Source organism: Dipodomys spectabilis, unplaced genomic scaffold (genome assembly GCF_019054845.1).
Source record: "Dipodomys spectabilis isolate Male_0828 unplaced genomic scaffold, ASM1905484v1 ptg000018l, whole genome shotgun sequence".
NCBI lineage: Eukaryota > Metazoa > Chordata > Mammalia > Rodentia > Heteromyidae > Dipodomys > Dipodomys spectabilis.
The window spans coordinates 16,409,653-16,546,839 of NW_024870695.1; the positions used below are offsets into that span (position 1 = coordinate 16,409,653).

A 137,187-nucleotide genomic window follows, 5' to 3' on the forward strand; every position below is an offset into this window, starting at 1 on the left:
AAGCAAGACGCCGCCTATTTCTGAGCTGGTTGGTTAATTATGGAAATCACTGGGTTGCAAGTATATAGGACAGATTAGTCGGATATTATTGGGCTTGTATCCTAGTTTTGCCAACCTCAGTCTGGGACAGTTGCCGATTGCGAAGCCCGTGTGCAGGTGGATCAGGACAAGGTGAAATGGGTATTTTTAGGGAGGAAAGGAAATCACCTGGGAAGGAAAGCACCTAGACAGGTCTAGGAAGGATGGGTCAAGAGCTGGCCAGGGAAGGAGGAGGGGAGGGGGGAAGACCCCGAATAGAAGACCAAGCGTCGGGCCTCCAGGGAGCAAGGTGTTAACTCAGGGCTCTTGTTTCCGCCCCCTCCCGCCTCCGCCCTCCTTCCGCCTCCGCCCGCGGCCCTGGCCAGGGCGGGGAGTGGGCGGACGGGGGCGGGGCCTGCTCTAGCTCTCGGAAAACAACAGGCCGCCGCCCGCACTGACTGGGTTAAGGGGGCGGGCCAAGAGGGAAGCCACGTGCCGAGACGCAAGGCTATTGGTTCTCCCGGAGTTGTTTGTGCGCAGCCATTGGAGACGTCGGGGCGCCGCGGCGAGCCGATTGGCTGAGCTTTGGAGGAGCCTCCAGGGCAGGAGGAGGGAGGTGGTGACCGAACCCTTGTGCTTGGGCCGGACGGGGCCGAGCCGAGCGCCAGTGCCGCTTGCTCGGGGGACCCGGGGACCGGGGGATTCCGCAGCCCGATCCAAGCCCCGACCGCGGGCGTCGCCGCCGCCACCATGCGCTGGGTCCGGGCGCTGCTGAAGAATGCGTCCCTGGCAGGGGCGCCCAAGTACATCGAGCACTTCAGCAAGTTCTCCCCGTCCCCACTGTCCATGAAGCAGTTCCTGGACTTCGGTACGGAGGGGGCGAGGGGCCGCGGGGCACGGAAGAGGGGGTCCCGGCAATGAGGGGTTAACGCCGAGGAGACGAGAGGCCTTGAGTATCAGGGTACAGTCAGGAAGGGGTTAACGGTGAGGCAGACTGGGCCCCGTCCTTAAAGAGTTAAGTGTACCCCGGCAAGAGACACTGTCCCCCAGACTGTTAGTGGGAGTGGGGGGGCCTAAAAAGGAGGGGTCACGGTTCCACCTCCTTGGGCTTTGCTAGGAGTCTTTGACTGTAAGGGATGGGAGGGCTGCATGGTGGGGGCAGAGAGGGAGTCTGGACCCATCAATGGCCTGAATATGGGGGTTGTCCTGGCGCCAAGTGTGGGGGATAGAGGGAAATTAGGGAACTACCAATGTGAGTGACAAAGCGGGTTGACAGTTACAGCCATCTGGAGGGAGACCTGGGCTGGGCATGAAGGGTCAGAGCAGCAGAGACATCTCCCAACAGCTGGGCGAGGGGCACTCTTTCAGATGCCCACCAGAAGTCCTCCCTAACCAGTTAGTGTACCTCCAGCCACTGCAGCTGTCCCAGCAGTGGGCAAGGACACTTGAAGATCAAATCCATTCTAGTCTGGCAGCCTGTCCTGAGCCGGGCAGAGAACCAAGTTACCATGAGGTAGTCAGGCCACTTGCACCCTCCCTTGGCTGCCCCTGGATTTCTGGGTCAGGATCGCCTGCTAACCATAGTTCCAAGGGTGGTTCTGGGGCAGGAGGAAGGCCATGGTGACTGATACAGTGGTATGGGCCCTATCTCTCTACATGGCATTTTCATCGTGCCAACTGGGATTGGGAGTCGGTCCAGATCTTAAGAGTTGGGTAGATAGCATTGGCTTAGGTTACAGCTTTGTCACTGATGGGAATGAGCAGAGAAGTGGCAGCCAGGACAGGACAGGACACCTGTTTCCCACGATATGTACCCCTCCACATGCTCTATTTGCCACAGAGACTTCACCTATGAAGAAAAGCTTCTTTGCTCCAGCAGTTGTCTAGCCCATACTGGACCCTAGGTGCAAAGGACTTAATCATAAAATGACAGAGTTAGAAGCAGACAGGGACCAGGCCAGAACCTGGGTATCCTTTCTGCCTCCAGGTTGCCATCATTTTTCTACCCCCTTTCCATCACCATCCTGGGTGAGGTGACCTGGGCCACGGCCAATGTGGGACCTGCAGCGAGTCTAGGTCTAGCTCCCATCAACTAGGTGTAGCCTGGGGAGGGACAGATGTCTCAGGGGCCTCTGTCCCCGTGGGTCAGTCCCTCAGAGGAAGTGCCTGATGGGAAGAAAAGTGACGTGTTTTAGGCAGCAGCAGCTCCAAATGGACCCTGCCCACCATGGTTAAAGGCAAATGGAGGTTCAGCTACAGGTAGGTAGGGAATGTCACCCCTGAAGTGATTAGTGGGTGGTGAGAGAGGCTTAAGCATTACAAGATTAGGAGAGCTGCTTTGCTAGGTACCTGGAAGGTTACTCGCTCCTTGACTTCTTGGTCAGTGCAGCCTTACCAACTCTGGGCAGTCCTGCTGTTCCCATGCGCAGTTGGGGGTTCATCCATTTCTCTTTCTCACCAGGGTCCAGCAATGCCTGTGAGAAAACTTCATTCACCTTCCTCCGGCAGGAGCTGCCCGTACGCTTGGCCAACATCATGAAAGAGATCAACCTGCTTCCTGACCGGGTTCTGGGCACACCCTCAGTGCAGCTGGTACAGAGCTGGTAGGACCCCCTTCCACGCCATCACCTGTGTCCCCAGGCATGGGACAAAAGGGAGGCATGGGGGCTCTTGGATGCTGGTGACTTGCCCAGGGAATCCTAGGCCTGAACGGGGACATAAGTCGGGCTCTCAGTCTGTATCTGTGGGAGTGTCTGGGTCTCACATCCTCCTTTCTCCAGGAACCCAGGAAGTCATGTGGCTGTTTTCACAGCCACAATTAAATCATGCTAATGTCCATGCTGGCCACTCACCTGGTCCTGCAACCCCAGTCCCTGACAGGTAGTATCTACTCAGAGTCATATCTGAAGAAACAGAGAAACAAGAAACTAATCTTAGAACAAATGATATCATCCAAGCTAGCTGTTTGGCTGTTTTGGAAAACATTGTGTCTACCAGCTTAGTCCCTTCCCAGTGAACTTTAGAGGGCAAAGACCAGAGTTTATTATAGGTAGCCACAGGGGCAGGAAGAAACCTGCTAACTCACAGCTCTGTGCTGGGCTGAGCAACTAGGTACTGGTAGCCAATGGCCTGTCACATGAAGCGTAAACAAAGGTGTGCCTTGTCACTGGGCACACCACTGACTGTTCATCTGTGAGCTTTCATGGCTCCTGGTTCAGGAAATACAGCATGAAATGGATCCAGAAACTCAGGTCAAACCTTGGAACCCAGCACCAGTCTGCATCTGAGAAAACAGCAGCTGCTGCTCACAAGAAGCCCACAATATCTCGGAGGAAAATAAAATTCCTGCCAAGACAAGACTGACGAAGTACAATATAGACAGTGAGAGGAGAGAGTGCTGAAGAGTTAGTTTTATTTAAATGAAGAATCAAAGTATTTTTAGTGTGTGTATGTGTGTGTGTGTGTAGGCACAAATACTAGGGTTTGAACTCAGGGCCTGGGAACTGTCCCTGAGCTTTTTTTTTGGCGGGGGGGGGGGGGGGGGGGGGTGTCCGGTCATGGGCCCTGAACTCTGGGCCTGGGTGCTGTCCCTCAGCTCTTCAGCTCAAGGCTAGCGCTCTACCACTTGAGCCACAGCCCCACTTCCGGCTTTTTTCTTTTTGCTTATGTGGTGCTGAGGAATCGAACCCAGGGCCTCAGGCATGCAAGGCAAGCACTCTACCACTGAGCCATCTTCCCAGCCCCCTGAGCTTTTTTTAAAGCTCAAGGCTGGCTATCTGCCACTTGAGACACAGCTCTATGTCTGGCTTTTTAGAGTCTCACAGACTTTCCTACCTGGGCTGGCTTTGAACCCCGGTCTTCATATCTTAGCCTTCTGATTAGCTAGGATGACAGGTGTGAGCCAACAGTGCTCAGCTCAAGGTATAATTGAAAAGTAATATTGAGTGTCTCCCTCCATTGCAGAAGGGTTATATGTTTATTTTGACACTTGGAAAGCATAAAAACATAGAAGAAAATGCCTGTGGTTATCTTCATAATCGAACTGAGCACAGTTGGTTGAATCTGAAGTTGTAAGGAGCTGGGTGTGGTGGTGCATAGCTGTAATCCCAGCACTTGGAAAGTAGAGGCAAGAGGATGGCAAGTTCAAGACTAGCCTGGACTACATGGTGAGACCTTACATTAAAAAAGTCAGGGGGTGTCTGGGAAGGTGGCTTAGTGGTAGAGTGCTTGCCTCGCATGCATAAGGCCCTGGATTCGATTCCTCAGCACCACATAAGCAGAAAAAGCTGAAAGTGGGGCTGTGGCTCTAGTGATAGAGCACTAGCCTTGAGCTGAAGAGCTGAGGGACAGCGCCCAGGCCCAGAGTTCAGGCAGAAAGGAAGGCAAGAAGGAATCTGTGGGTGAGTTGAAGTGGACATACAGCGGAACCTAGGCAACTCCAAGCTAGGAAGAGCTCTGCAGACTTGTCAGAGCTTTACTTTGTGGGTGTTGATTATACCCTAAATAGAAGTTATGAAGGCGCGGTGGAGGGACATAGAGCAGAGTCTGATTCTCACATACCGCAACCAGGTCACCTCTTACTGTGCCCTACCCCTAGATGGCCCAGAACCTCAAAGCCAACCAGCACATCCCACCACAGATGGGGGAGTATGGGGAGGTGACAGAAGGTGCCATCTGTTCTTCCTAGCACTTTACTCTGTCCAGCTGACTAGCCTGGCTGCCTGTCCAACTGGTCCCTGAATCCAGGACTTGGCTTTTTGGGGTTTTCTTTGGACATTGTGTTCCTGAAACAGCCAGAGATGCAAGAAGAGGGCAAAGCGCTTCTGGACAGCCATGGCTCCCTTGGGGTTCTTGAAGAATCCCTTCCTGAAAATCCAGACCTTGGTCTGCTTTATTCTTCATCACAGCTTAGAAGTAATTTTCTGTCAAGTAACAGCAGGAGGGAGAGAAGTTAGACAAGAGAGGACACTTCCCCAGTGCATGATTTGGAATAGAGAAGAGCTGGTTCAAAAGGATTACTAAAATATGCTGACAAACTCAAGAGAAAGCCCCCTGAGAGTATTTCCAGAAGCAAGGGGTGTCAGCGGTAGCAAGAGATACTAAAGAGTGGAAACAGAAAGGACTTCATGATGGGGACAAGGCAGTTGTCTGTAAGAGAGTGCAGAACTCCTTCAGGAGAGATAGCCATCTAGTCAGGATGATGGCAGTGGACAGGGACAGCACAAGAAGCAGCAGGCCTGGCAAGAGGTCCATCAGCCTGAGTCTAAAAAGTTTTCCAGCCGGGCACCGGTGGCTCATGCCTGTAATCCTAGCTGCTCAGGAGGCTGAGACCTGAGGATCGTGGTTCAAAGCCAGCCTGGGCAGGAAAGTCCGTGAAACTTTTATCTTCAATAAACCACCAGAAAACCAGAAGTGGCGCTGTAGCTCAAGTGGTAGAGTGCTAGCGTTGAGCTGAAATGCTGAGGGACAGTACTCAAGCCCAGAGTTCAAGCCCCATAACTGCCACACAAAAAAAAGAAAGAAAAAGAAAAAAGAGTTTTCCAAGTTCTTTAAATCAGAAGAGCTCTGTTCAGCTACAGTAGTGTAGTAGCTAACATGGTCGATACCAGTGCAGCCTCTCAGGTAAGAGGTGCTTCTGAGCATTCACTGTAAATGAAGAATTCCTGGCTTTAGTGCAATAAATCATTGCAACTGAACAGACTTAAGATAGTAGCACTTAACCAGGCATGTGGGGGCTCAGGCCCCTAATTCTACTACTTAGGAGGCTGAGATCTAAGGATTGTGGTTCAAAGCCAGCCCAGATGGGAAATCCTTTCTATGTGACTCTTGTCTACAATTAACCACCAGAAAACAAAAAATGGAGCTGTGGCTTAAAGTGGTAGAATGATAATCTTGAATGAAAGAGCTTAGGGACAGCACCCAAACCCTGAGTTTAAGCCCCATTACTGACAAAAAAAAAAAAAAAAAAGTGGCACTGGAGGTGATTGGAAGGTGGGGCAAAACTGTAAGCTTTGACTTGCATTTTACTGGACAATACTCCTCAGCAGCATGGTGTCTCTGAGCTTAGCGTGGCCCCGTGTGTCTGGGCAATAGCATCTCTAGGCCAGAGATAATGTGGAGGTTTCAGAGGCCGTGAGGCAGTGAGCAATGAGGACAATGAAACCCACCTGACCACTTGCAGCATGTCTGGGTACGCTGTTCTTCTATGCAGGTACCTGTGTCATCTTTTACCAGAGCCCTTACAAACTGGCCTGGGCATCATCCCTGCTTCTTAGATGAGAAACGGGGTTTGGGGAAGTAGAGAAACTTGGCTGAAGTCACTTAGGGAGTTGTGGAGTTGGGATTCAAGCTTTGTTTGTGGGATGTGGAGGCTGCATTTTGGAAGGGACAGGAGGCAAGCTGGGCCTTGGAAGCAGACAGAGATCCCCATGGGAACGGAGGGCTCCCTTACAGAGGTGGAATTAGTTGGCATTGCTGGGAACCTCAGGGGAGGAAGAGAGCCTGAGGACTGCCAGTGCTTCCAGGGTTACATAAGAGATACAGAGTAGAAGCTGGCGCTGTTGGCTCATGCCTGTAATCTTGGCTACTCAGGAAGCTGAGATCGGAAGATCAAGATTAGAAGCTGAGGTCTGAAGATCAAGGTTAGAAGCCAGCTCAGGCAGGAAAGTCCATGAAACTCTTATCTCTCAATAAACTACCAAAAAAAGCCAGTAGTAGAACTGTGGCTCTAGTAGTAAAGCACTAGCCTTGACCAGAGAGCAGCTCAGGGACAGCACGCAGGCCCTGAGTTCAAGCCCTAGGATTGGCACAGAAGGAAGGAAAGAAGGAGAGAGAGAGAAAGAGAAAGAAAGGAAGAAAGAAAAGAGATACCAAGTGACAGCAAATCCATCCATCTCTCACCAGACTCCTCCACCTGTCAGACAAGTGTGTAGACCCTGAGTCCTATCAGTGGAGCACCAGCACTCCTACCCGCCCCCCACAGCCAGCCCTTGCTGGCAGCACAACAGCGGTAGGCCAGGCCATCTTCCAGTCCCTCAGGTTGGCCGCCTCCCAGGAGCAAAGATAGCGGTCAACTCTAGCCAAGAGCATTCACTCTCTGAGTCTCCTTTAATTCCACCCTCTACTCCATGGAACACTTCCACTATAAACCCATTTTACATTTGAGAGTTAGCAGCCAGACCCCAAACTCAAGCTTGCCTCTCCTGCCGTATCTCTACAGATGGGCCCCAGCTGCAGGGCAGCATTGCCTTCTTTGGTGCAAGTCACATGGCCATGGCCTGGTTCGTACTGTTGTCCCCCTGCAGGGGTGGGTACTAGCACACATTTGGTGGCCCTTCCTCCTCACATTCACACTTACACCTCTCCTCCACACAGAGTTCCTTCCCTCCCTTCTCCCTTCCCCCCTCCACTTGCCCCTCCCCTTCAGCCTGCATTGCATTCTGGAGGGCAGTTAAAGACTGCTCAAATCATCACTCATAAGCCAGACCTTCCCAGGGCCTACCCCTGCTTGGAGCAGCCCCTTGCTTTCAGACCCAGCTCATTCCTTAGCCCTGGTAGCCAGGAACCTGCATGACTCTGTCCCTTGTGTTTCTCTCCGGAGGATCCAGGTCTAGCTGAGAGTAACGTGGCATGCCGGGCCCCTGGTGAATCTCAGAGCAGGCCCAGGACCAACAGCCCTGTTGGAAAATCCTCCTCTTTGTTCCAGGGGTATACCCCTGTGGGCACAGCCTTACTGTTTGTTGTCCCCCATACCTCCCTCATCTGAGGGCATTGCCCTTGTCAGGGCATACTGCTGCCCCTTGCTATGTTCAGTGACCATGTGACCAGGCCTCACTACGGCCTTTGAAGGTTCACTGGGCACTTCAGCTTTGTGCTGGGACTCTGCCCCACCCCCACCATCGCTGACTCCTCACAGTGCCGGGGGGGGGGGGGGGGGGGGGGGGGGGGGGGGGGAGCGCAACCTCCTAGCTCTGACCCCTTCCAGCCCTAGCTGCCCTGGGTTGTGGAGAAGGAGTCGCCCAGCCCCACCCTCCAATACCTCCTCTCTATACCTGTTGCTCAACATTCACAGCATTTTCCCCTGTTTACTCTCCCTCTAAGAATCAAGTCACTAGTTGAGCTCATGTTTGTAATCTTAGCTATTCAGGAGGCTAAGATCTGAGGATCCCAGTTGGAAGCCAGCCCCAAACAGGAAAGTCCATGAGACTCTTATCTCTAATTAACCACCAAAAAGCCAGTAATGGAGATGTGGTTCAAGTGACAGGCCACTAGCCTTGAGTGAACTAGCTAAGGGACAGTGCCCAGGCCCTAAGTTCAAGCCCCACAATCAACAACAATAACAAAAGAATGAAATGAGCAAGAAGCTGTGTCCTGGACGTGGGTAGGTGGCAAGGGGTATGGACTTACCTTGGCCTGGGCGAGAAAAGCCCAGCTCTGCATGTTGTTTCGCTGTCTGTGAAACGGCCTGCCAGTAAGCAGTGTCCGCTGCATGGGTGACTGGACACTAGGAGCAGTTAACACAGAGCAGAGCAGGAAAGTGCTGTTGGTCCGTGGGTAGGATCACTATTAGGCCCAGTGGAGATGGTCATGCCGTTGGCTTCATGGTGTGACCGGAAGTCAGACATACCAGGGCTTGGATCCCAGCTGCTCACTGTGTGCCTGGCAGCATATTGCCTTTCTTCTCTGAGTGGTGAATTACCCAGAAAAAGAGTCAAGTGAGTAGTGATCTTCTCTAGACTCGTGGGGACCCAGTCCCTCCCAAGGAGAGAGTTGGCTGTGCCGACTCTCCATTATAAAATCCAATTCCCTGCTGGGCACTGGTGGCTCATGCCTATAATCCTAGCTACTCCAGGGGGCTGAGATCTGAGGATCACAGTTCAAAGCCAGCCCAGAGGAGGCGGGGAGGGAAGTGATGGTAGGGGGAAAAAAAGGAGGAGGTAACAATGCTCGCTATGAAATGTGCTCATTACTCTACTCATGTAATTGTAACCCCTCAGTACAGCATTTTTACAATAAAAAAAGCTAGCCCAGGCAGAAAAGTGAGCCTCCTCTCCAATTAGCCATCAGAAAGTCAAAAGTGACACTGTGGCTCACATGGAAGAGCACTTGAACGCTTTTGTGCATAAAACCTCAGGGGTAGAACCTGGGCCCTGAGTTTAAACCTCAAGACTGGTGCGCATGTGCGCACTCGCGCGCGCGTGTACACACACACACACACACATTCTCTAGATCAGTTCTAAGCCTCAGCTACCCAAGCACCAGTTGTCCTAGGAAAAGCCCTATACCAGCTAGTCTGCCAGCTATGCTCACTGAATCATCAGCTGCCTGTGGGAGAAGTGTTAGGATCTGTCTGGGAAGGCGCTCGGAGACATCTGCATCCTTCCTTACTGAAAGCCCTTGGTCCATTTTCCTCTGTCCACTTTGGGCCTCAGTTTCCTGATCTAAAAGACCTCATGGATGAGCATATCTCCAGGCCCCTGCTAAAACTACTATTCTAAGATTCCAAAGTGGAGGCTTTCCAAGGAGGCCAGAGAATTGGAGGTTTTTGTGCCTAGCTCGCTGGGTTGTCAGGGAAACGTGCAGATGGACTGTGAGCCACAGCTTGTCAGCAGATCCAGCACTATAGTCCCACAGGAAAAGGAGACCAGGAAGGTCCAGCCCCAACTGAGGCTATGGCCCCTCCTGTCCCTTGCACACAGGTACGTCCAGAGTCTGCTAGACATCATGGAGTTCCTGGACAAGGATCCTGAGGATCACCGCACCCTGAACCAGTGAGTGAATTTCCCCATGGGTGGCTGGAAGGCAGGGGCATCTGGTCACAGACCCATGGTCAGAATACCAACTGAGTGGAAGGATTACAGGCATTCCTGGCAGCTCATGCCTGTAATCCTAGCTCCTCTGGAGGCTGAGCTATGAGGATCATGGTTCAAATCCAGCCTGGGCAGGAAAGTCGGTGAGATTCTAATCTCTAATTAACCATCCAAAAGCTGGAAATAGAGCTGTGGCTCAAGTGGTAGAGTGCTAGCCTTAAGCACAAAAGCTCAGAGATAGTGCTCAGGTCCTGAGTTCAAGTCCTAGAACTGGCACAAAAAAAAAACAAACCCTACCTTTTGGGGTTCCCAGTCAGAGCATGGAGCTAGACTGCTTCAAGGGGTCCTGAGTGATGAGAGACTTGGTATTTGGGTGGACAGGAAGCCAGGCCTTACCCTGGGGAGCCCCCACCCCTTCAGAGGACCAGAACTCCAACTGGGAGTTGGGGGGGGCATTGCATGTCTGTAGCCCTGGGGAGGGAGAGGAGGTCAGGAGTGGAGGAGAGAGCTGGGAGGGTACCCTTGGCTCACGCCTATAATCCTAACTACTCAGGAGGCTGAGATCTGAGGATCGAGGTTCAAAGCCAGCCCAGGCAGAAAAAGTCCGTAAAACTCTTATCTCTAATTAACCACCAAAATACCAGAAGTGCCACTGAGGTAGAATGCTAGTCTTGAGCTGAAGAGCTCAGGGACAGCTCCCAGGCCCAGGCCCAGAGTTCAAGTGCCATGACCAACCAAAAACAAAAAAATAGGAGAGCTGAAGGTTTCCCTAAGGCAGAGTGAGCGACTGTCTGCCCTTCCTATAGGTTCACTGAAGCCCTTGTCACAATCCGGAACCGACACAACGACGTGGTACCTACAATGGCACAAGGTGTGCTGGAGTACAAGGACACCTATGGCGATGACCCCGTCTCCAACCAGAACATTCAGTACTTCCTGGACCGCTTCTACCTCAGCCGCATCTCCATCCGCATGCTCATCAACCAGCACAGTGAGCTTGTGGGATATGGGGGAGGACTCGGAGCCATGGGTATGGGAGCTGGGAAGGGGCAACTCCCCCCTCTGTCTGGGGCAGGACATCAGGACACGTCAGCCACTGTGTCCAGGGGCCTAAGGCACCATTCAAGGACTGAGAAAGTTACTGGCTCCAAAAAGAAAGGTATACTATTGAGTTGTATTGCTTTAAATGTTTGCAAATTGTAACCTATGTCACATCTTTAATTTGTTTTAGTTTTTTTTAACTCTCATTATACTTAAGAACTGTTATTTAGAAATCCTTTTTTCCAGGAGGATTTACTGTGAATGTTGACAGATCATAGCTGTTATAAATGAAATGAGTTCCTTATGTTTGAATCCTTTCAAAAGCAAGGTGGTGAAAATTGTCTTACATTGTTTTACCAAAGCTAAGTATATTTCAGCACTGATGGCTCACACTTATAATCCAAGCTACTCGAGAGGCTGAGATCTGAGGATCATGTTCAAAGAAAAGTTCGTGTGACTCTTTTTTTGGACATTCATGGGGCTTGAACTTTGGGCCTGGGCGCTATCCTTGAAGCTCTTTTTGTGTTTTTTGTTTTTGTTTTGTTTTGTTTTTTTAAATAAGAGGCTAATGAACTTTTCCTGCTTGGGCTAGCTTTGAACCATGATCCTCAGGTTTGAACCATGACCCTCCTGAGTAGCTAAGATTACAGGAGTGAATCACTAGCACCTGGCTTATGAGACTCTTATATCCCATTATTAACCAGAAAGAAGCTGAAAATGGAGTTGTAGCTCAAGTGGTAGAGCGCCATCCTTGAGCAAATGAGAGCATGCTGCCCTGAGTTCAGGCCCCATTACCGCCATGTAGCTTGTAAGGTATGATGTGAGGAGAACTCTCTGGAAAGAATGCTTCAAGCTGGGTGCCTATGGCTCACGCCTGTAATCCTAGCTACTCAGGAGGCTGAGATCTGAGGATTGCAGTTCAAAGCCAGCCCAGCAGGAAACTCCATGAGACTCTTATCTCCAATAAAACCACCAGAAAACCGGAAGTGGTGACGTGGCTCAAGCGGTAGAGTGCTCGCCTTGAGCTAAAGAGCGCAGGGACAGCGCCCAAGCCCAGAGTTCAAGCCCCATGACCGACAAAAAAAAAAAAAAGAATACTTCAGGCTACAAAAGCCCCAGATGGCCTGAACCGGGGGCAGAGGGCAAGATGGAAGACATTTTAGGATCTGAGCCTAGAGCTTAAAGATGGAGGTGAAGAGGTGTCTTGGGAAGAGAATGTGGCCTGGCTAGCAGCCTTGCCTTCTGCCCACAGCCCTCATCTTCGACGGCAGCACCAACCCTGCCCACCCCAAACACATTGGCAGCATCGACCCCAATTGCAACGTGTCCGAAGTGGTGAAAGGTGAGCCCACAGAGTCCCAAGAGCTCAGTGGATGGGGCAATGGCCCCCTGGGCATTCTTACCTCCTGGTGAGAACCAGTATCAGTGCCAACAGGCCTGCCTGCTTAGTCAGCTGAATGGCCCCATCTTTTGTCAGATGCCTATGACATGGCCAAGCTCCTGTGTGACAAGTATTACATGGCCTCACCTGACCTGGAGATCCAAGAAGTCAATGGTGAGCAAGTGACACATGCGTGTGCGTGCGCACGTGTGTGTGTGTGTGTGTGTGTGTGTGTGTGTGTGTGTGTGTGTGTGTATCAGGGAAGGTTGGGGACATGAGAAAACAGGTAAGATGGGAGTCAGGTCATGGACTTCTATCTGGAGAGGGAGAGACTACGGTATTATTACTCATTCTGTAGCTATGGAGTGTTTGGAAACAAGACTATATGTAAACAAGACTGGCAAGGTCCTTGTTCTCACTGAGCTTACATTCTGGGTTCTGAGCTGTTTGGGGAATGGAGTATTTAACTAATGAACAAATAAATACACATGGTGACAGGAAGAAAATAAAATGGAGTAGTAAGAAGACAGAGACCAGGAGGAGATGATATCAGTAGGATATCAATTTGGCTGCATCCCCTAAGCCCAATCGTTAGTGGCTTTGGTGGTTTTTGGGTGGCTAACCGCAGAGCTGGAGCAAGGAAGGAGGCTGTACCAGGACTGAACACATGGCTTCCATGGGTCACTAGCTGCCCCAGTGCAGAGGAAGCTGGGGGGTTAGTTTCTGGCTGGGCATCCATGTGCTCAGGTATAGCTTTAGGAAGAACTGTCCATTCCTAATAGGAGAAGGGGGAATGTCTTCAGGGGGTCCACATCTGGATAAGGTTATAGAGGTGACTTGTCAACAGTTTCTCATCTTGGCCTTGACTCCCACAGCTGCCAATACCACCCAGCCCATTCACATGGTCTACGTCCCCTCCCACCTCTACCATATGCTCTTCGAACTCTTTAAGGTAAGGAGAGCAGGGTGGCCCTTTGTGGGGGCATCATTAGGGCTTGTCTGTCAGTCAGCTTGTGCCTCATTCTCTTCCCCAGAATGCCATGCGGGCCACGGTGGAAAGCCACGAGTCCAGCCTCACTCTCCCTCCTATCAAGATTATGGTGGCCTTGGGTGAGGAAGATCTATCAATCAAAGTATGTGGCCCTTGGCCTTGCCAGTGGGGAATACCATGGGAAGATCGGGGGTGTCAGAGTTGGGGGAGAGGGTGGAAAACTAAGCTTTGAGGGCCCCTGACATGTCCCCTTTCCCCCAGATGAGTGACCGAGGTGGGGGTGTCCCCTTGAGGAAGATTGAGCGGCTCTTCAGTTATATGTACTCCACAGCACCCACCCCCCAGCCTGGCACTGGGGGCACCCCGCTGGTGAGGCAGCTTCCTCTAGTCCCCACACACACGCTCCCGCTTGGCTTCCCTATCACCAAGCACGCTGCTCCTTGCACAGCTGTGTGGTAACAATCCCCTCTCCTGACCTGGGCCTCCTGTTCTCATTTCTCCCCTGCAGGTGCATGACCCCCTCCCTGCCAACCATCTGTTTGCCTTGCTGTCACCTTCCCTGAGTCTCTCTCTTGTTTTTGTTTCAAGTGCCAGCACCTCCTTGTCTGCTTGTCCTGCCCCCAGCCGGGAGGCAGAGCCAGGCCTCAGGTCCACCAGGGCAGAGCTCTCCCTGACTCCATGTTACCTGCACTGCCTGTCTTCCCTCAGAGGGGTCCCTTTTCCACCCTAGCTCCCCAGCCCTGGGCATGCCCTGCTCAGCACCCTTTGCTCACTGGATCCGTTTTGCAGTTCCTTCCCTTTGTCACCCTACCTTCCTTCCCCCTATAGGCTGGTTTTGGATACGGGCTCCCCATTTCCCGCCTCTATGCCAAGTACTTCCAGGGAGACCTACAGCTCTTCTCCATGGAGGGCTTTGGGACTGACGCTGTCATCTATCTTAAGGTGAGGGCCCCTGCTCACAGAGCCCACTGGAGGTGGGATTTGCTGCTGGTAGGTTCCTGGCCATCCCTCCATCCTCTCCTGATTCCAGCATTAGAGCAAAGCTATAGCTCCCTGACCAGTGAAACCTCAGCCCAGACATATACACTGTGATAGGGAATTGCAAGGGTCCATGATCCGTGATTAAGACCCTTCTTTTGGGGACTCGACCTGTTAGGCCTGGATGGAAAGGGCACGGAGAGGTCTTGTCATTCAGCTGAAAAAATAAGGCTATAGTAACCCTGATGAGGTCGCAGCCCAGCCTCTTCCCCTCCCTCCCTCCCTCCCTCCCTTCTTCCCCTTTTGAGACAGCAGCTTTCTGGATGGGCAGAAGCAGGACAAGAGTCAGATCCTTTCTTAGGTCTCCAGGCCTGGGTTAGTGGCTGAACCAGCATTAAGTGGGTGAGCTGACTCTGACTTGGGGTGGGTTGTGAGGGTGGACACCGGCCCAGCCCAGCCCATCTGGGAAAGGCTGGTCTGCTGAGGCGTGGGCAAGGCACGGGAAATGGGAGGGCTGACCATGGCACTCTTCAGGCCCTGTCCACAGACTCGGTGGAACGTCTACCTGTATACAACAAGTCTGCCTGGCGTCACTACCAGACCATCCAGGAAGCTGGCGACTGGTGTGTGCCCAGCACAGAGCCCAAGAACACATCCACATACCGGGTCAGCTAAGAGCCACGTCTCCCCCATACCTAAGAGGACAACTGCTCTCTCTGGGTCTAGCCACCAGGGTGATCCGGCCCATCCCCCAGGGCTGTATGGATCAGGAGTGGTTTTCCCTGATCACCAGCTCTCTGTGGAAATCATTGAGGTGACCAGTCTGTGGTGGTCCCTAAGTGCCAATCTGTCTTCAAGGAGACACCGGGCAGTCTCCCTGGGACCCTGTCTCTGTGGCAGTGCCTGTGGGCTGCAGATGGCTTCACCCTGGGGGAGCCCCAGAGACACTTCCCCACGACAGTCCTCTCAGACCAGTACTATTACTTTTCTGCCAGGAGTCCTGGTCCTCCTCACTGCCTGCACAGTCCTGGCCCCCCAAGTGGCTGTTCCTCTTGTCTTGTGCCCCCATCCCTTACGGCACACTGGCCCTGGTCCTTTGTCAGTATTGGGAAGGTTCAGAAGCCTTTGGACTTGGTGGGGCAAGGATGCATCCATGACTCCTGGTTTGGGACCTGGTTCTACAGCCTTTCCCTCCACCCTGGACATTAGGGTTGGGGCAGGGGTAAGGGTTGGGAAGTGGTTTCTACTCAAAGCCCACCCCAAAGGGAAGAACCAGGGAAGAACCAGAGATTGCCTGCTCCAGCCGTGGACCTTCAAATGACCTTGGCGATGTTTGTGAAGCCTCTCAAGCCCTTACCCAGCATGTCCTTTCAGGCACACCCTTATCTGCCCACTGGACACGCCCCCCAGTCCTGCCTGAGCTCTAGACCCCAGCGCCACTGTGCCTCACATGCGCTTGGGTGGCTTTCTTTCTAGGACTCTCTGTACATAGTCTTTTTTTTTAAAACCATGATTGCCCACCTTTTCCCTCAGCACACAGGGGGTTAAAGCCATGTGCTCCTCCCAGTGGCCATGATGGTGACAGTGACATCCACAGTAAAGAGGAGATGGAATGAGAACGGAGGCCTGGCTGCATTGCTGGGGGAGGGGACACACACACACACACACACACACACACACATCCATGCAGACCAAAGAACCCATGAGCAACATACTGAACTCAGGATACTGGTCCAGCTCGATATCTGTCCATATGACGACACCATCAGAACACCTGGAAGCCCAGGACCCAGTGACAGGCCTGAGCTTCAGTACACTTCAGGGCATGGCTTAGTTTCCAGGTTCCTGACCCACCCCTCAATCCACGCAGACAGAAGAGTCACTGGCAAGTCATAAGTGTTTATTGGAAGAAACCAAGGACCACCTCCCCCTATCACATGCAGGGGGGCACCCACTTAGCTCCTGATGGCTTCCAGGACCCAGGTGCCTGCAGCCCCTCAGCCAGGCTTAGATTGTGCCAGTGCCCCTACACCTCAGTTTCCCTCAGAAGTCTTTCTCACAGCACAGATGGCAGAGGGCAGAAAGTGCTGGTCCTAGGGACAGGACTCTGGCCCTAAGCCGCAGAGCTGGGTAGGAGTCAAGAGTCGGCATGCACTGTCCTGCCCACCCTACCAGGCCACTGGGAAAGTGGAGCCGTTCTGACCACAGAGCCTATTGCTCACTCTGGCCAGTTCCCCAGAAGCTGGACCAGCCACTGGCCAGCATGGATACCTGGATTTTGTCTCTGGACATTTCCTAAAAAAGACAGATAGTATCCAAAGCTGCTGGTAGATTCTACCCCCACCTAAGGCTGACCTGGCTCTCCTTGCAGTCCAGCAAACCAGAGCCCCTGTGGTTTGCCCATTCTGGAGCCCACAGAGGCCCTGATGATGGACTCTTCTGATCCAGCAGCTTCCAGGCAGCTTCTATCTGGCTGGAGTCACTAGTTCACTGTTGGGACATTGGGGATGGGGGAGGAGTTCTCTGTCCCCAATGAGCCCAGGTGCCCTCTGGCTGGGTCCTGGATCAGAGAATGGGTCAAAGACCCACTGTAGGAGGGGCAGTGGGTGGCTACCATCCCAACCCATTGAGACCCACAGGGCAGGAAAGGAGAAGAGGTTTCCCCTCCCCTCCCTTCTATTCCCACAGCCCTTGCAGAAGCTGGACCTGCCCCACACCACACTCTATCCTCCTGTTAGGGGGTTGGCTGGGAATCTACCCTGAGTGCAACTTGCTGTAGTGCCCGCCAATCTCCCTGTTAGCAGAATAGCTTCCCCCCGCCCCGCCCAGTCATCTCAGAGCTGGAGAGACACAGCTCTGTCCTCCTACCCCTGCTGAGATGCCCAGCCTGAAGACCCTGGCCTGCCACAGGGCCTCTGGGAGGAAGGCAGGCATGCAGCCGGCTCGCTTGCTGCCCTGCACCACCCTGGCCCAAGGATGTCAGCCTAATCCAGAATCCTCAGGGTTCCTGGACTTGTTTCAGCCCTGGGCTCTGCCCTTTTCCTTCATCTGCCTCCCCCTGGAACTGTGCCAAACAAGTCCTCAAAATCGAGTATATTATTGGGCCCTCTCCCTGGGGTCTCCCACCCCAGGGCTTCTAGGTCCACACAGGGTGAGAGGGTATAGCCTCCCCCTCCCCCAAGAGCAAGAAGCCAGGCCACCCCAGGCCTGGTGTCCAGGCCCCGCCTCCCCGGTGAGGCCTGTGGTCACTGGCGGCTGCCCACACCCAGGTGCCAATGCCGCCCTGCCACCCCTAGCTCTTCTTGGCCTCTTGCTCGCGGCGCCGCAGCTTCTCTCGCTGCCGAGCAGCCTTCTCCTGGGCCTTGCGTTCCTTCTCAGCTGCGGCCGCCAGCTCCTTCAGCTTCCGCTTCACTAGTGCCCGGTCATGCGAGTTGCTGAGCCCCAGGCTCTGAGAAGAAATCCAGGGTGATGGAGAGAATCCCGGAAACATCAGAGAGGGCCACCCCAAGCCCCAGGCCCTTGCTGCCCCATGTGTGTTCCCTGGGACCCCTCCCTGAGGGGTGGCCTCCACTTCCCACCTTGACTTGCCCAGTGATTGGAGCCCTTGAGCAAGAACCCAGATTTCAAGCCATTGGCAGACCTGGGGACTAGATACCAGGACATTTACCCTGTCCTTGGCTCCCATACCCCCACTCTAGAATTCAGTGTTGGCATGACCCTTGCTCAAGGTCAAATGGCTCATCAGTGGTTGAGGACCCTCCTCATGTCCAGAGAGTTCCTGGGGGACTCTTTACAGATCAGAAATGCCTCCATCGGTGTCGGTAGCTACTTCTCTCCCCCTAAGACACCACTGTCACCAGGCTGAGACTGAGGGTTGGGTTGAACAGAGCCGGTGGGGAGAGTTTCCTGTGTCACCAGCACCCAAGGTTGAGTGACAGCCCAAAGAACAAGGTCAGCTTGAATACTTGAGCTAAAGCTAGAAGATCAAACTAAAGCGCTGGGTTTGTGTCTCATGTCAGACTGGGGTTCCCTGCTAGAGTACAAAGATTAGACAAGGGCCTGGCCCAGAGGTCTGTGCAGTGGCTGGACAGGAAGTTTGAAGGTCAGCCTGGGAATGTGAGCTGAGGGTCAAAGGTGAGCATGAGAGGTTGAAGGTTGCCCAGATCTCTGGCTGACCCTTGCACACTGACCTACCTTCAGCTTGCTTCCATCCAGCTGCAGCAGCTGTGGCCCATCGACCTGGCGGGCAGCAAACTCAGCAGCATACTGCTCTAGGTTGAGGCTGTGCAGCCACTGGCCCACCTGCTGGCTGTTCCAGTGCTGGACAGAGGAGAGGGGCTCATCCAGGAACTGGGGCAGAGACCAGCAACCAGTGAGTAAGGGGCTTAGCCTCTGGCCGACACACCCAGGAAAGCCTGAGTCGGGGTCCCGGGGGCAGGTGGCTAGCCTTGCTCACCTCGTCTGAGGACTGGGACAGTGTGTGGTAGGGGTAGGAACACTTAGCCTCCTGTCGAGGACCGCTGGGGATCTTAGGGCTGCTGCTGGGGGGCGTGGAATCATCGCTCAGGGTGGATTCCTAGACAGAAAAGGATGTGCACAATGAGGAGTGAATTCACCCCCCAAACAAGGGAGATACACACCCCCAAACCCACGTCTGGGAGCCAGGAGTTGGGCAGGTGAAGACACAGGCTGTGGTGGCTTGTGCAAAGCATCAAGACCCGAGGCTTCTGGGAGGGAGGCAGTCACCTGAGCCACACAGAACAGCAGGAATGGAGGTCTCCAGCTATGTGGTGCTTCCTAAAAGCAGCCCATCAGTGTTCCCTCAAGCTGGATCAGATGTACTCAGAACATGCCACCCCCAGCCTCTTGTGTCTTAGCTAATGGGGTACCCCTACTGGACTCTCAGAAACATCACACCACTAAGCAGGTAGCCCAGCTCCTCACATGTGTGACAGAACTGAGCCAGGAAGAACAGTTGGCAGGAAGGGCAGCCTCAGAGAGAGTAACTAGTAGGGCAATAGTGGTTGGTAGATGAGTGTGAACGAAGGAAGCGATGAATGAGTCTCCCAGAGTCCAATGCAAATGCAGGAGCCGTGGAACGAATGGAGTCAGGGTGGAAGGAATAATAGGTCACCACTGACTCTGTGGATGGACAAGTGGAATCCAGGAAGGCCTGGATTCCCCAGCTTGAACTAGGATGCCCCCTGACTCTTGCGGGCCCGTTTGAGGCAAGCCAAGTCCTGCGCTTACCTGGGAAGCTGACTTCTTAGGGCTAAAGCCCTCATGTTTGGGAGAGCAGGTTGGGGAGGTGGTGCTGCCTGAAGATGCTGAACCCTTGCCGCTGTCTGTGAACCAGGAAAAGGGCAGGAATGGGGAGCCTCCGGACCTGCCAGACCCCTCTACCGACTCCCTGTGGAGAGATCATAGATGTGGGTGCCAGGGGAAATCAGGAGTTGGAGATGGGGGTCATGGGTACCTCTCACCTGCTACCCATGGACAGGCGGTTGCTGCCCTTCTCCTTCCGGCTCTTGCCAGTGGATGCCCGGCGGAGAGTGACCCTGTGGAGAGAGCAGGAGGAGTAGGAGCCCACTGTGTTTCCCATACCCCAACAGCACCATGTGCTGACCCCTCACTCACTCACCCCAGGTCCAGGAACTTCCGGCGAGTCTTCTTATCCAGGCCAATGGTGGGGCTGGCCGGCTCAGGAGGGCTAGCATCTCGGCTGTCATCTTTCAGGAGAGAGGGAAGGAGACAGGCTGGGTGCCGGCTTGCTGCCTCTTTCTGGTGTCAATGCAACTGATAGAAATCCTCTTGATATAGAACCCTGCAAGCTAGCTCTGGTGGCGCTCCCTAGGTGTGAGAGCTAGGATAAGTTCATCTTACCTGCCCAAGCTTCTGCATTTCAAATATAGGCATAATCTTGCCATTCCATGGTACCTAATGAAATGCCTTTTGCAAACTGTGAGGCACTTAGAACACTGCTATTCACTGTTACTTTTATCCAACTTGGAATCAGCTTTCCAATCTTGATGTAAATGTCACTTCCTCAGAGAAGCCTTCCAGGATGCTCCCAACTAAAGGTACTCTGACAAAGGCTCTTCTGCCACCTGTGCGCATTTCCTGCATGACTTTTATTACAGCTTGTTACTATACATGCAATTAAAAGGTGATTTAGTCCCCTCCCCCCAACTATAGAGAACAAGGGCGGACTGCCTCTATTTTCCCTGTTTACATCCTAAGGAGCAGCAGAGTCTGGCACATAGTAAGCTCTCCTTAAATGAATGATGGATCCCTGGTGTTCCTTTCTCCCCATCTCCCAGCATCTATTCTACCTCCTCCCCCCCCCCCCCCACCCACTCCCGCAGGCCCAGCCACGCGTTGGTATTGACCAGGGATCACTGCAGTTCCGAATCTCACCAGCAGGGGGTGGTCGCTCTCACCTTCGCTGTGCGGCTCTGCGCGCGGGTGGCGGCGCACGAAGCTGGGCGAGCTGTCCGAGGAGGGCGCGGAGCGCGGCGGAGAGCTGGAGGCGGCGGCCAGGCCCTCGTGGGAGGTGGCATTGTGCAGGGGTCGGTAGCGGGTGCGCGGCGAGGGCGGCGGCTCGTCCTCGTCTAGGCTGCGACGCAGCCCGGGAGGCTCCAGGCAGAAGGAGCCCCCGGCGGGGGAACCCGGGCCCGAGTGCAAAGGCGAGCGCAGGCGGTGCAGGGGACTCCCACAGCCATCGGTCACCTGGGAGAGGGTCAGCCGCTTACGGAGAACGCTCCTCCTCCCTTCCCAAGGGCAAGGGGCTGCTTCACCCCATCCAAGGTGCAGGAGTCACCCCCCACCCCCCCACCCCGGGGATCCCAATTACACAAGGAGCTTTGACTCAGGAACACCAGGAGACTCAAGAGAGGGCCTGTCTGCCTCCTTCACTTGCTAACAATGGGGTAATTACTGAGCCCATCTATAAGTTGGTGTGTGTGTGTGTGTGTGTGTGTGTGTGTGCTCCTGAGACCTGAACTTTAGTGCTGACAGACAGCACTCTACCAATGCAGCCACAGCTCAATTCTGACTTTTAGGTGGGTAATTGGAGATAAGAATCTCACAGACTTTCCAGCCTAGGCTGGCTTGGAACTGTGATTCTCAGATCTCAGCCTCCTGGGATTACAGGCGTGAGCTACCTGTACCCAGCTAGCCTTGCACTTTTTTGATTGGCTTGTTTGGCTCATGACTGGAGCTCTCCCACTTGTGCCAGGCCTCCAGTCTGGATAGCCAACTCAGAAGTGAACTGCTGCTGATCATTGTGGCATCACTGACATTTGTCTAGGGGTAGAGGCTTCCCTGAAGGGCTGGTACAACAGGGTGTGTTGTTAGGTGTGTGTTGCCCCAACCTTGCCTCCAGGGCCATCAGAGCCTTCACCATCCTCAGCAGAGCTGGCACTGTCCCGAAGCCTGGAGCGGGAGGGCCGGTGTCTCCGGCCCTTGGCCAGCAGCTGGGCCCGGGCCTTGTGTAAACTGCTGTCCAGTCTGGCGGTCTCTGGCACAGCCAAGTCTAGGTCTGTGAAAAAAAGACCAGACTCATGAGGGGAGGGGGTGAGCCCAGAAACTCCCCTTAAGTGGCCACCTGCACTCCACCCCATTCAGTCAGTACTTGTGAGTGCTGGACACTTTGAGGTCAGTGAGGGTCATGGACACAGCGCAGTGTCTGAGCCCTCAAGTGGGCACAGCACCAACGAGGCCTGTGTAGAGAGCTCAGAAGAGGTTCAGTTGGGTCGTAAGGCCTGAGTATGAGTCTGCAAGTGATGCAGTGGACAAAACTAGGAGTGCTAGAAGTAGGGAGACAGGGATGGCGCCTCCAGGATGGAAGGTGGTAGTGCTGTGGAAGACGAGAGATGAAAAGCATCCATGGGTCCAGGTACACATTCACCTGGGGAGAGGAAGTGACAAAAGCAATGACGCACACAGAGGCACACGTTACAGCTGAGCAAACAGAGGCTCACAGAAGTCATCTGAAGCCATTGGCTAGAAATAGTCTGAGATTTGAGACTGGCTTAGTCTGGATCCAGAAATGAAGCCTGCTGAGGATGTCTTGCTGCGCCAAGTTCATGGTTGACTCCGGTAAAATAGCATGACTTAAGGCCTGTATTTGAAGAACACAGGGACTTCTGCAAGCCAGTGACAGTGGTAGGAAAGAAGGCCTCGCAGGCCTCAGAGTCCTGGGGTCCGTGACTCTAAGCTAGGCCCTGCACGTAGACCTGGACAGAGTGGATGAACCCCTTGGATTGTGCATAGAAATGCACAATGGTGCATGGTTATAATTCCACTTTTCCTGTGTCCATCTGGGAATGAAGCCACATTCTATACTGGCCTTGACTTTTTTTTTTTTAATCAGCCTCAGGATGGGTAAAGACCTCCCTGCCCAAGGCCTTCTCAGGATCTCCAGGACATCTATTCCATCCCTCAAACCCACCCTTTCTTCCCTGTTCTCTTATCTGTAGACATCCCAGATGTCACCTCTGACTTAGTGACCATGTGTCTGTCTCCAGGCCTGCTGCCTCCCTTGAATTCCAAGCCCAGACACTCGGGCACCTATCAGGAAACATGTATCAAAGGTCCCTAGACACCTCAAACAGCCCACCAACACAAACCCATCGCCTTGTCTCAAACAGGCTTCTCCTCTCTTCCCTGGCTCTGTCAGATACTGCTGAGCTATTCTCCTCTCTCAGACCTCGACCCTTTGGCAATTCACGTGTCCATCTCCTTGAAAGACACCTCCACCAAACCAGACTGAGCTCTTGACCTCTCCCTCAGCCCAAGCTGCTGGTTAATGGCAGCTCCATCTTTTGTGTTACTCAGGTCAAACCTCTGGGTCATCCTTTACTTCTTTCCCTCCCATCCTACAAACGCATCCAGCCACAACTCCCCTTAGCTTTACTTTCAAGCTAGATCTAAATGTACTGAAATTGATGGCAAAGTGACATGATGTTTGAATTAAGTTCAAAACAACCCAAGATGTCAGGTGGCTGAGATCTGTGGAGTGAGGTTTGAAGCCAGCCTGGGCGGAGAAGTCCATGACTCTTATCTCCAATTAACCACCAAAAAAGCTGCAAGTGGAGGTGTGGTAGAGAAAGTAGGCTTTGAGAAAAAGAAAACTCAGGGACAGTGCCCAGGGCTTGAGTTCAAGCCCCAGGACAAGTGCCCACATGCAACTGGGAGAGAAGGAGGGAGGGAGGGAGGGAGAGAGGGAGGGAGGGAGAGAGAGAGAGAGAGAGAGAGAGGGAGAGGGAGAGGGAGAATAAGTATGTAGAGGTGAGAAGAGCTGGAGGACCAGGGAGATCTTACAGCTCCTTCATCTAGATCACCATCATCTCCTGCTTAGATTACAAAGAGCCTCCTAGCTGGCCTCCTTCCTCCTCCCTCCCCACTTAGTCTATTTTTCTCAACTCAGCAGCCAGAGTGAGCCTAATGCAACATGACAGCTCTGTTACTCCACTGCTCACAACCCTCAGGTGACTTCCGTCTCCTGCAGAGCAAGAGCCAAGCTTTTCCCAGTGGTCTTCCAGGTTCACCTCCCTGAGCTTCTGCTTCTCCCTCCAGCCACCCTGCTTCCACTTCCACAGGGGCCCAGCATCTCAGGATCTTTGTCCTTCTTCTGTTTTATTCCTAGGAGGCTCCCTCCACCGACTTCTGCATGTTTTTCTCCCTCACTTCTTTCAGGCCTTTGCTCCAATGCTTTCTTTCCCCAAGGCCCTCCCTGGCTATTTTAGTTTATTTTGTGCTGGTCCTGGGCTTGAGCATAGAGAGAGGGCTTGGGTGCTGTCCCTTAGCTTGTGACTGGGCTTGGTGAAAAGAAGATAGATCCAGAGATGCAGTGGTGGTGGTCCAGGGGGAGCAGCTATGGATGGGAGGGGAAACTGTAGTCAGAGGACTGCCCAGGTATGACTTGTCCTTTCTGGGTCTCCTCTGCACCTGCCTCCCATGTGGTATGTACAGCCCCTTAGTGCTGGGTGAAGGGGTGGGGAGGTTCTTCCCAGCCCCTTGGCCTGGCATCTCCAGATGCTACCTGAAAGCAGCAAGTCCAGAACTGCTTCACAGAGGAGCAGACAGCTTTCACTGTTGAGCTCTGGCTGTGCCAGCGATGCTCTAAGTGCCCCCACCTTACTCGTTCATTTAAATTCCTCACACCCTACAGGAAGGGACTTGGGGAATCTCCAGGGCACAGAGCTGGCAAGAGCAGGCCGGGCTTACAGGCAGGCAGTCTGGCTCGCTTATAACCACCAGACATGCTACACCCTTCCTGAGGCAAAGATCGGAGCGACATTGAATCTACTCCCTCATTTTATGGGCAGAGAAACCAATCTCAGAGAAGAAAGGTTTTGCCTAGGGTGGTCTGCTGCCTCCAGGACCGCATTCTTGCTTTCTCTACCCTTCTGTCATTCATCTAGTCTGTGCCAGAGAGGGAGAGGGACCCTTTACTCCTTCAGCCACCTGGGTACCACCCATGGTCTAGAGGGCAAAAGGACTCCCAAAAGACTGGGGTTTCAAGACAAGGTGGAGCCAGCCAATCCTGGGTCCCTTGGTCTACTAGACCCTTCGTCTTATCTTTTCCCTTTCATCTTCTCTCTTGCCTATCCCCTCTTTCTCTCCCTCTGGGCTCTGGGCAGTGGGAGTCATGAATATTTAATTGCCTTTCTCATTGGAAGCAGGCCAGGCAAGGCCCGGCTACCTCAGCACTGAGGAAAACAAGAAGGGATCTGTGAGGAGCAGAGGTAGGGAGGTAGGAACAGTGGAAGCCCCAGAAAGGGAAAGGACCAAGGATTAAGCTGGAGCCAAACTCAAAGACCAAGGCTCAGAGGAGCTTCAGTGGGGAATGGTGGGGAGCAGTGTTGACCAGAAGCAGGCAACAGCAGTTGTAGCATGATCACCAGTGGCAGTGGCAAGGAGGGAAAAGAGAGAGACAAGAGAAAAATCAGGGAGAAGCTGGAACCCTGGGCATTCCATGTAGAAAAGCCCTTCCAAGCTGTGCTTGCAAATGTGTCCTTCCTTCATCCAAATCCTCTTTTCTGCTCCAGAACCTGCTGTGAATTCTGGCTTGCAGCAGAGTTCTCTCTCCAAACAATGGCACAGGTGGCACACAGGCATGGCTGCCGGTGTGGGCTGAGAGGGACACAGAGGCTCTGGGCATGCATGCATGCAGAGCCAGTCGGTGAGATCTGGGGCACTTCTGCATGCGACTTGGAATTCCCATGTGTTACCTGGGCTGGAGTATGCTGGAGGTCACCGCACATGACTAAGTTCCAGCTCTGGCACTAATCTGCCATGCGGACTTTCAAGCAAGTCACTTTTGCACTCTGCACCCAACACTCCTGGTCAATTAAAGGGGCTTATTTCTTAGCTTTATTGTGAATATTAAAAACCTGGGAGATAAATGCACAGAAGATCTAGAGTACAGAGCGTAAGATGAACACTTAATAAACAAGGACCCTTGTTGGTATGGCAAGTCCACTTAGATAGCAGAAACCACCCACCCCCACCCCCACACACACTGAAGCTGGAAAATCCACCCTCCACCACTCAGTGGCTTGGGAGGAAGTGTTCCACAGCTGTATCTATTGCTAGAGAAAGAGTCACATAGAACTTACCAAAAACCTCATCTGCAGTTTCTCGGAGCTTTGAAGAAGCCATGACTCAAGAGAGCTGGGGAAGACAAGATGTGGAGAAAGAAAAAGAGACACTGGATAAGAGGTTCAAGTTGGTCAGGAAGGGAGCAAGCCAATGACTGCCAGCTCCTGGTCTACTGGCCCCTCCCATTCCCTTAAGACAGTCCCTCCTGCTCCTGAAAAGGAAGACATCTAAGGCCTTTTCCTTGACTGGGGGTGCTTGGAGCAGGCGCAGAAGGGCCTAGGCATAGTCAATCCAGGGTACAGTCACAGGTCACATCCTGCAAGCTGGTCCAAGCCAGCTGGTTGTTGCCCTCCCCTATTCCCTAGATTGTCTCAGGCCTTGCCATCATTAGCACCATTAGCATCTCATAAAAGCTTTTGATCATCATTAACTGTGCAACATCAAATCTAGAAGAAGTCATGGAGATTAATAAATCCAGTCCTCTTATTTTACAATCAGAGGATGGGGTGGCTGACACAAGACCACACAGTAAATTAGTGGAAAATACAGGATCAAAACTCAGGTTCTTTCATCCAGCTACCTATTTATTTTCCTACTCATTTTGCTTATCCAGCCATCCATGCATCCAATATCTACCTCACCCATCCAACAGCTACCACAATCCATACATCTGTCTGTCCATCCATCAGTCCATCCACTCATCTTTGCATTACCAATTCTCCATCCATCTTCTCTCTGTCATCCAATCCTGCCTCACCTCCACTCCCATCCTTGGGTTCCTCACCACCTGCCTTTTTAAACATGAGCTGTTCAGGAAGCTGGCAGCACTAGCAGGACCACTGTTCTAGACAGAATCACAGTTCTCACAGTTCTTGCCAGACTCACAGATGCAGGAGGGCATGAGGAGTTCTACCAAAAGAACAGTGGACATCCAACTCGGAAGCATCCAGTATGTTCCAGGAAGCAGTGTGGCAGACAAGATCTTTTTGTGGTGGGAGGAAGGATTTATGCAGCTAGAACAATCTGGGTTCCGCTCAGGGGCCACTAATAGATCGGGCCAGGAACACTGAATGGCTGAGACATAATCTTCATTTTTTTCTTCTGACACTGAGGTCAGAAGAAAGGAGAAAGGCAAGGCACTGGGCTTGATCATATACTTGACAGGTGTAGAAAAGCCAGGAATGCCTTCTAGCTTCTGTCATTACATCATCCCAGAGCAAGCTACAGGTTTTGGAATCTTAGTATCTCCACTTACAGACATGAAAGCTGAGGAATAGGAGCTAAGAGGCCGAAGTCTTTCTTGATCCTGGTCTCCTGCCTCTCAGCTGTGTCCTGAGGAATGATCTGTAGTTCCAGGAGTACTCATGAGTAAAGGACACTGCTGGAGGAAAGATGAGGTAGAGGGAGGGGAGCTGGCTCATACTGGCTAGGACTAGAAGAAACATTAAAACTCTCTCTATCCCAAACTCCAGGAATGCCTGGATCAATACAGGAATAGAGAGTGAGAATTCAGGGATGTCCCTTCAAGGATGTTCTTGCCATTCTTGAAGTCTAGGGACTAGAAGCCATGATCTAGAACATTCCTTCCTCAAGGGCCAGATGGGAGGAATGAGAAGTCTGGCCTTTAGACGAGCTGAATTCCCTCAATCACCAAATTTTATCTAGGACTCAGCTTCCACCCCCTTCAGGAAGTTGTTCTAGGTTGCCCTCTCTCTTCTCATTCGACTACACCATTTCTAAGTCCACCCTTCTCCAGCCCTTGGGAAATGGAGACAGACTTGTTTTTGCTTTTTGTTTTTTGTTTTTGTTGGTCGTGCGCCTGAACTCTGGGCCTGGGCACCGTGCCTCAGCTCCTCAGCTCAAGGCTAGCGTACTACCACTGGAGCCACAGCACCACTTCCAGCTTTTTCTGCTATGTGGTGCTGAGGAATCAAACCCAGGGCCTCATGCATGCAAGGCAAGCACTCTACCACTGAGCCACCTTCCCAACCCTGGAGACAGACTTTCAAAAATATGTATTTAATTGATTTCCTACTTGTATTTGACCTCCCCCACCTCAAATGGGAGCTTCTGAAAAAGTAGGACCATGAACTCTGTCAGACTAGGGACTCCTGTGTGTGTGCAAGTGTGTGTGTGTGTGTGTGTGTGTGTGTGATGGCTGGTGCTCTATCACTGGAGCTACACCTCCACTTCCAGCTTTTTGCTTGTTAGTAGGAGATAAGGGTCTTAGACTTCCCTGCTTAGGCTGACTACACACTGCTACCCTCAGATCTCAGCCTCCTGAGTGGCTAGGATTGCAGGCATCAGCCACTATTGCTGGCTTTGGACTAAGGACTCTTGCAGATGGAAGCTGCTTCTCCTAGAGAATAGAGGCTGTCTGCAGGGTGACTTCTCAGAGACACTGAGAATGGGGAGTCTGTAGGCTCTTTAGTGAAGGCCCAGAGTGAACTTGCATGGAGGATGGGTAGGGGATTCCAGCTCACATAATTTTCAGTCCATTCTGATTCAGCACAAACTACTTTCTCTTCCTCTCTTCATCTGGGGAGTGTCCCCCTACATTATCTGGTGGAGGAACTCTTGAGAGATGGGCTATGTAGAAGGTCACTTAGGCACCTGCCACCCGACATTCTCCTTTCAAACCTCAGCCTTGGAAAATTAAACAACCCCATCTCCTCCCCTATTCACACACACACACACACACACACACACACACACACACTTATAGATGTTCAGCCACATAATGACACAGGGTGGAAGAGGGTATCCCCTAGATACCCTCTAGGCTCCCCTGTCACCAGACCACTCCCATTGGCTACCAGTTCCTGGAGGAACTGTAATGACCTCTGACCCTTCTCTGGGAGAAAAGGAGGCAGGTGAACTCTGAGCTACCCGAGACCCCTGGGAAGAGAAAGAAAAAAGAAAGCTGCACAGCCTGGAGAGGAAGGGAGAGGGAGAGGAAGCAGCTACAGATATAGAGATTGTTGGTGTCCACAGGGGGCAGAGAAGAAAGAGCAAGCAAGGGCTGGCAGAGAATGGGGCCAGGGAAGGCAGCTGGCAGCTTGAGTGTGGCCCACGAGTGGGGTCCTAAGAGAAGAGAGAGAACCCCAAGAAGGAGGCCCAAGGAGAAGAGAGAGAGAGAGAGAGAGTTGAAACTGGAGAAGGTGGGGAAGGGCTGGATCCAGGCTGGAGTGCCCAAAGCAGTGGAACTGGGAGGAGGGGTCTCTGCCCCTCCCATTTCTGCCAGTCTTCATCCCCATCTCTGGGCTTGGGGCTGTCCACAGGAGTCCACAGCCCCCCCCCCAAAGGACTTCGGAAAATGGGAGTTGGGGACGGAGCACCCCTTCCAGAGCTAGGCTCCTCTCCAAGCCTAGCGATGGCCAGCTCCGATCCAACCCATCAATCCAACTGCTGGCCTGGCTTGAAGGAGTTAAATCTCTCCCCCTCCCCCACACACACTATTTTTTTTAAAAAAATTAATGTCCCCAGGCGGGAGGGAGGGGATTAGGGACACAAATCCTACCTCTACCCCCTCCCCTTGACAGCCCAGTTCCCTGCGGTCCCCCTAGGGATAGGGGAAGAAAGACCCCGGTAGCCAGGACCCCAATGGGGGTCCTGCTGGGGTCCGGCCGGCCGCGAGCCCAGCGTCCTCGCTCGCGCTTCCCGGCCCACCCCAAGGGGTCCGGGCCCTTACCTCTAGCCTCGGTCATCTTCAGCATCCGGCGCTCCGGGCACCCCTTAGGCCCATGCTGCTCCCGGCGGGGGCGGCGACAGAGGGGTGTGTATGTGTGTGGGGGGGTCGTCACCCCGGTCGCGGGGGGCTCCGGGTTGGCTCCAGCCGCTCCATCCCGGGGACGGGGCGGGGGTCGGCGGGGAGGATCGGGGAGCGGAAGGCAGTGGAGAGTCGGGGGCGGGTGAGGAGCACCGAGGAGAAGGTTTGCGGGAAGCCGGAGGCGCGGGCGGGGCTGGACCTGGAGACCTGACGGGAGGATGCTCGGTGCGCGCGCGCGTGTGCGTGTGCGCGCGTGTGTACGTGTGTGTGTGTGTGTGTGTGTGTGTGTGGAGAGAGCGAGAGAGAGAGGGAGAGAGAGAGAGAGAGAAGAGAGAGGGAGAGGGAGAGATGGGCGGGCGCCCCCGCGCCGCCCCCAGGCCGGGCCTCGCGGGTCCTCACTGCCAGGCCGCCGGGTGCACGGTCGCCTTGGCCGGCTCCGTGGGGGTTCCTGGGGCCGAGGCGACGCGGGGGGCGGGGGGCGCGTGGCGGGGAGGCGGGAGCCCGGGAGACAAAGAGCGGGGGGGGGGGGGGGGAGGAGGGAGGGGCGGAGGCGGCGAGGACCGAGGGGCGGAGGCAGCGGGCGCTGCGGCGGGCCGGGGGTTCCTAGCGGTGGGGCAAAGCGGCGCACCGGAGACTGCGCACCCGGAGGGGCCGGGGTGCGGGAGGGGTCGGGGAGGCTGCCCTGCCTGGAGACCTGCAGGGCTCCCGCCTCCTCTGCAGGGTCTGTGAGAGCTCCCGATTCCCTCATGCATTCATTCAACCAACATCCATCCACCAAGCAGCCGGCCTGGGTCCCGAGGCTAAGGAGCATCGTGGTGAACCGAATCGATCCGACCTGGGCCCTGGGCGCTCACTGTACAGTCAAGGCACAGCCAAGTGGGGGAGGATTTGCCTTAGGGGCTGGGTTTCACAGAGCACCCCTTCAGCCACCTGGTTAGGCTTGGGGTAGGGGGCAAGGAGGAATCCTGTAGGCCAGGGAAGGGGAGATGTGGGTTTGGGAATGTGTGGACAAGAGGGGAAGATGAGCTGAGGCCCCCTCCCCCACACACCTGCAGCTTATTCTACTAGCAAGGAAAAAATAGAGCAGGGAAAAGCTCTTATCTGATCATAATTGAGGAAGAACCACTGGGCTTCTCCATGGAGAAAGGATGGCCAAAGGGCAGGCTACAGGGGAGCCAGAACTGGGCACTCCTTTAGGAGGCTGGGAATGTGGCTTAGTGGTAGAGTGTTTGCCTTGCATGCATGAAGCCCTGGGTTCCTCAGTACCACATAGACAGAAAAAGCAGGAAGTGGCGCTGAGGCTCAAGTGGTAGAGTGCTAACTTTGAGCAAAAACAAGCTCAGGGACAGTGTTCAGGCCCAGAGTTCAAGCCCCAGGACTGGTTAAAAAAAAAAAAAAAAAAAAAGGCTGTGGAGAGATTCCATGCTAAGAATTGAAGAAATGGATTTGGGGCCAAGGGGACAAAGAATTAAGGCAGGAGAAGAGGTCTAGGAAAAGCCTAGGAGTCTTAGTTGAAGACTGGGAGCCCTGGGGCTGGAGCTAAGGATAAGAACTGATGAGCACAGACTTGGACAGGGTAAGCAGGAGGAGGCAGTGGCAGGCCAGCCAAGGGGAATAATGTAATCAACAATAACTAGCTACCATAAGCAGGAGGCCATATCAAACACTGGGCAACTCTAGGGTATTTAATGTCACCTCAAAATAAGTATATAGCATGAAGCAGGCATTTCTATTGCCTACCATAGAAGATAGATAGGGAAGGAAAGTGGTTTGTTCAAGTGCAAATGGTAATGCTGGGGGAAGAGACCAGAGCTCAGGGAGGGGTGAAGAGGCTGGAGGGAGAAAACTCTCCAATGCTCACAGGGCCTGTGGGCTGCCACATGTTGTGGTAGTTTTATCCTGGGACTGTGGGGAACAGAATCAATACCCTTTAGGGGTTGAGGACATTCTAAGGGATCTGTGGGAACTGAGGGTTGGGTTCCTCTCTCTGTGTCTTCAGAATCTGGCAGTGGCAGTGTGCTGGCTAGATTGTAGAGACCATGGTAGGAGATGAGATCTGGGTGGTAAGCTAGAGTTGGGGATTGATCAGTCCCTGTATAGACCCCAAAGGGGTAGGGTACTGGGAAATAAGATCAATGCTGGGTGGGGACATTCAGCAGGAGGATGCTAGCTGGGTGGCTGGACTTGGGAGTTTCCTTGTCCACTGCATTAAAATCCCAACATTCCAGTGTTGGGATTTTAACAAATGTACTCAAGCTCCCAAGTTTGAGCAATTTTTGGGCTGTTGATGGGTAGGGGGTGGTGATTGAAGAGCTAAGGTGACAAGCCTCCCATATAACTGCCCACAGCCACTTGATACAGGCCTGAGAGACTTCCAGCAAATCACACACAATGCTCCCAACCACAGAACACACACCCCACCCCCATTTTAGAACATACCTAATACACAGATGGAGTTACATGACTTCACCCTGGATGCTGACAACTCTCAAATCTGCCTCCAAACCAAAAAAGGTCCAGCCACTCTTACTTTTAGGATTTCTTAGAAAGATTTCCTAATATCTCTATCCTGGACTCTCCTGTTTTGGTGGCCCATAAGCACAGGATTTGAACACTGAGGGCTTCTCAAGTGTTCCAAGGACAACCTAATTGGAGATGCTCTGAGAGGCATGGTCACCATCCCTAGGTTCTAGGTGAGTGTCAGATGGGTGGCAAGATACTACATGGCCCTGAGGTGTAGAACTAGGACTGCTGAGGGTAGTTATGGAAAGGTAGAATTTAAATTTGACATGGGAGCCATGATGGAGCCATCCTCGGGGTGTGGCTGCCTCAATAGTTCTGAGACTAATCATCTTGGATGTTGTCATGGGTATAAGGCGACCCTGAAGGGCCTTGAAATAGGGGCCTCCATTCCTTAGAGCAAAGGGAGGGAAAGGTGATTCTCCCTTCGGACCGGACCACGGGGGCACGTGGCTGCACCGGGAGGTGCAGGGGCTGCCGCCTCCGACCCCAGGAAACTTTTGGTCCACCCGATACATCAAGGGAATCCTCTGTAGTCATCCACTGGGTTCCCAACAGAGAGACTTGGGACTCCATTCACGACACCCACGCCCTCCACTAGGGGACTTGCGAGAGGAATGTGAGGGGCTGAAAACCTGCCTAGACGCCCCAGGAGGACGGAGAGAAAGTATGGGTGCCGAGGGCGCAGTGTTAGCAGAGAAGCCGCGACGCGGGAAGCGTGCAACGATCTTCGGGTCCGAGGGCGGTGACGAGGGGCCGCAGCATCCCGTCCCCACCACGGCAAATCAAGAGACCAGGCAGCGAGGCTCTGGGGGCTGCTTTTATGGGGACGACCTGACAGAGGGCATGGTCCGTACAAAACCGGGAACAATACATACATATATATATATATATTATATACAAAGACGGGGGTCCTCTTAAGGGCGGGATAGGGGCGCCGCAGGCCCGAGAAACCGGAAGCGCCCGGTGGCCCCGCCCACCCGGCTCCTCCCCCTCCATCTGCCAGGGCGAAGTGCAGGGCCGGGCACTGGAGAGTCAGCTCTTTCCGGAGGCGGGTGCGGGCGGGCGGGGCGGGGAGAAATACTGATCAATGGCACCGCCTATTTACAGGGGACAAAAAGCTGAAACAGATGGAACGGAGTTTTTTTTTTTTCAAAAAAAAAAAAAAAAGAACAAAAGCCCTGGCTTGGGGCAGGGGCATGAGGAAGTGGCAAATGTGATGGATTTTGAAAGGTGGGGGGGAGGTCTCACCTCCCTTGGTCCAAGCCCCAATTTGGGGTTAAAGTGGGGAGACAGAGTCAATTTCACTTAGAAAGCAGACTGCCAGTAGGACAGCCCTGGTCTCCAAAAAGTTGAGTAGTAAAGTTTTGCCCTCCAGTCAAAACATGGGAAGAGTGCAGCGTGGGGAGAGGAGGCTGAGTCTCTGCCAAGTGAGTACAAGGCTTCCAGGGGTGGCCCTGGGCAGGGCGGGGCTCCCCAGCGAGAACCTTTGCCCTTGCTCTGCAGCCAGGCCCACTAAGCTGACCTCCCTCTCCACTGGCCTTCCCAGGCTTGGCCAAGAAACCAGGGCCCAGAGAGGCTGCAGAATAGTTCCAGGAGGAGGTTATGGCTATTTGGCACCTGGGAGAAGGGAGGCACGAGAAGTTGAGGGCTGCTGCCCTTTTCAGAAGAGCGGGGCTGGGGACCAGGTATCCTGGACTCTTCCTTTTTCTACTCTCAGTCCCCTTTTCCTGAAGGATGCATGAGAAATCAGTGCAGGGTCAGGCCCAGCCTCCTTGGGGGCTCTATCCCTCCCAGGATGGGGAACAGGTCTGGGAGGTGTTGAGCACCCCGCCTCCCCCCAAGCAGGAAGGTTAGAATGCAACAGACAGCACAATGATAGGGAAGAGGGAAGGGCCAAGAAGGTAGAACCTCAAGTCAAGAGGCCCAAGGGCTACCCAGAGCCCCATGGGCAGGGAGCAGCCTCCAGTTGGTGAGATGCTGGGAGAACCCCAGCCCCACTCCAGTCCAGAGACAAAGGCTGGAGGTTATAAAGTCTGGCAGTTTGGTCTGCAGGTCCTTGTGTCCATTCACCACCCAGGCCAGCCCTCGGCTTCCTTCAGCCTCTATGCCTCAGCCCCATGGGGCAACGAGGCCACCCTTCCAGCCACCACTGACTACCCGGGCCACCATAAAGGGGCCTGTGATATGGGCCCTCTGGTCCCTGAAGCTGGGGGAGGTGGGGTGGAGGAGTTGGGGAGTCGGGGCACCTGTCCCCAGGCTGGTAAGGGGTGGGGTGGGGTACTGAGGACTGGGAACAAGGATAGTGGGAATTATTATTGTCCTGTCAAGGAATGATTCCTGTTAAGTAGAATTGGAATTCCTCAGTGTTTGTAGGTTTCCTTCCAGTTCTGAGATCTGGAAAACAAAGATGAAGAGGGGGTTAGGCCCAGCCCCTTTATGCCCTGATGAGGGTATGACCCTCATGGCCCCACCTGAGGATCTACCAGGTAGGTGCTAGACAGGCTCTTCTATGTAGCTCCCTCTGCAAGCCCTGCCTCTAAGGCATCCCAGGCCTACCTTGTCCAGGAGCTTGTCCATTTCCTCCTTCCTGGCCAGCTCCGACTCCTCCAGAACCCGACGCTGGGCAGTCTCCTTTTTCAGAAACTCAATCTCCCTGGAGACAGGCAAGGGCAGGCAGTAGTGAGTAAAAGGTGTGGTGCCTGGCCTCTGTCTGGGGAGAGGCAGGGTCTTCAGCAACACCTGGCCAGCACTGCCGTGCTTCTCTCAGGTCAAGAGGTCTGAGCTTTCCCTAAGGCCTCTGAGATCTGGCCCTGTGCTGGTGGTGCTCTGCTGTAGGCCCCAGGGAACACTACCATGGGGCCTGCCAACCTCTCTGCTCTGTCTCCCTACTCAGCTGGGGAGGGGGGGAGGACTGCCACTGAAGGCCTCCCAATCACCCTGGGCTTAGGACCTGCAGCCTGCCACGTACTTCTGCTGGTAGTCCTTGATGAGGCGCTTGGCCTTGCTGTACTTGCGCTCCAGGGCCTGGTATTGGGCCTGGGTCTCCCGAAGGTGCTCATCCACCGCCTGGCACAGGCTCTGCGCCTCACCCCAGTAGCCCTCTAGTTTCTCCATGCGCTCCTTGTTCTCTTCCACACTCTGCTCCAACTGGGCCTTCTCCACTCGCCAGCGCCCCTTCTCCTGCTCCAGGCTCTGCAGCTGAGAGGAAGAAGCAGCCCTAGGTTGGTGAAGGCCAGAAGGAGCTACAGATCCCCATCCTGGCACCAGGGCCACAGTCTTTAAGAGATTCTTGTGGAAGTTGGGTCCATATCCCCAACCACTAGATCTCCTGTGCTGACCTGGGAATGGAAACCTTAGCCTCAGGGCTCCTAACCAGGGTCTCTCTCTCAGCAGTGTGCGCCCAGGAGGCCTCCATTAGTCACTGACTAGCTCTGAGACTTAGGGTATTTTCTGCTGGCACCTCAGCCCTCTCATCTGGAAAAAGCGAGTGGTGTGTAGTGAAGTGGTAAAATGGCAAAGTGCAGGACAGGTGAGGTTTGCCATTGCTCTGGGCCCTCTGCAGCCCTGACCTGTCAACCTGTCCCTGCTCCTGGGGCTTCCTCAACAATCTGGACCCTCTCCAATATCCAATGACTTTGAACCTCCCAAAGGCTCCATCTGGATCCTTTGTTCTCTCCATAGCATTACTTGAGCGGAATCCTAACCCTGATACCACCTCTCTGCATTGACCCCCAAATTCCAACCTCCAGCACAGCCTCACTCCCAACTTTCAAGCCAGCTCCTCATGAACACCATGCCCTAAACTAGACTAGCATCTGTGCAAACCAATGTCATTTGTTAGATGGTGCTAGCACTTCACAGCCCCGGCACTCAGTCTCAAGCCCTTGCTAGCCTACACACGTGTTTGCTGTTAAAGCTCTGTGCGCTCTGTGACTAGCCAGAAAGGCCTTCCTGCAGACCCTCAGATTCACACAGGGTCTCTGCGTATGTCTCTCCCTTTCCTGGGAATGCCCATCTAACATCTAAACTTCTACTTCTCTGTGCCATGTATCACTTCAGATACTCCACGGAAGCTCTCTGGACTGCCCACTCCCAGCCAGAACAGGTCCTTAGTAACTGGGTCCTCTCCTCCAGAATCCCAAGTCAGGTTGTGACAGCAGTCACTGTTGTACAGGCTCAAAGCTGCCCAAGGGCAAACTCGATTTTGCCTAGTGCCATGACTGGAGCACTGCCAGACATCTAGAAGGTACTCAATGCATCTCTGTAAATAGAATGGCCCTGGCTTTCTGTGCCCCTGAACAGACCTTCACCTCACTCTGATTTGTGCCCTGGAAACACCCAGGAACATAAATGTGGCTCTACCCCACCCTTGGGCTGTGCTCAGGGCTTATCTGGCCTACCTTGCCCAGGTCTCTAGTCAATTTACCTAGCTCTAAGTCCTGCCCTCCCTTGTGCCCTCTCAGCTTCCTGAGCAGTGCTGGCTACCCAAACCCCTGTGGCCACACAGCCCCACACTGTCTACAGGGCCAAGACTAGAGTTCTTGGGGGAGGGAGTCGCACACTGTCAGCTGTTCAGACTGTCTCTCACCTCTCTCTAGCTACAACCTAACAGGCCTACTCTCAAAGCCAGTCTCCAAGCTCAAGTTCATCTCCTTGCCTTGAACATTCATTCTTTCTCTGCCCGCACAGAGGAAGTATATACACACGTGTACCTGGATCCACCCAATCTGCATGGCCCCTGGGCACCTTCACTATGGAATCTATGGATTCTCATGCCTGCAAACATACTGGCAGCAGTGTGCTTGTGTGAATGTGGATTGTGTCACATGTCACAGCACCTCTATGTTGTAGGCCAGGTGGTCTGGATGACAGTCACACCCTGTATCTCAGTGCGCTTCAGGGCAGAGAGGATGTCTGTGGAAGTATGAGAAGCAGGAATAGGGCCCCAGTGATTGTATCTGTGCAGTGTGGGATATCTAGATGTCTGGGTGAATGGCGCTGTGGGTATCATGGGTCCTGGCTAGCATGTGTCAGGGTATGTCCCTCTGAATAGCATGGATTGATCCTTGGACCTATGCATGGACCACATGTAGAACAGTCCAGGTGCAGACATGGAGAACAGGTCTTAGGGTACCTCTGTGAAAAAAGTTTCTATTTTGGCCAGTCCTGGGGCTTGAACTCAGGGCCTGGGCACTGTCTCTGAGCTTCTTTTTGCTCTAGCGCTCTACCACTTGAGCCACAATGCCACTTCTGGCCTTTTCTATTTATGTGGTACTGAGGAATCAAACCCAGGGCTTCATGTATGTTAGGCAAACACTCTACCACCAAGCCACATTCCCCGCCATGCCTGACTTTTGATTGAGTAACTATTCTGTGCCTGGGTACTGTATTAAGGATGCAGATGTAATTATCTCATTTAACTCACATGGCTCCTATGGTTTGGAGTATTTTACCCCATCTTAAAGGGGATGGAAGCCCAGATAAGTGAGTAATGGAGCAGCTCTGTATTGTGATCCTCATGTCCCAGTGGCCTGGTGAGTGCTGTGTGAGGGGCCCCTCCCTCAAGCCTCTGACCTGCTCAGTGCACACACAGGTGCACGTGTATAGGTACCCTCACCTTTCGTTTCAGCTGCTGGATCTCTGCTTCAGTCACTGCGTGCTTGATCTGGAGCTGCGGGCAGAGGTTGGCACTCAGCTCCAGGGGGCTGAGATCCACCTGCCTTCGCTCACTACCCCAGGACCCATCTCCCACCTCCTTGAACTTGTGCACCAGCTTCTCGGGCTCCATGTCCACAGGAGACAGCGCATCCTCGTTCTCTGCCAGCTCGAACACCTCGATGGCCATTTCACCACCTGGGAATGTGGGGCTCAGCTCCTCTTCCTCGTCAGTGGCATACTCCCCTGTCTGTGAAGGGACACAGGCGGTGCGGACTCCACACACACACACACACAAACACACACACACACACACACATCCCAACCCCTCAGCATCCCCATGACCAAGCCTAAGGCCAACAGCAGTTCATGTCAGACTAGGGGAGCCCTCATGACAGAGGTTGGTCCTCTGCAAAACCTTGAAGAAACAGACTGCACTATTCCCTACACAATATAGGTCTCTGCTATCTCACATTGAGGACTGTTCGAGAGAACTGAGTTCCTTGCAGGACTGCAAAGACAGACAGTGTGACTCCATGAGATAAGGGGTTCTCTGAGGGAAGGGTCTGTTTCTCTTGCTGTGTTTTGGGCTTCTTTACCAAGCCTGAGAAAATGGTAGAAGCAGATGGCTGCACTGCCTGCACTAGCCACTAGAGGGCAATCACTGTACCAGCTAGACTGGGAGTCCTACCTCATCATCATCCTCCCCATACTGGGCATATCTTTGCTCCATCATCTCCCGCTGCCATCGCTCTTGCTCCAAAGTCTGCTGAATTAACTGAGCCACTTCACTCTGCTCTCCAGGCCGTTCCCGGCCAATCATGAACCTGCAACAGCACAGATGTCATCCCTGCCTGTCATCCATAGGGAATACCACTACCTTCCCTGCTGGTAGACCTCTCTCCAAACACAGGCCCTCCCAGGGGAGGTGAACTGAGAGGCTAAGTCCAGAAGCTATAGTGTTAATAATGGATAGGAGTTGAGACACTATCACATTCCCCCTAGGGAAAGCAGGAAGGCCTGCTAGCCCTCCTAGACAGTTTTGGGGAGGGGATATACTAAACTTTGGGATGGTCTGCATAGGACATGAGCTCAAGGACTGCCAGGGTAAGGGCCTCTTCCTCCACCATGTGGGTGAAAAAGAGGCAGGGATGGCAAAGGTGACCCATCCTGGGAGGGCTGTGGCTTTGGAGGAGGGTCTTGGGTGAGCTCCAAGCCCGTGTTTCAGGAAGGGGAGGGACGATGGAGATTGGAGATTAGTATGGAGAGGAAACAGTGGAACTTCCAGGCCCCAGCCCCTCCTCCCCAGGGCCACCCACATCCTGTTTCTCTCCACCACCCTTTCCTGGGGGCAGTGGCCCTCTTTGAGGGGGGCAGGGAGCAACCCCTGAGTGCAATGCCAAAGGTAGAATGCATGCAGGGAGCTTCTACTCCATGTCCTGTTCTCGGGGAAGGTGTACATGGCCTGGTCAGAAGAGAGGAATGAGGTTCTGGGTAAGATAAACCCAACTGGTTGGCATTCACATTACATACCTGGGTTCTTCAATAACTGAGCCAGAAAAAGGCAGAGGGAAAGGAGGATAAGCCCAGGAAGATGAGGGGGGTGGGGGAAGGCATGACCAGGGGCCTAGAAGCAGGAGTACTGTGGCCACAGCCATCCCCTCAGGCAGGGCCAGATGTGGGCAGGAGGCATGGCAGCCAGCCACCTCCCTACTTGTCTGCCCCAGAACTCTCACCGCACGCGGCCCTTGGTGTTCCTGAGCACGGAGGCTGCAAAACTCTGGGTCACTCCCACCAGACTCGTTCCATCCACCTCCACCAGGAGATCATTCACCTGGATCCTAGGGAGGTGACATTGGTTATGGGATCATAAGACAATGGTTATGGGGTCATAAGACGACCTGTCCAGTGGAGGCAGAAGATACCCCTCCCACTGGAAACTGCAGGCCCACAGCGATCCAGTACTTTGTCTACAGGCATAACATACATGAGGCCAGATAAAGCAAAAGCCAGGCCCACCTGTGTGGGCAGAGAGCTCAGGGCAAGCCAAGCAGACACAGGCTTCCAAGGAGCAGGACAGCTGGCAGGCTTGCTTCCTGTAACACTCACATACTTGTCCCCTCTTCCATCATACTCAACTGAGCAGTTGGACATCCCCAGAACTCATCTCTCACGCACATATGTGCCGTGTCACCATGCTCTTAACAGTTCTGCCCGAGTCCCTAACTGCCCCTCTCTGGCTCACACACTGGCTCACATACTGCCACACCCACACACTCCCCACACACTCCAGCTGTGGCTCCTAAAGCTTCATCCCTCATACAAAGGGGAAGATGTGTATGCATCTGGCCTGCTAAGGAGGTGGAGGAACCCTAGCATACCTCCTTCCTCCTCTCCCACTTCCTGGGAACTCCAGGCCTAGACCTGGGGCTCCATGACAGTGGATACGTGGCCTGTTGTAAAGGTTCACTCTGATAGCCCATACTTGTATGTAAAGGGTTCACCCCCATATCCCATACACAAGCCAGGAAGCACCTTCATCATGCATACTTTCCAAATCAACAGGTGATAGTGGGAAGGCTCTGGAAAGGGAGAGAAGGGGATAAGAGATACTTTCAACCTTTCTGTTCTCTGCCCTGCTCCAGGCTGCCTGGCCACAGCACACAGAAACCAGCTGAATAAAGAAACCATGCCTCTAACGTGACCTCTCTGGACCCTCCTGAGGAAGGCTCTGCAGCCTCTTCCCCCCTCCCCTCTCCCACTGCAACCCACATACAGCTGAACAGCTGGTGGAGGGTCACTGGCTGGCCCAGAGCTCCAGGACACCTTTCCTGACCCTCTGATTCACCCTTATAGACACAGATGTTCAACCCAGCACATGGACAAACACCTGGCTTCAGAACACACCCCACCCCCCAACAAGGCTAGTCACATCAACGCCTGCATCCCAGCTGTCTGCACCCCTGACCATATCTCCTCTTTACCATATCTCCTCTTTCAGCTCCTGGCCTGAAGTCTCTTGTGCTCATTTGGCTTAGCTAACTCCTGTTCAGTTCCAGTGTCACTTCATCCAGGGAGCCCTTCCCATACCCACACAGGTCAAGCCCTCCTGTTTGTGCTTTATGTATTTTTCCTCCATTCAGCCACTTCCTGTGTGTCCCTTGTCTGGTGTCTTTCTGCCTCACTACACTGCCTGCTTCCTGAGGGCAAGGCCCTTGACACCAACTCCCCAAGCCTGGCATCAGCCTAACAACAAAAGGAAAGGAAAGCTCAAATGTGCTTCACAGAGCCCATGCTCCCTGCCAACGCCCACACGCCCTAGGAAGGGCACATGGTACTAGGTACAGCTCCCATTGCTACCCTTGGAGGGGTTCCACCTGCTGTTCACAGCTGTAACTCCAGAGCCTGGTGCTCCCCGAACACTGGAAGCCACACAACACACCAGTGTCCCAGGGAATGGGGGAGTGCTCTGGCTGCCCAGTGGCTGCGCTGTAAGTCACAGCTGTGCAGAGTGAGGCGGGTAAGTGTTACCTGCCATCCCGATGGGCAGCGCCACCCTCAGTCACGGTCTTGACGAAGATGCCCAGCTTCTCCAGGCCCATGTCGGCCCCGGCCCCCATGCCAATGATGCTGATGCCCAGGCCCTCGGAGTCTGTGGGGCAGAGGAGGAGATGCAGGGGCTGGCAGGAGATCCTCTCCCATCCCTTACCCTTGGGGGCAGTCCCCAAGGCTTGGGGATATCCCACAGGGGAGGAAGGGGCACACCCCTTCCACACCCTACTTGCCAGGCTAACTATGCTGCCTCGTGGGTCACCTTTCTGTTCTTGGTCCAATCCAAAGAGCAGATAGGAAGCAGGGTATGTCAGGGGTAGCTGGGTGTGACTGTATTGCATATATAGATAAGGGAATGTGGCTGGGATGAGGACTGCGACAGGACTTGGCCCTAAGCCTTTTGGTCTCCTCCCAGCAGTTTCTACACTTAGAAGCTTCCATACCTAGAGCTTACTGACCCGTTTTTTCTCCCCTGAGGCTCACTGCCCTAGCCACACCTATCCTGCAGGCCATACCTGCCTCTGCCAGTCTCATGGGCATCTGGCATCCAAACCTATGACCTTGCTTATAAAGATTCCTTCCTGGGGCTGGCACCACCAGCTGCTGTCTGCCAGACCTGGGAAGCACTTGGATTCTACCCCACCCCCACAGCCTCCACAGAGCCAAATAAGCACAGGCCCTGTGGATTCTCCAATCTAAATCCACCCGACTTCTGTTCTACCAATACCTTGTGTGTAGTCTGTACCACAGTGGTCTTCTACCCACTCTGACCCTTACCTTGAACTGTAGCTAGTGTGATTTTTTTTTTTTTTTTGCAAGTCCTGGGGCTTGAACTCAGGACCTAGGTATTATCCCTGAGCTTTTTTTTTTTTTTTTTCTGGTCAGTCTTGGGGCTTGAACTCTGGGCCTGGGTGCTGTCCCTCAGATCTTTAGCTCAAGGCTAGCGCTCTACCACTTGAGCCACAGCACCACTCCTGGTTTTCTGAGTGGTTTACTGGAGATAAACAGTCACAGCCTTTCCTGCCCAAGCTGGCCTTGAACCACGATCCTCAGATCTCAGCCTTCTGAGTAGCTAGGATTACAGGTGTGAGCCACCATGCTGGGCCTTGAGCTTCTTTTGCTTAAGGCTAGCACTCTTTATCACTTGAGCCACAGCGCCACTTCCAGCTTTTTCTGTTTATTGAGGAGGAATTGAGGAATTGAACCCAGGGCTTCATGTATGCTAGGCAAGCATACTACCACTAAGCCACATTTCCAGCCCTAATTGTTAATTTTTTTTTTTTTTGATAGGTCATAGGGTTTTGAACTTGGCCTGGGTGCTGTCCCTAAGCTCTTTTGCTCGAGGCTAGTGCTCTACCACTTTGAGCTACAGCCCCACTTCCCCAGTGTGATCTTTCTAGAACATTTTTCACACTTGCAATGGCTGCCAATCCATCTCAGAAACTTTCTGACCATGTCCTTGCCATGGTCTATGTGGCCTTGGTCCCATGCCCTTCCTACAGTCACTATGTAAAGGCAGCCATCGGTGTCTACCCTACACACCTAAATTCTTCATCAAGATCCATGGGAGCATTGCTTCCTTGGGAACTGCCCTAGTCTGGCCAGGCCCCCTTAAATGACTTAACTTCAAAGGCAGCCTCCTTTCCCTTTACATACCTCCGACAGCACAGACAAGTTAGAGAGTGTCTCCAAGGAGATCGCTCCCAGGGAGCCTGGTTTTGCCTATCACCATTCCTACAGGAATGTGCACAGGACCCGTGCACACTGCTGGGGAGATAGGGTAACTAGAGGTGCAAATAGTGTTCCATGCAGGGTGCACAGTGGCCATGTACTGGAGCCGCGCTGAATACACGAGGCACTGAGAACTAATGGAGAAAGCCCAGCATGTGACAGGGCAAGTTAGACACAGGTACCCGCACGAGGAGCCTAGACAAGCCCACTGTGCCCACTGACCAGAGTCTGATCTCTCACCCTTCTCCAGCTCCACAGGAAACAGCTCCAGCCGTTCCACCCGCTTCTCCAGCTCATACTCTGCAGAGGCAGCCATAGGGTCCACATCCTCATTGCGGCGGTCATAGTCCTCATTGGAGTAGGTGCTGAACACCTAGGGAGGAGCAGCTTGTCAGAGGCCAGTGGGAGAGCAAGGACAGAACTGGAAGGGGAAGGCTGAGGGGGAAGGCTAAGCCCTGATAACCCCTGCACCCCTCCTGCCACAGGCCTTGCCCCCACCCCTGCCTTGCAATGACCATGGCTCTGAACAAAGGCCTTCCTAGTTCTGGAGCTCAGAGGGCTGGAGCAAGGGACCCAGCTTGGCCTGATCCATATGGAAGCTCACCCAGCAGAGCATGGTCTGTGCAGGAATGGATGACCACTCCTGGGAAGACTGCCAGGTGCAGGAATCTCAACACCAGGGCAGAGAGAAAGTGAGAGACAGGACCTGAGAGCAGACAGGCGAGGATGGACACAAAGGGACACACTGTACACGCACACACAAACACACACACGAACAGGCTGAGCAGCAGAGGGGAAGAGGAGGAGGGGACAAAGGATGAAGATGCTGCATGCCAGATGGGGAGGGGGGAGAAGGGGGGAGGAGCGCAAAGGGATAGAGAGGCAGAGAGGCAACCCCCTCTGTCCTGCACCTGAAGTGAATCGATAAATGGGTGTTAGGGGCCAAAGGAGTGGAAAGGACTCCCTCAGAGAAGGGAAGCCCTCTGCTCATGGGAGCCCCTCACGTGGCAGGAACAGGGTCAAATCTGGACCCCCATGGCCCTGTGGTAGATCCAGGTCTGTATCCCTGGAGAATGGCAACTCTGAGTTATACCCTCTGTCTACATCATTAGGAAGCCAGTGTAGAAGCTCCTGGTTCCGTATCCTAGAGGGACCAAGGATCCTGGGGAAGTGGCAGCCTCTCTGCCCCTGTCATAACATCCTTGTCCTTCTAGATCTCCAGTCAGGGGAATTTTCCGGTCTCATCTCTCCAACTGACCAGAAATGATGAAGCTGGGGTTCTTTATTTATTTTTATTTTTTTGTCAGTTGTGGGGGCTTGAACTCTGGGCCTGGGCGCTGTCCCTCAGTTCTTCAGCTCAAGGCTAGCGCTATACCACTTGAGCCACAGCACCATTCCGGGTTTTCTGAGTGGTTTATTGGAGATAAGAGTCTCATGGACTTTCCTGCCCCGGCTGGCTTTGAACCATGATCCTCAGATCTCAGCCTCCTGAGTAGCTAGGATTATAGGCATGAGCCATCAGCACCTGGCAAGGCAGGGGTTCTTTAGGGGTGCTTAATTCTGGGTCCAATGGGGTGCCCCCAGTGGGTGGTTAACAAGCAAGCACCATTTGGGGTACCATGACTTGTTCAGCTTCACTGCCGGCAGCGACAGGTTGGCACCACTTGGAGCCAAGCGGAGGCGGAAGGGGTGGGAGCAGCTCTATCAACTGGCTGGGCTTGAGGCCTAAGAAGCTAGAATGGAAAACTGCCCCCTCCCCCAAGGGTACTGCCGTGGCCCCCTCCACCCCAGAAGCAGGCTCATAGGCATCCTGGCAGGCAGGGCACTCACTCTTGTGTCCCAGACTTTGTTTGGACTTGCTCCCAGCCATCCCCACCCCCATCCCAGAGGCTCAATGCCATGGTAGGAGGGGGACAGGGCACTCAGAGGACGAACCAGAAGCATGCTAGGAGTGATCTGTGTAGTCACCTGCTCATGTCCTGAACCACATCCCATTCACAGGAACTGGTGCTCAGGCCTTTAAAGGCTCACCCAGCCCGATTAATGGTTGGTGGACATCAACACCAGCTGCTGAGAGGCACAGGTTACAGACCTACTCCTCATTCCAAATGAACCATGGGGTCCATTGCCTGAGGTCATAGGCTTAGCCAATGGCAGGGCAGGATGGAATGACATTCTGATGAGCTCTGGATGGTAGGTCACCAATGATTTTTGTCCTCACTGTACAATGCCCCAGGCTTTGGGACAGGCTGGCATGAACCGGAACTAGCCTTGGCCCACTTTTGCATCTGAGGTCCCACTGAAGAAGAGTATTCCTCCCCATCACCACGCACAGACACACATGCCACTGTGACCTCCAAACAACCCGGCTTGTCCTGGGCCTTCATCTCCTCTCCTCAGCTGGTCAAATACTATTCACCTTTTCTAACCTGCCCTCTCCAAGAATCCAAAACCTCAGGCTCAGAGGATCTAGACCACTGATCTCCCCTCTTGTCAAAAGACCCTGGGCCGAGCCCTGCCTCCCCAAATAACAGGCTAGAGTTGAGTTCTTGACCCTCTGTGGAAGCCTCCACCTCCATCCATCAAATGACAACGGGGTCATGGGGGGAGGGAGGGGAATCCTGGGCTCAGAATCAATGTAGGAATGGGAGCAGGGGGAAGACTATCTTCTCTCAACCCCCCCCCCCCCCATCTCTGTGCTGGGGTAGAAAGGAGGAAATCCCTAGCAAATCCAAAAGTCAGACGCTCAGCTGCCCCACCCGCTCTGGCTCTCATACTGGCGGCCAGCTTCAGTCACCAGGGAGTTGGGAGCACTGCTCCAAATCATGTGCTATTTTTTACCAAAAAAATCAGGGTAAGGCGTCAGATATAGACAGCCAGAGGCCAGACCACACTCTCTCTCTCTGAGGGCATCAGGCTGCTGGGAGAACTGCGGGGGCAGGGTGGGGACTTTTGGGCCCTCCCAGGAACACCAATCTTCCTTCTAGGATGCCACTGCCCACAGAAGGGGCAAGGGATAGAAAGGGCTCCAAAGTCCCCAATCGGGGAAAGGTTGCCTCGGAGGGGAGCTGTGGCCACCCTCTTTTAACCTTTCAGGCCTGGACTGGGAGGTAGAAGAGGGCAGAGGGTGAGGCACTCATAGTTGGGATGAGAGAGAAACTTGGGCAGCTTCAGTGTCCAGGAGTAGTTATGGAAACTCCAAGCAAACAAATTGTTGGGAAGGGCAAAGGCTGGGCAGGATCCAAGGCTAAGGAAAGTCCTGAGACCTTGACACTGCTGTGGGGAAAGGAGAGTGTGGGCACAGCAGAGCCTGGGACAGGAAGAAAGGACCATCAAAGCTAGTGTGCCAGCTGAAAGAGGAGAGTGGGGAAAAGGAGTAGTGCATTCTGGTTTTTCATTCTTCCCAGGGGACATCCTCTCCCCACCCAGTTCTGTTCAGAGCATCTCCAGGCACTGACCAGCAAGGCCCACAAACCAAACACCAAATAGTGTGTGTGGTGAGGAAGATTACCCCCCCCCCCCAAAAAAAAGGACAGCTTCCACCCTCTTTCAGGATACCTAGAGGATGTGGCAAGAGCTGTTGGGGCCTGCCAAGGCCATGGGAATCTGTCCCATTGAACAGCTAAGAGCAAAGGCATGCGGGCCTCTGCCAGGCACCCAGGGACAAACTCCTGGTCTCACTCTGCCTCACTCCTCTCCATGGCCCACAGAATGCCTACCCTCTCCTGGGCCAAAAAATGCCCTCTCCTTGTGCAATGAGAGACCTGGGAAGTTAGCCCAGCACAGACCCCAGGAGGCCGGGCCTTTCTCCCAGCCCATCACATGGCCATAGCCAAGTTCACCCTCTCTCAACCTGCTTCCTCCTTTCACTTCTGCAAAGTTGGGGTGGGGGCACAAAGAGGGAGGAGGCAAGGTCCACCCCCCCTACACCTTTGTTTTGGGAAGTTTCTGGCTCCCCATCCACCCCCCACTCACAGCCAGCTCCCAAATATGGGAAAGCAGAGAGTAATTCAAAGCCTGGATGCCCCCCCCCACACTGCCCCCAGGACAATGTGGGGAGTCTTTTGAGGACACCCACATCCTTCACACCACCCTAGCCTCGGGCAGCCTCTGGAGGAAGCAAAGTCTGGGAGAGGCAGGGAAGCAGGTGTCCCAGGCCAGGCCAGGGGCAGGTTGGGTGGGGCGGTGCTGGGCGGGGCGGCAGGCTCGGGGAACCTGAGGGCAGGTCGCAGCAGGCTGTCCCAGACCTGAAGCCCTCCCCGCTCTGACAAACAGCTGGAACTCCCCGACGCCCCCCACCGGGAGGAACTTCTGGGAAGGGGGCTGGGTAGCCAGGGCTGACTCAGCCTGCCGAACCTGGCTGGTGAGGCGGGGGCGACACGGTGCACGTGGCCAGGGCGGCGTGGGGGCAGGAGGGGGGTTGGGGGGGGGGGAGAGGCTCACTCACTTGGATGGGCGCCGTGCTGAAATGGATCTTCCGGCTCGGGGCCGGATCCTCTTCCTCCGAGAGCCCCGGGATCTCCACGCACCCAGACTCGGGCTCATAGGGGGGCTCTCCGTCCTCTTCATCTTCCTCATCGTCCTCCTCCAGGGCACTGCCCCCAGAGTCCTCCCCAAGCCCACTGTAGGCGCTCACGTCCACCAAGTCCGCCTCCGAGAAGTCCTCCTTCTTGGACTCGTCGGCCTCCTCCGGGGCCACGTCCGGGGCCCGGCCGTTTCCCACCCCCCTCTCTGGCTCTGCCACCGTCGCCACCTCCTCCTCGGGGGCCGCTTGGGCCTTGGGCTCCTCGGGCGCGGGGCTGGCTGTGGTTGCCGAGGTGCTGCCATTCTCCAGGGCCGCGTGGACCGTCACCTCGGCCTGGATCACTTCCCCGGGGGCAGACTCGGCCTCTGAATCCCCGCTCTCCTCGACCTCCACCGGCTTGATCTTCCGCACCTCCCGCGGCTTGGGGGGCGGCCGGGCGGGGGCCACTCGGTGCTGGGGGGGCTGCTGCCCTCCGGGGCCACTCCGCTCCTTGTCGGTCGGGGCATCTCCCGACGGGGCGGGCGGGGGCGGGGGCGGCTGGAACACCCGGGATCGCTTACTGACCAGCTTCGAGTTGACCTGGGCAGCCCCTGCGGCCGCAGCCCGGGGAGGCCCGGGCCCTCGGTGGAGGCCGGTCCTCGAGTCGGCCTTCTCGAAGACGGCGCTGAGCTGGCTGACCGTGGGCGACACGGCGTCGGCGTCCAGCTTGTCCAGCGCCTCGGTGCTGCCGTTGAAGCGCACCACGACGTCCAGCTTCCGGTCCTGCAGGCCGGCGCGCTCCTGCCGGAGCAGCCGTCGCGCCGCGGCCTCCTTGTCGCCGGCGGCGGCCGCGGGGCTGCTCCGTTCGAACAGCTTCCGCGTCTCCTGCAGCCGGGACGGCGGGTGCGGCGGCGGCGCGGGCTGCGCCGAGGGCGCGGGCTTGGAGTCGAAGCGGCTCACGCGCTCCGACACGCTGGTGCCCAGCTTGAGCAGGGCGCTGTGGTCCACGTTCTCGTTCAGGCTGCTGGCCCGCGGCAGCGACAGGCGCACGCCGCCGCGCTCCGATGCCCGGGGGGCCTCGGCCATGCCCGCGCCGCCGCCCGCCTCGCCCGGCGGCCCCGCCGTGGTGCCCATCTGCAGGAACATACTTTTGATGCGGTGGACGTTGGAGCCATATTTCTTGTGGTGGGCCGCCTTGGGTGCCTCGTCGGGCCCGGATGCGTCGGGCGGCTTCAGCGCCTGGATGCCCGCCTCATAGGCGCTGCGGTGCGGGGAGGCGCTCCGGAGGGGACCCCCGGGCCCCCGCGGCTCCGTCTTCATCATGATGGGGGTAGCCGGGTTCGCATCCCCCCGCTCCCCGCGGCCCCCCTCCAGCAGGCGGCTGGCCAAGTCGGGACCACCGTCCCCTCCCCCCCTCCAAGAAAGCAGCCTTGAAAGGCCTTTTTGAGGGTCCCCCAGAAACCAAGCTGCCCCCAACACAGTTAACCCCGCTTTAGAGATGAAATCCCCGGGCACCCCGTATGGGTCGCCTCCCCCAATCAAGCTGCCAAAGGCACAGCCAGATCCCCCCTCCCCAACCCCCGCCTTCGTTAGCCCGAGCGGCCTGGTGCGGTCGCCCCCACCCAAACGGGGAAAGCGGCAGCCGGGGCCGGCGGGACCGCGCGCCCAGCCCGCGAAGCAGCGGCGGCGCCCGCTCACATCGTCCGAGGCGGTGTCAGCAGGGCTGGCGCTGCGGGCGCCCCCCACTCCCGCCGGGGGCCTCGGCTCTCGGGGCGCCGGGTACCCCAGCGCCCATGGCTGCTCCGGCCGGCCCGGGCCGCTCCGCCGCGCCTCCCTCCCTCCCTCCCTCCCCCCCTGCTCCCCGAGCCTCGGTCTTTTCTCTGGCTCTGCCCGAGCAGCGGCTGCCCGACACCGAGCGGCTGCCCTTCTCGCCGCCGCCGCTGGGGGACTGGCACCGCTGGGTCCTAAAGGGATCGGATTTCCGGGGCCGGAGCCTTTGAGCCCTCCCCTTCCCCTGCAACTCGACGTCTCGCCTCGCCCGCGCCGCGAGCCTGCCTTCCGCCACCCTCGGGCTCCTAGCCAATCCTCTTCGGCCCTTCCGTCCCTGCGTCTGCCCGGGGCTTATCAACCATGCACATAGATAGGTACTCCCCCGTTTCATTTTGGGGCGCAGGAGTCCAGTCTGCGTCGGGGGGGGGAGGGGGTGTCTCTCAGGGCTGCCCCTCTCCTCCCCCCAAAGTGGCGGGGCTTCCGTCGAAAGGGATCAAGCATCACTTCCTTCGAGGGCCCTATAGCTCCTGAGTGGACTTCCGGGCTGTTGATTGATGTTGTGAAAATACGGATTTCTAGGCCTTCTTCCGAACCTTGAGCCCGAGAGTGTCAGAGGGGGGTCCCGGGAATCTGCATTTTAACAATTTCCCTTAAGGGGAATCTTTTGTGTCTTTGTAGGTGGAAATACTCTGGGGCTCAGTACTAGTGACTTTGCTGTGGTGAAGGCGGAGGAATGAATTCAAAAGGGGTAGCCCTACCACCCAAATAGCAAAAGAGTCCCCAAATTGCCCTTTGAAGTCTAAAAAGAACGTCCTGGGGCCTGCCTGCTCCGAACCCCAGGCTAGAGGGAATGGAATCCTGGTCTTCTTGCCCTGCCAGGATAATCTGGTCTCTCAAACAGGAAGAAGGAGTTTTGGAGGAATTCTAGAGGCTTGAGGCCAAAGTTTCCCCATTGAGAGCTCCAACTTGGGTCACTGATTTAAAGGATCCTGGTCACTGAGTACAAGTGTGGAGGGGGGGGTGGGTAGGGAATGTGAGTGTGACCTACACATCCCAGTCCTGACAACCCCAAAAGCTGCCTTGAAGCGTTCTCCTTCCTCATCTAAACCATAAGAAGCCTGAGGGTTTCCTTTTATCCCACCCTAACTGCTTGGGCCCTGAGGGGGTGAAGGTCTATCCTCTTGGTCAGGTTCAAACGTATCTCTCCAGGTCAGCAGAATACAGAAACTGATGAACACGGTGCACACTAGGACCCAGAGAACAACTCAGGCACAAAGCCTCCCGCCCCCCCCCCCCCCACCACACACAGCTGCTTCCTGCTTCTCAGGCCTTCCTGCGGCCTCTGCCTCCTCCCTCGCCCCCTTCCTTTCCATCCTCCTCCTCCTCTTCCCAATTTCCATTCTCCCTGGCCGAGGAAGGGTGCTCTCCTACCCTTCCATTGTAAAGAGCGGGGTACATGTGGGTTTTGTAGGATACTAACCCATCAGCACGTGCATCCCTGTGTGGGGGATGGGTGTGGAAGCCGCCAGGGAGCCCTGGATACTGGGGTGAGGAGGTGCCAGGAACCACAGTACTGGATCCCCAGCCTGGTGGTGCTAGAGGGAGGAAGATTTGAATTCCTAAGGGACTCATCTTCACCCACCTACATCTTTACCCCAAGGCCCAGAAGACTCCCCCTCCCCAATGTTGCTCCTCTGTTGGGGGCTGAGTACAAAAGCCATCCTCCCTGACTTCCTGGTCTCACTTGTAAATGGGCTCGGGACTTGGCTATTAATCTCAAATTTGGGGTTTGAACCCTCACCCCACTATGGCCAAATTTTGAGGAAGCCTGAAAGCTGATCCCATTGGAGGTTGGGGATTTGGGCAGTGTCCCCAACAGCTCCTTTCTGGATTGGAGGAAGGTACAGGCCCCTGGGTGTTCTGCCCAGAATCTCCCACACCCTTTGTGGTGAGTCATCCTAACTGGTCCCAGCCCAAGGGGTCTGTGCCCACGCTTCTGGCCAGGTGGGGCAGCCCCCAGTTTTTGAGAGTGGGAGGAGGAGCTGAGAATCAGCTGTCAAGCCCAGAGACCCTCCATGGCCCATCCATCCCTCTGACAGCATCTCTAGAGTGAACTAGCATCATGGAAATGCTCGGGTCTCCTTTGCCCAGAGATTTCCAAGGGTGAAACCCCGTTAAGGGCTTTGTCTTGCGAGCCTGTGGCACTATCCAGAGCTTGGATGACATTAATGAGTGGGATTATTATTTCATGGGCTTCACCCAGGCTGGAATTTCCCAAGGAAGCTTTCAGGGAGAGATAAGTGCTTTACCATCACTCTTTCCTTGGAGTCAGCTGCCAAGTGGCTGGCTTGTGAGATGGCTGGGGCACAGTGTGAGGTGCCACCTCCTCCTGCCAGCCTGGAGGAACGAACCTACCTGCCAGGAGGGAGCTCCACTGGGAGGGTCACCATCTGAACTCAAGGCTTGAATGTAATTTCATTCTCTCTAGTTCAGGATAACAGCCTATAAACACACATACCCCTTCTCTCCAGAGTCCTTTATGGAAATTCCTTCCTTTCCTTTGCCCTGGCTTACATTCTACTAGTAGAGACCATGGCATATTCTCAAGGTTGGCCCAGGAGCCAGGCTTCCAGGGTTCAGATCTTGGTTTGATCACTTAACTAGCTATGTGACCTTAATCATGTCACTTACCCTTTCTGTGCTCTGAGAAGATAAACTGAGGCCCAGGAGAGATAATAGTGACTTTAACCTAGACAAGTGGGTATGGGAAGAAATGCTTTCCCAGCATTCACCAGAAGATAGAGGCTGCAATGGACAGATAATCCATCCCAGCTCCCTCTTAGCAAAGCATCTCCCTGTTTTCCCGTACCCCCTGTCTGAGGAGGGCCTTCTGAGATGGTGCTCTCAAGACTGTTCCTCCAAACACAAGGTGTAACAGCAAAGGTAGTGATGAGGGCAGGGAAGACCTGGTATATGACAGGTTCTGAGCCTTTAGTGCCCTGGGCTCAAACCCAGGCTGGGTGCCAAGGGTGGATGTTCTTCCCAGCCCCAAGGCCTTGAGACAGCTCCAGAAAGTGGGCAAGTCCTGGCCACAGTCCTCATAGCATAGGGTGGTCTTGGACACTGCCTTTCAGCCATGTGGTAAGCAAGTAGTCCTTGCCCCAGAGTTCCTTTCCTCTGTCTGCCAGGGCGCCTTGGGCTGGCTCTAAGATACTGGGCATTTTAAATGCTTAGGTGTGCACATGTATAAGAGAGCTCAACCCCAGCACAGCAGTTTTAGAGGGGCCCTTAGAGGCCCTTGGCTGACTGCCTTCAGAGAGAAATGAGGTCTAAGCAATAGCTTATCCAGATTTACAGACTAAGCTAGGGGGCCTGGAGGCTTGAATCCAGTCCTAAGTTCTACTCACTTGCTGGATGACCTTGGCTAGGCATTTCCTATCCCTAAGCCTCAATTCCTAAACCTGTTCAACTTGATGGTCTGAGCTTGTTTCTGAGCATGGATGATCCTTGGTGTTCTCTACTCTGTATGGAGCAGAGTAGAGCTTTGAAGCCAGACCATTTTTTGTTCAAATTCCCAAGCTGATTAGTTTTGCTTTTGTGCAGTCCTGGGGCTTGAGTTCAGGGCCTGGATGCTGTCTCTTAGTCTTTCTTGCTCAAGGCTGGTGTACTACCACTTGAGCCACACCTCTACTTCCAGCTTCTTAGAGGTTAGTTGGAGCTAAGAGTCTTACAGACTTTACTGCACAGGCTATGATCTTCAGCAGTCTCCTAAAAGCTAAGGTTACAGGTATAAGCCACCAGCACCCGGTTTAGTGTGAGCTTTAAATGGATTCTAAATGCACAGAGGAGTTTGTTGGAGGGTTGGCTGTTAACTGATCACACGTATATGTGAGTGTGTATATGTATACATGCGTGGGTAGGTGTAGCTGAGAATGAGCATTGGTGTCTAGATCTTAAAGTTGGTCTGCATGGGACTTTGGGTCTGGTTCCCTTTTAAGGTCTATAATATGAAATTCTGAAATAATAAGCACTTCCTGCCTTCAGCAACTCCAAAGCTCCCTCCCCTCCCCCTGGATAGAACCCAGGTTCTCACACATGCTATTTAGTGTTGTACTCACTGCCCCTGTTTGTGGGGCAGGGAGCGGGGGTCGGGGGCGGGGGTAGACTTCTGGGTGACCCTGTACTGTGGTTCTTCCTGGTCTTCTTTCCTTCCATCAGTCCCCACAGGACACTTTTATGTCCTTTGGAAGACACATCTTGGAGATTAGGAAGATCAAAAAAGGAGTCAGTGTGAGTGTGTGTGTGTGTGTGTGTGTGTGTGTGTGTGTGTGTGTGTGTGTGTGTATGGGGGCTTGGGGGAAGGGATAGAACAGAGCAAAGATTTCTCCAAATCATCAGTTGCTTTAAAGGATAACCTATATTTAGCTGGGCTTAGAGGGCCTGCAAATATGTATTTTGCAACGCAGACAGCCGTAGCCATGGGAGCTCCAGAGACATGCAGGGAGGTCAAAGAAAAAAGAAGAAGAAATAACCAGAAAGATTAAGCAATATATTTTGTCATCAGCATATAGGAAGAACTAATAATACACATTCCTGTTTGCATGGGTTTTTTTTTTTTTTTTCCATCGGCTGTCTGGATCTTGTGCTTTAGGGACCTAAAGGAAAAGACTGATTCTCAAATTACCTTCTCCCACTTACCTTTGCCTTTCTGCCCTGGCTCAAGGGAAAGAATGTCATGCCATGTCCCATCCTGGCTGGCTCTGCCCAGATACAGCCTGCAGAACAGAATGCCAGTTTTAGTTCCTCCATCCGCAGCCTCGGCCCGTTGTACTTCAGATGACCATGGTGTCGGCCTTAGGGTGAGGGAGCGGAAGAGCAAGGCTTCTACTTTCAGAGACTCTCCTTTCTAATTTTAAAAGAACAATAATCAATCCATATTACTTTTCTTTTAAATCTTTAAAAGAAAAGTTCAGCTGGGTGCCAGTGGGTCACACCTGTAATCCTAGCTACTCAGGAGACTGAGATCTGTGGATCACAGCTCAATGCCAGCCTGGACAAGGAAAGTCCAAGAGACTCTCATCTCCAATTAACCACCAGAAAACCAGAAATGGCACTGTGGCTCAAGTGGTAGAGTCTTGCCTTGAGCTGAAGAACTCAGGGGTGGTGTCCAAGCCCAGAGTTCAAGCCCCACAACCAACCAAAAAAAAAAAAAGAGGGGGCTAGGAAGGTGGCTCAGTGGTAGAGTGCTTGCCTTGCATGCCTGAGGCCCTGGGTTCGATTCCTCAGCACCACATAAGCAAAAAGAAAAAAGCCGGAAGTGGCGCTATGGCTCAAGTGGTAGAGCGCTAGCCTTGAGCTGAAGAGCTGAGGGACAGTGCCCAGGCCCAGAGTTCAGGCCCCACAAATGGACCCCCCCCCAAAAAAAAGAAAGAAAAGTTCAAGGAATCTTATCATATAGATTGCATATGCTAACATTATGTCCTTTTTGCTTCAGTATTTTTTTCTCCAAAGGAAAGTAAAACCCACACTTTGGTGTGCGTGAAATCCCCTTCTCTTTCTCCTGATCCTGTGGCCTGTGCCCTTCACTCATATACAGTGCAGAGACATCTATGGTAGTCTATGATTTTTGTATTATTTTATGCTGATATTTAAACTCAGGGCCTTCCTTGTTCACTTAGCTTTCTTTGCTGGTACTCTACCACTTGTGCCATCGCGTCACTTCCAGCATTTTTATAGAGATAAAGAGTCTCTGGGATTTGTCTGCTCAGGCTGGCTTCAAACTGTGATCCTCAGATCTCAGCCTCTTGAGTACCTGAGATGAATAGTATAAGCGCCATTGGCTCCTGGCTATAGTATTGCATTTTTTAGTTGTAGCAAACTATATAAAACATAAACTCATCATTTTAAGGTACAAATCAGGAGTTACATTCATTTGTTCACATTGTTCTGCAACCAACAGTTTTTTTATCTTCCCAGACTGAATCTCTGATCTTCATCCAACAGTGATTTCTCAATCCTTCTTCCTGCCACCCCAGCTGCCTGCATGAATTACACAGAAGATGGGATCATACAGAATTTGTCCTTTGGTAACTGGCGTATTTCACTTTCATGATGCTTGTCTCTTCAAAGTTCATGTTTGAGCATTTGAGCCAAATGGTGGTGGCTCAAGCCTGTAATCCTAGCTATTCAGGAGACTGATATCTGTGGATCACAGTTTGAAGCTAGCCTGGGCAGAAAAGTATGAGAATGATTGTCTCCAATTAGCCAACAAAACAAACATAAGTGGTAGAGGACCAATCTTTAGCCGAAAAATCTAAGCAAGAATGTAAGGCCCTGAATTCAAGCATTCAAGCCCTAGTACTGCCACAAGAAAAAAAAAAAGGTCATGTTTTTTGTGCCATGTGTCCAAATTTTCTTCTTTTTTAAGTCTAGGCCATAATTTCACATTCCCCACACATTTAAGGGTTCATAAAACAGTGCTTCTTATATACTCATCATTTATGTAACAGCCTTGGTGCATGTGGTGTACATTTTGTGCTTTTTCCCACCCTACATGATTTTCACACAGGAGACACAGTAATACTTAGGCTTTGGTTCCTTCATTTTAATTTTTGTTTATTATTTTATCAAGTGAAAAAGTCACAATTTAGTTGTCAGTTCCCTTCCTGATGAATGATTAGGTTGTTAGTTTTTTTTGCTGTTGTAAGCTGGGCTGCAATGAACTCCCTAGGTCTTTCTCTAAACCAATCTCAGGACGCCTACCTGGAAGCAGACACCCTTTGATCTTGATTACTAACTAAGGCCAAGCTGCTCCTGAAGTCACTGAATCCACTTAACCCCCCATCCCCCACCATCAGCAACTGCACAAGACACCCTGTCTGACCACATCCTTGCCACACATTTGCTCTTGTCAAATTTCTGATTTTTGTTTTTGTTTTTTTGTGTGGGTTGTGAAGCCTGAACTCTGGGCCTGGGCGCTGTCCCTCACCTCTTCAGCTCAAGGCTAGTGCTCTACCAGTTGAGTCACAGCGCCACTTCCAGCTTTTCCTGCTTGTGTGGTGCTGAGGAATCGAACCCAGGGCCTCAGGCATTCAAGGCAAGCGCTCTACCACTGAGCCACCTTCCCAGCCCTCATTTTTTTAAAAAAAAATGCCAGTTCTGAGACTTGAATTCAAGGCCTAAACACTGTCCCTAGTATTTATTTTATTTTTGCTCAAGGCTATACCCTACCACTTGAGCCACAACTCCACTTCTGGCTTTTTGATGGTTAATTGTAGATAAGAGTCTCAACAGACTTTCCTGCCAGGGCTGGCTTTGAATCACGATCCTCAGATCTCAGCCTCCTGAGTAGCTAGGATTTCAGGTATGAGCCACCAGTGCTCAGCTTATTTATTTATTTATTTATTTATTTTATTTTTACTTTTTGTGGTACTGGGTACTGCACCCAAGACATACTGTGCATGTTGGCAAGTGCTCTACCACTGAGCCACAGCCCCAATCTAGACTTTTTATTTTTGCCAGTCTGGTGGATATGGATGTTTCTCACCTGGATTTCCTGCCTGTGAGGTCAAAAGTGCACATTTGTCTCTTTCATTTCCTCCTGATGAATCACTTAAGCTCATATCCTTTGTTGTCCTACTGAGCTTTTGTTTTGTTTTGTTTTGATGCCAGTACTGGGGCTAGAAGTCAGGGCCTGGGTCCTGTCCCTTAGCTTTTTCATTCAAGGCTAGCTGTCTATCACATGAGCCACAGCTCCACTTCTGGCTTTTTGCTGGTTATGTGGAGATCAGAGTCTTATGGACTTTCCTGCTCAGGCTGGCTTCAAACCAAGATCCTCTGATCCCAGCCTCCTGAGTAGTTAGGATTACAGGTATAAGCCACCAGCCCCCTACTCTGTTTTTTTTTTTGTGCTAGTCCTGAGCCTTGAACTCAGGATCTAGGTGCTGTCCCTAAGCTTCTTTTACTCTACCACTTGAGCCACAGCACCACTTGCGGCTTTTTCTGTGTAGTTTATTGGAAATAAGAGTCTCACAGACTTTTCCTGCCTGAGCTGGCTTCCAACCAAAATCCACAGATCTCAGCCTCCTGAATAGCTAGCACTATAGGTGTGAGACACCAACTCCCTGCTATGTTTTGTTTGTTTGTTTTGAGACAGGATCTCCAGGTTGGCCTGGAAATCTCCTGTCCCCACCTCCTGAATTCAGATCTGATTTCTGGGAGGTCCTTATATATTTTGAATACTTTGTGCTCCCTACATTGCCACCCAGACTGTTACTTGTCTTTGAACTTTGTTCATAATATCATTTCTATAGTTGAGTACTTTTGGGAGTAATTCAATAAACTCAATCTTTCATGAGTTGTGTTTCTAGCCTAAGAAATATTTTCCTCTCCTTGGATCTACTATTTTTTCTCCTAATGATTTTTAAAGTTTTGTTTTTCACTTTTAGATCTTTAGTTCATCTGGAATTAATATTTATGGATGGTGTAAAAAACTTTCATGTGAAAAGCCAATTGTCCCCATACTTTTTATTGAATAGTTTATTCTCTCTCACTGAGTTAAATGTCAGTTCCATCATAAATCAAATCCCCACATACACTTGGATCTGTTTCTGGATACTCTATTCTATTGGTCCCTTTGTCCAGCCTGGCTCCAATACCACATTGTTTTAATTACTATTGCTTTCAGAAAAGCTTTCTATCTGTTAGGGGCAGGTCCTCTTTCTTATTGGTTCTCAGAAGTGTCTAGCTTTTTCTTGGCTCACTGTTCTTCCATATGAATTTTACAATCAGTTTGCTTAGCTCTGTGAATCATCCTGTTAGGATATTTATTGGACATGAAATCCACAGATTAATGTGGAAAGATTATCTTGGAGAAAGACATTAAGCATTTCATCCCTACATTCAGCCCTTCTCTACATTCCTCCATTTATTCCTTTAGACTTTAATAATTTTTTTTTGGTTGGTCATGGGGCCTGAACTCTGGGCCTGGGCACTGTCCCTCAGCTCTTCAGCTCAAGGCTAGCGCTCTACCACTTGAGCCATAGTTTATGTGGTGCTGAGGAATCGAACCCAGGGCTTCATGCAGGCAAGGTAAGCACTTTACCACTGAGCCACCTTCTCAGACCCTTTAATAATGTTTTCCTTCATAAATATCTTTAAATATCCTTAAGTTTTTGTTTGGATTTTCTACAATTTCAATCTTCTCATAATCTCTTTTTAAGGTGATATAATTAAGCCAAGTGTGGTAATATGTACCTATAATCCTGGAACTCAGGAGAGTTAGGCAGGAGGCCAGCCTGGACTATATAGCAAAATCCTATTTCAAAAGAATTCATATACATATATATATAAATATATGTAAAATAATTTGTGTGTGTGTGTGTGTGAGAGAGAGAGTGTGTGTGTGTGTGTGTGTGTGTGTGTGTGTGTGGTTACTTAGTGACAAGATTTTCACAAACTTTCCTGCCTGGGCTGGCTTTGAACCTTGATAATCAGATCTTAGCCTGTTCTGTAGTTAAGATTGTAAAAGTATGCCACTGGCATCTGGCTTTTTTTTTGGGAGGGGGGCAGTACTGCAGCTTGAACTCTGTGCCTGGGCACAGCTTTTCATTCAAGCCACAGCTCCCCTTCTGGCTTTTTGTGGTTAATTGGATATAAGAGTCTCACTGGCTTTCCTGCCAGGGCTGGCTTTAAATCATGGTCCTCAGATCTCAGCCTCCAGAGTAGCTAGAATTACAAGTGTAAACCACCAGTCCCCAACTAATAATTTCTAATAAATGATTGCTAAGGTGTTAGAAATGCTGTATTTTTGTATCTTATTTGGATTTGGATTTTTTTTTATTGTCCAGCCACCTGACTGGTCTCCCCTATGAACACTTTTGATAAGCCTGTTGGAGCGCTTGGATTTTCTAGATAATAATCGTATCTTTTACAAAGAATGTCAGAGATTTTTGTGTCATTGAAGTTCTGGATTCTTTTATCAGCGAGAAGAGTCTTCTAAATCTGACCTCTCCCAGCTCTCAGGCCAGGCTGGTGGTCAGTTATAAATAAATAACCAAAGAACTATGATGAACTTTCTCTAGCGCTTCACAGTTTACAAAGCACTTTCCCACCCATTCTCTCTGGGCTCTCCCCCAGCCCTGACTCCCACCTTGCAAGGAGGGCGTGGCTCCGGGGCGGGGCTAGGGCCCCAGGCAAGCCCCTCCCCTTCTCCTGTCGTGGACAGTGCGACCTGGAGTGGCTCTGCCATCCCCCAACTCAGGTTTGATGTCTCTGTGTGGTCAGACGTTCAAGAAGCTCCTGAGATGGCTGAAGTCCACCTAATAGAAGGAAAGGCAGGGCGGGGGAAGAGATTTTGGGTCGATCTAGGTCTTCAGGCTGGTGCCCCCAAACGTCTGCGGGGTTGTGGGGGGGGGGTGCGGGGAGGTGTCAGGAAAATGTCCTTGGGAGTTCAGAGGATTGACACGGATGATGGGCGGGTGAGGGAGGGGTGGGAAGCCACCATTAGGTCCAAGCCCCGGTCTCCACGCATGCTTCCCCATAAGGAAGCACATCCTCAGATATGGGAGAGGAGGAGGATGGGCGCTCGCGGCCTTGGGTGCCTTTCCCGAGTCGCCCCCTCCAACCGCCGCGCCCAATGCGCATGCTCCGACATGAAGCTTTTCCCCCTCCCCTCCCTCCCCCCCCCCCCCCCCCCCGCCCTTCTCCTCCCCAAGCCGAGGCGGAGCACATCTGGCTCTCCCGAGACCGATCCGCCCCCAAACTGCGCAGGCGCAGGGCCGGATTGACGCTAGTGACGCGCCCTCTGGTGGTTGATTGTCGGAGTTTCACCTTTTGTTGTGCTGGGGGCGGCGTAGAGGATGGGGGAGAAAGATGTGGGTGGAGTCTGGGCGGCAGATGGGAGATTCAGATCACAATGAGGAGAATGGCTTTCCTTTGTCCCTCAAGACAACGAGTTATCTCCATTTTTAGATACAGACAGAGGAAATATGGCCCTCTGGGAGATAGAGACTAAGGGAGATTGGTTCTTGGGAGACCGAAGTGGAATGAGAGATAAAGAGGCAATAATGCCTGTCTGTTGGTCTGTCTGCCTGCCTGCCTGTATGCATTCATCAAACAGTCCCTAAGATGCGAAGAGAGGGAATAGGAAGCTAGGAAAATAGATGTAGATGACAAGGAATGGAGGACAGAGCCCAGGTAGCCAAGGTCTGGGCTGGGTCGCAGGAGAAGCTAAGGCGAGGGAAACTTTTACTGAGCTTACAAGGTCAAGGTTGAACGGGACAAGAATGAAAAGATCTGATCCTCCAGTCCCTGACCCCATACTCCTATTGGTGAGGAGGACTACAGAAAGAGCTGAAGACTAGACTTTGTGACATCAGGAGGGTGATGTGGGGGTGCTCCTTGCAATGGATTAAAGCAGTCAAGTATGGTTAAACCATGCATTTACGATTAGACTACCAGGAGAAATGGGGCACTAACTGATCACGGTTTGGAGGACACTGGAAAACCAACGCATTAAAATAATCAACCCACGAAAATAAATATTTGTTTTGAGATTTTTATTAATGAAAATTAACTGTACAAAGGGATTTCACAGTAATATTTGCATACATGCACATCATGTAATTTAATCAAATTTACCCTATCTATATTATTCTTTTTCTTTCTGTCCCTTCATCCTTCCCCTTCTAATTTTTTTTTCAGTAGTGTTGGGGTTCAAACTCAAGGCCCTGCACTTGCTCTGCCACTCAAACCATACTTCTAACCCCTTATTTTGAAACTGTACATACTGGGAAAAAAAACCATTTACTCTGTTTTTCCTTTATGAATTGTGCAACTTGGTAACCAGATCATGAGTGAAAGTCCGTTTCTCCAGGTAGGAAAATTCCACTTAATAAAGGAGTGAGGAGGTTTGAATATCACCACTTCTTGCTGAGGAAAATTGAACCTAAATCTGACCAGCCCTTTAGATCTAGCTGCAGGAGATAACCATCCACAGAAAATACCACTTACACAAAGTGTGGAGGAACACACAGACTAGAGCCTGGAAATCAGCAATCCAAACTATGGAAACTGCAAAACAGATCTGGTTCCTAACAGGAAAGAGAGACAGAAAGGAAAGAAGGGGAGGGAGGGAGAGAAGGACAAGAAGTAACTATAGAGGAGGCTGAGGAAGAAGGATTGCTTGAGCCCAAGGACTGAAGGATAATCTAGGTAACAATGTGAGGTACTTCCCCTTCCCCCGCCCCTTTTGGTGGTGTGAGGGTTTGAACTCAGAACCTGGCACTTGAGCCATATCTCCAGTCTTTTCTACTTGAGTTCTTTTTCAAAGTCTTGCCCTGATGTCCAGGCTGGTATGAACTAGCTGGTTAGCTAGGATGACAGGTGTAAACCATCATGCCCAGGTTTTATTGAGCTAGATGGATGCCTTACCAAGTTGTTGCCTAGGCCGGCCTTGAATCTGAATCCTCTGATCTCTACTTCCTGAGTAGTCATGATTACAGGCATGAGCCATTGCATTCAGCCAAAGCCTCATTTCTTTTAAAACTATTTTTGTTATTATAAAGGTGATGGATAGAAGTGTCACAGTTACTTAAGCCAGGTACGAAGTATATTTCTTTTTGGACAATGTTACCCCTTCCCTCACACTCTTCTTTTCCATTCCCACTCACAAGTTGTATGGTTCATTTTCAACATAGTGTCTAGTGAGTACCGCTGCTACGTTTGTTTACCCTTTGTCCCTCCATTTCTATGTAAGGCCTCATTTTTTTTTTTTTTTTGGCCAGTCCTGGGCTTGAACTCAGGGCCTGGGCTGTGAGCCCAAGCTTTTGCACAAGGCTAGCGCTCTACCACTTAAGCTACAGTGCCACTTCTAGCTTTTTCTGTTTATGGGGTATTGAGGAATTGAACCCAGGGCTTTATGCATGCTAAGCAAAGCACTCTACCACTAAACCACATTCCTAGCCCAAGGCCTCATTTCTTTAAAGAGATTTGAACATTGGACTTTTTTTTTTTTTCTAGTTTTTTTCTTTTTGTTTTTGTGTTTTGTCAGTCCTTGGGCTTGAACTCTGGGCCTATGCGCTGTCCCTCAGCTCTTCAGCTCGAAGTGAGTGTTCTACCACTTGACCTACCAGGCCATTTCCCATTTTCTGGTGGTTTATTGGATATAGGAGTCTGACAGACTTTCCTGCCTGGGCTGGCTTTGAACCGTGATCCTCAGATATCAGCCTCCTGAATAGCTAGGATTACAGGCATGAGCCACTGGCACCCAGCTCTAGTTTTAAATATAGAAGGCTTCAAGAACTTGCATGTTCTCCTTGCGCAGGAGGCACATTGGTCTTCTCTGTCTGGTTCCAGTGTCAGTCAACATGTAGTTGATGTAAACACTGAACACTGGAAGTTTGATATTAAAGCGTTAGTGGTGATGTTAATTGATTATGTTTTGTGGTTTATGTTCTTAGGAGCCACTGACTCATTGACTCCAGGGCCCCTTCCTCTCCCCTCTATCTCTGAGGAAGGCAGAGATGCCAAGGTTATTCCAGGACACACACCTGCCTGAGAGCCCTGCTGGATGCTGACTCTGGAATTTGGTGGCTCTCCTAGGAGAGATAGGATGGTCAGGTGAGGAGATAGAGAGAAAGGGTGGGTGAGGGGATGTGGAGAGGAAGGAGACAGAGAAGGGAGGGGCCAACTGGCTCACTGGAGTCCAGGGCCACTGTGACATTGTAAGATGAAATTAAATGGGAACGGTATAGATCAAACTAGTTTGTCCAGGGGTTGATAATTGTGGAAGTTGGGCAGTGGATACATAGGAAGGAGCTCATTATTTCCATCTGTATGTTTTCCAAAAGCTCCAAAGTTGTGTTTTTGATTTTTTTTTTTTTTGTTTTCTTTTTTGGTGCCATTACTGGGGCTTGAACTCAGGGCCACACTTTGTCTTAGCTTTTTTTCTAAGACTGGTGCTCTATATCTCTCAAGCCACAGCTCCACTTCCAGCTTTTTGGTGGTTAACTGGAGATAAGAGTCTCAGGGACTTTCCTGCCTAGGCTGGCTTCAAGCTGCCAGATCCTCAGATGCCAGCCTCCTGAGTAGCTAGGATTATAGGCGTGAACTCAAGGTGGTAGCCCACACAGCTCCCAAGTAGGGAGATCCTTTGGTGACCTAGGAGCCTGTGGCTACCTTTTGGGGACTCCAGCTGCCTCCTGGGACAACCCTTGGCTCTCCTGATAGGGATGGTGTTGGGGAGGATCAGAGGGGAAGTGATTGCTGACTTTCTGTAGAGGGAGGGATGGTCTTTGTTGGCCTGGTAACACTGGATGCCCAAATGCTGCCTGGTTAGGGCTGAGAGTATGAGTGGGTGGCTCCAAAAATAGCAGAGGAGGCAGCTGAGGGACAAAGGGAGTCACATGAACAAGCTCCGGGGCTGGGCTGGGGCAGCTGCCGCTGGGACATCAACTCTCCTGTCTCCAGAGCCTCTTCCTGGCCTCTGTCTCTGAGAAGGTAGAGAGATGCTAAGATTTTTCCAGGACACACACCTGTCGGAGAGCCTGTCTGAGACAGGAAGGGACAAGGACTACAAAACCTGCCATCTGTCACCCCACAGCCCAAACGTGCAGGCCCATAGCCTCAAGCACTTAGGCCTGACTTATATCAGGTGGTAGATGTCCTTGCTGGGGAAGTTGGTTGTGGGATGGGATGGGTGAGGTGCAGCAAGGACTGGAATGGCTGTCTGGAATACTGGTTGCTATGGTGGCACTGCTGACTTCTCTGGGCACACGGAACGACGGCCCCTGTCCCTGTTCTGAATGGGAGGTCCTGGGAGAGAAGAGCACTAGTCTCCGGCACACCTGGACAAATACACCAGTGGTTGTCATTGGGGTCAATGCCTTCCATTCACAGGCAGTCAGCAGCAGCACGGTTATACCCCATTTCAACCCTCTGTGAAATGGGGACAAAAGTAATACTTGCCTCATGAAACAGCCGTGGGGGTGGAGTGGGTTAATCTACATAAATAAATGAGCCCTTGAGCCCAGCAGCAGGCTGGACAGCTGTCCCTGCTCACTAGCAGACATGGGCGGGGTTTGCACATCTCTGCATCTTTAGCACCTGGAACCAGGTAGGAGTTCTGCACACAACATCATCAGTTGATGATCAAGGCCTGGAAAAGGCAGCACTGTCCACATAGCTGGTGGTGGTGGTGGAAACAGAGGCCTACAGAGACCAAGTGACTCACTCCAGGCCACGCCTCCAGGAAGCTTCAGAGTGGGGGGTTTGTGTTGGGCCTGCAAGCCTCCCAGCCTGTGCTGTTGCCCCCAGCAGGGAGAGCCAGGGAGGGCAGCACTCCATTCACCTACCCTCACCTGGCCAGCCCCATCAGGGCTGCCTCCGCCTAGATCTACCCAGGGGGATGCTTGGCTGAGGCTCAAACTGGGGGAACAGCTACCTCCATTTGTTAAGGAAGCAGTCACCCAGCCCTCTCCACCTAATAGGTGCTGGGCTGGGTGCCCAGATGCAGAGATAGGAAGGTAGGAAGATCCTAGTCTCTGAGGAGCTCAGAGCATGCCTACCACTGCTGTTGTGAGGCTGGGTTGGCTCAGGGTTGTGTGCAGAGGCTACAACATACCTGGCAGACCCAGGAGGAAAGGGAGTAGAAAGGGTTTGGAGAGACAGACCTGGGAAGACTTGTGAAGGGGTTGTTTTTTGCTTTCCTGCAGGCAGAGCAGGAAAATGGGGACCAGGCAGGAAGAGAACTCCAGGCAGAGGGAACACAATTCTTTAAAAGAAAGCATAACAAGCAGGGGAAGCCTAGGAATGGTGTGTGTGTGTGTGTGTGTGTGTGTGTGTGTGTGTGTGTGTGTGTGTGTGTGTGTGTGTGTGTGTGTGGTGGGAGGATATATAAGGGAGTACTAAAGATAGGAGGAGTAGCCCATCAAGGGGCTGGGAATGTGGCTTAGTGGTAGAGCGCTTGCCTAGCATGCATGAAGCCCTGGGTTTGATTCTTCAGTACCACATAAACAGAAAAAGCTGGAAGTGGCGCTGTGGCTCAAGTGGAAGAACGCTAGCCTTGAGCAAAAAGAAGCTCAGGGACAGTGCCCAGGCCGAGTTCAAGCCCCAGGACTGGCAAAAACTAAAAACAAAAAACAGAAAGCCATCAACTGAGGATGAACTGGGAACTTACAGGAAGTGGGAGACCTTAGGATTTTAGGGCTGGTCCAGGGAGGTTAATCATTAGGAAAATGTTCTCTGCACCAGAGAATGGCAGTACACACCTATAATCCCAGCTCTTGGGAGGTTAAGGCTTGTGAGCTGGAAGCCAGCCTGGGCTGGGCTATATAGTAAGACCCTGTCTTACACACACACACACACACACACACACACACACACTGTATGAGAACAGTGCTACCCCAGATTCAGTGCCTTTGGGGGAGGGGAAGGGAGAGGGCCCTGCTGGCCAAGGCTGGGCCCCAGCTGCTCTGGGACACCTCCCCCTCCTGTCCCTCCCTCCTTCCTCCCTGCTCCTGTCTCTGTCACTCACCAAGGCCAGCAGGGCTGGACAGCCATGGCAGCAGCACTTATGTGGATTCCTCTGCTTGTGGGCAAGTTGGGGGTCTTCTTTAGGGAGCTGTCAGGACGGAGAGAGTTGAGGGAAGATGAGGTGGAAGAATGGGTGGGAAGAATGTGGGGTGAGGTAGGGCCTGAAGTCTTTGGGGGTGGTCAATGTCCAGGCAGCCAAGGATTCAGGGACTGGGCACTAGGTTCTGGGGTGTGGAGGTTGGGAGCCCTGAGGGTGTATATATCTTAGGGCTGGGGTGGGCTGGACTGCACAGGCCTAGAGGGTCCTGTGCCCGGGCTCTTTAATGGGCCGGCTTGGACACTGCTTCTATGAGGCCTGGGCTAAATCTGGACTTGAGGGGGAGGAGGAGGGAGCTGGGCAAGTCCTTGTTACTCCATTCCTGGGCAGGCCTGGTTCCGCTGCTCCATAGATCAAGGAAGGCAGATGTGTGGGAGATTGGGGTTCTTCCAGACTTTTTAGGATCACAGGGCACTTAGTATACAATGGTGCTTACCCAGAACTGAGGCTGCCTATGTGTTTGGACCTTGTGGGGTCCCTCTAGGTTTCTTGGCAGGATTAGGGGGTGCTGAGGCCCAGCAGACCACTCTACACCCACTTGTGGGCCGTTTCTTTGTGCATACCTTGGACCCTGCCACCTTCCTGCGCCTTCCGGAGCACGTTGGTGAGGGGCCCGAGGGACCGGCGGGTGTCAGGGGAGGGGGGGGCGCATGCTTTGTCCTTTCAGATGCCAATCCCATCTTCTGTCTTCACCAGCCGTCCCACCCACCGTGCGAATCACCTACCATGCCCACCTCCAGGGACATCCTGACCTGCCCCGTTGGCTCCGCTACACCCAGCGCAGCCCCTACAATCCTGGCTTCCTCTACGGCACCGCCACCCCAGAAGATCGGGGGCACCAAGTCATAGAGGTGCCGGCAGGGACCCTCGGAGACCCCCAGAGGGCTGGTCACTGTGGCCTCCTCATAGCAGGCCTGTTAGGGGCACTGGGTGCTCCTGCACGTTCACTGGGCATTCATTTACATGTAATTTGCATATCCCTGCTTTACCAAGGGTGCTTTCTGTCAGAGCCCCCCTGCTACTCCTTCCCCCCTTTCTCCTCCCCCCCCCCCCACTTAAGAGCTTTCCCTTAATCCCACTGCTGTACGCTCTTCCCACATCCCCCCAGGTCACAGCCTATAATCGGGACAGCTTCGACACCACTAGGCAGAGGCTGGTGCTGATAATTGGTGACCCAGAAGGTACCCCCAATCCTGCTCCCCCCTTCTCCATCAGTGCTAGTCCCTTGGAAGGGAGAGGCTTGGGGAGCAGCGGGACATGACATTGGTGGTTTTTAGGGAACAAGCCCTGGACTGGGGCTCGTGTCTGGCTGGGTTTCTGTCTCTGTACCAACTGAAATAGGGACCTGGGCAAGTCACCAAGGGTGCTGCACGTGTTGGGGAAAAGCATTTGGGGCCTGTGGTGTATCTGTATGTGGTATTGGGGGACTTGGAGAAGAAGAGCTTGGGGAAGGCTAAGGAAAGATCTAGAGGGCAGAGAGGGGACCTGGTGCAGCCAAGTGTCTCCCTGGCCCTTCAGGCCCCCGGCTCCCCTACCACGCGGAGTTCCTGGTGCGCAGCCATGACGTGGAGGAGGTGCTGCCCTCCACACCTGCCAACCGCTTCCTCACAGCCCTGGGTGGGCTCTGGGAGCCAGGGCAGCTCCAGCTGCTCAACGTCACTTCAGCCCTGGACCGTGGGGGCCGGGTCCCTCTTCCTATCGAGGGCCGTAAGGGAGGGTAAGTGGCAACCCCGGGAGGTGGGCATAAGACAGGGGTTCCCCTAATTACAGCTGGGATTCCTCATCCTTGCCCACCCCTGTCTGTTCCTGTCACTTCCATTCAGTATTGTGAATTCAGTATTTCCTAGTCCCCCCAAGAAGGAAGTCCTAGGGCCTAAAGAATGGGGTATTGGGCAAGGCACTGGTGGCTCATACCTGGAATCCTAGCTGCTTAGGAGGCTGAGATCTGAGGATCATGGGTCAAAGCCAGCTGGAACAGGAAAGAAAATTAAGAGATAAGAGTGGTAGAGTACCAGCCTTGAGCAAAAAACAAACAAAAAAACCTACTAAGGGGCAGCACTCAGGCCCTGAGTTCAAGCCCCAGCACTGGGACACATACAATGCACAAAAAATGGAGGGATCTGGGTGGCCTCAGATCTTGGGGGAAGGAGTTTATCGCATGCCTCCCGAGCCCCATCTCCAAGCTGCCTTTCCTACCCTACCGTTAGCCCCATCTCCAAGCTGCCTTTCCTACCCTACCGTTAGCACACGCCAACACCATGGTGCCTGGTATTCTCCCTCCCCCCACTCTGCTGACAGTGGCTTCTTTGTGCCCAGGGTGTACATCAAGGTGGGCTCTGCCTCACCCTTCTCTACCTGCCTGAAGATGGTGGCGTCCCCCGATAGCCAGGCCCGCTGTGCCCAGGGCCAGCCTCCACTTCTGTCTTGCTATGACACCTTAGCACCCTACTTCCGCGTTGACTGGTGCAACGTGTCCCTGGTGAGGAGGGACCCGGGCTCCAGGGCTGAGGGTGGGTCATGTCCCCACGATGACCCCTGTACTGCTTCCCACTCTACTCGATCTCTCCCTCTGATGATCAGTCAGGGTCTCAGCATTAGTATTGAGGTACTGGCTCTTTCTCTCTCTTTCCTCTTCTCTTTCTGCCCTCTCTCCTCTCTCCCCTCTCCTGTCTCCCATTTTCCTGTCTGTCTCCCTCTCCTTACTCTCCTTTCCTCCCTTTTCCCTCCACCCCTCTCCAATCCTCTGTCTGCCCCCCCCCCCCCCCACAGAGGGGGCTGGGGAGAGGGGGGGTTGAGGAGGAAAGAGAGAAATTCTACTTTCTACCACAAGAGGTCGACAGAGTCTACAGTCCACAGGCAGGGCCTCCAGCCCTGGCTGTGTTGCCCAGCCCCATAGCTACAACCACCATCAGTCCCCACAGGTTGGTTTCCAGACTTCCCTCATGGAAGGCCGCCAGATTCTTCCTAGTAAACCTGTCTGTAACAAGGAGCGGATAGCTTTCCAAACTATAAACTCAAGAGGCCCATCACAGCTCTTGGGGATGCTGATCCCCAATCCCACACTAGGAGTGCTCTGCTTTGGGGAGATTGGCCCAGGAGTGGGGGGTGGGGTGGGGCAGGGACACTCAAGAGCTGCAGAGTCAGGGCCAGTCCCGATACCTGCCACGCTCTGGGCACTGTGTCCGCTGCACTTTTCATTCTCACAGTCACTACAGGAAGCAGGTACACCATGATCACGCTGAAACAGGCATGGAGAGGCACACCACTCCCAGGGAAGCACAAGGCTGAAGAACAGGACCTAACCATTGTATTATCTTGTCTGTCCTGGCTCCTTGTCCCGTGTTTTTCCTGCAAGGTCATCTAGGCTAGGGGAGGCAAGCAGGAGAAAACCCTGTGGCTGTGTCCCCTGGAAACTGTCCCCTGTCCCCTAGGGGACTCTGGGTCAGCCCTGGCTTTCTGTGTAGGTAGATACATCAGTACCAGAGCCCCCAGAGGAGGTGCCCACCCTAGGCGACGGGATCTTGGAGTATGACCCATTCTTCTGCCCACCCACGGAGGCCACAGATCGAGACTTTCTGACAGATGCCCTGGTCACCCTCCTGGTGCCTCTGCTGGTGGCCCTGCTGCTCACTTTGCTGCTGGCCTACATCATGTGCTGCCGGCGTGAAGGACGGTGAGGCGGGGGCAGAGGGCAGGGGACAGAGGGCAGGGGACACCAGCTGGTTCTCATTCCCAGGGACCCAGGGCCCTCAGGGAGTGGGGTTCCCAGAAGGGGAATGTAGGGTACTTTAGGCAGCCAGGGGACATTGGTGGGGGACCAATTCTCATCCTTGCTTTTTTCACAGGCTAAAGAGAGACCAGGCCACCTCTGAGTGAGTATGGAAAGGCTGGGGGTTGGGTGGGAGCCCCCCTAGACTGTCACATTGGACCCTCCAACCTCCATAAGCTACAGAGACAAGCTGCTTTCCTTTGGGAGATGGGGGTGCATGACCTCCCCGGCCTCCTGGGCAGGCTGAAGGCTGGGCCCGGGGCTGTGCTCGGAGTCATCATAAAGAGTCTTTTGTGAGCCCAGTGCTGATGCTGGCTGCTCACACCTGTAATCTAGCTACTCAGGAGGCTGAGACTTCAGAAAAAAAAAAAAAAGGTCCAAAAGGTCCCTTGTGCCATAGGTGGGTGGTGGGTCTTGAACAGAGTTAAGTAGCTGGGCACTGGCAGCCACTGGTGGCTCACACCTATAATCATAGCTACTCAGGCTGATCTGAGGATCGTGGTTCAAAGCCAGCCTGGGCAAGAAAACCTTTCCAAATCCATTTTTTTTATCCCAGCGTCCCCTACCTACCTATGGCTTTCTCCCTTCTCTGTACCCCCCCCACATCCCTCTTCCTCCCCCACACCCTGAACCCCCCAAAGATTCCAGGAGGCAGTTGTGATATAAGTCGGGCTCCTTTTATTCTCACTGCACACAGCCCGCAGCAGGTGTGGTGTGCCTGCCTCTCTGCCTGGCCTGCCTTGTTAAGTGCGGCGGCCCTTGGTTGCCCGGCGGACTCCCTTGAAAAGCTGCTTTTGGCCCTGTTTGGAGCCCACTCTTGACCTGTGCTGTCCGGAACGGCGGTGCCCAGAGCGACGCTGCCCAGACCTTCGCTGCTGGCGTCTCTTGGCCCTGATCTTCTTGGCCTGCTTCTTGCCCAGGCTGAAGGAGCCTGAGTAGCCTCTGCCAGACACCTGCTTGATCATGCCACTGTCCAGCAGCTTCTGGATCACGCACTTGAAACGCCAGGAGTTGCGAGTCATGTTGTAGCCTGTGCCTGCCACAGCCTTCTTCAGGGCGGCCAGGGACACGCGGTTGCGTAGCCCCTTGTCTGCCACAGCCCTCAGGATCACCTTCGACATGCTGGGCCTCTGATGGGCTTTGGGGAAGGTGTGAGGCCCAGGCTCACTCTTGCTAGGGGTCCCTGATGCGCTGGCCTGCCAGTTTCCACCCATGGCAGTGTTTGTGGCCGAGGGCGCCGGTGGAGCCACTGGAGAAGTGTCTTTCTGCATCTCTCCCGGGGGAAGCGGCGGGGAGTTGGGTGTCAGAACCTCCAGGGTGGTGGCTGTAAAATCTCCACTGGGTCAGTCTCGGTGGTCAGCAAGCTGTGTCCCGGCTCCCGTTGCCCTCAGAGGCTTCTTGTAAGGCTCTGGCCCACACCTCCCCTGGGTGGCCAGAGGGGCGACCGAGGATGATCACCCACTGCTGGCTTCAGCAGACTCCTGCCGTGGGCTTGGGGGGAGGCGAAGTTATCTCTGCAGTGACCTCAGGGGGCCATTGTGAGGCCACCAGAATCCTGCAAGGGTCACAGGGACCCCATTGTGCCCTCTCCTGGGAGGGGCAGACAGGAAGTAGCGGTGTGGACACCTGCTGTACCAGGTGCCCTGCAGAGAAGAGCCAGATTGGTGGGCACTTGGGTGTGCGTGCATGCACATGGCATAGCCTTGGCCCTCAGTTTTAAACCCATCGTTTGGCCCTACTATCTGGCTCTTTGTGTCTCTGGGTTACAGAATATTTTAGCCTAGCCTGTAATCCTAGCTACTTAGGAGGCTGAGATCTGGAAGACAATCATGGCCTGAATCCAGCCTAGGCAGAAATAAACAATCCATGGGACTCTATCTCCAATTAACCATCAAAAGGCTGGGCTAGAGGTGTGGCTCAAATGGTAGAGTGCCAGCTGAGCTTTCTCTCTAGAACCTGAGTTCAAGCTCTTGGACCAGAAAAATGCTCCCAAAGCATTTTAAACACCAACATGATTTTCATGAGGAATATGCTTTCCAGAGTAAACAAATAAAATTCCTTGATTTATGTAAGTCTGTCAACTTTCTAGGCAATAGTAAAAAGGGATCAGGGACGTAACTCAATGGTATAAACACCACAAAACTAAAAAAAAAAAAATCCCAAACCACAAAGCTATTTTTTTTAAATTTTACTTTCATAGACTTCATTTTTATTTTATTTTTAGAGTTCACCTCCATCACAGTCAATGCCTTTTCCTGTTAATTGCATTTTATTATTTTTGGTGGATTTTATTATTTTTGGAGGGGGTGGAGCGTGGAGCCATGCCAAATTGGTTATATCTACTGTCATTGTGAATTTTGTCTATATTTTAACAAGTATTTTCCCCACTTTGAGATCTACTGGGTCAATTTTTTTTATTTTTTTTTTGTTCCTCTTGTCAGGAAAATCTGCTTCTGCCATCCAACTGAATTTAAATAACCATTTTTTCCATCTGTCTTCATTGGTTTGGCTTTTCAGTTTTTTAATTCTTATTATTTTTGGTGCCAGTCTTAGAGCTTGAACTCAGGGCCTTAGTGCTGTCCCTGAGCTTTTTTGGTCAGGACTAGAACTCTATCACTTGAGCCACAGCTCTACTTCTGGCTTTTTGGTAGTTAATTGGAGATTAAGTCTCATAGAGCCAAGCACCAGTGGCTCTTACCTGTAATCTTAGCTACTCAGGAGGCTGAGACTGAGGATCATGGTTCAAAGCCAGCTTGGGCAGGGAAGTCCATGAGACTATTATCAGGAAACCAGAATTGGCGCTGTGGCTCAAGTGGTAGAGCACTAGCCTTGAGGTGAAGAGCTCAGGGATAGCACTCAGGCCCTGACAGACTAAAAAAAAGATTTTTCTGCCAGAGCTGGATTTTAACCTTGATCCTCCGATCTCAGCCTCCTAAGTGCATTTTTTTTTTTTTTGTCAGTTGTGGGGCTTAAACTCTGGGTCTGGGCGCTGTCCCTCAGCTCTTCAACTCAAGGCTAGAGCCACAGCACCACTTCCAGCTTTTTCTGCTATGTGGTGCTGAGGAATCAAACCCAGGGCCTCATGCATGCAAGGCAAACACTCTACCACGGAGCCACCTTCCCAGCCCTTAGTGCATTATTATTATTATTATTATTTTGTCAGTCATAGGGCTTGAATTCTGGGCCTGGGCGCTGTCCCTCAGCTCTTTAGCTTAAGGCTAGCGCTCTACCTCTTGAGCCACAGTGCCACTTCCCGTTTTCTGAGTGGTTTATTGGAGATAAGAGACTCACGGAGTTTACTGCCCGGGCTGGCTTTGAACCGTGATCCTCACATCTCAGCCTCCTGAGTAGCTAGAATTAGAGGTATGAGCCACCAACACCCAGCAGTGCATTGATTTTTTATTTTTTTTGGGTCTGGTCGTGGAGCCTGAACTCTGGGGCCTGGGCGCTGTCCCTCAGCTCTTCATCTCAAGAGTAGCACTCTACCACTTGAGCCACAGTACCACTTCTGGCTTTTTTTCCCCTTCTTTTTGCTTATGTGGTGCTAAGGAATCGAACCCAAGGCCTCATGCATGCAAGGCAAACACTCTACCACTGAGCCACCTTCCCAGCCCTAGTGCATTGATTTTTAAAGGTAATTATTTGTTTCCCATGTTGGAGATCAAACCTAGGGCCTCATGCACGTGAGGCAAGAACTCTACCACTGTTATACCTCAGCCCTCTGTGTCTGCCATCTTTGAAATTAGCCATAAGTTGTGGTTCTGCAGCTTGTGTATCGCCTATATCAATTTAACTGTTCACAAGTTCTTCCAGGCCCCAGAGACACTATCCTATGACCTGTGTGCCAGACCCAGTGCATTCAGTTTGTGGTGGAGTAGGAGGTGGCTGAGATCTAGGTCACATGTGTGTGTATTTGTGTATATGTGTGTGTTTGGGCATGTAAGAACTCCCACCCGTTCTTCTGTTGCCTATGGGAAAAGGCACCCGGAGGTCTGGGGTCTGCTCCTGCTCCAGGGTGTTTTCCCATCTGGATCTGGGTGTGGGACCTGGAGTGAAGTAGGCCACTGACTAAAGCCTTTCCTGCTGGGGTTCTCACCTGCCTGGCTGGCTCCACCCCTTGCCCTCCTCCCTCCTCAGTCTCCTGCTGCTGAGGAGTGCAAAACTATGGTTTTGGGTATCTCATTTTGCCAAATTTCAGACTCATGGCTTTGTCTTGATCTTCCTCTGACTTTTAGATGGCAACTCTAAGACACCTGTCTTCCCTCAGCCAGAGGGTGCCCGGTGTTCAGCCGCACTCCCCAGCGAGAGTGGTCCATTCTGCACGAGGCTGAAAGTCTTTGCGTAGTCTCTCCTTTCAGGTGCTCACTGGATCCTGTGTCCAGTGAGTGAGACTTGAACATGGTGGAGAACACTTCCCCACACCGGATTCCTAACTGAGTGGCAAGTGGGGTGGCTTTGGCCTGCATGGGGCGAGGGGGTGCTAAGAATAACAATGTCCTAAGAACAGCAATTTCTGCTGTTCATGAAGGGAAGTCTCTGCTCTGTCTGACCTGTCTCAAGTTCCCCTGGAGGCCAAGTTCATTGTGGGGATTGTTACAGGAAAATAACCTCAAGTATTGTCATAGCAGCTGCAAGCATCCTATAATAATAGCTACTAGCAGGGCTGGGAAGGTGGCTCAGTGGCAGAGCGCTTGCCTTGCATGCATAAGGCCCTGGGTTCAATTCCTCAGCACCACATAAGCAGAAAAAGCCAGAAATGGTGCTGTGGCTCGAGTGGTAGAGTGCTCGCCTTGAGCTGAAGAACTGAGGGACAGCGCCCAGGCCCGGAGTTCAGGCCCCACGACCGGCAAAAAAAAAAATAAAAATAAAAATAACTACTAGAATAGGGCTGGTGGCTCAGAGGTGCCTGTAAATCCTAGCTACTTAGGAGGCCGAGATCTGAGGATTATGGTTTAAAGCCAGCCCAGACAGGAAACCCCAGGAGACTTATCTCCAATTAACCACAAAAGGCTAACTGTGGAACTGTGGCTCAAGTGGTAAAACACCAGCCTTGAGTGAAAAGGCCAAGTGAGAGTGTGAGGTCCTGAGTTCAAGACTCAGTACTGGCACACACAAAAAATAATAGGGCTGGGAAGGTGGCTCAAGGGTAGAGTGCTCGCCTTGCATGCATGAGACCCTGGGTTCTATTCCTCAGCACCACATAACTAGAAAAAGCTGGAAGTGGTGCAAGCACTAGCCTTGAGCTGAAGAGCCGAAGGACAGCGTCCAGACCTAGAGTTCAAGCCCCATGGTCGACAAAGAAAAAAAAAAAAGCTACTGCTGGCTATAAGCTGGACCAGGAGGCTCTCTAAGTGCTTTTTTCCTAGATTAACCTTTAATTCATGCAACTGCATTACAAGTGAGGACACAACGGCACAGAGAGGTTAAGTAATTTACCTAAGGTCACAGAGCCATAAACAGCAGAATGCAGATTCAAGCCCAAAGCAAGTCCTCATCCTTCGCTCTGATACCTGATGTTCTGAGAGGACTCAAGCTCATCCATGGACAATGGGAGCAAGTCCATGAGGATGTCACCTGTGAACACAGCTGAGCCTCCTGAAGGAGACCAGGAGCTGGAGCTCAGGAAGAATGTTCTGAAGGGTGGGACCACTCATTAGAGTGTTCCATGCCACTGGCAGTGGAGCGTCAGGCTAGCTTTTAGAAACTCTGGTCTGAAACAGAGAAAAGAGACAAAAGCAAATGTTCAGGAGAGGCTAGGACGAAAGGAGCATGGGACAGGTCCAAGGAGCCAAACAATGAGATGCCCAAGGGCTGTGGGGAGGCTGTAATGCGAGGAGAGGCAGCCTGGGCAAAAGTTGGGAGGCCAGAGAAGGTCAAGAATAAAGGTGGTATTAAGAGAGGGGCTGGCTGGGTGCTGGTGACTCACGCCTGTAATCCTAGCTCCTCAGGAGGCTGAGATCTGAGGATCACGGTTCGAAGACAGCCCAGGTAGAAAAATCTGTAAGACTCTTATCCCCAATTAATTACCAGAAAACTGGAAGTGGTACTATGGCTCAAGTGGTAGAGCACTAGCTTTGAGTTAAAGAGCTGAGGGACAGCACCCAGGCCAGAGTTCAAGCCCTATGACTGACCAAAAAAAAAAAAAAAAAAGGGAGGGGCTGGGTGCTTGATGCTCAGTGTTTGGAGTTGGTACCGAGAGGAGAGCTGAGTGCTAGAAGCTCAGTGCTTGGAATTGGTGCTGAGGGAGGAGCTAAGTGCTGGATGCTTGGTATTTAGAATTTCTGAGAGAGAAGCTGAGTGCAATGCTCAGTGCTTGGAGTTGGTACTGAGAGAAGAACTGAGTGCTAGCTGCTCAGTTCTTGGAACTGGTACTAAGAAAAGAGCTGGGTACTAGGTGCTTAGTGTTTGGAGTTGGTTCTGAGAGAAGAGTTGGGTGCTGGATGCTTAGTGTTTGGAGTTTCTGAGAGAGGAGCTGAGTGTAATGCTGAGTGCTTGGAGTTAGTTCTGAGCAAGTGCTAGATGCTCAGTGCTTGGGTTGGTACCAAGAGCTGAGTGCTCCATGCTAGGTGCTTGCGGTGTTTGAGAGAAGAACTGAGTGTGCAATGCTTGGTGCTTGGAGTTGGTACTGAGAGAGAGGCTGAGTGCTGGAAGAGAGCCATCAGACTCTAACAACAGGCTCTGAAGCCCAGCAGCGTGTGTCCACTGTGGGTATGTGTTCACATCTCAGCATCTCCTGAGCATTCACCCCAGGATGACCCCTGCTCTGCACCCCAAGCCGCATCGGTTCATTGAATCTTCACATCAGTCTAGGAGGCAGGCCTGGCCGCCCTCACTTGAGGAAACCGAGGCAGCTTGCTGAGGACATACAGCTCTGAGCCCAGGCTGTCTGCACCTAGGGCCTGTGATCAGTCATGGGACACGAGCAGGCCCTGTGGGATTTCCTGAGGGTTCCCTGTCCCCATATGGTATATTTGGGTCCTAGACCCTAGGGGATGACTCTGAGAGCTGCTGACACCTGCCATCTGCCCTCTGCCCTCAGCATCCAGATGATCCACCACTTCACCATTCATGGGAACACGGAGGAGCTGAGGCAGATGGCGGCCAGCCGTGAGGTTCCCCGGCCTCTTTCCACCCTGCCCATGTTCAATGTGCGCACGGGCGAGCGGCTGCCTCCCCGCGTGGACAGTGCCCAGGTGCCCCTCATCCTGGACCAGCACTGATGTCCCTGCCAGGTAGGTCTGTATGGGTGTGCCAGGCTTGTAGCTGGACATGGGCAGTCACCTCCTCAAGGCTGGGGCAGGTGATGGGCTAGAAGGGGAAGGGGCACACAGACCTATCTGCCCTGTGAGAGCACTCAAAAGTCTGGGGCCGGGCGATGGTGCTCACACCCATAATCCTAGCTACTCAGGAGGCTGAGATCTGAGGATTACAGTTCAAAGCCAGCTGGGACACAAAAGTCCACGAGACTCTTAGAACCAATTAACCCCTCCAAAAAAAAAAAAAAAAGGCCAGAAATGGGGCTATGGCTCAAATAGTAGAGCACTAGTCTTGTGCAAAAGAAGCTCAAGGACAGTACCCAGGCCCTGAGTTCAAATCCCAGGACAGGCCCTGAGATCAGGTTCCCACAGGGGAGGGGAAGGAAGACAGGGACAAGAGTATCTAGCTCCCTCAGTCTTTCCTTCCTTCCATCCTTCCAGCCCAGGCCTCTCCCTCCAGACAGCTGCTGATCTGCCAGTCCTGGCCTCTCCTTTCAGACAATACTGACCTGTAGATTCTGGCTTCTGGACCACTTGAACCTCAGACACTGTACAACAGAGGGATAGGGTGGGGAGGAGGGAGGTGATGGTGTTTGGAGTCAAGATCCTGGAATAAACAAATATCTACAGCTCTTCTCTGTACCTTCCTCTCCTAGCAGCCTTCCCAGATCCTCACTGCCTCCATGCCTCCTGCCTTCTGGGAGTCCCCAAAAGGGGTTTCTAGCTTGTCCTTGGGCTCATGGAAATTTGCTGTTTCCTTAGATTCTCTCCCATGAACATGACAACGAGAGATGGCTGGATGATCATTATCTTTTTTGTTATTGCTGGTACTAGGGCTCGAACTTAGGACCTCACACTCTTGTTTGGCCATTTCATACAAGGCTAGCTAGCTCTACCACTTGAGCCACAGTGCCACTTCCAGCTTTTTCTGCTTATGTGGTACTGAGGAATCGAACCCAGGGCCTCATGCATGCAAGGCAAGCGCTCTACCACTGAGCCACCTTCCCAGCCCTCATCTCCGTTTTCTAGGCAAAGAAAGTGAGGTCTCTGGAGAGTAAATGATGGACCTAAGATCACAGAGTAAGCACAGAGCTTGGACTGCAGCCTTGCAGCCTAGCATTGTCTTCCAGATGGCTGAGGCTGAGGGATTATGTGAAGCCCAAGACCCAGGCTCTTCCCTGGAGATTTAATGATACTGCTGAGATTCCTGTACAGGATGAGTCCCTTTACATGCGGTGTTAGGAGAAGACCCACCTAAGATCTGGAAAGAGCTTAGAAGGCAGGACTGAATTCTTGCTCCCCTCCTAGTGGCTCCTTCAGAGACCGGGCAGAGGCCTAGATGCTCTGCCAGCCTAGGCAGCTTGTTGAGATGAATGTCGCCAGTGTGGCCGGGAAAGTGCATCACAGCCAGGAATTGTTTTGCTAGGTGGCTACAACCACAGTTGGCCGGCTCAGCCCTTGCTTGCTGTCATCTGTGTCACATCCAACCTCACATTGTACCTCTTCTGTTTGAGGACAGGCCAGGATGAGCTGGGAGGCAACCCATAAAAGAGGGTAACGGGCTGGGCTCCCATCTGTAATCCTAGCTACTCAGAAGGCTGAGATCTAAGGATCCTGATTCAAAGCCAGCCCGGGCAAGAAAGTCTGTGAGATTCTTATCACCAATTAACTACCAGAAATTTGGAAATGGAGCTGTGGCTCAAAGGGGTAGAGGACTAGTCTGGAGTGAAAAAGCTCAGGGACAGAGCCTAGGCCTGGAGTTCAAACTCCACAACCAACCTTCCCCCCCCTAAATGAGGATGACTGAGGATCAAGGTCACAGGGCCCAGGTAGGGGCCTAGGGAGCAGCTCAAAGAGAATCCAAACAAGGGCCTGTCACCACCTCCCTCAGCTCTTCCCTGCTGGGATCCCACAGTCCCTCAAACCCACAAAACTTCCCCAGTCTCTGCCCTCATAACATGGCTAAGAGAGGCGCTCCTTGACCCCAGGGCCTGCAGGGCCCTTTCACAACCCTCCCTTCTGTCTGACAGAAGCAGCTCTGGAGTTCTTTCTGCCCTAGAGGTGCTGGAGAATAATACTGTTAGAAAGACTGCCATCTGCCTGGGCAAAAGATTGAGCAAGGCCATTGCTCAATTTGTACCACTCACTCTCTCTGGTCCTCCTTTGTTCTGGATGCCCCGTATTTATCAGCTAGTTAGGTAACACATTGGAGCTGGGAGACAGCATTCAGAATTTTAGTTAGATCTGAGGAGCAAGGTTCGAAGCCAGTGTGGGCAGACAAACCCAAGGAACTCTTATTGCTAATTCACCAGCAAAAAGCCAAAAGTAGAGGTGAGGTTCAAGTGGTAGAGCACCAACCTTGCCCCCTCAAAAAAGCTCAGAGATGGTGCCCAAGTCTTGAGTTCAATTCCAGTACCAGAACACACACACACACACACACACACACACACACACACACACACACACTGCATAGAGTATGTGCTCAATGAACAAGTGTTGAACAGATGTTTCTTTTACTGAACTGGCTCTCTGACATCTCATTCACGGAGCCATCCTTTTTCCTGGGGCCAATCATCTGACCGGAAGCACAGAAAGCCTGGGAACTTCATAGCAGCCGCTTACATCAGAAGCACTGAGTAGACAGCTTGCTGCCTGGCTGGGTCCCCTCAGTCTGCCTCCCACCTTGAAATGTGTGTGTGTGTGTGTGTGCACACACGCACATGCACTCTCTCTCTCTTCCCTGCCCCTCTCCTGAAGTCCAGACAGACCTCATATCCTCCTGTAGGCTTTTCCTGAGTTGGCCTGTGTTGGGAGAATTGGAAGCAAGCTCCTCCCTCTCTCTGCTTCCCAGCCTTGCCCAGGGGTCTTGGCAGAGCCTTCCTCTCCGCCCAGCTCCCAGGAGCACATGGAGCCTGGCCTGGCCGCCTGCCTGAAAGGAAGTGGCCCAGACAAGTAGCCGAGAGGATGGCGTGACTGCCGAGAACACCATGCCATGCCTGGGCACACGCGCTCCAACGCCCAGCTGCCCAGCAGTGTGCAGCCAAGGACACAGACACAGACACCATGCCTCCCCCAGGAGTGCAAGATTCCAACCTGCAGCCACACCCTGTCCCCACAGCCCTTGACAAAGGGTAGCACTCACTCCACCTGAGACTCAACCCACGCTCATTCCACTCATCCCCTGCAGTCCCACGGAAGACTCTGCCCATGTGTCTGGATGCCCGGGCTCCACCTAAACACAGCTCCCACACATGGCCTGACACCTTCTTCTTTGTCTTCTTTTTTTGTTTTTATTTGGTCGGTGGTGGGGCTTGAACTCTGGGCCTGGGTGCTCTCCCTCAGCATTTCAGCTCAAGGTGAGTGCTCTATCATTTGAACCACAGAGCCACTTCCCGTTTTCTGGTGGTTTATTGGAGATAAGAGTCTCACAGACTTTCCTGCCCGGGTTGGCTTTGAACTGTGATCCTCTGATCTCAGCCTCCTGAGTAGCTAGGATTACAGGCATGAGCCACCAGTGCCTGGCTTCTGGCTTCTTTTTTGTGCCAGTACTGGGACTTGAACTCAGGGGATTGAGTTTTTGCTTAGCTTTTTTTTCTTCTTCTTTCTTTCTCAAGGCTGGCACTCTACCATTTCAGCTACACTTCTACTTCTGGCTTTTTTACTTCTGGGGTGGCTTTGGACATCAATTGTCAGACCTCAGCCTCCTGAGTAGCAAGGATTACAGGTATGAGTCACCAGCGTCTGGCTCCAGACACTTTTTTTTTTTTAAACTACCTTTGATTGGTCAGATCTAAGGACAGAGGGTCTACTTCCAGCAAGGCCACAGTCTCCAGAGGCTCACACTTCCCCAGGCAGGTCCTGAGCCGTGATTCTGCCTCATCACAGCTACTGAGAATTAGTTTCGTGTGCTTATAAAATGCTTGGCCCTTGCTGGGCACTGGTGGCTCACTCCTGTAATTCTAGCTACTTAGGAGGCTCAGACTGAGGACCCAGGTTGAAGTCTGTGAGATTTTTTTTTTTGGGTCCAGTCGTGGGGCCTGAGCTCTGGGCCTCGATGCTGTCCCTCAGCTCTTCAGCTCAAGGCTAGCGCTCTACCACTTGAGCCACAGCGCCACTTCCGACTTTTTGCTTATGTGGTGCTGAGGAATCGAACCCAGGGCCTCATGCATGCAAGGCAAGCACTCTACCACTGAGCCACCTTCCCAGCCCGAGATTCTTATCTCTAATTAACTACCAGAAAACTGGAAGCAATGCTGTGGCTCAAAGTGATGGAATGCTAGCCTTAAACAAAAGCGCTCAGGGACAGCACCCAGGTCCTGAGTTCAAGCCCCATGACTGACCAAGACAAAATAAAAAAAAAGGCTCATCCCTGCCTTGGGACAGCGTTGAGAACTCTTGAGCACTGGCGTACTGTTACCTTCCAGGAATTAGACACTGTCATACACAAGCATTCACAGGTTCTCCACAAGAACAGAGGTCCATGGGGGTCTCTGCCCCTGAGATCTACACCAGATAGGCTTCATTTTCATCAATGGCTTGGAGAAGTTTGTCTTTATCCTGTGTGAATTTAAGGTGTATGTTCTTTGGCACAGTTCTGCTCTTGGCCATGTGTGGCTACTAAGCACCTGAAGTATGCTTAGTCTAAATTGAGATGTGCTGTAAATGTAAAGATAAAATGGTATTAGGAGCCAGGCACTGGTGGCTCACACCTGTAACCCTAGCTACTCAGGTGGCTGACATCTGACACTCACGCAGGAAAGTCTGTGAGATTCTTACCTCCAATTAACCACTGAAAAGCCCTGGCTTAAGGTGGTACAGCACCACCTTAAGTAAAAAAGCTAAGGGATAGTGTCCAGGCCCTAAGTTCAAGCCCCAGTACTGATACAAAAATAAAATAAGCTGGGTGTTAGTGGCTCATGCCTGTAAATCCTCGTTACTCAGGAGACTGAGATCTGAAGGTCATGGTTTGAAGCCAACTTGAGCAGAAAAATCCATAAGATTCTTATCTCCAATTAATCACCGAATAGCTGGATGTGTAGCTGTGATCCAAGGTGGGAGAGCTCCATCTTGAGTGAAAAAGCAAAGGGAAAGCATCCAGGCCCTGAGTTCAAGCCCCAGGACACTCTCTCTGTCTCTCTGTCTCTTTCTCACTCTTCCTTTTTCTCTCTCACACACAGAGGGACAATAAAATATTCTGTGTGGTTCTCTCTTCCCTAGCAGTTAGAAATACAAGTTGCATATGTGTTTACCCTGTATTTTTTATGAGGCAGAGCTGATTTCATGGGTCTTTTTTGTCGTTGTTGTTGGTCGTGGGGCTTGAACTCTGGGCCTGGGCACTGTCCCTCAGCTCTTCGGCTTAAGAGTAATGCTCTACTGCTTGAGCCACAGTGCCACTTCTGGCTTTTTCTGCTTATGTGGTGCTGAGGAATCGAACCCAGGGCCTCATGCATGCGAGGTAAGCACTTTACCACTGAGCCACCTTCCCAGCCCTTCATGGGTCTTCACCTTTACTCTAGAGCACTCAGTACTAGAAATCAGCCCTTTCCTTGCTTTCTGCAGAACACTTGCTCATGTTGACCCCTTGTTTGCTTTCAAGAAGCCCTGAGGAGGTTGAGGAATTGGCCCTATAGCAACGAATGCCCTTGAATTTGAGTCTGGGGGCTCCTCACCTTAAAGCTTGGTAGATCCCTGCTATGGCTCTCATCCCCTTCTTCTCTGTCCTTCTCTCAGCTTCTACCCTTCCTAGTTCCTCCATGGAATTAGGCAGGGATGATTCCACTTGGACCAGCACCTACAGGTACATCCTGGCCTGGCTTGGCAGATCCTCCATACAGTGTTGATATCTCCATCACCCTCCTAGATCAGACCAGCCTTTTCCACAGCCCTGCCTCCAGCCTGGCTTAGTACCTTGTGGGATTCACATCAGGAGAGGACAGAGGACAGAGACACAGCCACACATGAGCACAGGGCTCCCACTGGTGCAGGAACTCCAGGGGAGAGGTCTCGCGCCACACACCTCCCTTCTCATTCCTGTTCAAATGCACACAGCCCATCCTATGCCTCTTTGGATACACGTGTCCACAATGCCATGACCTATACTGAATGCAGCCCCCCCCATCCCTCCCTCCCCCCGCCATAAACTCACCAACACTGTTTAAGGCACTTACAAATGCATACACCTCTGGGTGGGTAGGAGGAAGGAAGAAGGATGGAAGGAAGGAAAAAAGAATGAAGAAAAAGAAAGGAAACCTACCATATCCTGGTTATGACAAATCTTCTTAGGAGATGGATGGATTCAGGCCCCCCAATAAGATCAGGATTCCAAGATCAGCAAAAGTGAAATATCCAAACGAAGCGTCCTTGTTTTCTAGAATTTCTGGATTTGACTGAAAAAAACAAACAAAAAGCTATCAGCCCCAGGAACTCCTTCCACAGAAAAGATAAAGGCAAGTCCCACCGAGCAGCGCTGGGAGCAGCAGGCCCTGTGCCCCCAAGCCGGAGGCAGCAAGGGGCTTGGGGACAGGGTCTGGCAGTATTTAGGGCAGCAGCTGTGATGTCAGTGGAAAGGAGGGTTTGGGTTGGGAGTGCGGTACAATAGCTCCTTTGTCCCCTTCCCCTCCTGTCCTGAGTTCACACTGAAACTACGCAGCAGCCTCATACCACGTGACACAGACGTGGGCCCAGGCAAGGAGGCACTGTCACACAAAGTCTGCCCCTACATAGGTCCATGTGTCCACATGTGTGCACACACATGTGCATGCATATTCATGGCCCATGTGTAGACCCACACACATGTAGTGAGATATACTGGTGTGTGTGTGTGTGTGTGTGTGTGTTATTGGGACTTGAATGCAGAGCCTTGTGCTCTTGTCTTTTTGGCTCAAGGTGAAATGTGATATGCTACCATTTGAGCCCACAGCTCCACTTCTAGCTTTTTGGTAGTTAATTGAATATAAGAATCCCGCTGGGCACTGTTGGCTCACACCTATAATCCTAGCTACTCAGGAGGCTGAGATCTGAGGATCACAGTTCAAAGCCAACCCAGGCAGGAAAGTCCCTGAGACTCTTACCTCCAATAAACCACCAGAAAACAGGAAGTGGTACTGTGGTTCAAGTGGTAGGGCTTGCCTTGAGCTGAAGAGCTCGGGCCCAGAGGTCTAGCTCCACATCTGACCAAAACAAAGCAAAACAAAACAAATCTCACAACTTGTCTTCTTGGGCTGAATTTGAACCACAAGCCACAGAGACACCACCACTGTCTCCCTCCACCCCCTCTGCCCCCACAGCTCGTGTTCACCTACCGTTCTTCTTACACTGACCCACCCCTGTGCACACACTACTTCAAAGTCATACTTCTCCAGCTCATCTTCTATTCTTCCATCTCTCAAGGATCTATAGGGACTGTGCCCAGCCCCTCACAGCACCACTGGGCTCTGGCTTGGGCCAGGCAGGACCAGAGATATGTGAACCTGACCTGAAGGGTGAAGGCCTGAGCAGATAGGAGAAGGGACATCACAGAACAGGCATAGGAAGGGGCAGGAGCAGGAGGTGGGGCGCGTATGTGGGAGCTGTCAACTTTTTGGGCTGGTGTAGTAGATGTGGGCTATGAAGGGTGGATGGGTAATAGGCAGATAGAGCCTCGAATGCTGGGCTCAGGATGCTTCTGTGGGAGTGGATAGATGTGGAGGCTGGTCAGCAAGAGTTCCAGGGTGTGAAGGTGGATGAGGTTACTTGGGCAGTGTATCAAGCAGGAAGACATCACCAGACACCGATCACACACAACTTTGAATAAACTCAAATCCGAAGACGCATTCATTTATATGCATGATTTCTCATCCTCTCTAGATTAATTTCATTTTTTTAACCATCCTAATGTGCTAGAAGTGCTAATGATGAATTTTTAAGGACTATAATTAGTAGGCAGAAATACTTAGTGACAGCCACAGTATTAGTATTACTGATGGATGGGCCTCTGCAGACTTGTCATCTCTCCGTAGACCTGAGGGAGGGACACAGGACACAGGACATTTCAGGTTTGAGCTGTGAGAGCTTGGATGAGAGGTGGGAGGGGGGGTAGGGGGGAAAAACAGCTGTCCATCTCCCTGTGCTCAGTTCACTACAGGCTTCTGGCAGTGGATTCTCTGTCCTCTGCTGACCGCATACCACTGTCCCCATTCCCTGAGATGGGGAAGCCAGCCAGTCACTTTCCCTCAGTGACCTCAAATCCTCAAGACCTCAAGTGGGAAGGGTCAAGAAAGGAGGAGGAATCAAGAATTTTGGAAAATAAGAAAAGGAAGACAAAGGGAGAGAGCAGGAGGCGGCAGAGGACTCTATGGGAAGTTCCATGTCCAGTCTGCTTGTGTTCTAGGCATGTAGACTAAAAGAGACTCATATGTCTTTGTGGGTGACACCCTGCAGATGACTTCATTGCAGCTTTCCAAGGGCCCTAGGAGACGCTTGAGGGTTGAGGATCCTCCATCCTTCCCTCCTATGAGAGTGAGCCTGAACACCCTTTCTCTGAGTGGCCTTCTAGGACCCTCCTCATGCTTTTCTGCTTGCTCTTTGCAGGGAGGAGAAAATAGAAACCAGATGTTCCCTCATGTTTGTCCAGAGGGGCTTCCAAATCCTTCTCATCAAGTTCCACTTCTTACCAGTCCCCCTTCTCCTCCCAGGATGTATGGGCAACACCTGCCCTAGTCCTAACCCTACAGGGTGCCCACAGCATGGAAAGTGATGGCATGGATGGGTAGGTAGGCCTGAGGTTTGAACAACCTAGGATCAGAGGGGTGTGTGTGTGTGTGTGTGTGTGTGTGTGTGTGTGTGTGTGTGTGTGTGTGTGTGTGTGTGTGTGTGTGTGTGTGTGTGTGTGTGTGTGTGTGTGTGTGTGTGGTGTTGCTGCTGCACCCGTGGGCTGTCTGTATGGCATTGTGAAGGATTTGGAAACATGCAAGGATTATAAGAAAGAAGAATAAGAGGAAAAGAAATAGGTGTTAAGATATGTGAAAGGCAAGAGCCGGGGGAACAATGGTAGAGTCCAGACAAGAAGTGGAAGAGAGAAAGGTCAGGAGATGGAGGATGAGCCCCACCCACCCCAAAGCAGCCCCCTCAAGCGCTCCCCTTCCCCCAAGAAGGAAATGAGGAGGCCATTGCAAATGTGTTGGGTCATTTCCACATGCTTTATTCCAGCAATCAAAATAATTAAAAACATCTCAAATTATTATACACATACAAAATAGGTACAGAGTCTCTTGCTTCCTCCCACCCCAGAAGGAAAAAAAAAACTGCTTTGTGCTTTGGGAAGTGGTGCTCTGAAGCCCAGATGTGGGACAGTTTAGGAGAGAGGCTGAGAATGGGTCACAGTTGCAGGAGGGGAGGGTTTTGGAGGAGAGAAGTTGAAAGAGGTCATAGAGAGACAGGCCCAGAAGCCAGAGGGGTGGAGAGAGGGTGGAGGAGAAGAGCCAGCAGGTTGGAGTTGCCACTCTTCCTCCATGTTAAATAGCACCGTTAGAAAAAAAAATTCACATGAGTCCCCATCCACAGAGAGAGAGAGAGAGAGAGAGAGAGAGAGAGAGAGAGAGAGAGAGAGAGAGAGAGAGAAGAGCACAAAGGAAAAAAAAGACTTGGAACAAAAGAAACATTTGTTGGCCTAGGGGGACATCTCAACTTCGATAGCACCAGAGATCCCTTCCTTGTCCCACCCCATTACAGATGTAGCACCTTTGATATCCAATGGGGTGCCACTGCCCCCTCCCCCAGCCCTGCCCCCCACACAGTTGCCCCCGGTGACACACAAAGACAAGAACGAGGTAGTCTTTCAGCAACACAATTACACAAGGCACAGAACAACCTCTGCCACCCAGCCCTGCTCACGCAATGTGGGGGGGGGGTGTTGACATGGTCATCCCAAATCTGATGTTTCCACTCTTCTGTGACCCTGCCTGACTCCACACCCCAGAGGGGCATGCATGGCCCTTCGAAAATAAAGGGGTGCGTTGTAGAGGCTAGGCTCCTTTAAGCAGTTGAAGAACCCTAGGTCCTCCCAGGATTTGGAGGTGCTGGGTGGGAGAGTGCACTGGAGCTTGGGGGCCACTTGGGTGTTTTTAGCATTGCCTTTGGTTGCTGGACAGACAATGCTTTGTTTCTTGTGTCTTTTGTTGGGGGCGGGGTAGACTGGGATTTGGGGAGCAATGGAGGAAAGGTCCCAAGAAGGGATGGAGAAAAGAGCAGGAAAGGGCAGCAATGGGGTCTCATAAACCCAGAGGGCAGAAAAGGACTTACCCACGCATGGGTCTTCAAGCAAGTGGACCAAGCTTCCTTTTTTAAAAAGTTATTTATTTATTCTTTTTTTTTTTTTCTTTTTGGTAAGGTTGAATGCACTTTTGGTGGTTTTGGTCATGGTCAGTTGGTCAAAGATTAAAAACTATGTCTGAGAGATGAACGCAAAGGAAAAAAAAAGTTTTCCAAAGTCCATGTGAAATTGTCTCCCAAATTTTTTGGCTTTTTTTTTTTGGGTTGGGGGGGGAATTCCGTTTGGGTTGTTTGTCTGTTTCCAGAATTAAGAGGAAAGCAGGCTGGGTGGGAGGGAGCCAGATTGGGATGGAGGGAGTTTACACAAAGCAGGCAGGGCCAATGTCGATTCCGAATTCCTGGTCTGGGGCGCCAATGTCCAAGGGTGCCACATCAATGATGGGCAGGCGGGAGGTCTTGATGGTTTTGTATTCAATGACTGTCTTGCCCCAGGTTCCCGTGTGGCTCTGAGGTGAAAGAAGACAACAGGAGAGAGCTGTTAGCCATGGTAGGGATGGAACCCGGGGGCACTTGGCCTATCCCCAAGCTAAAGAATTAGGGAAGCAGGGCCCTGCTGGGGGGTAGCGGGACGCACCGAGCAGCCATCCTCTAAGGTGCTGTAGGTGAAGCGGCTGTTGCCTTCGCCTCGGAGCTCGATCTCGTTGGAGCCCTGGAGGAGTAGGGACTTCTTGAGGTTGCCGGTCTGCTTGTCCATGTAAGCTACGCTGTTCTTGCAGTGGTAGGTAATGTTCTGGGAGGCCTCAGTGGACATCAGGCGCAGGAAGGTCAGCTGGATGGCCACATCAGCAGGGTCTGAGCCGTCGCTGCCATATTCGAACTGTAGGGGGCGGTAGAGAGTAGGAGACACTGAGTAATCATATGGGGTCTCTAGTCTTTGACCTCTCTGCCCTGGTTCCTCTGAGAGCATCCCCAACTGGACTTCCTCTCTAGAGATGCATCACTTGCCCGTGTGCCCCCTGCATGCAAGCCAGTACCAAGAACCCAGGAATCCTGCCTCCCAGCTCTGCTCTTTCCTTTGCACTGGTTGAGATCCAGCCCGACCCAGAGCTTCATGTGCCTTCTGGGCACTGGGCTAACTAAGCCTGTGTCCTGGAAAGAGCTCTAGGGTCTAGCTCACACACCTGGAAGCCGCCATTCATACTCTCGCCGAACCACACGTGCTTCTTCTCCTTGGGGTTCTTGCTGAGGTACCAGTTCTTCTGGGCCACGGTGGGCTGAGTGGGGAACACACAGGTCTCTCCAGTTTCCATGTTGCAGAAGACTTTGATGGCATCCAGGTTGCAGCCTTGGTTGGGGTCGATCCAGTACTCTCCTAGTGGGGCAGGGCAGGTGGAGTTAAGGGAGGTGGGTGGCCAGCATCATACAGGAGGTGGGGTACGCATGGGGACTATAAGGGAGAGGCGGGGTGGGGGGAGGGTCAGCCAGGGCAGGCCCTCACCGCTCTTCCAGTCAGAGTGGCACATCTTGAGGTCGCGGCAGGTGCGGGCGGGGTTCTTGCGGCTGCCTTCGGGGCTGCGGATGTTCTCAATCTGCTGGCTCAGGCTCTTGAGGGTAGTGTCCACTTCAAGGTCACGGTCACGCACCACATTGGCATCGTCAGCCCGGTAGTAGCGGCCACCATCCTGAGCTTTCTCTTGAGGTGGCTGGGGCATGAAGCTGAAGTCGAAACCACCGCTGGGAGGACCAGGGGGACCAGGGGGTCCAGGAGGGCCAGGGGGACCCTGTGCAGAGACAGATGAAGCCAGTAATTACCAGTGTCCGTGTTTTCTTGAGGATGGATATCCAGGAGGCAGAAGGATACGTGGCTACTTACAACAGGACCAGCATCACCAGTGCGACCACGAGGACCAGGGGGGCCGATGGGACCAGGGAGACCATTAAGTCCATCTTTGCCAGCAGCACCGGCAGAGCCAGGAGGACCCTAGAGGGGTAGAGATCGATGTTGACATTCTGCTGGAAAACTCAAGATCACCTCAATTCTGGATGAAAAGACCACCATCCCTCCTGGCTCTGGTTCCTAGGCCTTCACGGGAAAAGTCTCAAACTCTGTCCCTGAGAGGGGTCCTTCCTCACTCATTTCCACAACTGGCACAGGAAAGTTTGTGGGAGAAAGGAGTGGGGAGGGAGGGAGAAGACCAAGGGCCAGATAACTCATCCTCTCCCCCCCCCACTTCCTGTCCCTGAACTCTTCTCAGATTGCCAAGAGATTGCCTGTGTTCCTGGCAAAAAGTCTCAAGGTGTGGCTGGGTCAGGGACCTGGGAAAAATGGATAGAAAGTGTAACTTACCCGAGGACCAGCAGGACCAGAAGCTCCGGAGGGACCTTGTTCACCAGGGGAGCCCTGAAGGACAGATGGAAAGGCATTTCAGATCGACCTAGGGTGGGGGTTTGGTGCAGCCCGGGTGCTGGCTGTGGCGATGATGGGCAGTGTGTACAACTCAGGTTCCCTCATTCTGGAAATCTACCCCCAGGCTGGCTGCATTCTGAAACTATACCTGAAGTTTTTCTTGGCTTCCCCCAGCCCCCTCCCACCTCTTAGAAGCTATTTGTAACATAAATTTTCAGAGTCCCTGTTAGGGGGAAATCAGAATGCCTATCCGAGGGCAAATGTTTTCCATCCCGACCCCCATATACTGTACAGAATGGAGGAGGTGATAGAGAAGAGGCTGGGAGGGGGGTTGGGGGAGGAGCATACTCACAGGAGGCCCAGGGGGACCCTGGAGACCAGAGAAGCCACGGTGACCCTTTATGCCTCTTTCGCCAGTTTCGCCAGTCTCACCCTTGTCACCACGGGGACCTTGGGGTCCCTAAAAAAGAAGAACCGACAGGCTGTCAGACAGAAGTTTTGCTGGTGCTAAGTGGGATGCAGTGCATGTTTGGACAAGGGCTGAGGGCATGGGGTTGGGTGTGGGCACTTACAGCAGGACCACGGGCACCAACAGGACCGATGGGTCCAGCAGGACCGGCGGGACCCTGGGGAGAGAAGATGGTGTTAGATCCTGAGCGGGAGAAGCTGAGGCTGGGGGTGGCAGGATGGATCCACCCCCTAGACAGCTATCTCTTGGCCCACATCCCTCTCTCTGTGGCCATCTCTCCTGATTCCCATCCCCAGATAACCTTCAGAGCCAGGCCTCAGGGAAGCTGGGACAAACCCCGGTCTTTGGAGAAGATAGGAGGCCAGGTGGGAGAGGGGCCTCCAGGCTGTTTTTTCTAAGGAGGTCAAGGGCCACAGTCATCTCCCTAGACCTCTTCATCTCACTTGGTGGGAATTAGCTGTCCATCCTCTAAGCAAGCTGGGAGAATTCCTGCCTAGAGCAGAGCCCAGCTACTTACAGTCTCACCACGATCGCCACTCTTGCCAGCAGGGCCAACAGGACCAGGGGCACCGGGAGCACCAGGAGCGCCAGGGGGTCCAGCGGGGCCAGTCTCACCACGGTCGCCCTAGGAGAAGTAGGCAGGGCATTGTGGGTTAGCCTGAACTGAAGGCACAAGGCAGGGGCAGGCAGGGCTGAGGCCCTCTAGTATGTTCCTCTTACCTTGGGGCCAGGAGAGCCATCTCTTCCAGGGGAGCCTTCAGCACCGGGAGATCCCTACGGAGCGAGGAAAAGTGAGGGCCTGCCCAGAGAGAAGCTCAGACGCCGGCCCACTTGACCACTCAGGAGCTACGTGTGCTCACCTCACGTCCAGATTCACCAGGAGGTCCAGCTAACCCAGGGGGCCCCATGGGACCAGGAGGACCCCGTTCACCACTTGCTCCGGAAGGACCCTGTTTGCCGGGCTCGCCCTACAGCGAGAGAGAAGAGATTGAGACCAGACCAGACCAGACACAGGGCGTAGGGGCTCCCTGTACCTCCTGCAGGTCCTAAGAGGATTCCCAAAGTAAGGAACTACTTACAGAGGGGCCAGGAAGACCTGGGAAGCCTCTTTCTCCTCTCTGACCAGGCAGACCAACCACACCACGTTGTCCAGCGATACCCTGAGGTCCAGGAGTACCAGGAGAGCCCTGCAGGAGGCAGAAAGGGGTGAGGCCTCTCACAAGAGCACGGGGACCGCACCCCAGCTCTGCATGCGAGATCAGAGCTGGCACTCACAGCAGGCCCATCGGCACCAGGAGATCCTTTCTCGCCAGCAGGGCCGGGAGGACCGGGGGGACCAACTTCACCAGGACGTCCAGCAGGACCAGTCTCACCACGGGGACCTTTGCCGCCTTCTTTGCCAACAGGGCCAGGAGGGCCGGGAGGACCAGCATTTCCCTGGATGGGGACAGGAGGGACTGTCAGAGCCCCAGAGGCTTCTGGAACACCAGGGAGTCATGGTGGCATCATGTGTCCCGCGCCCTCAACCCAGAGCCAAGGACTCAATCAGATACTCACAGAGGGGCCGGGGGGACCAACTCGGCCAGCAGCACCAGGAAAACCAGTAGCACCCTGGCAGGAGAGAACACAGGAGCCATCAGAGGAGAGTAGCCAGGTCACCTGGCCCAGCCATCACTGACCACTGGCCTGGGGTAGGCTTGGCTGAGGAGGGTGATGATACTCACAGGGGGACCAGCACTGCCACGAGCACCTTTGGGTCCAGGAGCACCAACGTTACCCTGCAGGAGAGCACAGAGGTGTGAGGTCCAGTCCAGTTGTGGGACCAAGACTGCCGCCAGTTTAGGGTGCAGAGTGAGGTACTCACAATGGGACCAGGGGGTCCGGCAGGGCCGGCAGGGCCAGGAGGACCAGCATCGCCTTTAGCACCAGTATCACCAGGTTCACCTTTAGCACCGGGTTGGCCATCAGCACCCTGGGCAGGAAGGAAAAGTGGAAAATGGAGGAGGTTTCCAGGCAGCCAGAGAGCCAGGGACCCACTGGGCTGGAAGAAGGACAGCAGCTAGACATGAAGACGTTTGGGAGGGCAACAACCCCTCCCCATCCTTGTCGTCCACTTAGGAGGACATTTCCATCTTCCCTCGGTCACCCAAGGTCCCTCCCCCATATCCTATCTGGTGATCTTGGTACTTACAGGGGGGCCAGCGAAGCCAGCAGGGCCAGGGGGTCCTTGCTCACCACGGTCACCCTAAAAGAAAAGGAAGCACATTAGAGAGAAATCCTGACCTCTGAGGTGAGGGGAAGGTGGGGAGCAGAGCAGAGAAGGAGGACAGAAAGAAGGCAGGAGGAGAAGGGCTGAGCGTGGGTCTTAACAAGTTCTTTTATACTTACGGGGGCACCGCGGGCTCCAGTGGGACCAGCAGGGCCGCTGGGACCAGATTCACCCTGAAAGGGAGGGACAAGAGTTCAAGGTCAGAGGCCACCCTGAACATCCTGGCAGATGACCCAGCAGTGTTTTCACCTCTACTGCTTGGTTCCAATGTGGTATGAAAGGGCTTGCTGGTAAAAGCTGTGCCTTGCTAAACAGCCATGTGTTAGTGAGGAGGAAACTGCTAGTCATTTACCTTGTCACCAGGAGCACCAGCAGGGCCGGGAGGACCAATGGGGCCAGTCAGACCTCGGACGCCATCTTTGCCAGGAGAACCATCAGCGCCTTTGGGACCAGCATCACCCTAGAGACAGGAAAGAGCCTGAGACTTCCAGTGTGGAGCCAGGAGATGATGACCTGCAGGGTTCTGGAACCCCAAAGGGGCTATCCCCAACTCTGTCTTGCTCTAACTATGCCAAGGATGCAAGGTGCTTTCAGGGGAAGATGTCCCTGGCTTATGGAGGGGGATGAATCAAGGAAACTTCTATCAAGGAAGTGCTCTACTTCTTATCACCATGATAACTCATAAGAAAAAAGGGTCTGGACCACAGGCAGAGGATTCACCAAGCAAAGGGGCCTGAGGGGAAGAAGAGAGGAGTGAAAAGGGGAAGGCCCTGTGGGAAAGAGACACCAGAGAATATAAAGCAGAGATGTAGATGGGTGCCACAAAGGGCTGGAGACAGGAAGAAGTTTGACTTACTCGGTCACCCTTAGGGCCTGGAAGACCAGCTGCACCACGTTCACCGGGCATTCCTTGAAGACCAGGGGCACCTTGGCTACCAGGGGCTCCAGGGGCACCAGTATCACCCTAGATGGGAACCAAAAGATTGAAGTGAGGCCTGGGGTCTCAGAAGTGGCCTAAAGCCCTGAGATTCCACCCCCCCTCCCCATGTGGTGTCTCTCAGATTTGGTTCAAGGACAAAGACATGTGCTGCCAGCGGACTTCAGCCTGCTGGGGGGGGGGGTCTCCCTCACCCTCCACATCTCCATGGCTTTGGTCACAGCCAGCCCCCTCCCCTCACACTGTCCTCACCTTGGCACCATCATTGCCAGGAGCACCGTTGGATCCACGGGGACCAGCAGGACCAGGGGGACCTTGCACACCACGTTCACCAGGGAAACCTCTCTCGCCCTACAAGGGAAAGATGGTTGCTCCAGAGACAGATCCAAGTCTGGGGATGTCAAGACAGGTGCAGTGAGGGAATTTCTACTTACTCTTGCTCCAGAGGGGCCAGGGGCACCAAGGTCTCCAGGAACACCCTGTGGGGAGGGAGAGAGAAAGGAACCAAGTGATCAAAACAAACCTCAGGGATTGTGATTACAGACGGTCCCTTCATCAGGTGTCACAGGCCTCCTTCCTCCCCTCATGTAGAAGGCTTGAAAGAAAACTAGCCTTCCAGCCTAGAAGCCATGTAGCTCTTTTCAGAGCAGAACATGCAGTTCCCTGCTTTCTTTTCTGTGTACTTCCTTATAGGAAGTCTTTTCTGATGTCTAACCTCCATCCCTCTGGAAGTTGGTTGTCTCATTCTAGAAGCATTGGCCTGTCCCTCTGTATTTTCTGCACTCCTCCAGCCAATTGTGGCTGCTTACCTGTTCACCAGTTTTGCCTGCTTCGCCAGGAGGACCAGCGGGGCCAGGGAGACCCTGTAGGTGGAAAATGGGGGAAGGAAGAGGAAGAGGAAGGGGTTTAGAATCTGGATGAGAACACAGGTGTTCCCCCCACTCCCCTGTAAACACCAGAAGACCTCACCTGGAATCCGGGGGAGCCAGCAGGGCCTTGTTCACCTCTCTCACCAGCGGGACCCTGTCATGGAGAAGATGCTGTGGTCATGGGTAGTCTGAGAAGAAGAGGGGCAGGGTGGGGGGCATCATTCCTGGGCTCGCTCCCCAAGCTTCTGGGTCAGAGACACTTACAGAAGGGCCTGGGGGTCCCTGAGCTCCAGCTTCTCCATCTTTGCCAGCAGGACCCTGTGAAGCAAAAGAAGGGTAAATAACTCAGGGGTGGGGGGGAAAGCACAGTGCGTGAGGCTCGGGGCTTCTGATGGCATGATAATGTTGGTGGACTTTGGCATCCCTCTCCTGGGGGAAGGCCTGGGCCACAGGAAGACAGGACAGGGGAAGACAGGAAACAAGGGACCAGGAAATGAGCAATACTTACAACAGCACCAGGGGGTCCTGGGACACCTCGCTCTCCAGCTTTTCCGGGTTCTCCCTGTAAAGAAAGGGTGTCAGAATTTGAGGGCCAAAGTAGAAGTGGAGGACCTCTGTCACTCCTTATTGCCTTGTGTTGGGACCATTTTCTTTAAACACTGGGGATTGAACCCAGAGCCTTGAGATGGCTAAGCAAAACTCTGTCCTTTAAGTCATGCCCCCTATATTTTTGCTATTAGGTTTTTTGTTTGATTTTTTTTTTTTTTTTTGAGATGGGGTCTTGCACTAACTTCGCCTAGGCTGGTCTTAGACTATGACTCTCCTATCTCTACCTTCCTGAGTATTCACCTTCCCAGCTTGAGGGGGGCTTAAAGCATGTAGGCCTTCTACAAGCTTTGGCCCATGGGGAATGCCTTGATAGCTTTTAATGCTTGGTATTCAGTCATTCCCTATCGCCCCCACAAAAAACCCTCACCAGGTACCTTCTAGGTACTTTCTTCTTCTCTCCTTTTCCAGTTACATACCTCCAGTGGTCTGAACTGCAAATGACTGTCATGACATCTGAACCTCAAAGAACCCACCAAATCTGGGTGCTACTATATAAAAGGTCCATCCTACCTGTATGTGGGTGGGGGACACTAATAATGTTTATTTCATGGAGCAATAATCACAGAACTAGGAGAAATCTTTCATTTTTTTTAACTAATGGAGAGACTAAGACCCAGCAAGGGACAGCAAAGGGCTTGAGGTCGCACAGTAAGTCTGCAGAGCGGAGCCCTGAGCCTGACTCTTGCTTCCAGGATGCTCCCACACAGAATACTCACAGCAGCACCTTTAGGTCCAGGGAATCCCATCACACCAGCCTGACCACGGGCACCAGGGGGACCTGGGGGTCCAGGGCGACCATCTTGACCAGCGGGACCCTGAGGATGGAAGGTACAGGAGTGTGGTGAGGACTGAGGTGGGCAGATAGGAGAGGGGGAGGAGAAGGGGAAGAGGCATACTTACAGGGGGACCAGTTTTTCCATCAGGACCAGGGCTTCCTGGGCTTCCAGTCAGACCCTAGGGGGAGGCAGAGATGTGAGCTGAGGCCGGGAAGAAGGAGCATGGTGGGCAGACATGTGGACCACTCTGCTATTCTTTATCCTGGACCCTGACAAGTGTTTGTCCTGGCTGAGCTGGGCTGGAGGACTGGGCACTCACCTTGGCACCGGGCAGGCCAGCTTCTCCAGGGCGACCAGCTTCACCAGGAGAACCTTTGGGACCAGCAGGGCCAGGAGAACCACGTTCGCCAGTGGGACCCTGGTTGGGGAGGGGGGGGCAAAATAACTATGTCAAGCCTGGGCATCTTTACCATAAACCAAAGTCCTCTTCCTTCTGGGAGGGGTGAGGGATCTGGGCAACTGAGGTGGGCTTTGATGGCTATCAGAAGACCAGATGTAATGAGAAAAAGGGGAGACACAGGTGAGCATCACAGTAGGGATCCCCGAGGGTGAAGAGGGTTTACCTTGGGACCAGCAACGCCATCTGCACCAGGGAATCCACGGCTACCAGGCCCTCCCTGCAGGAGGAGAGGAGACCATTGAGCTTGGAGACACCCACCTCCAGGACACAAGGCAGGTGCTGAGTGTAGAGAAGAAGGAGAGGCGGTAGGGGGTACTCACACGCTCGCCAGGGGGCCCAGGCAGGCCAGCAGGTCCAGGTTCACCTCGGGCTCCTCGCTTTCCTTCTTCACCAGCAGGGCCAGGGGGTCCTTGAACACCAGCAGGGCCCTGGAGTGGGCAGAGAAGGGGATGGTCTTGGTGACTGGCCAAAGCGGAGACTGACCCAGAGCCTGCTCGATGCTGGAGCTCCCCTGGCAGATGAGGGGTTCCTAGATCCCCCATCAGGGGCTCTCAGGGCCCAGGACTGAGCTGAGCTGAAGGCGCTGGGGTGGAAAACTTACAGTCTCTCCTTTGGCACCAGTGTCTCCTTTGTTTCCGGGAGCACCAGGTTCACCCTGTAAGTGGAAGCCAGGTAGGAGGAGAGGGTGAACTGGGAGTTGGGGTGCTCAGTTGCATTGAAAATTCATGCACTGCATATTCACAAGGTGGGGGTAGTGAGGTGAGGGCTTCTACTTACGCTGTTACCCTTGGGACCGGGAGCGCCGCTGGGACCCTGGGGTCCAGAGGGACCACGGGCACCGGGGAAACCAGGAGCACCAGCAATACCAGGAGCTCCCTGTAGACAGACAGATGAGCCTGAAGTTGAGGGCATAGGGCTGGGGGAGGCGGGAATCTAGGCAGGACTGAGAGCTGGCAGGAGACTTACGTTGGCACCTTTAGCACCAGGCTGTCCATCAGCACCAGGGTTTCCCTGTGGACCAGAGACAGGAGGGTAAGTGACAGGCAGGGACTCTGAGGTTGCACACTATCAGGGGACACTAAGACTAGGGAGACTTACAGCAGGACCAGCAGCACCAGCAGGGCCAGGGGGGCCGGGCTCACCACGCACACCCTGGGGACCTTCAGAACCTCGAGCTCCTTGGGGACCAGCTTCACCCTGGATTGGAGAAGAGAGCATGTCAGAAACCAAATTTCTGGGGTGTGAGGAGAGGGAAGAGACAGGGACAGGGATTCAAGAATGAGGGCTCCTCTGGGGAAAGGGACCCCAGGTCAATAGTATTGGGAAATAAGCTTCCCTCATGCCATTTTGGGTCTCTCTGGTTTGGGGATCTGTAAAAATCATGCTAAGAAAGAAATGGTGGTTGAGGGGTCTTACCTTAGCACCAACAGCACCAGGAAAGCCAGGAGGACCAGCGGGGCCAGTGGGACCCTGTGAATGATATGGAATGTTAACCCGTTGGAAGGTGGCAGTGCAGGGCACATCTTGAGACAGCAGAGATCCTCGGTTTTGGACCAATATGGCCGATTGCCAGGGTCACCACAAGGGCTGACACCCAGGCCCTGGGGCGACACCATACTCACCGGGGGTCCAGCTGCACCAGTAGCACCATCATTTCCACGTGCACCCTGCAAAAAAAAAAGAGGGGAATCCAGTAATGTGCAATGAGCCCTGCAGTTCCTGCAGCTCCTGGGGAGCTCTGTCCAGAGCTGAACAAACCCAGAGCTGGGAGTTGGAGTGCTCAGTTGCATACTTACAGCAGGTCCAGGGGCTCCAGGGCGACCTCTCTCACCAGGCAGACCACGGGGACCCTAACAACCAAACCCAAAGCAACCAGGTGAGCCAGGAGACAATTCCTTGCCCTTAAGTCTCTACCCATCCCTGTATCCCACATTCTCTCTCTGTAGAAGTGGGTGCACTCACCATCTGGCCAGGAGCTCCATTTTCACCAGGGCTGCCAGGTTCACCCTACAGGAGAGAGAACAGAGTGAGGAGTTCATGCATAACAGAACTTTGGGAGTGAGATGGGGTCACTAAGACTTTCTGACAGCCTCTTACCTTGGGACCAGCAGGACCAGCATCTCCCTTAGCACCATCCAGACCACTGAAACCCTAAAACAGAAAAGGAAGACAAAGTGAGACCCTGCAGAGGGGTTGGGTCACCTCAAAACCTACCCAGATCTAACTTCAAGAGGTCATGCCTGTCATCCTGGTGTCTCTGAACTAGACTAGACCTAACTAACCAAAGACCTCACCCACTCCCTTTATCCAGACTTCTTTCCCATGGAAGGAAGTCCTTTCAAATGCTTCCCTTGGTACTTCTGTAGCTGCCACCCACTATGATAGCCGGTTAGGATCTTTCCAGGAATGGGGCTAGAAGGGTGGGAGACTAGGCCTTGGAGAGTTTAGATGATTCAAAGGGGACTCACTCTGTGTCCTTTCATTCCAGGAAGGCCAGCTGTTCCGGGCAATCCTCGAGCACCCTGGAGAGAAAAGCAAAGGGCAAAGAAAGGCCTTTAGAATGAAATACAGTTCCTGAAGGAAGTCCAGATGTAATGAATGAAGCTTGGGGATCTTCCCACTCATGCTCACCTGAGGCCCAGAAGGTCCACGTTCACCAGGACGGCCAGGTTTGCCAGCTTCCCCCTGGAGGGAGAGGAAAAAGGCCATCATGCCCATGTCCCAGGAGCTGGGAAACTGTGGATAATCCCAGGCTTCTTGGGATTGCTCAAGGTCAAGTTCAGAATCTTACATTGAATCTAGAGCTCATGTTAGATCTACCATGAAACCCTAATTAGGAGTAATTTGAGTCCCTTCAAAGGAACTTCTGTTTCTGTCACCAGAATTTTAGTTTGTTTCATCCACACCCACAGTGGTTAACCTAAGAAGTCATTTATTCCAAAAGATGGGAGTTGGAGACTACCTTATGGTGGCCAGGGTGGACAAATAGGAAAAGATCCCATGAGGGTAAAGATAATTGGTTAAGGACAGTTTCATGCACCAGAGAGAACTTGCTCTCCTTCCTCTGAGTATTAGCCCCAATGGTGGTGGGGCAGTGGTAGCAGTGATTATAGCACTCAACCCCTGAAGACATTGGAATCGCCAAGTATCTTTACTCTGAGCTACTTACATCATCTCCGTTCTTGCCAGGAGGTCCTGGGGGGCCGCGGGGACCCATGGGACCCTAGAGGAGATAAGAGAAGCAATGGTTAGAATGCCTAGTATGAGAAAAGTAAAGAAAGGGAAGAGTGGGATTAGAAAGAGGAGGTTAGAGGTCCTCAGGTGTTGGGAGGGGTCTGTTCATGGGAGAAGGTATGTTTATAGAAGAGACTGTATCTATATCTAATACTCACTGAAGCTCCAGGTTCGCCAGGCTCACCAGGGGGTCCTTGAAAACCTTGGGGACCCTGTAGAATAAATAAGAAGAGAAGGGTGAGGCCAGAAAAGCAGGTGCCAAGCAGTCCCCATCTCACCAAAAGTTCTCTGTATGCCTTCTCTGACCTCATCCCAACGTTCCCTCCAACATTCCCAAAGCCCAAGACTTCCTGTATACTCACAGGTGCACCAGGGGGGCCGGGGAGACCACGAGGACCAGAGGGACCCTACAGAAGGAAGAGAAGGGAGATTAGCATGGTGACAACTATGTGGGAATGCAAGACTTAGGAGTGGTTTTACTATGCCCCATGAATCCTGTTAGGACCAAAGTTGTCCTGTGTCCTCTCTAGATTCTAGGTGGCCTTTGCCCCCAAGCCTTCAGTATCCCCCACTGCCCCACCCACATCATCCATGTCTTCTGCATCCCCTTCCTCTTCTGTCGTGTAGTCTGTGCTCCCCCTGGTGGCTCACCATGGGGCCGGGCACGGAAACTCCAGCTGATTTCTCATCATAACCATAAGACATCTGAGGAGCGAAGTTCTAGAAAAAGAAGAGTGACAGCATGAGAAATCGGGGTCAGGATCGTAAACTGAAAGGCCGATGACATCATCAATATTGGGGTAAACTGACACCCTGTGCTTCCCAATGTGACAGACAACATTGCCTGTGAGACATTTCTGCTAACACCATGTTGGGCCATTCTAAACAGACACCCCAACTGAGGGTCAGGTACAAATTAATTGACCTCTGCAAAACAGTCAGACTCTTCAATGTTGTGAAAGATGAAATGAGTCTCAAGAATAGTCTACCTTCATGGGAACTAAAGAGAGGACAATCAAATACAATTCATGATCCCAGGTAGGAGCCTGGATTGGGAGGGAAAATGCTCTAAAGGATGTTTGGGGACATGTGGTAATATCTGAACATGGATTTATATTATAGTTTTGAGTCAACGTTAAACTTAATAGCAAGGTTACCATTACAGAAAAGAATGCTCTTATTCTTTAAGAGAATAAAGGGGTGACATTGTCCAAAAAGAAATGTATTCTGACTTATATAACTGTAACCCCTCTGTACACCCCCTTTATAATAATACATTTTTTAGGGAAATAGGCATTTTAAAATGGTCCCTAACTTTCCAACAGCTCAAGAAAAGAGCAATGATCACATGCATAAGACAGAGACTCGGAAAGCAAATGAGGCAAACTATTAAGGGTCAATCAAAGTGCTTTATCTTAGTCTTGCAACTCTTCTCTAACTTGAAGATTATTTCCAAATGTAAAGTTACATCATCTACCAAAAACTCAAAAGCAAAATGCATAGGGGTGTACACAACCCCACCCCGCACCATGAGTCTTTATTTTCCACTTACTCCTCCAAGGCCAGGGGGTCCGGGAGGTCCAGGAGGGCCGGGGATTCCGGGAAGTCCAGGCTTTCCGGGGATGCCATCTCGTCCAGGAGGGCCGGCAGGTCCCTGCACCAGGAAAGGGTGGAGCCTCGATCATCACAGGCTGGAGCCACCCCCGCCCAGCTTCCCCAGAGCCCAGACAGAGCAAAGCTTACCCGTGGGCCTCGGGGGCCAGTGTCTCCCTTGGGTCCCTATGGAGTTGAGGGAAAAGAAACAAAAAACCGGTTAGAGAGAAAAAAAAAAAGGGTGTTGCGGGGTCCTGGGCACGAGGTCAAATGTCAAAGGCAGAGGATTATTACCTCGACTCCTAGGCTTTCTTGGTCTGGCATGACTGGGGAGGGGGAGGGGGGGAGAGGAGACAAGGCAGTTAGAGGCAGGTTTTACTAGTGATGCTCCCCGAGGGAGGTGTGGTGTGTGTGTGTGTGTGTGTGTGTGTGTGTGTGTGTGTCCCCGATCTCCCTCAGGCCCAGGCCCCAATCATACCCGAGTGTTCCACACAGACAGGACAGCACTCGCCCTCAATCATCTGGGGTTCCAGACAGTCAAAGGCGTTGTCGCACATCACATCGTCACACACCGTGGTGCCGTTGTTGCAGATACAGACCAGGCAGGGCTCGGGTTTCCACGTTTGGTTATTAGGATGCCTGATGCCATCGTATATGCAGCTGATTTTGGGGACTGGGTCAAGTGGGAGAACACTGGAGTTATGGGCGGCATTCACGACCCCCACCTCGGAGCACCGGGGACCCCAATCCTACTCGCCCTTTCCCTTTGCCCTTCCAGGCACACACAAGATTTTCCATTTCCCGCCTCCTTCCCCACTCCCCCTACCCTCCCCCCATCTGCTCGACATCAACACGGTTGACAACACCGGGGCGCCTGGCCAGGCCAGCTATAACTCTTCCCAGTTCTCAGGAATTTAAACAAAGCTCTAGGCTGGGGTGCTTTCCAAATTCAACCTCAGGCCGTGGGCGCTGAGGCCAAGTGAAATAAAAAGCCAGGGGATGGGGGTGGGGGCCTGCAGGAGGGTCGGGCTCCGAGGCCCGGCGCTTGGGGAGTGGTTCGCGTAGGCGGGAGGCATGTGGGAGGAGACCAGAAAGTTCCAGCCTGCGTTCCGCCCCCATTCCCAGGGCAGGTGGGATGGCCTGGGCGGGGCTAGAAGGGGGGCGGGGGAGGAGGGCTGGTTTGCGTGGGGTCTTCCAGAAGCTTGACCGGTCGCCCTCAAGCGGGATACATCTTAACCACCGCAGCCAATTACAGCTTAACAGTTTGCTCTCGGGATGAGTGCCCGTGTCCCAAGCATAGCCAGTATTTGTGGATCACCTCTTTAACCAAAGATCAAAAAGTCCACACACAGTCATGTTAGATAACCACGCCCACTGCGCGAGCGTCTGTGCACATGACCACTAGGAGGCGCGCAACGCCAGGCAATGAATAAATGGGAGAGGTGGGGGGCGGGGGCGGGGGCGGGGTACCAGGCAGGGCCAATTTTCCCGGGCCGGAGACTTTTCAAGACAGGGGCTACCCTCATCCCTGGCTTTTATTTTTCCAGATCTAAAGATGGGGTCCACGCCTGGCAACGATCTTGGTTTTACCCCGCTCCAGCTGGGCGCCGTAAAGCGCGGCACCCAGGACGCGCACTGTTCCATGTTGATCAGCAGGGAGCGCAAGGACCCCGCCCTGGTCAACTCTGCGCCAAACTTTCTCATCGTCCTAACCCGCCCACTCCGTGCGTCCCCTCCCCCGCGAGCCCCGCACCCCGCAGTCCCAGGAACACTGTCTAGCCTGCAGAGAGGGCAAACAATCTTTCCTTATGAATCATCCCACAGCCTTTCTGATCGCTTTTACATCGCAGGCTCCAAATCCCTAGCTCGGCGCCCCTGATTCCCATCTTCGACGTGCTCTGCTCCTCACTTATGCACTTTCCCAGCTATTCTCGCCGGCGCATGCCTGGAATTTCATCCTGTGCCATCTCACCCCGCACTCCATCCTCTCTGCCCAGTCTTGGGAAGTCTTCATCCCCATCCCCACCCCAGGCTGGATTCTCTTCTCCCAGAGCGCCCAGGAAATACCCTCACGACCTCGCTTCCATCCCTGCGTCTCCTGAGCATCGAGTTTCCGTTTAAGCCACGGTGACCCGAAGCCAAGGCTCAGGATGCGATACCAAATAGCCCCGGTCTTGCAAAAGTTTGGAACTTACTGTCTTCGTGTTGGCGCACGACTTCGTCTGCCTCTTGGCCGTGCGTCTGGAGGGCGGTGGCCGCTAAGAGGAGCAGGAGCCGGAGGTCCACAAAGCTGAACATGTCTAGACCCTAGACATGTAGACTCTTTGCGGCTGGGGTGGGGGGTTAGCGTCGGCTCATGCGTGGCCTCACTCCGTGTGCCTCCTGCTCCGTCCCCCGAGGAGAAACTCCGGTCTGCTCCAACCGCTGGCCTGGGCCCCTTTTATACCATCTTGATGAAGAACTAGAAGGAACCCTGCCCCTCGGAGAGGGGGAGCCGGCTGCCCGCCCCCCAGCCAATCAGAAGAGTCTGGCCCGGCCCCCAATTTGGAACTGCGAGGGGGGGGGGAGGAAGAGGAGGAGGGAAGGGAAGCGAAGGGAGTCTCCCCCCTTTGCAGCTCTGTCTCCCAGCGCCCCCCCCCCCCCAGACCAGCCTGGGCCAGAGGTGCTGCTGCTGAGTGCTGCTGTGTTCTCAGGATACTGAGTGCGGGCTGAGGAGTGGGGAGGGGGTGCCCCTTGTGCTCTCTTCCTGGGACCCCCGAATGTGAAGGAGGTGAAGTTGGGAGTGGAATGGCAGAGGGTCTTTTTCATTCATCCCTGGAAAGAACTAGGAAGGGGCCTAAAGAGGCCAGCTAGGGGCTCTCCCAAACAAGCACCAGGAAACTAAAAAGATGCGCCTGTTTGGGGGTGTCTTCTGGTGTAGCTGGGTTATAGAGGTAAGGAACAGTCAGGAAACAAACTAAAAAGTCCTTTCTAGATATTAAAAAAGATAGGTGGAGGGGGTACATACAGGCAAGGGGGTGAGATGGGGCTGGGGGTGGTTATTTTGAGGGGGCCAGTTCTGCCATTCCTAAACCTTCAAGACAGACTCGGATGTCCTCCTCTAGCCCCCACGGCTGGAGACAATGGAGTGGGGAGGTCGAGGTTTCCACTAAGAGGTCTTTCCAGAAGGAAATTCAGGTGCTAAGTGATCAGGAAGTAGAGTTGAAGGGGTGGGGGTTCTGAGGGCAAACAGGTGGATGAATTGGGGTTTTCCAGCCCCCCCCCTCCAACTTGGACTGGCCGGCCAGTTTATAGGAGGAGGCGCTGATCATTGATAACTTAGAAAAGGGTCTTGGGTCTGGCAGGACCCTGTCAAGGGGGCTGGTATAGAGACCCTTCCTACCCTGTACAGTGACTCCAGAGAGAACTTGGTTGGAGGGCACTTATCAGCTTCTGGATGATGTATTAAAGCCCCTTGCTGCTTGTACCTGCACTTGGGATGGGGACACACTGTAGGGTTCTAGATGGAATTACAGAGTAACATTGTTATTTTTTAGGCAATTCCTCGGTTCACCTCGTTTCCCACAAATCCTGGCCATTTGTGCTCTGCTCCTAAAATCAGGAGAGACTCATCTATACCTCCTAAAGGAGTGAGGACCCCAACAATCACAGGTTCTACTGGAGGAAGATGTCACTAGAAGTCAGTGTCTTTTCTTCCCTCAAGTCTCAACCCCTCATCTATCTAGGGCCCTCATCTTGCCGAAACCGGTGGGTCTGAGCAAAGGCTGTGGGGTCTCCTTGACAGGGCCTCATCAGTTCCTTTCCCTCCTGTACCACTCCCCCACCCCCATTGCTCTAGAGCTGCAAACGTGGAAGCGGTGAGTCCCGCCTCCTCCAAACCATCCAAGATTCCATTGCCCCTCTCCCGCCCCTCTCCACGCCCTCCCCCAGCTGGTTTTGTGCAACGAAGGCAAAGTGGGGGGGGGAGACCAAGAGACCAGAAGGGGAGGGAGCCACGTCGTCCGGCCGTGGGCAGCAAGGCTGAGTGGTGCGGGAATGGAAGGGGGGGGGGGGTGGATGGAGACGGCAGGAGCTATAATTAAAAGGAAAATATAGAGTTTCCAGAGAGGCAGGGCTGGAGACAGCCATGGAAGGACGGACCTTCAACAATTATCCCAACCATGTGGCAGTAACTTGTGGCCCAGAATCTGCCCCCGCCTAGTGCCAGCAACTGCAGGGCAGGATTGAGGGGTGGCCGAGGTGCTGATATGGCATTTCCTGGACCCACCAAGAGTGCTAGCCTCCATTACAATAGGTTCCAAAAGGTGCCCCCTGTCCCACCAAGCCTCGACGTAACCCCTGGAAGGAACAGACATTTGGAGTGCTTGTCTAGGGTAGGGTATCACAAGGGGTGATGTGACCTGTATCTTCTCTGCTGGTTGGATTTTATCCCTGGAGGGCTTTCGCCTGCAGCCCCCTCCCCAGGATGCTCCCTGCTTGCTTCTCTCAGGCCCACAGTGAAGAAGAGCTGAAGCTTCACAGGTGTGGATGTGTGTGGGGTGGGGGTTGCTACATCATGGGTTTGGGCTCTGGTGGGTATTCAAGGGTCTCTAGGATTGGAGTTTTGAGCGTGAGGTGTGTGACAGCTCCCATCCTCGTGTCAGTTCTAGGCCTTTTGCCACAGGATCTGCAGGCAGATGCACTCCAAGCAGTCTTTACACGTGGCACAGAGCTGAAGCCCAGGGCCCCTTCTGCCACTTCTCCACTTGAAACGCTTGGCGAGAGCCCAGCCCAAAGATGTGTCTTTAATTTCTACAGCATGACAGTGAGAGGAAGAATGTGCTTGGGGTCTCCTCCCAGCCTGGCTGGGCCTCTCTGGCCGGAGATTGGGGGGGGAGGGGGAGTTTGGGCTGAGAGGGGAGGAGACGCCACCTCATCTTTAGGAAACTCTGAAGCTCTGGCTTCTTGTGGAATGTAAGACTTTGTCCGACACTTGGAGTATGGGAGGATGGGGGGAGCCAAAGCCAGCATCTCCACCACCCACCCCCAAGAATGGTAAAGTCATCAGCAGTTGGGGAAAAAAAAATTCCTCAAGAAGAAAAACAGAAAGAGGAAAGTGCTGAGCTCTGACTTCTCTCCCTCTCTAAAGTTTCCCAGTGCCTGCCCCCACCCAAGGTTGGGGGGAAAGCCTCCAGAGCTCCCCTGGTCCTGTCTAGACTCTAGGGTAGGGGACAGGGAGAGGAGCAGTCTGGAAGCAGCAGCCCAGGTGTGAATGCACCTGGGACACCGGCTCACCCTTCCCAACTGCTCTGGTCCCTATCGGAAGTTCTGTTGTTCTTCCTTCTCCTCTTCCTCCACCCATGGCCCCAGGCTTGTGATGGAGACAGGGTCTCTCTCTTTCACTCTCTCTCTCTCTCTCTCTCTCATTGGTTGTGGGGCTTGAACTCTGGGCCTGGGCACTGTCCCACTGTCCCTGAGCTCTTCAGCTCAAGGCGAGTGCTCCACCACTTGAGCCACAGCACCACTTCTGGTTTTCTGGTGTTTAATTGGAGATGAGTCCCCTGGACTCACGCCCAAGAGGACTTTAAATCATGATTCCCAGATCTCAGCCTCCGGAGTAGCTAGGATTTCAGGCATGAGCTACTAGTGCCCAGCTTGAGACTGGGTCTCTTGACAGAAAAAATGATAGGGGTCAGGGATCTAGGCTGCAGTAAATGTTGCGGGGCACAAAGCCAACCCCAGTCTGTCATAAAGCCCTGCACTGCTCCAGATAATATATCCCCAAAGTGTTATTAATCCCGTGGTCTTCCCATCCTAAGCACTATACAGTACGTTTCTTAGCTTCTGGTACACTGGTGTAGGTTTGCTCTTTTTGGGGGGTTGGGGGCAGTACTGGGGCTTGAACTCAGGGCCCGAGCAGAATTCATGTTTTTTCACTCAAGGTTGGTGCTCTGGTACTCTACCCGCCCCCCACCCCCCAAGCCAGCTGCTTTTTTTTTTTTTTCTAACTTTTTCTTTTGATGGTAATTAACTGGAGATAAGAGTCACATGGACTTTCCACCCTGGGCTGGCTTCAACCTGCCAGATCCTCAGATTTCAGCCTCCTGAGTAGCTAGGATTACAGGTGTGAGCTACAAGCATCCAATAGCCCAGGGGTTTTTTTGTTTGTTTGTTTGTTTTTGTTTTTGTTTGGTTTTCTACATAGGTGGCAGAGCCTTCAACCCAAGCCTAACAGGCTTCTGAGATTTCCTCTCTCCCTTCACCTCTCCTTTCTGAGTTTAGGGGCAAAGACGATGAAGTAAGGATTAGTTAATACTGAATGCTTGATGCCTGTGAGATCTACATTCAGAAATGAGAAAGTTCTTGGTGTGTTTTAGAGTTCAGAAGAGAGAAATGAAGGACAATGGAGAACTAAAGCTGTGGATAAAAACTGCAAGTGTGGAGAAAGGAGAGGTAGGAGCTAGCATTGAGCTGTGAGGACCTTCAGAGTGAAGGGTTAGAGGGAAGAGGAGGAGCCCACACAGGAGACAGGACCAGTAGGAAGGAAAGGGATGGGGTGGTAGGGAGGAGAGGTAGATGTTTCTTCAAAAATGAGTGAGTGAGCCAGGTGCCGGTGGCTCATGCCTATAATTCTAGCTATTTAGGAGGCTGAGATCTGAGATCGTGGTTCAAAGCCAGCCTGGGCAGGAAAGTCCGTGAGATTCTCCTCTCCAGTAAACCACCAGAAAACTGGAAGTGGCACTGTGGCTTAAGTGGTAGAGTGCTAGCCTTGAGCTGAAGAGCTCAGGGACTGCCCAGGCCCAGAATTCAAGCCTCATGACCAACCAAAAAAAACAAAACAAAAACAAAAAAGAGTGACTAGAAGTGGTGCAGTGGCTCAAAGTGGTAGAGGCTAACCTTGAGCTGAAGAGCTAAGGGACAACACCCAGGCCCAGAGTTCAAGCCCCACAATGGACCCAAACAAAACAACAACAACAATAACAAAAAAAGGGGAGCAAGCTAGGCTCTGGTGCTCACACCTGTGATCCTAGCTACTGAGAAGGCTAAGATCCTGAGGATCATGGTTCAAAGCCAGCCCTGGCAGGAAAGTCTATGAGACTTATCTCCAGTTAACCACCAGAAAACTGGAAGTGGTGCTGGCCTCAAGTGGTAGAGCGTTAGCCTTGAGCAGAAGAGTTGAAGGACAGCACCCAGGCCCAGAGTTCAAACTCCACACCGATAAAAATAAATAAATAAATAAACAAATAAATAAAATTGGAAGCGAACCCAGGAAGGAAAGTCTGAGAGACTTTTATCTTGAATTAACCACCAGAAAACCAGAACTGGAGTTGTAGCTCAAAGTGACAGAGCACTAGCCTTAAGCTCAGGGACAACACCCAAGCCTTGAATTCACTCCTTCCCACCCCCACCCTCCACAACAAACAAGCAACCAAACCATGAGTGAGCGCTGAGAGTGACTGGGAGTTGAAGGGTCCCAGGAGTCAGCCACCTGGTGGTGGTGAGTCTCCCCTAACCTGGCTGCTGTGGTGAAGGGAGGCTGCTCGGGCTGCGGGTGTGTGGGGTGGGGAGTAGAGCAGAGTGCTGCAAACTCAGAGAAAGTTATCAGAGAGAGAGAGAGAGGGGAGACCTCCTGCATCCCTCCCTTCCTCTTCTTTTCCTTTCCTTCCTTCTATTCTCATCACAGGTGAGGGGCAGTCACCATCCTTTCAGTCCCAGTGTGTCCCCAAGAAGGACCCGGCCAGCTTTCTCCACTGCCTTTTTGTTATTCTTTTACTTGGCCTTTTCCCTCCTCACCCAGAATCTCTCTCCCTTAACCTCTTTCTTCTCTATGTAGTTTTCTTCCTTTTTGGGGTGTGTGTGTGGGGTGGGGGGTTATTTCTCTCACCTTCTGCCCATTGTCCCACCCCTCCATCCACACACTGGTTTGTCTCCCTCCTCCTTTTTCTGCTCATCTCTTCCGGAGGTACCTCTGCTTCTGCAGGCTCTGGTTCTTGGTGCCTGCATCCATCCTGGGGAGTGGGGTAGCTCTCTGACCTGGGCTTCCCCACGCAGGATCAGGGTGCACAAAGCTGGGTGGGCCCTGCTTTGGATAAAGAGAGGGACAGGACAAGGGGGCCAAGCCTGCATCACAGCCAGATGTCTGGTTGAAGTGTAGGGAAATAATGCAAAGATTCCTTTGAAACCTGAATTTAAAATTAAGAGAAGAGGAAGAGGAGGAGGAGAGAGGAAGGAGGAGGAGGAGAAGTGGAAGAGAAGGAAGAAGAGGAGGAAAAGGAGAAGGAGGAGGAGGAAGAAGAAGAGGAGGAGGAGGAAGAGGAAGCTGCTTCATGGGTAGAGGTTTTTCTCCATATTCTGATCTCTTCTGCCCCCAGGACCCACTGACACCCCTGAGGAACCTCAGCCACAGTCTCCCATCTTCTCTTTCTACAAGAGCATCTACTACTTCTTCCTGGCCAACCTGGGATTCTGGAGTTTCTTGGGTTGAGGAGAAGATTAAAGCAGGGGGTGACAAGATAGAGGAATCCCAGTCTGCTCCTTGGCGTCAGTCTTGAGCAGAGGGTTCCTTTGCATGGAGTCTGGCTTAAGGCACAAAGAATCCATTGAGGATAAGATGATCCTGGATGATCCAGCCTTCTCCCCCACAGCTCCCCTGCTCTATTCTGCCCAGGAATCCTATTCATTTCTCAATGCCCTCACTCGATGATGCTTCCATGACAGGTTTGCTCAGCAATGGGTAGCTAATGAACAGCACAGACACTGTGGCTGTCCTCATAGAGTGCGTCTGGTAAAGCAGTAACCTAAATGAAATCCCACAAATAAATATGGGGTTTATCTAGATGCAAATAGGATATGTAAATGGGCTATGGAGGAGGGTTCATCCTAGTTCTGGACCCCAGATGGGTTGATGACTGAGTGATATTAACTTAGGCAGGGGATAGTTGAGTATGGAGAGTTGAGCTAGCAGGATTATATGCTATATGCAAAGACACTGGGGCAGAAAGGGTTATGGCAGGCTCCAGAGGCCCAAGGAATCCTGAGAATGATGGGCTAGCAGACTAGGCAAGCAAAAGAAGACTCATCAGGGGTATTAGTCAATATTCTTGAGCTCTGGCTCCCTGAAACGGGTTCAAAGCAGAGGAGGTTTGTATCTGGTCTGTATTAATGAAGAGTCACTAGGGTCCCTGGAAAGAGTAGATGCTGTGTACAGGAGGGCTTTTGGGGGGGGGGACAGTGAAAAACCAGGAGAGAGGCTGTTGTGGGCCCAAGTATACACCAGGCTGATGTAAATAGCAACAGAAAAGAAGATGGATTCAAGAGCCCTTTGGGAGGAGAATTTACAGATGTTGGGTTGAATTGAATGTGAGGGTAGAGTGATAAGAGGTAGGGATGACTCCTGAACTGGAGGGACTGGAAGGGAAGATATTGGTCTAGGGCCTCATTTGGGGCAGAGAGTCATGAGTTCAGAGCATATTTCAGGCACTGTAGGTGATCCAGTCTAATGACTGGTACCCAGGCTTCCTGGGGAGCATCCCTGTGTTTGGAGAGGTGTAGGATCACTAGCTCCTGTCTTCAGAGAGAGGGGAGGCAGGAAAGTAGACATGAAAATGCCACTCAACCTAGGCAGCTCCCACTGTGGGATTTTGAGTAATTCACTTCATCTCTCTGAATCTCATTGCCCCTCATCAATGAGGTGACCAAGTGAGAAAACCATCTTGCTGGTCTGGGTCTTGTTCAGTAAATGGAAGGTTCCAGGTCCCAAAGGGTAATGAGAATGCCAAGGTCAAGCTTCATCGAGAAGAAACTTTTTTTTTTTTTCTTAAGCTGGGCCTGGGAAGGTGGGCAATGGGATTTGAATGCAGAATTCAAATAGGATTAGGCAGACATCATCAAACCCAGGAGAGAGAGAGAGAGAGAGAGAGAGAGAGAGAGAGAGAGCACGAGTGTGTGTGTTGGACAGAGGAAACACGAAAGGTTTGACTAGAAAAGGTGGATTCTAAGGGCTGGGAAGGTGGCTCAGTGGTAGAGCGCTTGCCTTGCATGCATGAGGCCCTGGATTCGATTCCTCAGCACCACATAAGCAAAAAGAAAAATAGCTGGAAGTGGTGCTGTGGCTCAAGTGGTAGAGCGCTAGCCTTGAGCTGAAGAGCTGAGGGACAGCGCCCAGGCCCAGAGTTCCGGCCCCAGGACCGGAACCCCCCCTAAAAAAAAAAGAAAGAAAAGTTGGATTCTGGATTCTTAGTCTGGTGGTCATAAGGAGTTGGTGACTGCTTTTGAACAGGGTGTGTTTGTCAAGCACTTGCCCAGAGAACATTACCTTGGTGACAACTGAAAGACTCAAGTAAAAGTTGGGGCCCATGGGTGGAGGGGGAGTTTTGAAAGAAGTGGGTGGGATTTGTGGATTTAAGGAGCAACCAGAAAGAGAGCGTAGCTGGTGCCAGTGGTTTATGCCTATAGTCCTAGCTACTTAGGAGAAGCCTATGAAGACTCTATCTTTAAAGAAAGAAAGGAGAAAGGAAGGGAGGGAAGGAGGGAAGAGGAAGATGGAGGGAAAAGACAGGAGGGCAAGCAAAGAGGTAGACCAGATGACCCCCTTATCTGCTGGCTACCAGAATCTTAGAATGTGGAGGTAGAAATCATATAGAGTAAGAGATGTCTCCAATGGAAGGAAACTTTGTGATCATCCTGTCCTCCCTTCCTTGTACAGTGAGAACAATGATATCCAGAGAAGGCAAGTGACTGCTTGAGGTCACACAGCTGGAATCAAGGACTCAGAAATAAGATGCTTTCTGCACTGACTTTAAAAGCCTGGGTGGTCATGGCCCAAGCACTGATAGGCCAGAGAGAGGCGGGGGAGGGGCAGTATGACACAGAGACCCACATCATTCCAGTTCAAACCTGGGGGTGGGGGGGACAATTTAAGAGAGCAACTCTGCAGCTCTCAGCTGTGTGGCCAGAGGGGGAAGGGAGCCTGGTGGGCAGGGAGGAGCTGCCACATAGAAAAGGCTTGATGGGAACCATCTGGTCTGGGCGGGGAGTGTGGGTTGCAGAGAGGGAGGGGCTGGAGACAGGCCGGGCTGGAGGCCATGGTGGGCGGGTGGATGGCTGGCTGTCGGGTTGGGGCTGGGAGTGGCTGCTGGAGGCCCCTACCTTCCAGACTGCTGCAGCCCAGATGCCTCCACGGCTGGCCTGGCCCATCCAACCCGCTGACCTCATTCCCAGCTCCCTCCCTCGCAGCCCCCCTCAGCTGCCTGCCACGTAGACTGGAGGCTGAGCAGCATCCTCCATGGGGGGGGAGTGGGGGGAAGGAAGGGCAGGATCCTGGAGCCCTGAGCCCAGAGCTCTGTCAGGAAGAGCAAAGAGGCTCAGTTTCTTCTCCCCAAGTAGGAGAGACCCAGACCGTGGAGGGGACTGGGGTTATGGGAGGAATGTGGAGCAGGCTAGAGTGGATGAGAATCAAGGGGGTCAGTGGAGGTCAGGGCTTCTCCAGTGGAGGAAGAGGTGTGTTACTTCCAGACCTGCACGGAAGGTTGGGGATCCTCTGTGGGATCTGCCTTCCTCTTCCTCACAATTAATTGGTGGCTAAGCTTTAGTGAGGAGGCCCAGGGTGTCCCCTCCTTTAGCACCTCTGAGTTGGAGTGTACTTCCGCCTCTGACCTCTGCCTGCCTCATCTCCCCATCTCCAGGGTCGGGTCTCCAGCTGCTCCCACTGAGCAGGGGGCTGTCCCACTGGCTCCCAAGGCATTCCGGGCCTGTGAGTCATCCGGAATGTCTGCTCTGGTTGCAGCTTTCCATCCCTGGCCATGGACCCTCTTTCCTCTCCTCCCTCTAACTTAGAGCAGAGGGGGCCTCTCCCAGGCCAGAGCCTTGGAGGTGGGCAGGAAGTCAGACACAGGACTGCAGTGATTCCTCATTCTCCCACCAGTCAGGATGAGACTTAAGGGGCTTGGGGACACCTCCCCCTCCCCCCAGATGTCAACTCCCCCATCTCAGGGATTTACTATTCTTTCTCCCATTTTCCAGGTGGGGAAACTGAGGAGAGCGCAGGTAGGAAAAGGTCCAGAATGTTGATGGGTTCAGGCTCTCTTCTCCCTCCATTCTACTGACCTGGGAACCTGCCCAAGCTTCTTTTAGAAGGGCCCTCCCTGCATTCAAAGCTGGGCCTGGCAGAAAGGCTGGAGAGCCCGTAGTGGCTCCAAGGATGACATGTTCTGGCTGGTGTAGAGAGGCCACGTCTGCAGAAGAGGGGGAGACTACATGCCCGGACCCTTCCCGCAGAGCCCCTGTACCAGAGACTGCCTCTCACCCTCTCCTGGCTGGGTCTTCTAGCAGACCAGTCGCGCTTCCACCTTACAGCCTGAAAAACCGCCAGAAGGTGGAGGGGACACCAGGAAAGGAAGGGCAGGCCTTGGGGAAGTTCTGGTCCTCCGTGAGTCGTCTACCCCTTCATCTTCCCTTCCCCTCCTGTAAGGAACGCATGCCTGCCTCATCTGGCAACTTTGGGTATTTTGCTTTCCTGGGCCTCAGTTTCCTTATCTGTTAAATGTGATGGCTAGGTAGAAAAAAATTACACCTTCAGGTGATCTGTATTTTCACCTTCATGTAGATATTTGCCAGTTCAAATGTGTATACTCATACGGACATATATGCACGTACACACACACTGACACACATTGTGTGTGTGTGCCAGTGCTAAGGCTTGAAATAAGGGCCTAGGTGTTGTCTCTTAGCACTTTGCTCAAGACTGGTGTTCCAACCACTTAAGCCAAGCTCTTCTTTTTGTTGTTGTTTTTTTCTTTTCTGCCAGTCCTGGGGCTTGAACTCAGGGTCTGGGCACTGTTCCTGGGCTTTTTTGTGCTCAGGGCTCTAGCACTCTACCACTGTAGTCACAGCTCCACTTCCGGTTTATTTTGGGGCTGTTAATTGCAGGTAAGAATCTCATGGACTTTCCAGTCTGGACTGGCTTCAGATTTGGATCCTCAGATCTCAGCTAGAATTACAGATGTGAGCTACCAGCACCCAGCTCATCTCACACACACACACACACACACACACACGCACACGCACACGCACATACAGACACATACACCCCCTCCCCTCTCTCTCTGCTGGTCCTGGAGCTTGAACTCAGGGCCTGGGCACTGTCCTTGAGCCTCTCTGTGCTCAAGTCTAGCACTCTACCACTTGAGCCACAGCACCACTTCTGGCTTTTTCTGTTTACGTGGTGCTGAGGAATCGAACCCAGGGCTTCATGTAGGTGAGGCAAGCACCCTACCACTAAGCCATATTCCCAGCCCCACAACACACTCTCACACACATATGTTTGCACATGTATGTGGTTCTCTGCCTTCACAGTTTCCATTTTCCTCTTCAACAGCCCCAAATCTTCTTCGTTTCAGTCACCACCCCCTTGCCATCCCTTTACAGTCTCTTCCTCCTGGAGTCCCTGGCAGGGGAAGGACAAGGGCATGAAGAACAGAGGCTGTGAGGTCTGAAGTTCACAGGCTCAGACCTCTCCCAGCCTCTCAAGGCACCCCGGGGGATTTGGGGGAAGGCTATGGGGGGAAGGGGGAAAGGGGCAGGCAGAGAAGCCATGGCCTCCTACTTCTCTTCCCTGGACATCATTAGCATTTGCTTTCATAGAAACCTGTCTCCTTGGCTTCCTGGGACCTCTTCTTCTGGGGCACTGTATATTAGCAGCTTGCCCTAGCTGTGGCCCCAGACTGCACCCTTCTAAGAAGTACTGCCTTGGGGAGATGGGTTGGACTCAGAAAGGATGGTCCAGGGGAGGAGATAACTTACAGGCCAAGAAAAGGCAAGGGATCTGGGCGGCTAGCACAGGAGTAATACTGACCATCTTACCTGGCTCTGCTGCATGCCCTTTAGACCTTGGCGCTCCTCACAAAGCCCCCTGTGGCCTGGGCTCTCACTGGCTGCAATTTCAGAGGAGGAATGAGATGAACAGGAAGGTTAAGTCAGCTGCCCAGACTCACACAGCTAAGAAGTGGCTACACATTGGGACTCAAACCCAGGAAACCTGGTTTCAAAGCACTCATACTTTTACTTAATTACCACTCTCAGCAGGTCCCAGAGACTCAGAATGGATGCCAAATGATGCCATCCCAACTCAGGTGATGCACACAGGGAAAGGACCACCATGTAATGCGGGTGGAAACCAGCCATGTGTACTGCCAGAAGCTGGGAAGTCTCAGCATCCCCTCCCTCCATCTGCCCAAGACTTCTGTGAGCTGAGCAGCTACACCATGGCTCACAGCATCTCTGTAAATTCTCACACGGTTCTTGGGAGATGTCTGAATGACTACTTGTGCTTTATTGATGGAGACCCTGAGACCCAGCAGGGCCCAGGCATGGTCCAAAGCCTCAATCCTGGAGCCTAGGGGAGAAGCCAGGTAGCCCACCCAACAGCCTTATGCCCCACATGGTCCTGTGTGCCTGTCTGCATAGGCACATAGCTACGTACAACAGATCAAGTGTACCTGACAGCCTGACAGCTCACAGTAGTGGTGCTAACAGCCCCTTGCTCCTTATTGAAGACTCCCTTCCCCTCCCAAGAAGGTCTTATACCTGTTCAACCTTGCTGGGCATCCTAGCTCATATGGTGAAGCTGTACCTCGAGCCCATATCTGCCTGCATAGCTCTGTTTCCCCTCTGCTTCCCTAGCTATACCCAGATTGCTCCAGCACCATCCACCACTCTTGAGCAGGAATGCATAGAACAGACCCCAGAAAACCACACCCATGTACTATCCCTTGTACAAGCCACAGGTGATTGGGTGTTTCTGTGACCCCAGCCCTGTTGTGAATTCACTGAATGCCTGCAACAACCCTGTGAAATAGGTTTTGTTCTCATTTAACAGATGGCGAGGGGTTCTTAAGGGTTAAATAACTTGTCTAAATTCAAGTAGGATGCTACAAAGTTGAGATGGACATGCAGGCTCTACCACTGAGTCCTCCGTTCTTGTCTGGCCAGTACTCTGCTCAGTCACTCAGCAGCCATTGCAGACTGCTCAAACAGTGCCCCAAACGGTGCACACCTGATATTCAGAAGCAATTAAGACCCCTGCTCTCTTCTGTCTAGCTCCTGTCTGACATGGCCACAGTGGGCAGCGGTGTCCCAAGGAGCCTCCTCCCCAGTGTCCTGGGATATGTAGATCTTGGCCTTAGCTTCATGTCACCACAAGTGTGGGAACATACCAAGGTGCTTGGAGAACATGGTGATAGTCATGCATTAGGGTAGCCCCTGACATTTATGTTCCATTTTGGCCTTATGCTCTTACCCATTTTGTGTTGCTTTGTGATGGTTAATCTTGTGGTGTGTGTGTGTGTGTGTGTGTGTGATGCTGTCCCTTAACTTTTTCACTCAAGGTTGATGTTCTACCACTTGAGCCACATGTCCTCTTCCAGCTTTTTGCTGGTTAATTGGAGATAAGATCTCTTGTGTTTGTATGCCTGGACTGGTTTTGAACCTGGACTCTTAGATCTCAGCTTCCTGAGAAGAAGCTAGGATTACAGGTGTGAGCCATGAGAGCCCAGCATGGTGGTAAATCAAGATTCACCACCAACTTGATTGGCTTGAAAAGCTCCTAGGAGATTAGTGATTCTGGAAGGCAGGGTCTGAGGGAAGGTTGTTTCAAGAGAAGATTGACCAAGGAGGAAGACCCAAATGTGAGTGACACCATCTCCTAGGTTGGGGGCATAAATGAAGTAAAAGGGAAAAAAGGAGGAAGCCTGCTGGCACAGGTATCTCCTTTCTCTGCTTCCTGAATTCCATGAGGTAAGCAGCTTGGTTTGGCTATGCCTTTCTGCCACTACAACTTCCTGCTACCCTGATGTTTTGATCTGCTACAGGCCCACGGTGATGGCGCCAACTGATCATAACTAAAATCTCTGAAACTATAAGCCAAAAGCCATCTTGCCTCCTGATTACACCCGGGCTGACCTTCAGATAGGACTTAGGGACTAGAGGAATCCAAGGGGAAGGCTGGAGGAAGAAGGGCTCCTAGTGTTTGGTAACGAGGTCAGTGTAAAGCACTTGGGGTAGAGCCCAGGATCCCTGGGGAGTGGCCCTGCGCCAACATGGATGTGCACACTCTGATTGTGGTGACTAGGCCCCTACTCTGTTACGCCCATGGGGGCTGACAGCAGCTGACAAACATTGAAAGGACATAGAAAGGCTGGAAGCAGACTGACTGATGGATATACAGAGGAAGTCAGCTATGGAGACCTGAGATGAAGAGTGTCCCTTAGACTTTGCAATACTGTGACAAGTACCTGAAATAACACAAAGGTGCTATTGAACTGGAGGGTGGCTCAGGTGGTAGAGTGTTAGCCTAGCAAGCCCAAGGCCTGTACTTCAAATCCCAATACCAAAAGACAAAATAGCACCAGTTCTAATTGGCCTTGCTACTGGTACCATTAAGACCTATAGCAAGATCCTTTTGGTATTAGAGGTGTCTGTGGCACCAAAGAAAACTTGGCATGTAAGCCCAACATTCAGGAAACAGGGGCAGTAGGACTGCAAGTTGGAAGCCAGCTTAGGTTACAGCTTAGGTTTCTCCTGTCTCAGGAGCAAAAACAAAAAAAGAGATTACAGACAAAACACAACAAACATTTCGACACCCCATGAGAGAATCAAGACAAAGACCCCCCTAGGATTCTGGAGAAATGTTATCTGCCTTGGAAAACTACACACTATTCACAAAGCAGCTTTTTGTATGCTACAAGGAGCTGATAATAGAGCCAGAGCACCTAGCCAGGAAATGAAGGTGGCTGTGTGGCCAGAGATGCCCACTGTGAACTGGGCTCTAACAAACCTTCCCTACTTCCCCAAGTCTCCTCCAAACTGTGCTGCTGCAGAGCTTTGCTTAGATGCTCCTTAAGTGTTCTCCATGTTCCTCTTGCATAGCATTTCCCTCAGCCAAGAGTCCAAGCCTGCAGCTGGAGGTGGCCGGAGACCAGCTAACAGGATCCTCTCTCCTCATCTCATGGTTCTGACAGTAGACATAACAGCCATGAAAATCATCCTTAAGTGTGGCCTATGGGCCATTAGGGGATCCCTCAAAGTCTACAAGGGGTCCACAAGTGTTAAATATTTCTCAGGGGGCTGGGAATGTAGCTTAGTGGTAGAGTGCATGCCTAACATGCATGAAGCCCTGGGTTCAATTCCTCAGTATCATATACACAGGAAAAGCTGAAAGTAACTCTGTGGCTCAAGTGGTAGAGTTTTAGCCTTGAGCAAAAGAAGCTCAGGGGCAGTGCCCAGGCCCTGAGTTCAAGCCCCAAGACTGGAAAAAAAAGTTTCTCAGGGAAAGAAGGGTGGAATTAGCCTGGTGCCAGTGGCTCACATCTGTAATCCTAGCTACTCAGGATGCTGAGATGTGAGGATCATGGTTCAGGGCCAGACCAGGCAGGTTCAGGGCCAGCCCAGGAAGGTAAGCTTGTGAGACTCTTAATCTCCAATTATTGACCAAAAAGCCATAAGTGGAGCTTGGCTTACGTGGTAGAAGACCAGCCTTGAGCAAAAATACTAAGGGATAGCACCCAGAATCTGGGTATAAGTCCCAGTACTAACAAACAAACAAACAACAAATAAACAAAAATGATGGGATTATTTTACTCTGAATACAGCCTGGGCAGGAATGCATGCAAGACTCGTTTTTTTTTTTTTGCTTATGTGGTGCTGAGGAATCGAATCCAGGGGCTCAAGCATGCAAGGCAAGCGCTCTACCACTGAGCTACCTTCCCAGCCCCAGGACTCTTAACTCTGTAGAATAGGAACTTCTTTGTACAACTACTTAAAGATAATAATAATTTTTTTTTTTGGGTCCGGTTGTGGGGCCTGAACTCTGGGCCTGGGCGCTGTCCCTCAGCTCTTCAGCTCAAGGCTAGCACTCTACCACTTGAGGCACAGTGCCACTTCTGGCTTTTTTCTTTTTTGCTTATGTGATGCTGAGGAATCAAACCCAGGGCCTCATGCATGCAAGGCAAGCGCTCTACCACTGAGCCACCTTCCCAGCCCCAAAAAAATTTTTTAAAGACTTTTTCTCTCTCTTTTTTTTTTGTTGGTTGTGGGGCTTAAACTCTGGCCCTGTGCACTGTACCTGCACTCTTCAGCTCGAAGCCAGCGCTCTACCTCTTGAGCCACAGTGCCACTTCTGGTTTTCTAGTGGTTTATTGGAGATTAGAGTCTCATGGACTTTTCTGCCTGGGCTGGCTTTGAACCGAGATCCTCAGATCTCAGCCTCCTGAGTAGCTAGGATCACAGATGTGAGCCACCAGTGCCTGGCAAAAATAGACTCTTAACTCCAATTAATCCCTCCCCGCCCCCACCCAAAAAAAAGGCTGAAAAAAGTGGAGCTGTGGCTCAAGTTGTAGGGTGTCAGCCTTGAGCAAAAAAAAAAAAAAAAACACAAGTAATAATGCAAGACCCTGAATTCAAGTCCCAGTAGCAGCACACTTACAAAAAGAGAAGAGTAATAAAAATAGGAATCCAAGCTGGGAGTTGGTGGCTCATGCCTGTAATTCTAGCTATTCAGGAGGCTGAGATCTGAGGAATGCAATTCAAAGCCAGCCCCATCAGGAAAGCCCATGAGACTCTTACCTCCAATTAACCACCAGTGTGGCTCAAAGTGGCAGAGTGCTAGCCTTGAGCAAAAGAGCTCAGGGACAGCGCCCAGGCCCTGAGTTCAAGCCCCACGATGCCTCCCCCCCAACCCCTGCAAAAAAAAAAAAAAAGAATCCAAATATTAGAACTGACCAGAGTGTTAGAAAAGTAAATAGTGAATGAGACTCTAAGTCCAAAGTATGTAAATCTCTAAGAACTGGAGCATGTTGGATGATTTCATACAGCAGCGAAAAAAGCAAAGAGCGATTGTGATGTTGAATATCTGAAACCATCTCTGCTGGAGTGTGGAGCCATTCCATTTTAATCCCCAGTGTGTTGTGTGTTGGGAAACTTTGTCAAATAGTGGCATAAAGCCATTAAGATTTTCACATCATTTTCAAACAAAACACAGTGACCTTTCAGGGCTATTTTTTTTTTTTTTTCAGTACAAGAGCAAAGTAAGCTTTCCAGGACAAAACTGATGGATTTCCTCCCTCCTTTTGCCACACACTACAGGCAGAAAGAAAAATAAACTACAGAGGCAGGATTAAAATTGCATTCCTCTTAGTTAAACATGGATAGGAAGCCATGCTCTTTGAAAAACTTGTAATACTGCTGTGTTATCAATGATACACGTTTTTCTCAGAGAGTACAAAAAAGTAACTTTGGGCTCTTTTCCTTCATCTAATGACACAGTGTTGGATGTTATATAATTCCAGTCTGGAGATATGATGAGAAAATGTGAATAACTCTTGCTGTCTTGTATTTCTCATTAAAAATTAGAAATTTTTGTCCCTTTATAATTAGGTTTGAATTATCACAAAGATCTGATGTATTGTCATCTAAGCAAAGTATTAAAGATCTTAGAACTCTTCTTCATTGGTCTAACAAATGAGTTGAAGAAATGCTTTTATTTCATCTCTCTCTTTAAAAATTAACATGGGTGGGACACTAGTGGCTCATGCCTATCATCCTATCTACCAGGAGGCTGAGATTTGAGAATCACAATTTGAAGCCAGCACAGTGAGATAAATTCATGAGACTTTTTTTTTGGGGGGGGGGGTGTTTACATGTTTAAACATGTTTAGGGCTGGGAAGGTGGCTCAGTGGTAGCGTGCTTGCCTTGCATGCATGAGGCCCTGGGTTCGATTCCTCAGCACCACATAAGCAAAAAGAAAAAAGCCGCAAGTGGTGCTGTGGCTCAAGTGGTAAAGCACTAGTCTTGAGCTGAAGAGGTGAGAGACAGCGCCCAGGCCCAGAGTTCAGACCCCACGACCGGACCCCCTCCTCCCCCCCAAAAAATGTTTAAGCATGTGTGTGCTGGTACTGTGGCTTGAATTCAGGGCTTTGCACTGGCATTTGCTTTTTTGCTTGTGACTGGTATCCTATCGCCTACACCATAACTCCACTTTAGGCTTTTTGCTGGTTAACTGGAGATAAGCCCTAGTGTAAACACACACACACACACACACACACACACACACACACACACACACAGACAAATACATAATTTCTTCATATCATTGATAAGGCTACTCAAGGTTATCTCTATAATCTTGAGTGACCTGAGCTGTTGGCAATATATTCAACAACTGAATTTTTCAGACATCATCATCAAACTATTACAATGCTTACTGTTGAGTATCAAGTCAACAGAGGTTTTTCTTTTTCTTTTTTTGTGTTGGGAATTTGAACCCAGGACCCTGTATGTGCCAAGCAAGGCTCTCCCTCTGAGTTATAGCTACAGGATCTTGCAAAACTAAACTGTAGTGTGATTGCTTCACTATGAGAACTAGATTATTTTCCAACATTTGGAGATTTTGTTTCTGAGCAAGAGAAAGGAATCAGTGACATATTATTAAGACTATTTTAAAACCACATCCAAACATTACATCAGAACTTAAAGAATTCTTTCCAGAGTCAAATGCAACCGAAGAACAGATTATAGCTCTATGTGCCACTCGCTCTAAAGTGAAAAACTCAACCTCCCAGCATTTGGAAGCCTTGGACTTGGTGTGTGTGTGTGTGTGTGTTTGTGTGTGTAGAGAGAGAGAGACAGAGACAGAGACAGAGAGACAAAGAGACAGAGACAGAGACAGAGAGAGATAGGGATGTGGTCTTTGGAGACAGAGAGAGAACTCCATGCACCATGATTTCTGGGTTTTTGTTTGGTTTAAATCCAGAACCATCTGACAGAGCCACTAAATATTTGCTGTCATTTCTAATGACCTATAATTGTGGTTTGGGATTTTCTAATTTAGTGCAAATAGGAGTAAGAGTGAAATGGACAGGATGTAAAAAGCCCTGTGGTTTATTTCTGAATGTATCATCTCTATCACCATAGGAAGTGACTATCCACTCCCCATATATACATGTACATATTTACATGTACATATATATATATATATAAATTGCCTTGTAACATTATTTTAGAAATATAAACATTTTAAATTGACCTCAACTTGGTGTTGTTGTGTGAATGCCTGTTAGGATGTTGCTGGTGTTAGGAGTGTGAAAATACCAACAACTCAAACCCCAAAGAAATTTCGCTACTAGCCTGACACCAGTGGCTCACACCTGTAATCCTGGCAACTGAGGAGGCTGAGATTCCAGTTTAAAGCCATGCAGGTAGACAAATCTCCAACACCCTTATATTCAAATCCCATGCAAAAAGCGGGAAGTGGTGCTGTGTCTTAAGTGGAGCACCACCTTTGGGCGGGGAAAGTGGGGGTGCTGCAGGGAGGATTGAGTGAGAGGAAAGTATGAGGGCTGGGAGTTCAAGCCCAGTACCTAGAAGCAAGCAAGCAAACAAACAAGCCTTCTGCACTGTCTGGACTGCATTGCATTCCACAGCAGATAAGGAAGCTCCTGCAGGAAACGCATGGGCCTCTCAATTCTCAAATCCACCCAGCCCTGCTTGGCCATTCCCAGCTTCATCCAGGGCCAGGGCCTGACCCTCATTACAGCCTCTTCTGGTAGGTCACCGGGTCTCATTCAAGGTCCCAAATGCTCCATTCTTAGCCCAGCTTGTAGGGAAGGGGTTATCAGAGGAAGCCTGTTTACCTGTACCCAAAGGTTCTGTAATTGACTGCAAAACAACCTAACAGCCAGGCTTATACCTGTAATCCTAGCTCCTCAGGGGGCTAAGATCTGAGGATCCCAGTTCAATGCCAGCCCAGGCAGAAAAATCTCCATGAGACTCTTATCTCCAATTAACCACTCAAAAGCCAGAAGTGGAGCTGTGGCTAAAAGTGATAAAGCACTAGCCTTGAGCAAAAGAGCTCAGGGACAGCACCGGGCTCTGAGTCCAATCAAGCCTCACAACCAACCACCACCACCACCAACAAAAACAACCTAACTAAAGAATAATAATAACAGCTGTGATTAATGTAGGATTCTATCAGATACCTAGTTACTTGCCCTCAACCTCTACAACAAAGCCCAGTGAGACAGAGGATGGATCCTCAGCTCCACTTCATGGAAGAAGAGATTGATGTTCAGAGAGGCTAAGTGACTAGCCCTTGTCTCATTGCTGGTTGGTGGCAACATGGGCTTCAAACTGAGATCCCACAGAAAAGTCAAGGATCTTTTTGTTGGTGGTGGTGGTGGTAGTTGTGGGGCTTGAACTCAGGACCTGAGCCCTGAGCTTTTTTCTTTTCTTTTTTTCCTCAAGGCTAGCACTCTTACTTTGAGCCACGGCTCCACTTCTGTTTTATAGGTGGTTAATTGGAGATAAGAGTCTCATGGACTTACCTGCCCAGGTTGGTTTCAAATCATGATCCTCAGATCTCAGCTTCTTGAGTAGCTAAGATTACAGGCATGAGCCACTGATGCCCAGCTTAAGCCAAGGATCTTTTTTTTTTTTTTTTTTTTGCCGGTAGTGGACCTGAACTCTGGGCCTAGGCGCTGTCCCTCAGCTCTTTAGCTCAAGGCAAGCGCTCTACCGCTTGAGCCACAGCGCCACTTCCGGCTTTTTCTGTTTATGTGGTGCTGAGGAATCGAACCCAGGGCCTCAGGCATGCAAGGCAAGCATTCTACCACTGAGCCACCTTCCCAGCCCTAAGCCAAGGATCTTAATTTTCCTCATAGCTGGTCATCAAATGGGCTTTAGGATTCTTGCCCTATAATTTCTCCAAACACAGCTTCATATCTTAGTTCCTGCCCAGAAATCTCTGTGAAACCCTATAACAGCCTCTCTGGCTTTCCCAGCACCTCCACCCTCCCGCACTTTCTCAAAAAGGCAGCTGCATCTTCCTAGGATGGGCCTCATCTTTGCTGTCTGTATTGCCCCTCTGGCAGCGGCCCCTCCTCTCAAGAGGACCCAATCTCCTGGCCACCCTTAGGGTGTGTCTTCTGCTCAAAGTGCCTGCGCATGTGACTCAGCTTCCCCCATCACTCACTGGTGTTGCCAGGATGTGTTGTGCCCCGTGAGGCCCGATATCATCAGCATTGCCAGACACCCCTGTCCCTCTGTCCCTCTGTCCCTTTTCCTTGCTGAGAGGCACCTTGGATCTCACCCCTGCCTTCCTGTTGCCAGCCAGGGTTCTAACACTGGAGTCATATGCAGCTCCTGGAGCCTGTGTGGTACTGGCTGTTCACCCATCCCACCCTCCAATGATCTGCCTCTGGGATCATCAGCAGGGAGGCCTGGAGAGAGCAGGGAGTGTCAAGTCACTGAGTTCTCCAGAATTTAGGTTCTGGGATCAGATTTCCAATCCCAACCTCAGCTTCTCCATCCCCAGCAATGCCATCTTGGGCAAGTGGTTCCCTTCTCTGAGCCTTACTCCTTACTTTACCTCTAAAATGGAGACAATGATGCTTTCCCTAAGGTTTTCCATTGAGCTGCCCCCGTGTCTTGCCTTAGGACTGGAATTTTCTGTTGTGAGGCCCCCACTCGCCTCGCCCCAGTGGGCCTCTGGGCACCTGACTCTGTTCTTATCGCTTCATTCCCTCTCTGAGGGCTGCAGTGCCCCTCAGAGGCTGGCCTGTCCTCCCTCTCATCAGTCTTCAACTCCAAGGGGAGGAGCCACATTCTGTCCACCAGCCAAGATGTGCCAGCCCCAGCTCCATCTCACAAATGCCCAAACTCAAGGAACCCCTAAAATGCGATCTGGACATAAAAAAAGGATCCCCAGCTGGATGCCGGTGGCTCACGCCTGTAATCCTAGCTACTCAGGAGGCTGAGATCTGAGGATTGTGGTTCAAAGTCAACCCAGGCACGAAAGTCCATGAGACTCTTATCTCCAATAAACCACTAGAAAACCAGAAGTAGCACGGTGGCTCAAGAAGTAGAGTGCTCGACTTGAGCTGAAGAGCTGAGGGACAGCGCCCAGGCCCATGACCGACAAAAAAAAAAAAAGGGATCCCCATTTCCTTAGTCCTGGTTCTGCTGTGAAATAGCTATAGCGCTTGGACAGGTGGGATTTACCTCCCTGAGCCTTACTATCCCAGCTCCATCTCCCTCCAAGATGTGTCCCCAGGCTCAATTGCTTAGACAGGAGAGCTGGTGCTGTGTAAATCAAGACTGGGTGGAGAACTGACTGCAAGGCCTGGCTTCCATAGGATTGGAAGGGAAAATGGGGCCAGGCCTGAAGACGTCTCTGCTCTAGGGGCCATGCCAAGGGTGTAGCCACTGGGCTGTGTGCTGGGCACCAAGATGCTAGAAGATGGAGTTGACCCATAACAAGCCTGAGTCCCAGCTCTGTCCAAGTCACTCCAGGGTTTCTGCTTGCTCATTATCACCTGCCACCTGTCTCCCACCTCTCCAGGAGCACCTCCAAGCACCCCAGAGGCCCCTCAGGAACTCACACTGGATCCTGATGCCCTGAGGCCCTGCCAAAACTGGCTGTGGCTACAGCTCTCCTTCTTTCCCCTCCTCTGAACTCCAGCCCAGCAGAATTAGGAATTTCCTAATATTAGTCATAACTCCTTTAACGCTTCAGTGCCAAGATCCCAGCTTAAAGTGGCTTAAGCAGAAAATTAAAGGTGTTAGCTTCTTTAACCAAAAAGGCCAGTACAGCGGGACCTATGGGCTCAAGTACAGTTTCTGAACCTTGTTTTTTGCTCTTCTCTGGTTCCATGTCGTAGTCTCAGGCAGCTACCTTGGCCTATTTTTCAAAAAGCTAAACAATCCCAGGAGAAAAACAGCCTCTTTCCCAATAGTTCCAGAAGCAAAACAAAACCAAACCCAGGACTGACCCATATTGAGCTGACTTGAGTCCTGTGTTCCTCCCTAAACCAATGACCACAGGCAGGCAGATGAAGACTCGGGTTGCCTTGGACACACACCCACAGCAGGGACACATGGAGCATGAGTGGGGGAGGGAGGTGCTTCACAGTGAAGTCTGGATGCTGTTTCTGGAACAAAGAAGAATGACAGCTAAGGCAAGCAGAAACAATGGATACTCAGAACATCCCACCCCGAGGCTGTAGGCATGCACGTGTACTTTTCCTAAGCGCAGGATTTTATCAGCTCTTCTGTTGCCATTTCCCTCCCAAATTTGGGGACCATATTTCATTTATACAACAGTTTCAAAAATACTGCAAAGAACTTTGCAAATTTACTTTTAACAAATTTTGGTGGTGTGAATGTTTGAAGTCAAGGTCTTGTGTTTGCTTGACAGGTGCTTTACTACTGGAGCCATGACTTTAGCCCTTTTTGCTTTTGTGTGTGTGTATGTGTGTGTGTGTGTGTGTGTGTGTGTGTGAGTCCTGCCTGAGACTTGAACTCAGGGCCTAGGTTCTGTTCCTTAGCTTTTTCTGCTCAAGGTTGGTGCTCTAATACTTGAGCCACAGTTATACTTCTGGCTTTTTGGTAGTTAATTGGAGATGAGTCTCTTGGACTTTCCTGCCCTGGCTGGCTTTGAATCTCAAACCTTGGGTCTTAGCCTCCTGAGTAGCTAGGATTACAGACATGAGCCACTGGTGTCCGACTGTTTTCTTTTTATTTATTTATTTTTTTTGGGGGGGGGTTCCGGTCGTGGGGCCTGAACTCTGGGCCTGGGCGCTGTCCCTCAGCTCTTCAGCTCAAGGCTAGCGCTCTACCACTTGAGGCACAGCGCCACTTCCGGCTTTTTTCTTTTTTCTTATGTGGTGCTGAGGAATGGAACCCAGGGCCTCATGCATGCAAGGCAAGTGTTCTACCACTGAGCCACCTTCCCAGTCCTGTCCAACTGTTTTCATTATTGAGATTTCACTTTTGAGATAGATTCGTTTTTTTTTTTAGATAGATTTCATTTTTGAGATAGGTTCTCAATGTTTTTTTTCTTGTTTGTTTGTTTGTTTTGCCTGGACTGCAATCCTGCTACATATTTCTTCCCTTTTAGGTGGGATAATAGGCATACACCACCATGCCCAGGCTTTTTTGTTGTTAAGATAGGAGTCTTACTAAATTTTTGCCTGTGCTTGGCTGCCAACCTTGATTCTCCCAATCTCTGTCTGGAATTACAGGCATGCGCTACTGCACCCAGCACCAAAGAACTCCCCCCACTCCCTGAAGCAATTGAGAGTTCATTGCCTCTCTGATGTCTCATCACCCATGCATACTTTAGCGTGTATAGCCAACACCAACTTTCTCCTAAATAACCACAAAGTAACCATAAAAATATAACGACTGTACTAAACTTGTGCATGTTCTTCTAACTTTCACCATCATGTCATTTGTAATCTGGGTGTTCACACCTCTTATCCTAGCTACTCAGGAGACTGAGATCTGATAATCATGGCTCATAAGTCAACCCAGGCAGGAAAGTCTGTGGGACTCTAATCTTCAATTTACCATCAAAAAAAAGAAAAAAAAAAAGCTGGAAGTGGAGGTACAGCTCAAGTGCTAGAGCATCAGCCATAAGGGAAAAAGCCAAGGGATAGCACCCAAGCCCTGAGTTCAAGCTCTAGTACCAACACACACACACACACACACACACACACAATAACTTAGGTTAAATGGGGTCATAAGGACAGAGTCAGGTCCAATAAGACTGTTGTCCTTCTAAGAAGAGGCAACACTAGGAGAGGGCAGACACTAGAAGAAGGCTTGCAAGCCAAGAAGGGAGGAGCAGAGACCTAGCATCCACTGCCCTTTGGCCTTGGACTTCCGGACTCTAGCATTGTGAGAAAAATCAGTGTCTGACATGCAAGCTGCCCAGTCTGCGGTGTTTCGTGACGGCAGCCTAAGCTGACTAAGACCATCTCCATCTTCTTTGAGCACTTCCCAATTTGCTGGCACAAAATGTTCCAGACTCGTTTTGTACATTCTTTGTCCCAGCCCCCAAAGCCAGCTATTCTCCAAAGAGTCCTTTTTAGTGGAAGACAATAAAAGCCAAGACGTGGGACCAGGCGCTCACTGCTGTTAGAGTGCTACCGTTGGGCTGGGGTGTAACTCAGTGGTAGAGCTCTGGTCTTGAGGAAAGTAAAGGAAGGAAGAGAAAAGAAGGAAGGATTTGACAAATTACCATAGTACATAGCAGGTGGATTATAAAGTATGTGAACTGTGAGTGCTCTTACAAAGTGTCACACCCATATGACAACCAGACAGATGATCTAGAATTACCAGCACCTTTGAAATTTTCCTTCAGGATTTTGTAAGCCTGTTTCCAGTATGTTTTACATTTGGATTAATTACCTAGGACTAATTTTTCGAGATATCATGAGTCAGTAGTCAATCTTAATTTTTTTCTAAGGAATATAAATTTATCTAGTTAGCATCCTTTATTGAGAAAGTTATTCTTAAGTCTGGTATGAGTGGCTCATGCCTGTAATCCTAGCTACTCAGGAGGCTGAGATATAAGGATCGAAGTTCAAAGCCAGCCTGCAGAGGAAAGTCTGTAAGACTCTAAAAGTGGAGCTGTGGCTCAAGTGGTAGAGCACTAGTCTTGAGCTCAAGAGACTGCACCGGGTTGAGTTTAAGTCCCAGGACCAGCAAACACAAACAAATAAAAAAGTAATATTTTTCCACATTATTTCATTGGACTATATAGATCTAAGTCTGTTTTTAAATTCTTTATTCTCATTTTAATTATTGTAGCTATATAATAAGTTTCATTAACAGACCATTTAAATCTTCCAATTATCCTTAGCCTTCTGTTTGCTTTGTTTTTGTTTTTAAGACAAGATCTCACCATGTAGCAGAGGTTGGCTTTGAACTGTGTTCTCCTGCTTCAGATTCCCAAGTGCTGGGACTTACAGGTATGCACAAGTATGGTGACACCTAGCTTCAAGAATTTTTTTTTAATTCTTGAAAGATAATTCATATGACACACACATCATCCATTTAAATGTGTATAAACAAATGAATTATAATATATTCAAGTTTATACATAAAGTTGTTCCCTAGATTTGTGCTCAAGGCTAACACTCTACCACTTGAGTCACAGCTCCACTGATAGCTTTTCAGTGGTTGAAGATAAGAGTTCCACAACCAATTTTTAAAACAATTTCAACATACCTCCAAAAAAAGAATACTCCATGTTTAATCAGAGATCATTCTTCCTTCCTCCATTCTATCTCCAACTCTAGAAAACCACTAATTCTATTTTATTTGTCTACATATGCCTGTTTTGGACATTTTACAAAAATAGGATTATAATATGTAGTCTTTGGGATTAGATTCTTCCACATAATCCAAGGTTTGCAAATTTTTGTAATTTATTTCAAATTTATCATAATTTATCTGTATTTAATGTTTCATTTTTATGGCTGAATAATTTGTGGTAGATATAATAAGTTAGTACATTCACAAGTTGTTCCTATATTTGTTTTTTTTGTTTTTTTGTCAGTCGTGGGGCCTGAACTCTGGGTCTGGGTGCCATCCCTGAGCTCTTCAGCTCAAGGTTAGCGTTCTACCACTTGAGACACAGTGCCACTTCTGGCTTTTTCTGCTTATGTGGTGCTGAGGAATCGAACACAAGGCCTCATGCATGCAAGGCAAGCCACCTTCCCAGCCCTCCTATATTTGTTATTACGAATAAAGTCACCATGAATAGTCATGTCTATGTTTTGACATAGACATGATTTCATTTAATGTGGGTATATACTGAAGAGACACATAGTAACATTATGTTTATCTTTTGGAGTTAACGTTAAATTTTTTTTTTTTTTTGGGTCTGGTCGTGGGGCCTGAACTCTGGGCCTGGGCACTGTCCCTCAGCTCTTCAGCTCAAGGCTAGCGCTCTACCACTTGAGCCACAGCACCACTTCTGGCTTTTTTTTTTCCTTTTTGCTTATGTGGTGCTGAGGAATCGAACCCAGGGCCTCAGGTATGCAAGGCAAGTGCTCTACCACTGAGCCACCTTCCCAGCCCTAATGCTAAATTTTTTGCCAGAGAGGTTTCACATTTCACATTTCCACCAGTAGTGAATGAGGTTATATTGATGTTCTAATGAATCAATACGTCATCTGAGAGATAGACCTAACCACTTTACAAGAATGAGATTAACTATCTATGAACATAGTATATCTGTGCCTTTTTTCCCCTCTAAGTAATAGTCTGCAATTCTTTGTGTAGAATCATGAGTGTATTCTGTAAGATATCCCCAGGTACTTGTGGGCTTTTATTTTAAGAAAACACTGTTGTAAATGAAAGAAATTTCATTTTCTAATCACTGTTGCCTACTTATATAGATACAATTGATTTATGTACATTGACTTTGTTTCTAGCAACCCTGTTCAATGTGTTAATTCAAAGCATATCTGTTGTTTAAAATAAGTTCCTATACACTTGAGTTCCATGAATACTATGGTATGAATACCCACAATATTTTTCTTCTTCTCAGATCTCTCATCTTTCTTTTTCTTGCTGTATTTCACTGTCAGGTACTTCCCATACAATACTGAATAGAAATGGTGGTGGTAGATGCATTCAGTCTATTCCAACCTCAAGCTTTGAATATTGTACATCATTAGTGGAAAGTTTGCTGTGCTATATGTTTATTCATTACCAGACTAAGAACATTCCTTTGTATTCCTTTTTTTTTTTCCCTGTCAGTTGTAGGGCTTGAACTTAGGGCCTGCACACAGTTCCCGAGCCTCTTTATGCTCAAGGCTAGCGCTTTAGCACTTGAGCCACAAAACCACTTCTGGTTTTTTAGAGGTTAATTGGAGACAAGAGTTTCATGCCCAGGCTGGTTTTGAACTGCTATCCTCAGATCTCAGTCTCTTGATAGATAGGATTACAAGCGCGAGCCAGCAATACTCAGCTCCTTTTAATTCTTTTTTTTTTTTTTTTGGGTCCGGTCATGGGGCCTGAACTCTGGGCCTGGGCGCTGTCCCTCAGCTCTTCAGCTCAAGGCTAGCGCTCTACCACTTGAGCCACAGCGTCACTTCTGGCTTTTTTCTTTTTGCTAATGTGGTGCTGAGGAATTGAACCCAGGGCCTCTGGCATGCAAGGCAAGCGCTCTACCACTGAGCCACCTTCCCAGCCCTCCTTTTAATTCTTAACTAGCTAATGACTTCTATCATGAATAAATACAAGATTTTTTTAAATCACATGCTTTCAAAGCATCTATTGAAATATAATTTCATGTTGGAATATGGCAAGTTACATAATTAGCTCTCAGATGTGAAGCCAATCTCACATTTTTGGAGTAAATTCAAATTTGTTTGGAATAAATTCAAATTTATTCTGATGCGTTACCCTTTTTATATAACACTAGATATTTTGTTTCTCTTATTTTCTTCAGAACTTTGTAGTTTTGCTTTGTTTTTTCTCAGAATGTTCTATCTGTGTTTTAATATCAAGGTTATGCTGCCCTCACCAAAAAAGTTAGGAAGTGTTCTTTTGGTTTTTTCCTCCTATCCATTGTAAGAGACTACGTACAACTTGTATTATTTCTTCCATTCATATTTAAAAGACTTCAGTAGTTAAGCCATCTAGACTTGAACTTTTCTTTGTGGGAAGATGTTCAATTTCAAATACAATGTTTAAGACTATGTACTATCTTCTGCAATTTTTGGTAGGTTGTATATTGGTTAAAAATCTAACCATTTCATCAAAAATTCCAAATTTGTTAGCATAAAGTTGTCATAATCTTTTAACTGGCTGTAAGGTGTAAGTGACGACCTCTTTTCAAGACTGATATTTGTGCCTGCTTTCTTTCTTGATCATTCTTGATATTTTTTACTTATTTGTTTGTTTGTTGATGGTACTTGGATTTGATGTAAGGGCCTTATATTTGCCACATAGGTGCTTTACCACTTGAGCCATGCCTCTGGCCCTTTTGCCTTTGTTATATTTTGAATAGAGTCTTGCATGTATGCTTGGACCAGCGTGGACTGTGATCTGCCTATTTATACTTTGTCTGTAACTAAGGTGACAGGTACATGATACCATATAATTGAGATAAGGTCTTCTGTTGATCCTAGGGCTAGCCGGGAACCTCAGACCTCATACTCTTACCCTCTCATGTAGGTGAGATGACATAAATGTGCTACCATCTCCAACTATTGATTGAATTGGGGATCTATGACTTTGCTGGTCTAGAACCTGCATCCTCCCACTTTCAGCCTCTTCTGTAGCTGAGATGGCAGGCCCATGCCATCACATCTAACTATTTTGGGTTGGGGCCTCAAGTTTATGCCCAAGCTAGCTTGGAAATGTGGTCCTCGCTATCTCTGCCTCCCAAGTAGGTAAGATTACAGGTATGTGCTAATCTTTATTATTTTTTTTTGGCTAACCTTTATTATTTTTCCTTCCAATTTATTCAGTTTACTTTTGCCATTCTTTATTGATTTTAAGTCTTTCTTTTTTCTAGTATGTACATATATATCCATATGTAGCCAAGTACTGCTAGGAGCATTTCACACATATTAACATATTTAACTATAATTTATTTAAAGTATTTCTAATTTTCAGAATGGTTTCTTTCTTTCTTTTTAATTACAAAGGCATTTCTTTGTGATGTTTATATAGATTGGTGCAATGTGCTTGAGTCAAACTTACCCCTTCTATTAATTCCTCTCCCTCCTTTTTCTTTTCTTCCTTTTTTAGTGTTGGCAAGGATTTATATTAGTATGACAAGGGTAAAGTAGGGAGAAATAGAAAAAGAGAGAAATATTTCCTGTTCCTCATGTTAAAAATAGGAGTTAAAGACTCCCTCCATCCTTTTCAAACAGTACTTGGTAGGTTTTATTATGCTAGCTGCACACACACACACACACACACACACACACACACATACACACTATATATATATATATATATATAATAGAAACTAGATAATCATATAGTATATGATATATAATATATATGCATATATTATACTCGTCAGTCATGTTTACTCCCTGGTATTCTTCCTTTCCCTCTGTATCCCTCCCACTAGTTCTCTCCTCCAGACAGATCATTTTTAACATTCATTTCTTTTTATTATTAATATTATCATTTTAGATCTACAAGAAAAAAGTGAAAATATTTGGCGGAGCTTTGCTTATCTCACTCAATATAATAATATCTAGTTTCATCGTCTGCAAATGACATAATTAGATTCCAAAGTACAGATTTACAGACAATAAACAATTCTCTTAGTTTTGATTGATCTGAAAAACACTCCATTTTCTTCATTTTTTAAATTAAAGTTATGTGTAAATGATAAAATATTTATTACAGAGTAATAGTTACTCAGTAATTGGTGTCATCTATCAACTTACAAGTTCAAGAACCCAGTAATTTTTTCTTTAATTTTCTAACTTTGACTATAACATAGCATTAAAAGCTCATACATTTTGTTACAAAATTCCCACACATACAAAAAAGTAGCTAAATAAAAACTACAAAAAATACTTGAGCCAGGGAGCCAGCGGCTAATGCCTATAATCCTAGCTACTCAGCAGGCTGAGATCTGAGGATTGTGGTTCAAAGCCAGTCCAGGCAGGAAAGTCCATGAGACTCATATCTCCAATAAACCACCAAAAAAATGAAGCAGTGCTGTGGCTCAAGTGGTAGAGCGCTTGCTTGAGCTGAGAGGGACAGCACCCAGGCCCAGAGTTCAAGCCCCATGACCTACAAAAAAAAAAAAAAGAATACTTGAATGCCCACCACATAGATTCAACAATTATCAAGATTTTTTTCACATTTGTTTCAACTATGTATATGTTTACATAATATGCATAATGTATATATATATATATATATATTCTGTATGTATTCTAAAATAATTTCAGTGACTACCTACAAAACCACAGTACCATAATCCTATTCAAGAAAACTGAACATAATCCCAAATATCCTCAGTTACTCTGTCCACACTGAAATTTCTGCACTGGTCTCAAGAGTGTTTATATATCTAGCTGGGAATGTGGCTTAATGGTAAAGTGCACTATGAAGCCCTGGGTTCAATTCCTCATATCACATAAACAGAAAAAGCCAGAAGTGGTGCTTTGGCTCAAGTGGTAGAGTGCTTGCCTTAAGCAAAAGAAGCTCAGGGACAGTTCTCAGGCCCTGAGTTCAAGCCCCAGGACTGGCAAATAAATAAATAAACATATAAATAACTTGGGGCTGGGAAGGTGGCTCAGTGGTAAAGTGCTTGCTTTGCATGCATGAGGCATTGGGGTTTGATTCCTCAGCACCACATAAGCAGAAAAAGCAGCAAGTGGTGCTATGGCTCAAGTGGTAGAGCGCTAGCCTTTAGCTGAAGAACTGAGGGGCAGCACCCAGGCCCAGAGTTCAGGCCCCATAACTGACAAGAAAAAAAAAGTGTTTATATATCTGTTTCTGATCCCTACCCCATGTAAAGATTTTTGTCAAGAAAAACCTACTAAATTTGATTGCAGTATATTTTCAGTCTCTTTTGCTTTCTCTTTATTTATCCTTTTTGTATTTTAGAGTAGTTCTAGGTTCACAGTGAAACCAAGCAGAAGGCACAGGGATTTTCCATACATCTCTTGTCCCCACATACACAGTCCTTCCCAAGTAGTGTATGCATCACAACTGTGAGCCTACACTCATACAACACTAGCACCAAAACGGCATCATTTACATTATGGTTCCTTCTTGGTATTGTGTTTGCTTGTGATGGGTTTTAACAAATGCACATAACATCTACCCATCATGGTAGTACCATGGATTTTTTTTTTTGCCCTAAAAAAATTTCTCTTTTAAGCTGGACAGTAGTGGTGGCTCATGCCTATAATCCTAGCTACTCAGGGGGCTGAAATCTGAGGACTGAGGTTTGAACAGAAGACTCTTAGCTCCAATTAACCACCAAACAGCTGGAAGTGGAGCTTTGGCTCCAAATGATAGAATGCTAGCCTTTACCAAAAAAGCTTAAGGACAGTCCCAAGCCATGAGTTCAAGCCTCAGGACCAGTATTCCCTTCTCCCTCCCACCAGTAACCACTGATCATTTTGCTCTAGCTTTGCCTTTTCTAGAATGTCATGCATTTGAAAACTACAAAGGCTACAGAATATAGCCTTTCAAAATACAGCTTCGCCGGGCACCAGTGGCTCACACCTGTAATCCCAGCTACTCAGGAGGCTGAGATCTGAGGATCGTGGTTCTAAGCCAGCCTGCACAGGAAAGTCCATAAGACTCTTAGCTGCAATTAATCACCAGAAAACTGGAAGTAACACTGTGGCTCAAGTGGTAGAGCGTTAGCCTTGAGCTGAAGAGCTGAAGGACAGCACCCAGGCCCAGAGTTCAAGCCCCAGGACCAATAAAACAAAACAAAAAACAGAATATAGCTTCATTCATTTAGCATTGGACATTGAAGTTTTCTTTACATTCATGGGCCAATCGTTCATCTCTTTAGCACTGAATCTCGTTTCCATTGCCTGTTGTACCAGAATGTATCTATCCACTTACACAAATTCAAGCTGGTTGATTCGTACTTTTGGCAAGCACGAATAAAGCTGCTATAAACATTCATGTGCAGATTTTTTTTGTGTGTAGAAGTAACTTTTCAACTCATTTGGGTAAACAGCAGTGCGTACAAACAGTGGATCATATGGTAAGTCTATGTTTAGTTTTGTAAGAAACTGCCAAGCTGCCTTCCAAAGTGGCTGCCTCGTTTTGCATTCCTACCAGCCGTGAATGAGAATTCCTGCTCCACGTTCTCGCCAACGCCTGCTGCTGTAAGTGCTTTGGATTTTAGCCATTCTAATAAGTGTGTAGTGGTATCTCACTGTTGTTTTAGCTTGTAATTATCCACTGACATATGATGTTGAACATCTTTTCATATGTTTATTTGACATTTGTATATCTTCCGTGGTGAGGTGCCTCTTCAGATCTTGTGCCCATTTTTAAATTGGATTATTTGTTTTCTTATTGTTGAGTTTTAAGAGTTCTTTGTATATTTTGGGTCAGAGCCCTTTATCAGATTTATCCTTTTCAAAAACATTTTCTTCTGGTTGATGGTTTTTCTTCTCTCTCTCTGTCTGCCTGCCTCTGTGTGTGTGTCTGTCTGTCTGTCTTTCCTATTTCTGTGGCTCAGTCTCTTCCTGTTTCTGTCTCTGTCTCTGTCTCTCTCTCTCTCTCTCTCCCCTCCCTCTCTCTCTCCCTTCCCTCTCTCTCTCAGTTGAACTCAGAGCTTTACACTTGCTAGGAAAATGCTATACCACTTGAGCCACAACCCCAGCTCTTTTGTTTGTGTTTTGTCCATTAGATAGGGTCTAGATAACTTGCTGTGCAAAGTTTGCTGTTCCTGAGTAGCTGGGATTACAGGCATGTACCATTATGCCTGATTTCTTCCCATTCTAACTATGTCTTTCAGAGAATATACATTTAAATTTAATTAAATCCACTTTATAAAGTCTGGTTTATTTCATAAATTGTGTCTCTGGGATTGCATCTAAAAAGTTATTATCATACTCAAGGTCATGTACATTTTCTCCTATGCTTTTTATTTTGGTCTGTAGTCTAAGCTCAATGTTGTGACAAGTGGAAAGTTTATGTCTAGCTTCATTTTTTTCAAGATTTTTTTTTTTTTTTTTTTGGTCCAGTCGTGGGGCCTGAACTCTGGGCCTGGACGCTGTCCCTCAGCTCTTCAGCTCAAGGCTAGTGCTCTACCACTTGAGCCACAGCCCCACTTCTGGCTTTTTTTTTTTTTTTTTTTTTTTTGCTTATGTGGTGCTGAGGAATCGAACCCAGGGCCTCAGGCATACAAGGCAAGTGCTCTACCACTGAGCCACCTTCCCAGCCCTCAAGATTTTTTTTTTTTTTTTTTTAAGACAAAATCTTGCTATTTTGCTCAGGATGGTCTTGAACTCTTGGATTAAAGGAATCTTCCTTCCCAGTGTCCTGAGTGTTGGGACAGTAGGCTAGTGCTACTATACCTTAGATTCATTTTTTTGCATCTGCGTATCCAGTTTTTCTAGCACCATTTGCTAAAAGATTATCTTTGATCCATTTTATTACTGTTATGTTTTTATCAAAGATGAGTTGACTTTATTTCTTTTTCCAGTTGTGGGGCTTGAACTCAGGGCATGGATTCTGTCTCTGAGACTCTCTGTGCTCAAAGCTAGTACTCTACCACTTGAGCCACAGTACCACTTCTGGCTTTTTCTGAGTAGTTTTCATTAGAGATAAGAGTCTTATGGACTTTCCTTCCCAGCTAGCTTTGTACCACAATCCTCAGATCTCAGCCTTCTGACTACCTAGGATTACAGGTGTGAGCCACTGATGGCCAGCAGAATTGGCCTTATTTTGTTGTTGTTGTTGTTGTTGTTGTTGTTTTGGGTCCAGTTGTGGGGCCTGAACTCTGGGCCTGAGCGCTGTTCCTCAGCTCTTCAGCTTAAGGCTAGAGCTC

At 51.3% G+C, this 137,187-nt stretch overlaps 6 protein-coding genes across 7 annotated transcripts; 2 read left to right on the forward strand and 4 right to left on the reverse strand.

Moving 5' to 3' along the window:
• Positions 1-645: 645 nt before the first annotated feature.
• Positions 646-15,837, forward strand: Pdk2 (pyruvate dehydrogenase kinase 2). Its single transcript, XM_042673772.1, has 11 exons — positions 646-886; positions 2,480-2,621; positions 9,717-9,788; positions 10,634-10,818; positions 12,121-12,210; positions 12,346-12,423; positions 13,125-13,201; positions 13,284-13,382; positions 13,502-13,609; positions 14,069-14,182; positions 14,753-15,837. Exons 1-11 carry the CDS (start codon positions 769-771, stop codon positions 14,891-14,893), a joined length of 1,224 nt encoding a protein of 407 aa, XP_042529706.1. The 5' UTR covers positions 646-768; the 3' UTR covers positions 14,894-15,837.
• A 1,581-nt stretch (positions 15,838-17,418) lies between these two features.
• Samd14 (sterile alpha motif domain containing 14) lies at positions 17,419-29,576 on the reverse strand. Of its 2 annotated transcripts, XM_042671258.1 has the most exons (10): positions 29,517-29,576; positions 25,843-25,897; positions 21,592-21,758; positions 20,659-20,947; positions 19,860-19,947; positions 19,702-19,776; positions 19,469-19,628; positions 18,675-18,794; positions 18,413-18,568; positions 17,419-17,666 (listed from the first exon to the last, which is right to left on the reverse strand). In XM_042671258.1, the coding sequence occupies exons 2-10, from the start codon at positions 25,883-25,885 to the stop codon at positions 17,511-17,513; spliced, it is 1,254 nt and encodes a 417-aa protein (XP_042527192.1). In that variant the 5' UTR covers positions 25,886-25,897; positions 29,517-29,576; the 3' UTR covers positions 17,419-17,510. The 2 variants fall into 2 exon arrangements, with proteins under 2 accessions (XP_042527192.1, XP_042527200.1); XM_042671266.1 differs by lacking the exons at positions 21,592-21,758; positions 29,517-29,576.
• Positions 29,577-33,277: 3,701 nt separating this feature from the next.
• Ppp1r9b (protein phosphatase 1 regulatory subunit 9B) lies at positions 33,278-49,378 on the reverse strand. The gene is made up of 10 exons (XM_042671247.1): positions 47,503-49,378; positions 43,296-43,428; positions 41,304-41,424; positions 39,509-39,613; positions 38,464-38,599; positions 37,870-38,022; positions 37,735-37,788; positions 35,086-35,315; positions 34,674-34,770; positions 33,278-34,511 (listed from the first exon to the last, which is right to left on the reverse strand). The coding sequence occupies exons 1-10, from the start codon at positions 48,880-48,882 to the stop codon at positions 34,458-34,460; spliced, it is 2,463 nt and encodes an 820-aa protein (XP_042527181.1). The 5' UTR covers positions 48,883-49,378; the 3' UTR covers positions 33,278-34,457.
• Positions 49,058-77,589, forward strand: Sgca (sarcoglycan alpha). The gene is made up of 10 exons (XM_042670766.1): positions 49,058-49,338; positions 66,400-66,563; positions 66,656-66,810; positions 67,068-67,140; positions 67,478-67,676; positions 68,276-68,438; positions 69,424-69,632; positions 69,805-69,831; positions 76,768-76,960; positions 77,426-77,589. The coding sequence occupies exons 1-9, from the start codon at positions 49,058-49,060 to the stop codon at positions 76,946-76,948; spliced, it is 1,452 nt and encodes a 483-aa protein (XP_042526700.1). The 3' UTR covers positions 76,949-76,960; positions 77,426-77,589.
• On the reverse strand, positions 70,472-70,999 carry LOC122103530 (spermatid-specific linker histone H1-like protein). The gene has a single exon (XM_042674138.1). It carries the CDS (start codon positions 70,997-70,999, stop codon positions 70,472-70,474), a length of 528 nt encoding a protein of 175 aa, XP_042530072.1.
• Positions 77,590-87,146: 9,557 nt separating the features above from the next.
• Positions 87,147-103,254, reverse strand: Col1a1 (collagen type I alpha 1 chain). The gene is made up of 51 exons (XM_042673969.1): positions 103,051-103,254; positions 101,334-101,528; positions 101,150-101,181; positions 101,006-101,041; positions 100,815-100,916; positions 99,914-99,982; positions 99,625-99,669; positions 99,421-99,474; positions 99,198-99,251; positions 98,660-98,713; positions 98,497-98,550; positions 98,126-98,179; positions 97,991-98,035; positions 97,825-97,878; positions 97,651-97,695; positions 97,445-97,498; positions 97,127-97,225; positions 96,995-97,039; positions 96,806-96,904; positions 96,630-96,683; positions 96,349-96,456; positions 96,192-96,245; positions 95,888-95,986; positions 95,693-95,746; positions 95,509-95,607; positions 94,692-94,745; positions 94,448-94,501; positions 94,284-94,337; positions 94,124-94,177; positions 93,749-93,793; positions 93,567-93,665; positions 93,234-93,341; positions 92,730-92,837; positions 92,497-92,550; positions 92,300-92,353; positions 91,973-92,080; positions 91,833-91,886; positions 91,666-91,719; positions 91,384-91,545; positions 91,188-91,295; positions 90,969-91,076; positions 90,829-90,882; positions 90,626-90,733; positions 90,212-90,265; positions 89,992-90,099; positions 89,580-89,633; positions 89,106-89,213; positions 88,731-89,013; positions 88,414-88,604; positions 87,867-88,109; positions 87,147-87,738 (listed from the first exon to the last, which is right to left on the reverse strand). Exons 1-51 carry the CDS (start codon positions 103,151-103,153, stop codon positions 87,592-87,594), a joined length of 4,389 nt encoding a protein of 1,462 aa, XP_042529903.1. The 5' UTR covers positions 103,154-103,254; the 3' UTR covers positions 87,147-87,591.
• Between the last annotated feature and the right edge of the window lie 33,933 nt (positions 103,255-137,187).

Excerpts from the sequence above, each read along its gene's own strand:
- Ppp1r9b (XM_042671247.1), bottom strand. The coding sequence starts at position 48,882 with ATGATGAAGACGGAGCCGCGGGGGCCCGGGGGTCCCCTCCGGAGCGCC. Across the intron at positions 38,600-39,508 it reads AACACCAAGGGCCGCGTGCG|GTTCATGATTGGCCGGGAAC; the intron begins GTGAGAGTTCTG and ends GTGCTGTTGCAG. Across the intron at positions 34,771-35,085 it reads ATCAAGGACTACCAGCAGAA|GGAGATTGAGTTTCTGAAAA; the intron begins GTACGTGGCAGG and ends GCCTGTCTCCAG.
- LOC122103530 (XM_042674138.1), bottom strand. The coding sequence starts at position 70,999 with ATGCAGAAAGACACTTCTCCAGTGGCTCCACCGGCGCCCTCGGCCACA.
- Pdk2 (XM_042673772.1), top strand. The coding sequence starts at position 769 with ATGCGCTGGGTCCGGGCGCTGCTGAAGAATGCGTCCCTGGCAGGGGCG. Across the intron at positions 9,789-10,633 it reads GATCACCGCACCCTGAACCA|GTTCACTGAAGCCCTTGTCA; the intron begins GTGAGTGAATTT and ends CCCTTCCTATAG. Across the intron at positions 14,183-14,752 it reads ACGCTGTCATCTATCTTAAG|GCCCTGTCCACAGACTCGGT; the intron begins GTGAGGGCCCCT and ends GGCACTCTTCAG.
- Samd14 (XM_042671258.1), bottom strand. The coding sequence starts at position 25,885 with ATGGCTTCTTCAAAGCTCCGAGAAACTGCAGATGAGGTTTTTG. Across the intron at positions 21,759-25,842 it reads AACTGCAGATGAGGTTTTTG|ACCTAGACTTGGCTGTGCCA; the intron begins GTAAGTTCTATG and ends TTTTTTTCACAG. Across the intron at positions 18,569-18,674 it reads TGTCCCAGTCCTCAGACGAG|TTCCTGGATGAGCCCCTCTC; the intron begins GTGAGCAAGGCT and ends TCTCTGCCCCAG.
- Sgca (XM_042670766.1), top strand. The coding sequence starts at position 49,058 with ATGAAATCCCCGGGCACCCCGTATGGGTCGCCTCCCCCAATCAAGCTG. Across the intron at positions 66,564-66,655 it reads GCGCCTTCCGGAGCACGTTG|CCGTCCCACCCACCGTGCGA; the intron begins GTGAGGGGCCCG and ends TGTCTTCACCAG. Across the intron at positions 67,141-67,477 it reads GATAATTGGTGACCCAGAAG|GCCCCCGGCTCCCCTACCAC; the intron begins GTACCCCCAATC and ends CTGGCCCTTCAG.
- Col1a1 (XM_042673969.1), bottom strand. The coding sequence starts at position 103,153 with ATGTTCAGCTTTGTGGACCTCCGGCTCCTGCTCCTCTTAGCGGCCACC. Across the intron at positions 97,879-97,990 it reads ATGGAGCTCCTGGCCAGATG|GGTCCCCGTGGTCTGCCTGG; the intron begins GTGAGTGCACCC and ends TTTGGTTGTTAG. Across the intron at positions 91,296-91,383 it reads CTGGTGCCGATGGGCCTGCT|GGCTCTCCTGGTACTCCTGG; the intron begins GTGAGTGCCAGC and ends TGCCTCCTGCAG.